General features: G+C 42.0%; 1 protein-coding gene and 1 non-coding gene across 3 annotated transcripts; one reads left to right on the forward strand and one right to left on the reverse strand.

Moving 5' to 3' along the window:
* Positions 1–803: 803 nt before the first annotated feature.
* cdk18 (cyclin dependent kinase 18) lies at positions 804–66,593 on the reverse strand. 2 transcript variants are annotated; one of them, XM_030729340.1, is made up of 16 exons: positions 66,472–66,593; positions 35,474–35,609; positions 29,138–29,274; positions 17,609–17,740; positions 17,126–17,182; positions 14,045–14,159; positions 12,586–12,680; positions 12,411–12,473; positions 11,765–11,888; positions 11,280–11,400; positions 9,928–10,025; positions 7,260–7,365; positions 4,531–4,573; positions 4,343–4,433; positions 1,621–1,698; positions 804–1,075 (listed from the first exon to the last, which is right to left on the reverse strand). In XM_030729340.1, the coding sequence occupies exons 2-16, from the start codon at positions 35,589–35,591 to the stop codon at positions 1,041–1,043; spliced, it is 1,413 nt and encodes a 470-aa protein (XP_030585200.1). In that variant the 5' UTR covers positions 35,592–35,609; positions 66,472–66,593; the 3' UTR covers positions 804–1,040. The 2 variants fall into 2 exon arrangements, with proteins under 2 accessions (XP_030585200.1, XP_030585199.1); XM_030729339.1 differs by having other exon boundaries at positions 66,236–66,587.
* Positions 66,594–112,655: 46,062 nt separating this feature from the next.
* LOC115781048 (5S ribosomal RNA) lies at positions 112,656–112,774 on the forward strand. The gene has a single exon (XR_004020042.1). It is a non-coding gene; the product is annotated as a 5S ribosomal RNA (ribosomal RNA).
* Positions 112,775–144,179: the final 31,405 nt, after the last annotated feature.

Below are 144,179 nucleotides of genomic sequence, written 5' to 3' on the forward strand. Positions count from 1 at the left end.
GCTAACAAAGACAAAAACAGTTTCAATTCACCAACATTTTGCAAATACATACACAAGCTCGCGACTGAGCCAGCGCCTGGTAGCACCCAGACTTCTATCTAACTGACCTGCTTATTTCATATTCAGACTTGAGCAAACTGGAGGGGCTTAAAAAAAGCATACGATAAAAGTAACATCTTGTGTGACGATTAAATGTTAATTATATATTTACACAATGTATGTTTAAACAAATAACTTCACAAAAAATATGAATGACAGAAAAAAAAAAATATTCTTTGGTTTCTGGTCAGCCTTTTCTGAGCGTAGTGGTGGTTTATCGGGATTAACCCTGTCCTCCAACTACAAATCCCTGGAGAATCACTGTTGAGCTGGGAGAAAAATTTAGGATTCATGAGGTGCCAAAATCTCAACATGTGTCTTTAAGCTACATATCATACATGTCTAACCTTTGTAAGGTAAAAACAGAAAGAATTTAGAAACTAACTGACCTGGAACCACACCAACATATAACACTGCTATTTCTGTGTGGGCCGAGACCTGCACCTGTGACTGTACCATTGTTCCAGTGGTGATAGCAGCTACTTTAGATGGCCAGAACCCCGCGTGTGCTCTGAACAGAAATTATACTATGTAAAGCAGGACAGTGTAAATGTGCGCAGTATAGCATAGCAGAGAAATGCATTTAGTGCCCCATTTCTTCTTAGGCTGAAATGCATGTGTGTGTGTCGGGAGGCTAAATCTCTGGTGTGTGCAGTTATATCAGGGCAGCATGTTCAGTGTAGCTGATTGTGCAAATGTGTGCAAATATGTATGTGTGTGTATGGATAAAGAAGGTATTTCAAGTGCAATCCAAGTTTGTCTCCAGAAACTCTGTGTGCCTCCATGGTCAGCTGCCATGGAAATGAGTGAGTGTGTGAGTTGCGTGTGTGTCCGTGCAGATGAGCGTGCTGTGAATGTGTTGAACTGTGATGGCCTTGGTGCTGTGATCTGAAAAGGCAGTTCCTCGCTGTGTGCATCTCTCTCCTTCCTCGCCATGACCTCTAGAAGATGCTTTGTCTTCGGTTCTTTCCTCGACCTGTAATTGAAGTTGAAGCTTGTTGGCATTAATGACCACCAAAGAGGAAACAGTCGTTTTTAAAGAAGAAATGACTCACGTTTTCCCCTTAAAAGACTCTTTCAATGTAACAATTATTAGTTTGGTGAAAAAAATAGTAGAAAATGTTGTAGTACCTGAGCCTCCTTCCCAATAAAAGAAAAGGAAGTGAAGAAGTAGACAGATCTTTATTTACTTTACTTTCTTTTCATTTCCCCTGAGATCTTCACTGTGGCAGTTTTATTGGTATCAGAATGAACGAACTTGGCATGCTGGCCTCTCAGAGTGCTTTACTAATTAGCACAGCACATCTGCAGACGCATCATATTGTGGTTAGGAACCAAACACAGCTGTTAGACTGTTAGCACGTTAGACTCATCTGTCATTTATCTGGCTTATGTACGATAAAAATATAATGCAAAGATCTAATGCCATAAATGTTATTTATGTGTATATTAGTGCTACAAACAAGGGGATTCTAGTCACTGTGACTTGGTCAAATGTTGCACTGAGATCAGACCTCTTACCTAAAGGCTGGAACACTGAGCTGCGGTGTCCTGGGTCCTTCTGGAGCTGCACCTCTCTGAGAGAAAACACTGAAGCAGCTGTAACACAAATGGGGAATAAGAAGAGTGTCACGGTCCCTCTGTGCTGTGCTCTACTTCCTACCTGTCTCTCTCTCTCTCTTTCCCTCTCCTCCGCTGGTGTGAATGTGTTTGGAGTGAGTATGTTACCTCGCCTTGTGTTTCAGGACCTGTTCCTGACTCCCGCCTCTCTGCTCTGGAGGTAACAAGCTCACCTGTTTGCAATCTGGTATTATATTGCTGCTACTTAAGGTGGTAGAAAACCTTCAGTCTTTGCTGCTCACAGTCAGTGAAGCTGGTTCTCCTGCTTGCTTTGCCTTGTTTTCTGCTGTGAGTAAATGACCTTGTCTGGCTCTGTGTTGGAGAAGAGAGATTCTTGGAGAAACTGAACTCTGGAAGTTGCCCACTGGATTGGAGATTTGAACTTGACTACTTGGAACCCTTGTTTGAACTGTTGCAGTACATCTGTGCTTGTGAATAAACTTGTTGAACTTGAGTCCAACAACAGTCCAAGGGAGGCTGGGAACATTAAGTATGAATGGGCCATTTTCTGTACTGCCATTCCTGTAGCGAGTTATGGTCATAAGGTGGTCCATGTCGTGGCGGTGACCCCAGAGCCAGATGGTGGACACAAGAGATGAAGGCAGCCATCAAGCTGAAGGAGTCCTATCAAAGCCTGGATAGCTCGAGCAGACCAGCATTCTCAGCAAAATACAGTTCTGGAAGTAGCTGAAGCCAAAACTCGGGTGTGGGAGGAGTTTGGAGAGGACATGAAGCGGGACTTCTAGCAAAACCAACTAAGGAGGGAAAGCAGCTTCCAGCTCATGCTGTGTACAGTAGGGATGGAGTGCTGCTGACTTCAACTACAGATATAGTCAGGTGGTGGAGTACTTTGAGGAGGTGCAGCACTCCTCAATCCCACTGACATGCCTTCTTTAGTGGAAGGACAATCTCGGGATGAAGAAGACCACAATCCTCATCTGTGTAGCTGAGGTCAGTGAGGTGGTTAATCAACTCCTTAGTGGCAGGGCACCAGGGGTGGATGAGATTCGCTCTGGATGTTGCGGAGCTGTTGACACTGCGTGGAAGTTGGGACAGTACCTCTGGATTGGAGAACTGGGTGGTGGTTCTCCCCTTCAAGAACGTGGACCGGAACGTGTTTGCGATCACACTCCTCAGCTTCGGGGATGAGGTCTACGCCAGGGTACTAGAGAGGAACCTGTCAAGCTTGGATGGCTATCAGTTAGTCAAATCTTGGATTTATTAGGAATAATGTGGTTTTTATCTTGGTCGTAGAACACTACACCAGCTTATTATCCTCATGAGGAGATTCAGGGATACATAGGAAACAGGTGCAGTGTTTTATTGAAACATGTGCATGCACAGATGTATCAGTGTAAAAAGCTACTTTCTGCTCTTCGCTTGTCATAAAGGGTCACCACAGAGGGTAGCTCCACAAGTTTGATTTGGCGGTGCTTTATGCCAGGTACACTTCCTGACACAACCCCCGGTTAGAACTAAACAATTAACCTTTTGCTTGCCAAGTGAATGTGTGAACCACTACACTATCAGGCAAAGATGAAGTTTGTACAACTCTACAGAGTTCTGTTCTCTGTAAAGATGATCCCACACTGCTTCAATAATGAGCTCCAGGCTCCGGGGAGGCCAATTCATGACTGATTGGGTTCCACTGTGTGTTTTTCTATTATCCATTGGCAGCGTGTTTGGGATCATTGTCATGCTGAAAAATTAAACTGTTGCCAGTCGCATGCTTTCCAAATGGTACTGCATAGTGGATCTGATGGTAATTTTCAGCATGGATTATTATTTCAAATTTGGATTCATCATTCCATCTGACGGCTGTTTCAGTCCAGTTCTTGTGTCCCTCAGTCTTTTCTCCGTGTTTCCCTTTCTTAGGAAGGGCTTCTTTTGTCCTCCATTTGTTCAGTGTCCTGAAAATTTTTTTGCTGAGACATGCTAAGTGTTCAGTTAATAGCTCTTTGGGAATCACCTTCTCGGAGCAAAAGTACTATTATATGGCAGTAAAACTGTGTTATCTTTGGCATCTTTTGGGAACAAATCGTGCTTTGCAACAGGCTGTTAGAAACAAAATGCCTAAAGATACAAGTTAAAATGAGTTCTCTGCTAAGTCGTCTGTATGACACAACATCAGTGAAAATGAATGAAAAGGCAGCATGACCAAAGGAAAACTTCAGAAAGCCTGACGAACTATCGGTCACTTTTAAAACTTACAAAATATAAAGCAAAGAGAGTTGGTTCAAGACTTTTGCACAGTGCTGCATACAAAAGTTAAGCAGGCTTTAGTTTTTCTGTCAGTTCCGATTGCTGACAGTCTGCTTCAGACATTTTTCAAACCTTAGGAAACAGGTGGAAAATACAATAAATAAGGTGTAATTAGAAAAATGATTGCTCAGTAGTAGGGCTTTAATGGAACGGGGTCATCATTAACTAAATGAGCTACACAGAGGGCTCACACTGCTGTGACAGGACACACTGAAATATAAATATTTCTGCCTACACAACAGTTAGAAAAAACATTGAGTTTAGCACTTTACAGGATCAGCGTTCATGTACTGTAACATCATTGTTGGATGTTGTCATGTTCTAAGAGCTTTGGACCTTAATCTCTGTGTGTGTGTCTTACTGTCTGCCAAATTGTGAATGTTGTCTCCCAGACTCAGGAAGTAGGGGTGACGTAGAGCAGCTTCCGAGGAGATTCTGCTCCTGGTGTCGTACTGAAACCACAAGATGAAAACAGCTAATCAGCGAGTCTGTGAACAGCTACGTTCTGTCTCATATCCAGGCGGACGTCACTGTGCTTTTGTGTCATACCAGCAGCAGAGCAGACAGCAGGTCAATCCCTTCTGTGTCCAACCTGCGGAGATAAAGCAACAGTTCAGACTGTATAATGAGTTTAGCTGCAAACTAAAGAACTGCAAGAATGTCTCTTTCATTAAAAAAAAACCCAAACATAAACTCTTGGCCCATCAAACCAGACGTGCTTGGGCCTCTAGGCTAATTCCAAAAATTAAAATCCCATCGGGTGACATAGTCGCTGACCCCAATTTGATCAACCAGACTTTTAGCGATTACTTGTCAAATTTATATGCCTCTGAATCATGCATTCTAAACCAATCAGAGCTATCTATCCTCGATACTCTTCCCTTTCCGCAGGTCCTACATGCCTTCTCTGAAGAGATGAGTTCCCCTATTTCCGTTTCTGAGGTACACAATGCTATCAGGGCTTTGCAAGCTGGTAAATCCCCAGGCCCCGATGGTTTTACAACAGAATTCTACAAAGAATTTTCTTCACTTCTCTCTCCATTCCTGGTTAGTGTGTATAATGAATCTTTTATTGCTGACTCGCTCCCCCTTCTATGTCACTTGCCACTATTTCACTTTTACTAAAGAAAGATAAAGATCCCACCCTCTGTGGGAGTTATAGGCTGATATCATTACTTAATGTGGACTTTAAGATCCTGGCTAAGGTCCTTGCCTGTCGACTTCAGCGGGCTTTGCCAGATTTAATAGCTCAGGATCAGACTGGTTTTATGCAGGGGAGGCATTCCTTTTTCAACACTCGACGGCTGCTTAATATTCTTTATTCATATTCATCCGACAGTCCTGAGGTAGTGGTGTGCCTTGACGCTGAGAAGGCTTTCGACAGAGTCGAGTGGAATTATCAGTTTTATATCCTTCAGAGGTTTGGGTTCTGCTCCAGGTTTGTTTCCTGGATCCACCTTCTGTACTCAGCTCCAGTGGCATCAGTTCTGACCCATGGAACTCTTTCATCCCCTTTCCCTCTATGATGTGGCACCGTCAAGGGTGCCCCCTCTTTCACCTTTGCTGTTTAACCAGGCAATAGAACCTTTGGCCATTTGGCTACGCCATCATCAGCAGTTTGTGGGGATTACACGATTTCATAAACTTTCCCTGTATGCAGATGATCTCATTCTTTATATTTCTGACCCCATCCACTCGCTCCCCTCAATGTTGGAAATTTTTCAACGTTTTGGTAAAATGTCGGGCTATAAGTTAAATCTTCAGAAAAGTGAGCTGTTTTTGGTTAATGCTGCAGTGCTCTCGCTTCCTTTAAACTTCTTCCCCTTTAAAATTGCTCATAAGAAATTTAAATATTTAGGCGTTACCTTTACCCGCTCCTTTACTGACTTGTTACATGGGGGGGGGATGGGCGGGATTTTTTTTTTGTATGTACATATACTTATTTGTGTCTTTAGGTGCCTATATGTGCATGTATACAAGTATGTGCATATATGGGTATATGTGTATGTATATATATTTATGTATATGCAAAGTTATTTATGTGTAAATCTTATTTTTTCTCATTCATTTCATTTTATTTATTTATTTTAATTTGTCTTTGTGAGGCATGCACCAAGGGCTATATATATATATATATATATAAGATAAGATAAAACTTTAATGATCCCATGACGGGGGAATTTGCGCATTACAGCAGCTCAGTACAGAGAAAAAATGAAAAGGATGAGTAAGAACAAATAACTAAACTAAAACTAAAATAGAATAAAATAAAATAGCAAAAAAAACTATACACATATACATAAGCACTATATACATAAAATATATATATCAATGTCAATACACACATTTACATATACACACACACATCAAAACACTATATACAGATAACAAAAATATTATATACATTTGTAGCCAGTAAGGTAATATGTAAGTCAGTCTATGCCTACGGGTGCTTAGTTTGGAGCCCTTTGCCTGTGTGTGTGTCTGTGTGTGTGTCAATGTGGTAGTGTAGGTGGTGTGAGTGTATATGTATACTTTTCTGTTGTATTCGTCAAGTTTATATATTATTGAATGTTCCATATGCACCATCAATACTCTAACTTTTTTTTTTTGCGGGGGGGGGTGGGGGGGGGTAATTAGTGCTTTCTTGCTTGTTTCTTCTTTTCAGTTTACCTTTGTATAGCTGCCTTACAACGTTACAGTGACTGGATATAATATTGAATTTAACTTTTCACTGATCTTTGTTCTTTTTTTCCTTTTCTTTCTTCTTTGTCTCGCTGTTATTTATTTACTTTTTTTTTTTTCTTTTTTTCCTTCTTTTCGCATTTCAGTCATTTTGTAATGCTGGAAAACTTTAAAAAAGAAATTGGGAAAAAAAACAAAAACAAACTGTAGTGGTATTTTTTAAATGAGGTGACACAGAGAGTGCCATTGTGAGTCCTGTGGGAAATCAGCAACTTCTATCAGACATAAACATGCAGCTGAAAACTGGCTTTGAAAAACATCAGGTACAATCTGCACTGCTGTTTTTCCAAGTCTTGGAAATTTGGGGACAAAGAAAGTAATCATCCAAACTATTACATATCAAAACTTTTTACCCCCAAAAATAACTTTTTCTTGTATCCAAAACAAACTCAATCTTGGCATAATTTTGACAAACTGACATCAGCATCAGCAGGCGTTTGCGTGTAATACTAATTAGCAGATGTTAGCGTTTCACTATGCTTGTTTTTTATTCCCACTAAATAGACGGGGAACAGAAAATTGTGAGTTTTTACCGGGGCACATGGTTGATGAGAGGCTGAGGCCTGTACTGAGGAAAGACGTACGACATAAATTCCTCATTACTGCTGATACCAGGCCAAGTCTCTTCTGTCGGAGTGCCTGGAGGACAAAGAAGCAAAGAAATGTGTGATGCCACAGGACAAAGCTGCTCAATGTTTTCAGTCGAATCATTACAAAAAGTGATCTGATCTATATCTGCATCATGAGCACAGACAGACATTAAGCTCATCTGTGTCTTTACTGAACACAAGTTAAATATTTACAGAGCTCCTGGATTTTTTCTTCTGCAGCAGTAACCTTAAACGTGCACGTCAGTTAGCTGCAAAGCAAACATGCATAATGATCTTCCTCACAGAAGTGATTCAGTGGAGAAACATAGCATGAGTAGAGCGAACAGCTCTTTGATCACACGAGTTATTCTGCAGTATGAGTGCCATAAAGAAAAGAGATGAATTTAATTCCAATATTAAGTTGAGAATTCCGAATTTGATCAGTGAAAATGAATATCTCGCTGAGGCTATCATACCTACTCAAACACTCCCGGTTAAAGTAAATGAAAAACAGTTCAAAGAATGGGACAAACTGTCCTGGTATATTTGGCAAGGAAAAAGAAAAAATATAGCTACCTCTGCAGCTCGCAAAGAATAGGGGAAAACTGGCACTACCCTATATACTGTATAAGCGAGGAGCTTATTTTGTTGGTGTAATTTAAACTACAATCCAAGATGGAAGGGCACACTTTCAGGGTTCAGGCATGGTTGAGCAATAAAAATTTAACCAACAGGAATTGGGTAATAAATGGATCAGACTATCTCTGGAAACATGGCCAAATATTATTACTGATGATGGTTTGCTTGAAGAGATAAAGATTCTGACATAGTGCTTCAGCGACCTTGATTTTATCCCTAATAAGCTGGATGCACACAGGGGCCTCTCCCCATGCTGCACCTTGTTTAGACACTGAGTGACTAACAGACACGAAAAAGACCACAGAGTTATTTTTTTAATAACTTTGTTAGATTTACAAAACAACAGCAATTTTATGGAGTGTTTAAGGACATTTGTAAACAACCTACTGAAAGTCTTTATATATTCAAGAATACATAAGAGTCTTCAGGAGGTCAAAACAGTGAGCACCACCCACAGAAAATATAAATGGGAGAATGAAACTGACAGTTTCCTTTCAGAAGAAAATTATATATTGTTGTGCATTTCAATGGAAGATATCAGGCTCAAGGTCAATAGTCAAGAGTTTTAGCAGATATCCCAGCCACCTGTCCAGAAGTGTCACCATGCCGGCATTACCACATACAAGTGAATAACGTGTAAAATTCATACACAGAATTGGTGACGATATCAAGTGGAAAGATCTTCTTTTTGGATTTCTGCATTCTTCATCTGTAAAGTTTAAAACTAAATATCTAAAATCTTACATTTTTACCTGCCAGAAAAGCAACTCCAAAGAAACGGCTGATGCATCAGCCTCTGAGGACTTCTACAATTTGGGACTGTTGTCATGAAAAAGATCACCTCCCACACGAGTGTTCAGGAGACCTCCCCAAAGTGCCTTTTTTAGTTTCTGTTATATTTTTATCTAATTATTAAATTATTTTTCAAATGTCCCAGCCATTTATCTTTGAGGTGTTATTTAAACAAAAATAACAAATTAGTGATAAAAAATATTAATAGCAAATCAATATTTAAAAAGAAAAATGCTGTCACTGTTGTCAGTTAGAGATGGATACGTGCTTCCAAACTGTGATAAACTGTCACCTGAATCTGTAGTTTTACAGTCCAAACTTGACCGAGCCAAAGAATTCTCTGTATCACAGTTCGCTGTGTTTTATCACAGGCGACTCTTTCCCTACTTTCCCCGAGCAGGCAAACATTCGGTGTCCTTCTCATTCTCTTTGAACTTGAAACTAAGTTGAACTAAACTTTGCTGCCAATAATACAGCGAACTACAAAAGGCCCTGAAGCTACATTTTCTTATTCCACTGGAGCATTTTTAAAGGTTACATTTATGCACTCACTCTTTCATATGCTTTTCTCAAACATGCATCTTTTGTATTGACTCAAACATGCATCTTTTGTTGTGACTCTCTAAATGGTTGTGTTGTTTATACAAAAAAAAATTAGCTCCTGATCTCAGTGAGATCACTGCTTTAAATAAAAGATTTTAAAATAATAATATGCACATATGATATTCAAGTCTTTACTAATATGGTCTCATCTTGGCGGATGTGGATCTACCCCAGCCTTGCAAACTGTTTTGTGTACGACACACATTAAGAGGCTATTTATACAGCACCAAATCACAACAGCATACTGTGACGTAAAGACCCTGTGATAACACACATATAAAATTCTTCCAGAAAAAAAGGTAACTCCCACATGTATTAGTTAAAATTTGCTACATTGAGAAAAATTCCTAATTGGAACTATTTAAACAGAATATGCTGAATGCAGAATGATCTGCATCAAACATTCCATGTTGCAATATTTGGATAGTAAACAAGAGAAAATAAGTAAATCCTGCTGAACTGTCTTCATCTGAGAGAAAGACCTGAAGTTTTTGATGACTTGGTCGCTGCATTAAGATGCACACTAATATTTCATTATTCTAGTTTAGCCAAAACACTATAATTATGTCTTTCTTACCCATGAGCCTAAAAATAAGATGTAGCTCTTCCTTTACGGTGGCACCGGGAAACATGGGACGACCTGTTACCATCTCATGCTGGATGCAGCCCACACCCCTGAGAGAAGAAGGAGGAGATAAGGATGTAAAGAGGAGGAGCAAAAAAGCAGCAAACAATGGTCGAGTTCAACACACACACAAAATCAGCACTCTTTGAAGTGGATGTAAGTGCAAACAAGCATGGTGTGAGTGGGCACAGTCCAGCCTTCAGTTCCACGCAGGATGGTGTGGTGAAGAGGCGCCCTGCAGTCTGCTGAGAGGATATGCGGCTCCACGAGCTCACAAAAAAGCTCCTGTGTTGCCACAGATTTAGCAGAGCTGTGGGGGTGTTCTCACCACAGCAAACTGCCAAACACGAGGAAAGTGAATGCAAATATATTACGTTCTTTTGTATGACTAGTGACTCATCTTGCTGCTGAAACAACCTGTGAGGTTTTAATAGACGGGAATGAGTCATGGAAATCCTGGATGGCCCTCGAGTTATTGCATATTATTATTGTTTCACCAAGTAAGAGGATTTCACTTTAACGGGTCATCACTAGTTCTTTTAATACCCCAACAAGCGCAATGGTTCAAGACACTTTTAGCTGTGTTTTAGGCATTTAGCCACATTCACTGTGGCTGAAAGATGAAGCACTTAAATGCCCAAAACTGCATTTTCTTGGGTGGTTATTGGAGTCATTCCCCACAGACTCCCATCTTAAAAAGCTCAAATGTATCAGACAAAGTGGTTTCAGTGTCTTTAGCTACTTTCACTCCTCATGACAAATGATATTTTTTCTCTGATACTAAAGGCTTAAAACAAAGATTCCTCATGCTCCAAATCAAAATGATATTTTATCTGCCCCTCGGTATAATTGTTATTTGTGTTAGTGGAAGGTTTTGACATCACTGATAAAAGTGACAGCCAAAATGCCAAACGAACTTCAAACACACGTACACCTCATGGGCCACCTACACATTACACCTGCAGGAGCTGCTCAACCATGGAAACCCAAACTCCCGACAGTGTTTGCGCTGATGTTAACACCAGAGGAGGTTTGGAAGAAATTTCACTAATTAACTTGTTGCGACAGTGGCGTCCTGTTAAATTATTAAACTCAAATTCACAAACGTTTGTAAAGGGACTGAAGAAGCGTGCACCAATACTTTTGTCCAGTGCTGTGAAAAAGTTTCTACCCCCTTCCTGATTTCTTAGTTTTTTTGCACATTTGTCACACTTTCATGTTTCAGATCATCAAACAGTTTTTCATGACAGGATGGATGTTATACATAACGGTCCTTCAAAGCAAACATGTATTGTCCTGCTCACCACATGTCGATGGGTGTGGAGTATTCTGTAGAGCCGAGCAGCACGTCAGGAGGTCGATACCAAAGCGTTACCACCTCGTTGGAATAGGTCTTAGTGGGGACAGACTTGGCCCTGGCCAAACCTGGACATTACAGAATTTAAGATCAAAGGCCATCAGTAACAGCACAATGAAATATTGTAGCTCTAACATCTACACACTGTGACCAATTAAAGAGAAGGTTGAAATGGTTGCTTGAAGCGCAGTCACAACGTACTGGTGGGTTTCACAACCCGCCGCCACCAGAAAACTGTGAAAACTCAGAGTGAGGGGCACAGTTGCTAGGATACAGGAAGTAAAGGTGCTGAAGGAGATCTCTGAGTGGCAATAAAAATAAAATTGGAAAGTGATCACGGCCCAGAAACGTGCTGCATTTTCCCAAAAGTCTCTGCGTTTAATTCCACAGTTGGATTTGTTACCGTGTGTCTGTTATTGTTCTCCTACCTACCAAAGTCAGCTAATTTCAGCTCGCCCTTGTCATTGATGAGCAGGTTCTGCGGCTTTAGGTCTCTGTGGAGGATTTTCCTCTTGTGACAGTAGGACAGACCACGCAGCAGCTGGAACATGAAGATCTGCAGGGGAAACATGAAGCAGTGATGTAATTAGCAGAACAACAAAGTCAAAAATCGTGCAAATCAGAAGAGAAAAAGAATTGTGGTAATCGTGTAATAGGTAAGATTAAAATAATGTTAATAAAAATGACATTAATAGCTATTTACAGTTTCCTGGACAATTATTTGAGTGTTTTTTTTTGCTCGATTTCTGTCACTAATGCTTAATTTTACTGGTCCCATAATAGGCATTTAGTACATGTAGAAATCCATCACAGTTATTCACAGCAGGCAGTTCCACGTTTGATTTGGCAGCTTTTCCATGCCGGATGTCCTTCATGGTAATTTTTTTCCCCTCACATGTAAATAACCTTAGAGGAACAAGTGTTGTTCAGCAACCATCTGAGTTTTTTCAGGAAGTGCTGAACATATTTTTCAGAAAACTGGATACTCAGCGCTACAGCTTAGAACCTGCTACTAAAACAAGCTCTCTTTGGGATGCTGGTGGTAGCATGTTGCTGATGAGTCGTGTATATGACTCACCTTGACATTATGCATGCTCATGAGGTTCCCACAGTTGTCCAAGTACTGTTTAAGGTCGCTGTCCTGAAATATGAAATAGTCACAATTTGCACTCAAGTTAATCTACATTCTGTTTGAGTCATCGAGATCAACACCTTCAGAAAACCTGCAAAACATGAACTGTTGATATACTCACAAGATACTCAAACACCAGAGTGAGGCAGCGGTCGGTGTGGATGATGTCATGCAGGGTGACAATGTTAGCGTGTTTCAGGTTCTTAAGCAGAGACACTGAGGGAAGGAGACATGAAGTGAGCCATGTTCTTCCAACAAAACAGCAACACTGCAGCTGTTTTTTTCCTAAACCACAGACTGTATAAAGATGGTTGACACATCACCAGAGTCTGTGGACTAGTGAGTGAGGGGCAGTATTAAGATCCTGCCTTTCAAGCAGCCTAATGTTAGCACACACCCGTTGAGCTTCATGTAGCCTAACTGCATTTTCCAAATAAGCACGATTAGCAATTGGTTGCCGTGCAGTTAGGTCAGGTACATCCCAAAAATACATCAGTTGTGATCTTAGCTCGGGATCAAGAGGTGGGCAGGAGGCTGAAACGAAATATTCTGGCTCGCCTTCCTTGTTGCATTGTCCATCTTTTATATACAGTCTGTGGTTTAAAGCAAGCTGCTGTGTCTTGAAAAGATCACCTAAATGCTTCCAGAGGTCACTGAGGTTTGAATTACCACAGCATAAAAGCAAGAGAGAGAGTAGACTTTGCAGCCCCTTTCACCTAAATTTAATATGTGCATGTACATATTTTCTTTTCATGCTACTTTCGTGCTACATTTTATAATTTAAATGAAAAAAAAAAGATTTTTAAGCTATTCTAAGAATGCAGGTTATAATTTAGGCTAACCAGTGTATAAAATATAAATTTAGAACAAATTGAAACCACTGAACAGTAAACACACACACAGAGTTGAAAGACTGACAGACCAATGTTTCATTTGAGAGTTTGTTCTTTTAATTTCACTTTCAGATTTAGGCAGTTATGATTGCATTCAATAACGCAAAAAATCTGTAGATGAATCCTGAATAGTAACATTTACCAAAATGTCCAACAAGAAGCTAAAATGAGCTCCAACTCAGTCAAAATGTTCTTTACACATTAACGCATCAGTAAATATTATCTAGTGAATAATTCTAATATGTAACAGACTTTTATTTTTTTTTATTTTAATACTTAAACTTCCATCACAGCACATACTGATTTCTGTTTGTGTTTTACCCTCCTAAAGATGGGCTAGGCCAGATGAAGATATAATAGAAAAGTTAGCTGTGTGATATTTATCTCTCAATTTTTAGAAAATTATGTCTGCCTAAACAGTCAAAGGCATTCTACACTGAGCTGTGCGAACAGTTCGGTCTGTAGTGTTAACTTCAGCTGCTCTATTAAGGTGGATGTAAGGACGTTGTGTTGCTGTTATTAGAACTGTTCTGGTGTAATAGATATAATTAGGTACATGTGCATTGACTATACACTGATCATGTACTGCAATTATCAAAACTGCAAGTACACTTTAGAGGTGCTACACAAACTCAGCAACACCGGATTATAAAGTGTGTATTTGTGTGTGTTCAGGTGTGCATGTACCTTCTCTGATAGCAGTGCAAGGTGCCCCCTCGTCATGTTCCAGCCGGATCTCCTTCAGTGCAACCAGGTTTTCAGTGAGTTTGCTCCGCCCTTTAAAAACTGTAGCATATGTCCCCTACACACAGAAACACCCAAAAGAACTTATTGATGTTCTGATGTTACTGTACTGGGGTGGCTGCAGGAGGTGGTTCGATCCCTGGCTGTTCCAGTCTACCGAAGTATCCTTGGATGAGATACTGAACCCCGAGTTGCTCCTGATGCATTTATGTGAATGTTAGATAGAAAACACTTATATGAAGGGGTGAATGAGGCATGTTGTATAAAGTGTTTTGAGTGCTCGAGCAGAAAAGCACTACATAAGAACCAGTCCATTTTTACTATGACCAAATATACTAATAGAAAGTACACTTCTCACAGAGAGTGTATGGATTAGGAGACCTCAGAACTGCCTCTTTACACTGATGTGCTTCTGTTGTCTTCATCACATCATCACCTGCAGCGTGCACTGGGGCAGCTGAGTGTGAAGCAGCCAGGTGTCGAGTTAGACCCATCCACATATAAGTGATTCACTTACTGCACATCACTTTGCAGTGAACTTTCCAGACTCCTATCACAGAAATAACCCTCTAATATATTTGCCACCTCCTCATATGTCAGCTGTATCCTTGGCTCTCATTGGTATTCCATCAAAAGGAAACAGCTGAGGTGGTTCAAACATCTCATTAGGGTGTCACTGAGTGCTACAGGAATCACAATGAGAATACTGAGAGGTTCAGACGGCATGTAGCAAAAGCAGGATGAAATGAAACAATGATAATAATTCATCTGAAGTCTATAGTTTATGAAAATACACAACAATAATGAGTCTCTTTTGAAGGGAAATTTTAATGTCATATGTTAGAAGTATATCAAGAATTTCATGTAAATTTCCTTTTTTAAAATATTCCTAATGATTTCATCCTCTTTCATTCTTTTACAAACTCACTTTAGATTTGCACATGTTGCCTCTGAGCAGCATCAGAACTTCACATCTAGGCAATGAAAGCCTCTCAAACAGGCTTTGGCCTAATCCAATAATTAAATGTGTATATGCTGTATATCGCATTGGGATCTGTTTATTAAAAGGTTGATGATCCCTCATCTAGGATAGCTTTCTGCTGCTGACTATTTAACCATTATGTGGTTGATCGCAGGTGTTTTGTCTGTGGATCCAGCACTGCAGGCTGAAAAGAGAGCAAATCCTTTTCAGATATTGAGCAACTAAACTGCAGTAAATGGGGTACTTTTTTTTTTTTTTAATGGAATCGCTGCCTGGCTCAGGGCGTAAAGCTAACCATGCTTTTGTGAAGCTCCTATCACTATAATTGACAACAAAAGCAGCTCTTTTTGATCTCTCGCCACTGCTGTTATCTGCTGCTGAGCCTTGTGACTGAGACTGATTCGGGCTGCTTCTGACACTAATCATTCCTCAGTCCTTAAGGCAATAAATGTTCTCACATAAATAGCATGGTATTTAGGTACATTCCACCCATGAGCCCTCTTCATCTCAAGCAAGTCCATGAAAAGTAATCCACTTAGCAATTTGTCATGAAGCCATGCAAAAATCTGGACACATGGGTACACTAGTTTGGCTTGTATTTTGGTACATAAACAAAGAAAGCATATAGTGCATGTTGTACTGATTTGGACATGATGAGGATGGTCGATCACAGTGAGCATGATCCACATTATCCTCTGGAGAAGTGCTGTAACCCTGTTTCACCTCAGTGGGTGGACCTCACTGGACTATGCCTGTAAGGACTCAGGAAAAAAGAACCACTGTGTTCACAGTACCTGACACCAGGCTAATTGGTAATGTGGCAGTAGATGCTGCTGGGTTGACATGATAATGCCCCAAAGATGGACTCCTGAAAGCACATCCTAGATACTTTGCCCCTGTGCATCCTTTCTAGACAGCCCAGTAAAAAAAATGTCACTTCATCACCAACGCTGGAAATTAATCTTAGGAGGTCTACCTCAGGGTTATCAGGGTTAGGTCAACTGGTGTGAGTTCCAGGTGAAGCGAGTAGAGACAAATCTGTGTTAAAATACTTCACACTGCATCAGCTCACATTGTTCTGATGCTAGAAATGGAGGAAAGGCAAACTGACGCCATGTGAAGGGAAACTGGCTGAACTTCGCTTAATAGAAACAGGAAAAAAGGAGAGTGCTTAAAGAAAAGTAAGAGAAATCCTCGGATTTCCCGATAAATTCTATACATTAATTGACTGTAATTGATCCAAGTTTTCAGTTTTACTCCTCATCTGTTAGCTGTCAGGGAACAAAAAATAAATGACACGCATCAAACCTATTTACATTTTTTCTCCAAAACATATGGTTAAAAAAACTAATGACTTAAAATTAATGGGACAGGTGCCCTTTCATATTTTCTCTTCATATTATAGAGATGATCCACTAACTCCCATCCATCCATTTTCTTCTGCTTATCCTTCTGTGCCCGTGAGGATTTTACTTCAACTTTGTCCCACAGTCCCAAAGACATGCATGTTAGGTTAACTGGCGATTCTGAATTGGCCAAAGATGTGAGGTAGATAAAGTGCAGTGTACAGAACAGAGCACTGTATGGACGTGTAGTATGGCACTTTGACTGGTTAGTAAGAAAAGCACAGGAAAACATTTACTGTTCACCAGTGGGTTTAACAAAATGTTTATAGTTCAAAACATGTCAGCATAGTCACAACTTATTGTAGCCTATAAGATAAGAACCACAGCAGCAGCTTACATGATAATCTTCTGCATCATATTGATGGTTTGTTTTTGTGGTCTGTCACTATGAAATATGGGATGGCATTATCTCCTTTCCTTTTACAAAGGATGGTCCTCTGATAAAGGAGGTAATACAGGAAGCAATGATGCAATTTCTAGTATTTAGCGAGTTTGAGCAGCTCTCATTATGGCTGCTGTGCAGATACCTCCAGTTCATTTCACTCAGTTGGAAACCTTTCTAAGCAAAAGTGAATCTTCAGCCTGTGTGGGCTGTCTTTATCAACCACATGAAAAATGCTGAAAGGTGTATCTTACCTCACCCAGTTTGCCAAGCTTCACATATGTTTCCAGTTTCCCAAAGCCTATGTCAGACTAGAAACCAGAAGGAAAGGACACATTAATCTTACAGCATCGCCTGCTGTGGTCTCTTCTACTGATTACACCTCGCTTTTATTAGCTAATGCTTTATTTGTTAATTAGAGCAAAAGACTGCCCCAGGCAGGAAAAAAATGCCTCTCAACTGAGAAAAAGGACAAAGATCCAAGAAAGCAACTGGTGCATTATCACTCACTATATTAAAACAAACACACACACACACACACACACACACACACACACACACACACACACACACACACATATATATAAAAACACAGAAGAAACAAACAACAAACATAAGCTGAGATATTCCTTTAATCAAGAGCAGTTTATCCAAGAGTGTAAAATAGCCAGAAAACCAATAAAGTCACTAAAATTAGAAGGCAGACAAATGAGAGAAAAAATGGAAACAACACTAACCAGTGAGGCACGTCGAGACATGCGACTGAGAGGTTTGCAGAGCGGTGAGTTTTCACTCTCCATCTGTAACTTCTTCAGAAACTCTGGAGGCAGGCGGATGTCCATTGGCAGGGACATGCGCTTACTAACGTCCTGAAAGAATAAAAGGGATTCATCAAACTGTTCTCATTTCCAAGTGCTTTGAGAGGCGGATCCTGGCACAAATCAAAAGTACAATCTCTACCACCCTGGATCCATATCAGTTTGCCCACGCATGTGTCCAAACTTCACAGCCCTGGACAAAACACTGCCATATGCAACTGGACTTTGAACTTCCTGACCAACTGTGAACAGAATGTCAGGTTAGGCAAACACACGTTCTTCTATCCTACTGTTACCCTCAACAGTGTGTGCAGAGCCCTCTCCTGTATGTAGCCCTGGCTGCCAAGCCATTCATGCAACAGATACCATCATAAAATTTGCCGATGACACAACAGTTATTGGTTTGATCAGAGCTGGCCCAAGCCTTGAAGGGGCCTTAAGCAAGATTTTATTTGGGGCCCCCTTCATACCATTTCATTGTCCCCTGAACTTAATCGCTGTAAGGATGCAGGGGTTTTGTTGTGGTGGTTTTCTCTCTCTCTCTCTTCCTTTTCCAGGGGGCAGGTCTTGCTGTGTTTTGCTCCTTCAAGGCGGAGCCTGAGGTCTGAGCTGGGTAATCCTGCACACCTGTTTCCTGTTGTGCAGCGATTAGCCCGGCATTTAAGGTCCAGGTGTTATTCTTGGTCTCCGCCGGACTGTCATTCTACCATAGCGGTAACGACCTCCAGCCAACTCACGATGTTCATAGTGTTTACTGCCCGTCAGGTGTTTATGTCTCTGTGTGTTTCTAGGAAGCTTCAACTTGCCTCAGCCTGCCTGCCCTCGTGGATCCGCTCGTCAGTCACCACGTACCGGTCACCTTCCACACTCACTTCTTACTGCCTGCCCCCCCATGGACAATCCAAACCCCTACTGCCCTTACGTGCCTCCCCTGCAGGATTCCTCAATTCCCGGAATCAAGTAAGATTGACTCTTTTTGTTTGGAACTTTCAATTCACTTCCAGTCTCCAGAAAACTCACAACCAGCCATCTCCTCCTCTGCCTAGAGAGAATTCCCATTTCCCCTGGAATGGAATCCCGTGAAAGCCGCCAACAACCTGTCACCACGCCGGATTCATCTGCAAGGCCCGGTGCTAACCATATCTCTCACTGTGTTTCCAATAAATTGTTTGTAAATCACTCACGCTACCTCGTCCACCTCTGCTCTTGGGTCCACTTAGCTATCCTGACCGCTAGTTGTGACAATCGCTATTAATGCTGGAGGGTTAAAGTTGATTAATTTTTTTAGGATATATTACTGTTTCAGCCTTTTCAATTCCATTTTATTTATACGGTGCCAACTCAGAACAAACAGTCGCCTCAAGGCACTTTATGCTATAAGGTAAAGACCCTACAATAATTACAGAGAAAACCCAACAGTCATCCTAATCTTAAACATAGAGAGGGTGTCTGTTTTCTGAATACAACCTGGGAGCAGGTTCCATAGAAGAGGGGCCTGAAAGCTGAAGGCTCTGCCTCCCATTCTAAGCTTAAGTATCCTAGGAACCACAAGTAAGCCAGCAGTCCGAGAGCAAAGTGCTCTATTGGGGTGATACGGTACTATGAACCAGTGAAGAGAAGCCAATATGTGAGAAATATGCTCTCTCTTTCTAGTGCCTGTCAGTACTCTAGCTGCAGCATTTTGGATCAGCTGAAGGCTTTTCAGGGAACTTTAGGACAGCCTATAACAAATTGCAATAGTCCAACCTAGAAGTAATAAATGCATGAATTAGCTTTTTAGCATCAGTCTGAGACAGAAATATTAGAGTGCAGCCTACTCATTAAATTAGTGTTGTTACAAGTGTAAAAATCTGGACAGTTAGAACTGTCTCTTCTTTCTTTTAGGAAATTGACATTTGTAAAAAATTAAAACAAACCAATAAAGTTTCATGACAAATGTGGGCGAGCTTGGAGGCCCCCCTGTGGTCAGGGGGGCCTATGCAGCCGTATATGTTGCCTATGCCTCAGGCCGGCTCTGGGTTTGATCACCAACAATGATGGGACTGCATACAGGGAGGATGTGCTACACCTGGCAGCTTGATGCTTCACCAGCAATCTCACACTCAGACCTCATGACCTGCTGTACAACTGAAAACTCACTTGTCTCTGAGTGTGCAGTGACCTTTGTTTCCTAAGCCTGATCGCCAAGTCACGTCTGCCTTCAAGACACAAGACCACACTGAACTCAATGCTACACAAAGGGACCCTGTTAATTAATGCTACAGTCACACTAAGGAAAACAGTGGATGGAGACTGCAGCACAACCAAAATTATTGTGGCCCTGCGCAATGAACTTGCAATCTTCTTGCCTTTAAAAGGGTTGCTTCAGAGATGAGGAGCAGATCTGCAGACAGTTGCTGTCTTTAAATCGGTTTTAGTGCATCAAGACTCTGATGAAACAGTGATAAGACAGAGTGAGTCTGTTATCACTGTGCAAACGAATGGGATCAAGTTGTGAATTACATGTTTGTGATAATAAAGCAATTAACCCTGATAAAAAATTTAAAATCTGTTGCTGTCTTTTGCAAGTCTGTTGATGTGTACATACACAGAAATTCACATGAAATAGAAATTCAAATGAACTGCTTATATTCAGAGTTTAGCCAAAACCTCATCGATCTGAAAGAGAAATTCTGAAATGTCTCCACAAATAGTGACATATTGTCAAGAACTTGAAAGAATGACAACTGGACTTCTTTCAGTTTTCTTTTGCAGGTGTTTCAGCTCTCATCCGAGATGCTTCTTCACTTCTAAAACCAAAAGCTGGAGAGTCCCAGGTATTTAAACCCTAGTGGGGGTCAGTGTCATTAGCCACCAACTCTGTACAGTGATGGTTCACAGTGGACATCTTCTTTGACTCGTCTGTCAAATCATCTGTCTTTCCAATTGAAAATGTGAACATTGTCATGGAGTTTTGGGGCATGTTACCCACAAGCAGTGCTAAAATGGTGTCAAGGTGTTTGGAAATGTTGCAGGTGGCTGAGTTTATAGTGCTAGCAATGGGTCTGAGTGGGACTCCTTCTCTGTGGATCTTACGAAGTCCATATGTACATGGTGTAGCTTCCCTCAGGTAAAAGGTGGTTGCATGTAGGGCGGTCAATGGCTTTTTCCCTTTCAAGTTGCTGGAGGCAACAGATGACTTTCTTCGTGTAGTTACTTGCGGGGTCTTGCCTTAAGACCTCATATGTATTGCTGTCACTGAGGAGTGTAGTAATTGTGGTGCGATAATCAGTTGACTTTGGAACAAAGGTGCACCTTCCCTTGTCGGCTGGTAGTATTGTGATGGTTTGGTCTTTACTCTGATGTGATGGTCTTCTTTTCTTAATTTATGAGGTTGGCTGAACATGTTGATTGCATAATGTAATGACTGCAGAATAATAAGAAAATAACATTTGAATTGATTTGTTTCCTATCAGCCTTGCCTTTACTATATAAAACTATCTGCCACATCATATGAAATCTCACTACTGTATGTGGTCCAAGTAGTTATTGGTAGCTTTCCTCAGGTAGTAGAAATGGTGGATCCTCAAACAAATGTAATAAATGTGTATCTTCCCTATATAGCAGAAGAAAGGGCTGCATTGTTAGAAGAGGAAGGTGGAGAGAGAGAGTGATAGAGGTGAAAGCAGAAACGGAGTGAACCTTTGGTTGGTATTCACTTGGTGGGGAAAAGTTCTTGAACTGGGGAAGACTGAGAAGTGAAAGTTTCAACTGGATCAGTCATTAAAAATATCAAAATCTAAAGACATGTTGATTTAAGAGCAGCCCTGGAACAAAGGCTATTACAGCTTTTAGCTTTTATCACGTTTTCTCTGCCGAAATGTATTTTGTAAGGTCTTCATCCTGAAGGGTCACCATATATATTGGATCTAATCTGTCGTACATACACGCTTATATAAGACATGCAATAGCTTGAAAATGCTGTGAATTTAAAGGATAAATGTCATTTTGCACTTTTGCCTGTTAAAATAACAGAAATTATGCTTCAATTACAAATAGAGTGAAGTAACTGAGCTGTTAATTAACAGTTATTGATGACCTCCCTTCAGCAATTTTCTCAACAATCAGTTTCAGTAACTGCAACATGACGTGTAATTAGAGAGCGTGTGGGTCAATAAAGTGTTGTGTTTGTCTCAATTGACAGGCCCACACCCACACAGGGGTAATCTGGATTTACTGGAACTCTAAGATTGAAGGTGTGCAGAGCTGTGCTGAGTCCATGGAATGATCTTTTCTTAAATGATCTTTAGCACATTAATAATAAGCTACAATACTTAAAGCCTTTTATTAGAAAGAGGTGCACACAAAAGCGATCCAGATCTGTGCAAGCTGCCAGCCTTCTCCCTGCGGTAACCTCTTTTCTGTCTTCTCACTGAGCACTCTTTTCTCCCTTGGCTTTACTTGACTGTCTGGAACAGGCTGCGTGGTGTGAATCACATTCACTCCACGGCGACTTTTTCTGCAAAGGTGGAACTGTGAACTCTCACATTTTCAATAAAAAAGGCTGCTGCAGCGGGGAGGGTTAAAAGCTTCTGACTCATCTCACTGAGTCCACAGAAGTGGAAATGGAGAAATGAGTCCTGGGGAGACATTTAAAGAGGAGAACAGCTGCTTGTGCTACTGCTGATATCTGTGCCTTGCTGACTTTTGGTGCTTTTAATATGCAGTCAGTTGGCAAAACACCTAAATTACTGTGAAAAGAATAGCTCAGCAGCATGTGAGATGTAAGGCATGATTAGAAGCTGACCCCTTCCATCTATCACAGCACAGTTTTTCTCCATTGCGTTGGCACATTGCAACCTTTTTTTACTCCGCTCTGAAGATACATTTCTCAAAACAACTCGTTACATGTAGCAAAAGAACTTCTTTTGTGCCAAAGTGATGTTTCTGAATCAACAAGTCACTTCAACATTTTATGAAGTAGGGTGGTCAAAATGTTTTCAGCGACACTGAACACCTACCGTACAACACTTACTGTCTCCCTGTGTCTCACATCATTTTTAGTGTTAGTCTTCATGTCACAGTGCTATCTGTCATGTGGTTCTTTCCTGTGATAGTTTTCTTCCTGTTTCTGTTTCCCTCTGTGATTGTCTGCCCTGCCCTCACGGTCTTCTCTCACTGAGTATTCATCTGTGCTCTGCTCTCTCATATGACTTGCTGTTCAGTCAAACCTCTGAGTATATCTAGTACTGTCCTCTACTTTGTTTCTGCCAGATCATCTGGTTGTACACTCTGCAGTAGCTTGCCTGCCTATTTCCCCTGTGTTTTATCCCATTTGTTTCTTTGCATATTAGTTTAGTGTCTTGAGTATGAGTGTAGCCACACACAACTGGGGCACAGGCTGATCAGTCAGCCAGCGAAAGTTGCCCCCTCACTGATGTTGGCTGTTATAAATTAATATAAAATAAACAAAGACAAATGAAATCAGTTTTACTGCATGTTAAATCTAGAAGTTTTGAAATTTTAGCAAATATTTAAAAAAGAAAAACATGTAAATTTTGGACTGTAGCCTGGTTTTTTGCGTGGTGTCACATATAGGCAAATACATTTTGAACAGTTTTTGGTTGTGCATGTGTTTGCGATCAGAATAGATAATCTGGTATTTAATTATCTATGATGTGTAAATCATGATATGCAGAATCGTCCATCTAACTGTCAAAATCTGCTGAGGCCACATGTGTTATGAGTATTGTAAAACATATTTACAAGCACTGGTTTATTCACTGTACTGTACTATTTCACATGCTTCTCTCTTTTTGTTTTTTGGTAGCGGCAGTCTATTTGTTCTTGCCTGTGGTGGAATGTGTGTTGCTCTAACTGTAGTACTGTGTTATGTGACCACTGGAGGAAAAATATTTCTCTCTATATATAAACAAAAGTAAGAACTCTTTTTCTTTATAAAGCAGGTTATAAAACTGTATAGTCTGCTTTGCTTCTTCAAAGCTACAAACTTCAAAAATGTTGCGAGGAATGTGCAAAAGCAATGGAGAAAAATGCTGTAAATCACTGTAAATGCTATACTGTAAGTCATTATTTTCCTTTGATATTGTGTAAACCAGGTTAGTTATAATGCTATTTTGTCAGAATTACTGGTTTATAGAGTTGAATTCCTCACTTTCTAACATCCCATAAGGCCTGTCCTACTGGATTTCACTGACACTGAATACATAGTGAACCAGAAAATTTCTTTTCTGAGGATAACTGAATGCTACAATGTATCAGAGTCAGTAGTCTTTAGATGTTTTATTTCAAGAGCACAAGGTTTTTCTACTTTACAAAGAAAAGGGGGAAATATGTCCATCCATCCATTTTCTGCCACTTACCTGGGGCTGGGTTGCAGGTGCAGCAGCCTAAGCAGAGAAGCTAAGACCTCTCTCTCCCTAGCCACCTCTTTCAGGTCATCTGGGGGAGCACCGGGGTATTCCCAGGCAAGAGACCTAATCTTTTAATCCCTGGGCCTTGTCCTGATAGGACATACATGGAACACCTCACCCAGGAAGCATCCTATTCAGATTCCTGATCAACCTCAGTTGGTTTGTTTCGATGTGGAAGAGTAGCAGCCATACTCTGAGTCCCTCCCAAATGACTGAACTCCTCACCTTATCTTTAGGGCAAAGGCAAGACTCCAATCTGTCTGTCAATCTCCTGCTACCCTCATGAACAAGACACCAAGATACCTCCACTTTGGGTAGCAACTCATCCCTGACCCGAAGCAAACCTTTTCCAGCTGAGAACCATGGTCTCAGACTTAGAGCTGCTAATTCTCCTTCCTGCTGCTTCACACTCAGCTGTGAAACGCTCCAGTGCAAGGTGGAGCCACCACCTGATGAAGCCAACAGAACCACATCATCCACACAACGCAGAGATGAGATTCTGAGGTCACCAAGTGGAAGCTTTCTGCCATTTGGCTCTGCTTATAAATCCTGTCCATAAAATTATGAACAGAATCAGTGACACAGGGCAACTCTAGCAAAGTCATCCACTAGGAATGAGTCTGACTTATTGCTGGCTATGCAAACCAAGCTTTTGCTTTTGTTTCCCACAGGATATCCCGAGGCCTTCTCCAGGTCCACAAAACACATATACAATGCACACTCAGATATCCCCAAAAGGGCAAAGAGCTGTTCCAGTGTTCCACAACCAGGAGAAAAACTGCATTGTTCCTCCTGAAACTGAGGTTTGACTAACAGAGCTACTGTCCTTTCCAGTACCCTAGCGAAGACTTTCCCAGGGAGGCTGAGTAGTGTGATCTGCTTATAACTGAGGCACACCCTCCTGGGAACTACCACCCCAGTCTGCCAATCCACAGGCACTCCCCCAGATGTCCATGCGATGTTGCAGAGGCATGTTGACCAAGACAGCCCTACAACATCCAGGGCCTTAAGGAACTCAGGGCAAATCTCATCCACCCCAGGGGCCCTGCCACCAAGGAATGGTTTTAACTACCCCAGTCAGTGGCATGGAGTAACTTTCACAGAAAGGCAGAGACAATGACGCTTCCCAGCCCGCCACTCCCTCTACTGTTCAACACAACATATGGGATCAGATTAAAACATACCATTTTATGCTGCCTTTTACAATTTTTAGAAATATATCTGCTGACATCCTCCAGCAGCTTGCTTCACTCTTCCTGAATGTCGTTACCTCATCCAAGCTGAAGAATTGTAAAATAGTATTACTTCTATAGTTAAATAAACATTTTCATGCTACTAAATATTTTATGTTAGCTGACAATGGCAAGTGGTGGAGGATTTTTTTTTTAACTATTCCTTTAGTAAAAAATCTACAGGGGGATTAAAAGTATCAATGAAAAATGTAAGTGGTGTTTTAGCAAAACACCTGGTTAAACTTTGTGCATACTGTACAAGTCATTTCTCAGAGATGCTAATCTGAAAGTGCCAGCTTAGCTTGCACCATTTCAACTTGCCTGTTTTATTAAACCGAACACTACAGGAGCTGACCTCTCCACTCCATCATCAAGACTTTTCTCGCTAACATGCTAAAGGAGTGAGTAAAAATTTCTTCACACTACACTACACTCTAACTCCTCTACATCAAAAATGGTGGCCAAGATGGTCAGTAAGAGAAAAATTATGTTACAACAATAAATCACAGAAGCTCATCTACTTGCTATTGCTAGCTCTGTTTTGACAAGCATGCTGGTAGTAACCGATATCAGAGCAGTGAAAGCAGAGCCAGCAGCAGCCAGTTTAGCACACTAATCTCCCAGAAGTCTCCTGTCATAGATCAGAGCTTACCTTTCAGCTTGACAAATTCAAGCGGTTTCTTATGGGACATGGACATGCCTAATAAATCAAGACACACTACTGATATCAGTGGAATCAGGGGCAAACCTGCTTCCCAACAACAACCAACTGCAGCCACAAGATGGCAGTACTGTAAAAGATGGATGCAAAGAGGTCAGATGCTTTATGACAGAATGCTGTTTGAAATGAAAGGAAAGAGTTTGCTTTCAGATTGGTTTTGTTTAAAGAAACCTTCTGTTTGGGATGATTATTTTTAGATTTCACAACGCAAGCACTGCTGGCATTGCTTGCAGAGACGGTGCACCACTGACCTCAGTGACCTCTTGATGCATCAGTCATTCCCCTCACCTATCACGGGGTTACGTTCCAGAGACCCCTGCAGTAGGTGAAAATCCATGAAGTAGCGGCGTAATAATTATTTTATATTTATTTTATTATTTATATAATAATAACTTCCTCAGAATGCTGTTGAAGTTCTGCTGGAGGTGGGAGTATCTCGCAGACTGGGGCCTCTGGCAGACATCTCACCACTAGTCTCATAAGAAATGGTCTCAGTGAAAGGTTAAGAAGCCTTTCTTAAGAAAGGGAAAAGAGGGTATGGGAAATTGGGGTGCTTACTGAGCCAGTTGCAGAGCTGGCTCTCTTCTTCTGGGGAGTGGTCCTCTACCTCCTGGTCTTACGTATCTAGACCCTGCAAACAACTAGCTATAACATAACTAAAACAACTAGCTATTGGAACATCTGGCAGCTTGAATAGCCATATACAGGGGTTGGACAATGAAACTGAAACACTTGTCATTTTAGTGTGGGAGGTTTCATGGCTAAATTGGACCAGCCTGGTGGCCAATCTTCATTAATTGCACATTGCACCAGTAAGAGCAGAGTGTGAAGGTTCAATTAGCAGGGTAAGAGCACAGTTTTGCTCAAAATATTGCAATGCACACAACATTATGGGTGACATACCAGAGTTCAAAAGAGGACAAATTATTGGTGCATGTGTGGACGAACCACATCCAACAGGATTAACTGTGGACGCAAGAGGAAGCTGTCTGAAAGGGATGTTCGGGTGCTAACCCGGATTGTATCCAAAAAACATAAAACCACAGCTGCCCAAATCACGGCAGAATTAAATGTGCACCTCAACTCTCCTGTTTCCACCAAAACTGTCCGTCGGGAGCTCCACAGGGTCAATATGCACGGCCGGGCTGCTATAGCCAAACCTTTGGTCACTCGTACTAAAGCCAAAAATCGGTTTCAATGGTGCAAGGAGCGCAAATCTTGGGCTGTGGACAATGTGAAACATGTATTGTTCTCTGATGAGTCCACCTTTACTGTTTTCCCCACATCCGAGAGAGTTACGGTGAGGAGAAGCCCCAAAGAAGCGTACCACCCAGACTGTTGCATGCCCAGAGTGAAGCATGGCGGTGGATCAGTGAAGGTTTGGGCTGCCATATCATGGCATTTCCTTGGCCCAATACTTGTGCTAGATGGGCGCGTCACTGCCAAGGACTACCGAACCATTCTGGAGGACCATGTGCATCCAATGGTTCAAACATTGTATCCTGAAGGCGGTGCCGTGTATCAGGAAGACAATGCACCAATACACACAGCAAGACTGGTGAAAGATTGGTTTGATGAACATGAGAGTGAAGTTGAACATCTCCCATGGCCTGCACAGTCACCAGATCTAAATATTATTGAGCCACTTTGGGGTGTTTTGGAGGAGCAAGTCAGGAAACGTTTTCCTCCACCATAATCACGTCATGACCTGGCCACTATCCTGCAAGAAGAATGGCTTAAAATCCCTCTGACCACTGTGCAGGACTTGTATATGTCATTCCCAAGATGAATTGATGCTGTATTGGCCGCAGAAGGAGGCCCTACACCATACTAATAAATTATTGTGGTTTAAAACCAGGTGTTTCAGTTTCATTGTCCAACCCCTGTATTTCCAAATTACTCAAGGACTGGACTGACAATCAGTGGCAACGGTTCTTATGGAGTGATCAACCCAAAATGTCAAATTTGGGTTCAAATTGGTGTCAGTGTGCAAGAATGAAGTCTGGAAATTGGTGCAGCAGTGAGTGTCTACAGCCATCTGTAAACTATGGTGGAGACTCTGTCATGACTTGAACTGCGTTTCAGCCAGAAGTGTATCTTGACAAAATTAACAGAATTATGAATGCAGAAAAGTGCTGTGAGATTGGGAATTTTCACCATGACACTGATCCCAAGCATACTATCCAAACACACTGCCAGTGCATTGAAAGTGTACTTGGATAGAAAAATGCATAATGGAACACTATCAGTTATGAATTGGCCTCTTCAGAGCCCGGACCTCAACATTATTGAAGCAGTGTGGGATCATCTTAACAGAGAACAGAACAAAAGGCAGAAACATCCGAAGAGCTCTGAATGTCCTTCAAGAAGCCTGGAGAACTATTATGAGGACTTCTTAAAGAAATTACAAAAAAGCTGCCTGAGAGAGTTCAGGCTGTGTTGAAGAATAAAGGTGCTCATAACAAATATTGACCCTGAATTGTATAAACATTTTTTTTTAAAGTTTATATATTTCCCTGTATGTTCGCACATTTCATTAAATCACTGTGCCTATTCCCCATTCTTCTAGCTCATTATAAAGAAATAATGGGTGGCAATTTGAAGTCTAAAACCAGTTTATAAAACACATTTTATTTTAGTAACATTTTTTCCTTTCCTTCCCACTGTCGCCAAGTGCTTGCTCATAGGGGGTCGTTTTGACTGTTGGGTTTTCTCTGTATTATTGTAGGGTCTTTACCCACAATACAAAGTGCCTTGAGGCAACTGTTTGTTGTGATTTGGCGCTTTAAAAATAAAACTGAATTGAACTGAAATTAACATCTATTTTGTTCAGAAAGACATACTGTTTACAACCAATATTTGTTTGAACTGTAAACAGTTACACTTTTAGGACATTTATGTAAATAAACAAACATTTGAACATGTTAACAATGAGAAATGTTCTTTCTGGTGTGAAAATGTCAACAGCTTTGAAGGATTTCACAGATTGTTTTGAAAACATTACCTATCAATCATAAATTGAGCCAAAGGAAATGAGATTTGGCAACTACCGTCTTAAGCTGCAATTTGAGCTTTTACTTACCTCCATGGAGAAGCGTCTGTGCTGGGCCTTGCTGTGGTAGTGGAGGTGGGATGGAGACTGAGCTCCTGGAGTGGTTGGTTCAGGAGTCACCGGGCTGACATCATGAGATGGAGGACCCAGTCTGTCTGGAGTCAGGCCTGACAGAGGGGAACATAATCAACAGTGTTGGGCCACCAAAAGCTTTGAGAACAGCTTAAGTGCTCAGTGGGAAACATTCTTAGAGAAATTTTCTGGTGAGATGAACATAATTCAGTTGGATTCATATGTAGTGACTGTGAAAACACATCATGTGATTTACACTATTTTTATAGTCGGCAGACCAGTCACTGACTGGCACCTTGGCGCCTGTATGGAAGTGTCAACATTTGTTATGTTTCTGTGCTCATTCAGTTTGGTTTTCCCATAGTTAGTCTCTGCAGAGATGGCCCTTTAATCAGAGAACTGGAGCTGACTTTCAATATCGAGGGCAAACATCCATCCCTGGCTTATGCAATTAAGTCCGACTTCAAAGCTGGATATCTGACCTTGATATCCATGTGGCTAAAAAGTGCAGAAATCTGGGGGGTTTTTTCAAGAAAAATGCCTTTTTATGTTTAAAACTTTGCTTATGTGCTTTTATAAGATAACATGGAGAGACAGACAGGGAATGAGGAAGAGATAACGAGGTTTTAAAATACCCAACTTTAAAAACATGTTTACAGGGTGGCACAAAAAAAGTATTAGCTTCTGTGGATAATTTCTTCTGTGTGTGTGTGTGTGTGTGTGTGTGTGTAGTGGTGTGTGTGTGTGTGTTTTAATAACTATTTTGCTGATGCTTAAAGTTGAAGGGGGGACCTGATTTGATTGACAGGTGTGCCAGCACAGGGAGTTGTAGCTGATCACTGTCTATAGGCTTTGTCATGCCTGCAGCTTCCAAATGTGTGCATTACAACACAAAGTGTTGCCATGTTTCCATGGGGACACTGGTTAACAAGGGAAGCAGGTCTCAGTGTTAAGGAGGAGGTCTCAAACGGTAGGTTTCTTTAAAGCTTCCATCTCAACACGCACACTCAGATTTATATACATGCATACTAAACATTTACTGCATAACCTATGGCCTCTCTCAGCCTGCCTACACACACAGCTCATATAACGAAAACAAGCTGCAGATGCATCAGTGAAAGTAAAACGATAAACAAAACTAGAGGCAAGAGCAGCTCTCAGATTCGAACATGCCTGGATGAGTCGATGAGACATTTTAACAGCACCATGGAGCGGATTTCAAAAAGCCATGTTATGCCGTTGTATTTAGTGAATGACTAAATGGGCTGGGAGGGGGCGCCTGGGTGGCTTAGTGGTTAAGCCGGCGACCACATACACACGCTGCGTTGCGGTGCGGGCGGTGCGGGTTCGCGTCCCAGCCCGGCGCCGATTTGCCCGCGGGTCTTCCCCTGTATCTTTCCCCCATTTCCTGTCTCTCTCCACTGTCTCGAAAAGCTGCTGTGGCCAAAAATGGAAAAATAAATAAATAAATAAATAAATAAATGAGCTGGGAGGATGAAATGACAACCTGTTTCCTAGTCATTTGAATATCACAGCTACAGCAGTCCTTTGATCTCTTGATGCTAATTAGGGTCAGTGAAGGTGGCGTTGATATGAACACATGATAACAAAGTGTTAGATTGCTGTGAGATATGGATGGATGCCTGCAAGAAATCTTGTTAGAAAAAGGACAATCCAATATGGTACGCCACATGATGTTTTTGTAGCATTTCCATCTCAAACTGTGCTCATAGTGAGAGGCTGAAATAGGAACCGATGAGTTGGAAAAAATACCCTCAGTACTGACTTGAATGTGTTAGATTAGTTGCTTTTCTTTTCATGGGGACTACTTGCAGCACATCTGCATTGAGAAGAAGTGCGCTTCTCCGACAACTGATTGAGAAGAATTTCTGATATGGTACAACACCTTATGTGATAACTCTTTACACACTCATGGGATAACATATTCACTTTAAAGTTACAGTGTGTAAAATCTCACTGATAGATGTCAGTAAATTGCAGACTGCAGTCAACTGAGGTCTGTTTTCTTACCCCTGCCAGTTCAAGTGCATAATCCTAGCTACAGCGGCTGCTGTAGAATGTACGCCATAACGGTCATGGCAGGCCGGTGTGTTTTTGCAACTGTTTGGACCGGATCCAGATCCAGATCTGCCATAGAGTTTTTCCGTGTCTGTGCAAGGCTGCCCAGTCCACTGTTTACCTCAGCTGCTAATGTCGGGTGAGAAGCATCCACCTTTATTTACTCAGGATGAAGCAGTAAAAATTTGTCCAAGGAGTCTAACGCAGAGAATGTAATCAAAGTGTTTATCCAGGGGAAAGTGTGATTTTCTTTTTTTTTTTTAAGGACACTCGAACCTAACATTAGTTGGTATAATGTTAGCTTATAACCAGCTGCTGTTGTAGCCAGCTCTTGTCAGCTGTTTGGAGACATGAAAGTCATATGTCTAATCTATAGACAATAAGTAACTATGACAATATAAAGAAACATGTTTATGTAGGTTTTTGTGTTTTAGAACCTTGACTTCAATTCAGGGATGAGACTTGAGGAAAATTCATTTCTTTGGTGAAGGAGACCCCTTCTCCCATGATAAAATATAGGTATGAACCTTCATATCCTGAGTCTGAAAGTGCAGGCATGAATTTAAATTTGCCTCCATGCCACACAAACGCCAACAAGTTTTCTCTGCCTTTGGTGTATTACATATGTGGCTGGTCTCTAGCCACATATATAAAATATCATTAGTTGCAATGGAGATGTCCTTCCCGGCCACCGTATACGAATACAGTGGAGGAACGTGATGATTTCTATGAACAGGGGCCCACTTCTATGTATTTTTGATTATAAGTTTATGAGAATGCATGAGTTTGTTGGAAGATGCAATTACGTACTTATCTATGCCTATTTATGAGTACAGTAACTTTTTTCTATTAAATAACCTACAAAAAATACTGACTGTACCTTTAAATTGACTATTATATTGAAAGTAAAAACATATATCCTGCATTATATGAAAAACTAATGGTTAGTTTGTTATGACAGAATCATTCTAACAAAAACACTATTCATACAATCTGAACTTTACTATGAATGCAAATAACTCTATAATAAATGAGTCACGTTGCGATGTTGAAAATGTGTGTTGTTCATGTGTGTCTGGATCCTTAGGCTATGCTAATGAGTTTATTGTACTCTGTGATTAGAGATTGATTGTCTCTGTCTTTGTCAGTTTGACACTACAGCTTTGGATTTAAGTGCATCATTGAATCCAATTATTTGACAGGACTGAACAGACTAAAACTATCACAGCACGTATGCTGCAGTCCTATCAGCAATGTCTTCTCTTACATCCTTTTAAAAACGTACCTTAATATTACTACAGTGACAGAGAAAATCCAATATTAAAAAATACAATCAGAGATGATAGAGGGAACAGTATTCATGAATGCATAGTGGGACAAAATCACAGACTGACAGATTTATATGAACTATATTCTGAATATATTGTTAAAACACTCAAATATGCAATGAAATTAAGAACCTTGATGATCAGTCACATAAATTTGAACCTGTCACCTTATATTATATCTCTGTCCAGTACGCCACTATCGTATATTAATAATAAACAGAAATCTTTACCTTGATATGTTAAACATATCGAGGCGGCTGTTACTGCGAACTAGCCATAAAAAGTAAAAATAGACCTGAACTGAATTATGAGTGTAAAATATATTTTGGTGAAATGTTGATAAATAATGAATGCTAATAAATAAAAGTAGCTCTGCATAACCTCAGAATTGTAGTGACCCTTTGGGTAAGCTAGCATTTGCCAAAACCGTGATGATACATACTGTCTTCCACTAGTGTGTTGCACTATCTCCAACAACTGAGATGAGTGTATATAGTGTATATAATTATGTATAAATTGTATATAATTATAACTAAGTAGCCTTGGACGAGAGGAAGTTGACAATGCCAGCTACATGTTGTACAGATATGCTACTACTAGCTAACAAACAGCCACCATGTGGCTATTACTGTAGAAAGCAATTGTGTTATAATATGATTTATTGATAGTTTAAAACACTTTGGCATTATACATACACACAAGTACAGGGTCACATCTCTCAATCTTTGAATTCAGGTGTTTTCAGTCCCAAAGGTGTATAAGATCAGGCACTTAGCCATAAAGTTGGTTAGTGTGTAATGTTAGCCAATAAAGTATAGTTAAAACAGCTACATTATCACATTATCACACATTATCACGATTTATGTAACCATATCCTTATCCTTAGTTTGCTATTTTGGTTGACTTTAATCCCAAAAGGCAAGTTTGCTGATGCCAACCAAGCCAGAAGAAACTGCCTTTCTTTTAACCTAACCTACATCACTGCACAGATTTTGACATCCACAGGCAACAATAATAAAATGTTAAGGTATCACATGCTTTATCCATGCGATGATCATATCCTGGCAAAAGTGTTTTTCATGTAAGTGTGGTATGGAGCGCAATATAAACCTTACACTGTACAGAGGGAGGAGAGGAGAAATGATCAGTAAGAGCTATGAGTGGAACGTAAATATCAGGAGGTAGCTGGGTTTGTCTGGTTACCTCTCTCCTGACCTTCAGGAGCAGACAGTAATACAGACTGATGGACTCTGGGGGGGGTTAAACTACACAGCCAGCTGCTACTCTGTTAGGCAGCTGAATCACATCCTTCCTTGACTGTAATATTCACACAGACAGAAGCTTTAGATGCCTTATTTTGATTACTGATGTGGTAGTATACAGGAAAGCCTAATGAATCTCATAATAATACTACTACATAATACTACTGTAACCGTTATGAGCTTAACTTGGGGAAAAAAATGGTTTGGAAATGGTGATGATGAAAGTATAAATGAGATACATTTTGTACACTCAGCATTGTTATTCCATCTCTTTGTATCTTCACAGTCAAACTTTACATAATGAAGCAGAGGCACTCAAAGGTCTGCCTGTGAATACATTGAGTGCCTTAGCATTATCTACCCCTGTTTATCCCACCATAACCCTTATTTCCCTTTGAAGCCTGCTGATCCTCGTTGGTTGGTGTTGGTACCAGTCATACCCAGAGAAACCCTCAGTTAATCTGTGTGGGTCTGCTACAGACACGGAAGGAAGGAAGGCTTTTTGTATTAAAACCCAGAGCGGGATTGCAGTTTGTGCTCTATTATTAGACACAAGCTGTTCAAGCACACATAGAGACCAAAGATGCAAAGATGTAGAAGAGTTCATGGGTCAGGAATGGGAACTTTTTAAATTATCCAATGCTTTATTTTTGTAAAACAGTTTGTTCAGCCTCTGAAGATTTCAGATTTCAACAACTAAAAAGCAACATCTTTCATTTAATATTAGGTTTGCGTTCAGCTCATATATTTTACATCAAATATCATTTTTTTAAATCTAGAAAGCCAGAAATATCTGGCTTTACGAACTGCTAAATGTTCCAACAGCTAGTTGTTATAACTGAGTCTGTTTGTAGTCTGGTGCTTGGCAGGTAGTATTATATTGGCTTTACACTGGGAATGTTGAGAGTGATCAATTCCACCGGCTCTGCTTGGCCTTCATCAGCCTCTTAAGAAATTGTCTACCTGCAGATGCTAAATGATCCACTGCATTCACCTACTAGTTGCAAACTTTGTGGCATTTTTTGTTTTTTGTTTTTTTTTTGATGCGGCGCAAGACAGGGAGTGTGTTCTAAAAAGATGTTGATGAGAATGAAAATCTTTAAAATGGGCAATTAAACAAACAACAACAACAAAAAATGTTTAGAAAGTTGCTAAGATGCTCCATAAATCTCAGCAGAATGGCTGAATTGAGTGATAACTCTACAGATGGGTCATTATCAGTGATTCCTTCACATTCCTTAAATGTACCTGATTAGTTTAGTTGTGACACTTAAACTTTAATCAGACCCCAATTAGTCTTAGCACACTAGAAACTGTCAATTGATATTTTAATTGATAAAAATACTGGTGTGAGTTTAAACTAAATCTGGACAGCCTTTTATCATCTTATCTTTGTCACATTGTACTGTTCATTCTTGTTATTCCACCAGTTTCCCTCATGTGTCTACTGGTTTGAATTTATGGACTATGGGCTGTATTTTGTTTATGATCTCAGACCCATGAGTCTGCATTCGGGTCCTCATTCACAACAATAGTTGTGAAAATCTGCAAAATTTCAAAACTTAGCAGATAATTGTGGTAAAGTTAGACAATATTAGTTATTTGAGAGTAAAAGGTGTTCTTACCCTGAGTGTGCCGTATGTTGAGCTGGTTGATCTGCTCAGTGAACTCATTTTCCTCAATGGTCTCAGTGCGAGGAACTGACAGAGAGAAACGCCTCTTAAAGTTCTTCATTTTGTTCATGATGCTGAGCAGTTAACTCTAGGAGAAGACACACAGAGAGGGTTTATGAATGCACAATAGTTAGAATTAGTGTACTTGGAGAGCACATTCTCTACCAAGGCCAATCCTGAATCCGCTCCAAAATGTTATGGCTTCTTCCTTTCCCCATGTTCCATGTGGCTTTTGCTAACTAACAAACAGCAGTGAGCACATGCTTCCACCCAGGCAAGAAGCAGAATAATTGTTAAAAAAAAAAGAGAAAAAAAAAGAGGGCAGCACCAATAAAAGTAACCAAGTGTAAATCCTGTTTAGTACACTGTCCACATGGCACAAGCTGCAGGGCATGTTGTACAGTTCTGATTGATCATCATGTGAGCTTGACTAAAGAAAGTCATCTGTGCTGTCTGATAATGAGGCAGAAAGCAGCAGGAAAGCAGCTGATCAATATACTCTCTCCCTCAGTAGGTTACGCAGCCAAATGCCGCCCTACTAGTTAGTTATTGCTGTGCTGGTCTTCTCTTTTTGATCCTCTTCTTTTCCTGTAGTTGGACTGGTGTCATGGGATTTGTGCATATAATATATATTTATATGTGTGTGTGTTTCTGCTCATTATTGCAAAAACGCTAAGAGATGTGCATGGTGAGTTCAATTACAACCAGGCTCTATATTCTTTGCTGTCAGTTTTAGGCTCATGAGAATATTACAATCTCAGAGAAATTTTTGTAAATACTTAGATTACAGTGCATCTTTGCACAGTGCAGGTCAGACAGTGGCCTAGCCCAGTCACGAAGATGCCATATAAACATATGGATGAGTGAATGCACTACATTAAAAGTGGTGCTCGTGTATTATTTAACCCTGTGAAGTCTATGTTGTCATCTGTGATGACCCTAACCCTATGTTATCAGAATATATAACTTCAATGTAACTGAAACACATCAAAAAATAATAATGAGGGTTAAAGGTTAGGGTTTGAAGCTGAGTGTTCTCACTCCCAAGTCTTAACCCACTAAGGTGTAAGTCACATGACCCTAGTATGCAATCAGAATATGTAATTTTTGTTTTTATTAAAGTGTTCTCCCAAGAACAACTAAAACAATCATTCTAACTAAAACACATTAAAAATATTTTTTAAATATTCCCAAAAAAGCCTGTTTTGCCTTTACCAGCATACTGCTTAGGATTAGCGTTAGCACCTGTGATGACTGATACTGCAGATGCTGACCTGGTCAGGATCAGTTCCAGGATCAGTTGTAGTCATGGCGAGTGCTTAGAAAATACGACACAATAATTGGGAGCTCCAGTAGATTTTGTGTACAGGCTGGGATCAGCTGAGCTGTGCTGCCTCTGCTCTGAGATTCACTGCTCTCTGTAGATTTAGCCAACTCAGTTCAACAAGATATAAGCAGATGAACACCACAGCTGCTCTGCACCAAACACAGAGCAACACTGTAAACATTTCCATAGTACAGCAAACTAACCACTTCAGCATTAATCTACATAATATTTTCATGCAACCTTTTAAAAACACATAGTAAGTATAATTCAATTTATTTTGCAAGATGTTTCACAATAAAAAGTAACTTCAGCCGCAGACCTTTTAGCCTATAGCTCTAATATCTGTTTAAAAAAAAACTCTAAAATGAACGAGGACATTACATGTAAGCTTTAAATTTCCAATTTATCAAATGTCACTCAGCAGCCCTTACCTTCAAAAAACACTGAATAAGGCACATACAAATATAAAAATAACATAAGTCACACATAGGTGGTAATTGTACAACAACAATAGCAATTTAGTGGGGAAAAAAAGAGGGGATAGCCCTTTACAGGAGTCAGTTTCTTTACTTCACCCATTTCAATGTAATTATTCTACAGAAAGTTATGGAAAGTGTTCCCAGTGGCCCAGGATATTTAAAGTTTTGTTTTTGTGAGGTAGCTTAGCTTTTCTGGAGCTTGATGATCCCCTTACACTATTATGACATTGTACAGGCTGTTTGTTACACACCGTTTGGCTGCTAAAAAGCAGAAGTTGACTAAAGACCTGATGTTCTTAGAGATCAGAAAGCCCTCCGGATAAATATTCAATAAGCATAATTTCTGATTAAGAGGGACCTCTTCCACAGAAATCTGGCTCCATCCAGTACCATTCTCCAAAAAGTGATTATCAGAGAGCATTCCCACAAACAGTGTCAGGAGCATTAGGGTTCAAAGAGCGCAGCCTTGTTGGAGCAACATACTGCCTGAATATCCATTTGTGATGCAGTAATTTAGTTTGTTTGTGACTGTTCTTCCTTGGGTAAATCATCTTTTAAATCAGTATGTTACTGAATGACTTATTTCACTTACTAGCAGGGATATACTGTATATCCTCTAGAGCGTAAAAATTTCAAAAGTGAAATCTTTGTAGGTAGGGAGGGGATTTTCAAACTACTGGACCATCCAGCTAATATGAAACTTTGCAGTTGGAGTATTTAAAACAATTCTTCAGTGGTATGCCATACTTGATCTTAAGTTCTCCAAAAGAAAAACTGCTTATCATCATAGAGATCAGACATCTTAGCTATACCTTAAATTATCCACGATTTAAATCCTGGGTCCACTCTATCTGGTCGAAAATCAGTATTACCAAAAACTGGGAGAAAACTGGGATATCTGTGTACTCTTACCTAAGTACACATGAGCTTTGTACCCGATCATTACTGTACTGTTAAGGGGTTTTTAGTGTGTTTGATTAGTTTGTTTTTACCTGCTGAATAGATATGCAGTGTGGGAAATAATTATTTGATCCCCTGCTGAATTTGTAAGTTTGGTCACTTCCAAAGAAATGAACAGTCTCTATTGTTTGTGTTCAGAGTAAGTATTTGATCAACCCAGCCAGAATTTGGCTCCCACAGACTGCCTGTGTGCCCATGTGCCACACAGTCACACAGCCAATCTGTCAATCAATCAGTCAATTACAGATACTTCTGATCTCAACTTGATATGAGTTTAAAGCACTTCTGTCCACAGAATCAACCTCTCCACTACCATGGGCAAGACCAAAGAGGTGTCAAAAGCCACCAGGGACAAGCTTTTAGACCTGCATGTGGCAGGAATGAGCTACAAGACCATCAGCAAGAAGTTTGGTGAGAAGGTGACAACTGTTTGTGCGATTATTTGGAACTGGAAGAAATATAAAATGACCATCAGTCGCCCTTGGTCTGGAGTTACGTGCAAGATCTTGCTTCATGGGATGAGGATGATCGTGAGAAAGTGGTGGATCAGCCCAAAACTAAACAGGAGGAGCTTGTTAATGATCTGAAGGCAGTTGTGACCACAGTCACCAAGAACACCACTGGTAACACACTGCACCGTAATGGACTGAAATCTTACAGTGCCCACGAGGTCCCTTTGCTCAAGAAGGCACATGTACAGGCCTGTCTTAAGTTTGCCAGTGAACATCTAAATGACTCAGAGAAGGCCTGGGAGAAACTGCAGTGGTGAGTATGACCCAAAGAACACCATCCCCACAGCCAAGCACGGAGGTGGCAACATTATGCTTTGGGGCTGTTTTCTGCTAAGAGTACAGGACAACTTCAGCCCACTGAGGGGCCAATGCATGGGGCCAATTATTGAGTGTGATCTGTGTGCTACATGAGCACAGTTGTATGAATGTGGCTGATAGTCAAAGCTAGAAACATGCTGTGTAAATGCCAGTCCATTTGCCATACACAGTAAGGCTGGAGGCACAGGAAAAAAATAAAACAAAGGAGAAGGAAAAATCACCAAAGGTGACAGAGAAACAAAAAATTAAAGTAAAAACGACAGAGACACATATAGCACAACACAGAAATTAACAGCAATCTGGAAGAATTCACAAGGACGTTTTTGGGAAGATTAAAAAAGAAAAATTCAGATACTTTGATCTGTGAATGCCATTGATTTCACTCATTGTGAACAAGGAATATTCTTAGTTAGTAGTAGTTTAGTCTTGGAGTAAAGTGGATAACTTTTTTGGCTTAAAATAAGGCATGTCCATATGGTGTCTTTTTCAATAGATGACAATGAGGAGAGCGTGCATGTGTCTTTTAAGTTGAAAGTTTCTGAGCCTTTCAGAAAGGCATTGCTTTCTCAAATTGCTTTGAATTTGTTGTGCAAAAGGACAAGGACATGATGGTAAAGTACAGACTGTGCCCACGCCAGACGGAGCAACTCACTGCTGTGAACAAACAGCAAATCGTCTCCAAAGGCAACATGCTAATACAGAGCTAGTCACAAAATAATTTCCCTACAAAACTTAGGAAACATGTAAAGTAAATAGAAAACAAACAGAACTGCAAAATGCCAAAGCTTGTAGACATGATGTAGAATCTGAGAATGTTTAGAAGAAAAATCTGAACTTGTATGTAGACATCTGTATTTGCAGTTACAGATAAAGTGTATGAGAGCTTACGGAAAACAGATTTAATTCATATTTTTAAATTTTCACTTACAGAAATTATTCATAGACGTATTTTCTGAAACTGAAGTTACAGATAAATTATTCAAAAATGTGCATACACAGCTGCAAATCTAACATTTACATTTTTACTTGAGTCCACTTCTCAGTAGAACTCAAACTTGTTGATTGCAACCTCTCAAATGTAAAGGAAGTAGTCAGTGAGCTTTCCACCTGTTGCTATCATTCAAAAACATGTCTACAAAACAAGAAAATGGTCATTTCCAGCCATTCAGGAGAACAACAAATCAAGATAATGCACAGAAATGATAAAACATGAAGGCACAGCAGCAGTCAGCTGGATGAACAGCTGCAAGCAGCAGGCTTGTACAGCTTCCAAGTTGGAAATGGTCTGCATAATGGTCTCTGAGGGAAAAGTGCTGATGGTGGGTTGGTGGGTTTGCCCCTGCAAACCACCTGCCCTTCCAAACTAGTCAACCTGGGGGAAACACTGAAGGTGGGGAATAAACTTTTAAAACCTGCTTCAAGGTTAAGACAGCACACACGGTTAACTCAATATTGTGAATGACTGTAACGAATACTTTTGTTATCAGTTTAACATGAGTTTCGCTGTGACAGCTGTTAGCAGTGGCACTGCAGACTAATGAAATTATGAATACTGGTAGTCTTGTAATGACTCAGAGAAATAATTAGAAACAGGTGTGCAGAGTCTCTTTCATAATCTTGGTGTTTTTTGTTTTTTTTAGCTGATTAAATATTATTTCATGATAATGTTTGATATGAGTGAGGCTAATTTCCACACTGCATTCATCTAATATTGGGCTTTATGTATCTACAGTAAGATATATCCAGTGTCTCGCATCTTTTAATGTAAAGCAGCAGAAGTTTAATTCATTGCTGTCATTAGATAATATCCAGAATGAGGGCAGTTCTGTACTTTTTAACATGTGTAATATTCAGACAAAAGGAAATTGATGCATTTCTTAAACATTCCAAATATTCCTCGTGTTTCAAGACTTGCAGTGGTCAAACAGAATTTGAAACATGCATATACTTGTTTTTGACTACATCATGCTACTTTTATTAAAATAAATGTAGTATGTGATGTAACATTTTTAACATGTCAGCGTTAATTTTGTGATTCTGTGTAATATTTAAAAAGCCGGAAATTGTTGCATGCTCATGTATTTTTTAATATATTAACATTACTAGGACTTTCTCCTCCATGAATCACCACCTTATCGTGGTGGAGGGGTTTGTGTGCCCCAGTGATCCCAGGAGCTATGTTGTCCAGGGGCTTGTCCCCCTGGTAGGGTCTCCCATGGCAAACTGGTCCTGGGTGAGGGTCCAGACAAACAGCGGTTCAGAAGACCCCTATGTTTTCAACAACGAGGGAACAGTTTACCCTGCCCGGGATAGGGTTACCGGGGCCCCACCCTGGAGCCAGGCCTGGGGAGGGAGCTCAAGGGAGAGCGTCTGGTGGCCGGGCATTAGCCCGTGGTGCTCGGCCGGGCGCAGCCCGAAGAGGTTACATGGGCCCGCCCTCCTGTACGCCCACCACCCGCAGGAGGTGTCATAGGGGTCGGGTGCAGTGTGTGTCGGGCGGTGGCCGAGGGCGGAGGCCCTGGCAGACCGATCCCCGGCTATCGAAACTGGCTATTGGGACATGGAATGTCACCTCTCTGGTGGGGAAGTAGCCTGAGCTAGTGCGTGAGGTTGAGAGATACCAACTAGATATAGTTGGGCTCACCTCAACGCATGGCCTGGGCTCTGGAACCAGTCTCCTGGAGAAGGGCTGGACTCTGTTCCAGTCTGGAGTTGCCCTCGGTGAGAGGCGGCGAGCTGGGGTGGGTATTCTTGTATCCCCCCGGCTTGCTGCCTGTACGTCGGAGTTTACACCGGTGGACAAGAGGGTAGCTTCCCTGCGCCTTCGAGCTGGGGAACGGGTCCTGACTGTTGTTTGCGCTTATGCGTCGAATGACAGTTCAGAGCACCCACCCTTTTTGGAGTCGCTGGGTGGGGTGCTGGAGGGTGCTCCATCTGGGGACTCCATAGTCTTGCTGGGAGACTTCAGCGCTCACGTGGGCAATGACAGTGAGACCTGGAGGGGCGTGATTGGGAGGAACGGCCTGCCCGATCTGAACCCGAATGGTGTTTTGTTATTGGACTTCTGTGCAAACCACAGTTTGTCCATAACGAACACCATGTTCGAGCATAAGGATGTCCATAAGTGCACATGGCACCAGGACACCCTAGGTCTCAGGTCGATGATCGATTTTGTAATCGTATCATCAGATCTGAGGCCGTATGTTCTGGACACTCGGGTGAAGAGAGGAGCTGAGCTGTCAACTGATCACCACCTGGTGGTGAGTTGGATCAGGTGGCGGGGGAAGATGCTGGACAGACCTGGCACACCTAAACGTATTGTGAGGGTGTGCTGGGAACGCCTGGCAGAAGCCCCAGTCCGGGAGATCTTCAACTCCCACCTCCGGCAGAACTTTGACAGCATTCCGAGGGAGGCTGAGGACATTGAGTCCGAATGGACCATGTTCCGCACCTCCATTGTTGAGACTGATGCTCAGAGCTGTGGCTGCAAGGTGGTTGGTGCCTGTCGTGGTGGTAACCCCCAAACCAGATGGTGGTCACTGGAGGTGAAGGGAGCCATCAAGCTGAAGAAAGAGTCTTATCGGGCTTGGTTAGCCTGTGGGACTCCAGAGGCAGCTGACAGGTATCGCCAGGCCAAGCGGAATGCAGCTCGGGCAGTGGCCGAAGCAAAAACTCGGGTGTGGGAGGAGTTCGGTGAGGCTATGGAAAAAGACTTTCGGACGGCATCGAAGCGATTCTGGCAAACCGTCAGGCGACTCAGGAGGGGAAAGCAGTGCTCCACTCACACGGTTTATAGTGCGGGTGGGGTGCTGCTGACTTCAACTGAGGCTATAGTCGGACGGTGGAAGGAATACTTCGAGGACCTCCTGAATCCCACTGACACGCCTTCTGTAGTGGAAGCAGAGTCTGGGGACGAGGGAGATGACTTGACCTTCACTGGGGGTGAGGTCACTGAGGTAGTTAAACAACTCCTTGGTGGCAGGGCCCCTGGAGTGGACGAGATTCGCCCTGAGTTCCTGAAGGCTCTGGATGTTGTAGGGCTGTCTTGGTTGACACGCCTCTGCAACATCGCGTGGAGATCTGGGGCAGTGCCAATGGATTGGCAGACCGGGGTGGTGGTCCCCATCTTTAAGAAGGGAGACCGGAGGGTGTGCTCCAACTTTCGGGGGATCACACTCCTCAGCCTCCCTGGCAAGGTCTATGCCAGGGTGCTGGAAAGGAGGGTCCGTCCGTTAGTCGAACCTCCGATCCAGGAGGAACAATGCGGTTTTCGACCTGGTCGCGGAACGCTGGACCAGCTCTTTATCCTCTCAAGGATATTCGAGTGTGCGTGGGAGTTTGCCCAACCAGTCTACATGTGCTTTGTGGACTTGGAGAAGGCATTCGACCGCAGCCCTCGGGGTGTCCTTTGGGAGGTCCTGCGGGAGTATGGGGTGTCTGGCCCGTTGTTGCGGGCCATTCAGTCTTTGTACAACTGCAGTGAGAGCTTGGTCCGTATAGCCGGTAATAAGTCGGATTCGTTTCCTGTGGGTGTTGGACTCCGTCAGGGCTGCCCTTTGTCACCGATTCTGTTCATAATTTTTATGGACAGAATTTCTAGGCGTAGCCAGGTGGCGGAAGGCTTCTTCCTCGGTGGCCCCAGATTCTCATCTCTGCTTTTTGCGGATGATGCGGTTCTGTTGGCTTCATCAGGGGGTGGCCTCCAGCTCGCAGTGGAACGGTTCGCAGCCGAGTGTGAAGCGGCCGGTATGAGAATCAGCACCTCCAAGTCTGAGGCCATGGTCCTCAGCCGGAAAAAGGTGGAGTGCTCTCTCCGGCTCAGGAACGAGTTCTTACCCCATGTGGAGGAGTTCAAGTATCTCGGGGTCTTGTTCACGAGTGATGGGAGAAGGGAGCGGGAGATCGACAGACGGATCGGGGCTGCCTCTGCAGTGATGCGGACGCTGCACCGGTCTGTCGTGGTGAAGAGAGAGCTTAGTGTAAAAGCGAAGCTCTCGATTTACTGGTCGATCTACGTTCCTACCCTCACCTATGGTCACGAGCTTTGGGTAGTGACCGAAAGAATAAGATCGCGAATACAAGCGGCAGAAATGAGTATCCTTCGAAGGGTGGCTGGCCTCTCCCTTAGAGATAAGGTGAGGAGTGCGGCCATCCGGGAGGGGCTCAGAGTAGAGCCGCTGCTCCTCCACATCGAAAGGAGCCAGTTGAGGTGGCTCGGGCATCTGATTAGGATGCCTCCTGGCCGCCTCTTAGGTGAGGTGTTCCGGGCATGTCCCACCGGGAAGAGGCCCCGTGGTAGACCCAGGACACGCTGGAGGGATTATATCTCTCGGCTGGCCTGGGAACGCCTTGGGGTCCCTCCGGATGAGCTGGAGGAGGTGGCTGGGGAGAGGGAAGCCTGGGCTTCTTTGCTTAGGCTCCTGCCCCCGCGACCCGGCCCCGGATAAGCGGAAGAGAATGGATGGATACTAGGACTTTTGTGTTATGGTCAAACAAATTATGACAAATTCTAACATTTTCCAGGATACTCATTTTAACCTGATGGATATAGGATTTTTGAGACTCAAGGCCTTTACACACCGGACGTGTAAATTTTGTGCGAATGTTTCGCATATTAAAAGTGGACTCGCCTGTTCTCAATGCAGCTGTTCACACCAACCGCATCATTTCACAGGATGAATTTGCAGCATTTATTTTTTCAATTTTGATTTTTCTGACTTTCGCAAGCAAACAAACAGATCTGACCAATCAGAGCAAAGCATTTAGCAACACGTGAGCTCATAGCTCAAAACGCACACAGATACACAATATACAGTGATGTGGGAACAGTAAAATCATACTATTTCACCTCAGACTCAGCCAGATGCTGATGCGGGTCAATCGGCTCACTGAAATTATTTTTCTGCCTCCTCAGACGTGATTCCAAAACTGCCCCCCTGATATCCTGATGCAGCTTCAACTCTAGGATCAAACCATGAAACTCTCCCTGCTGCTGCTTTCTTATGAGTTGGATGAACCCAGAATCTCAGTTTCTTCCTTCTCTGGTTTGGAAACATCAGGACCTCATTACATCATCAATTGATGTTGACTACATTTTTTTCACAGTGTGTTTTATGAGGATGATTTATTCACAAAAACGCAGCATGTTCGGTGTGTATGTTACACGACAAGTTCGAACCCGAAAGATTCAGAATTTCCTGTTGTTTTTATGCAACGCGCCCGGTGTGTAACGGCCTCAATACTGATATTTATTGACTTGAAAAACTTGGCATTCTGATATATCAGCCATTTTTTTTCTCTCTCTCTCGCTTTCAAATGCACAGAACAAACAGATTTGTAAGTAAGCTGGTTGGGATCTAAATTTGATCCCAATAGGAATTCAATGCATGCTAAAGTACCTAACACGCTAATGTTACTTGTGTCATTGAACTTGTATATAGGACAGAAATTACAGTAATTTGGTCTAATTTTTTTTGAATACCAGTGTAACTCGTTTGAGAGGAGTTGTGACAAACAGTTAACCAGAATTTGGTCAGTTCTATTTTTTTAAGCACATTCATATTAGTAACAATAGTAATTTGATATGTGCTAATGTAGCATTTAAAAGGTAGCAATTCAGTACATGCTAATGTCATTTTTAACACGTTAATGTTTGGCAACTTGCATAGTATTAATACTAGTAACAGAAATTTGATCTTATAATTAACAACAGGAAATCAACACATGCTAATGTAACTTAAACACTGCTGTACAATATTCAAGCATTAAGAATTTGATGTATGCTAATGTAACTTTTTTTAGGCATGCTAATGTTACATGTGTGACAGGACTGTGTGATAAAATGTGTGATAAAAACAGCTATTATGAATTATAGCTGAATTAAAAAAAAACACAAAAAAAGGGAGACTTAAATTATGAAGAAAGTAAAAATGACATTGGAAGATTTACTAAATGATTACTAAATGATGGCTTTGGTCACTCAGCTATAGTTTACAGACAGTATCCTTAGCACTGCCAGTAAGCTTTGGCTTAGCTGACAGGCTGTCATTTCAACAACCAAGTAACAGTTACAACATCCTGTGTATATATTTAAGTGATTTTTTTTTTAAATAGCAGATTAAGGCACTAAACTCATCATATACTCAAATTTGAAAGCCTGAAAAACAGCTGAATACCTTAAGGTGTGAGATATGCACACAGGCCAGGGAGCTGGGAGATGATAATGAAGGCATTCTCAGAACCAAAGAAGTGTAGGTGGCAGCCATAAATTGAACAGTGAATGAGAGGAGAGGAAGCAGCTCACAAGGAAAGCAAATAATCCTCAGACCAGTGCAGACAAAGAAATGATTTCTAATTTTCTAAACGGGGAAGCCTTTAGAAATGAATCAAATTCAGTTCATATGAATCTTCCCTTTGCACTGCTAAAAGAACTAAAGCTAACCCTTTTTTCAAAATCAGACAGTTTTGAGTCAAACTGCTGAACAAGCATCAGAACGCACACTTAGATTACATCTGACTTCACCTCATTACAACTGTAAAGGTGCAGTTGTTCCAACTACAAACAAATATCTTCGCAGCAATTACTTACAATTACTTAATGTGCAGTTTGCAAGTGATACTGTATAATCCAATGTAGTAGAATAAACAATGAAATCTAACAACTGAGAGGCATTTATTGGGAATTGTTAGAATACACAATAGGTTCTAAATTTGGAAAGCTGGAATAATAAAAGCCATCAGATATAAAGAAGATTAAGGGGTTAAGAATGGAGGCGGAAAGAGGCTTACTGAGAAGAGAGAAATCAATACCGCTGGGCTGACAGAAGTGTTGCTTTGTTTGTAGTTGTGGTTAGTGTTTTTCCCTATGAGAATCTGAGGGGTTGCTTTTGTGAAGGCTGAACTCCCCAGTGTCTCAGCAGGGTGTGGAACTCTGCTGCATGCCACAGACAGGGAGCACCTCCAGTGACTTCATCCAGGAGTTGAGATACACACTGTAGCTCACTCTGTGGTCTAAAGCAGAAATATATTTAAGCCAAAATTGGTTTAAAGCTATTTTGATTCCTGGCCCTTAACTCTAGCCCCAACCCTAACCCTGGGTTTAAGAGACAAATTCAAAGTGTTTTGGGGGGTTTTTTTGGAAAAAATGTAAATGCAATTTGATGTTTGACGTACAATTTTTTCTCTCTCCCTTGATTGCCAAGACTTGGGAAAACATTTTTAAGAAGAACGAAAAATATCTATCCGGATAGCATTGGGCTAACTGGAGTAGCTTTGCCTGAATCACAGGAGGGCTGTCACTTTATGTCAAAATCATGTGTTTTTAATTAGCCGGTAATTTGTGTGTATTTCATCGAAAAGCCTTCCAGTTTCAGGATGTATCCTGTGACAGACACACAACCACGTTCATATGCACACCTGCAGTCAGTGTATGTCTTAGACTGAGGACTGAAATACCAACAAAATGACAAGCCCCCTTAGTTGTGTTGTTATGTATTAAAGCGTACTCATATGCATCCTTTGCTCAATAGTCTTTTGTGTTCACCATGAAATAAATTAATATTATGATTTTGATATTTGGAGTGTGTTTTCCCTCTGTGTGATAAAAAGAACAGAAACTTGATAGCTGTGAACAAAGTAAACTGTGGCTTAACACACAAATGGGAAGCTGTGGCTCAGGTGAGCCAGTGAAATAAAAATCCATGGATCATATGCATATCTGAAATAACTTGAATGTTGCTGTTTTTGGTGCACAAACACTCCTTCAGGTTTACAGTGCAGACCTCTAGCAAATCTAATCATACACTATCAGCCAGCGTACCAATCAGCCACAACATGTTTTCTGTTTTCAATGTCCACACTAAAATAATATCAGTTGATCTCGGCCTCTTGTTCTCTGAAAGGGAATCTAAAGCTTCATTTTCCAAACAGGACACTGAAAAGCATCAGATAGAAAGCCTCTCTTTATTCTCTCCCCTCCCTCATTTACCCTCCTGAACAACTTAATTGCATAGGTCACGACTGAGAAAGTTCCTGATTGCAGCGGACAGTGTTTGTGTTTTTCTGTGAGACTGGCGGTGTGTTCTATTTATCTTCCAGACAACAGACTCCTCTGTTCGGAGAAGGGTACAGATTTAGGTCCTGGATGGTTGCATCCAATCAGGAGTATTTGGCATTACACTCAGAGTTACTCTATCAAAGGGAGGAAGCTGGTCTTTGTGGTTTTAGTTGTGTAACGCTGTCTGACCACACACACACACACACACACACACACACTCAAAGTGCATCTGTTCAAAGCAAGGGGCCAGCATATCTCCGTTTTCCTGTAGCTGTGATCCTGCCTGGACACTTCATGTTGCTACAGCACCCATTCTCCTCTTTGATCTCTCTTTGTCTTTCTCCACCAGCCCTCCCACCTCTCATGCATCTGGATGAGTGCTTGTTTCAGACATGTCACTCACATGTTACATTCATTTCTTCTGTCATATATTTCCTAAATCGACAGAGCAGTTTCTGGATCACCAAATCACTGCCAGTGTGAAACTCCCAACCGGCTCCCAAGTCTGAAAAAAAAAAAAAAATGTTGTAGATGAGCCTGTATTTGGTGCATCATAAGGGTGTTGAAAGGAAAGATTGTTGCATTGTCCTTAAAGAAAAAGTCATGACAGACGGCAACAGTTCAGCAGTTGATGGCCTGGGTGAGTGAAGCCCTTGATGATGCTGGTAGCTGTGCTGAGGTAGTGCGAGGTGCCAGTGTCCTTCAGAAAGGGAAGTGGGCAGCCGGTGTCTTCACCACTCTCTGGAGCACTTTCGTATCTGTAGCAGAGCAACCTGCATACCACACTGATATGTGGTGCGGTATGCTATATGTTAGCAGGCTCTTAACATACTCACCCAATAGAAGGGCACCATTAGCTTCCTCTCTGTGTTGTCTCCTGAGCAGGAAGAGCAGTCTTTACTGGGCTCTCTTGACAGTCGCAGTAGTGTTGGCAGACTAGGAGAGGTCCTCAGATCTGAGGAAGCTGCATGTCTGCACCCTTTCCACACATGCCCCATGCAGAGACGGGTCAGATTGGTGTCTCCTTTCCTCCTGAAGACCAATACTAATTCCTTTGTCTCTGCAGTGTTCAGCATTGGATTATTCACTGAGCACTAGCCTGTCTTTTTACCTCGTCTCTGTATGCTGACTCATTTCCTCTTGTGATGAGCCCGATGACGGTTGTGTCGTCACTGAGTTTAATTATGGTGTTGGACGAGTGGACTGGTATGCAGTCATGAGTGTAGAGGGAGTAGAGGTGCTGGACTCACTGCACAGCCTTGGGGTACACAAGTGCTTAGTGTGATGGAAGAGGAGAGTCGGGGTCCTATTTTGACTCTTTGTGGGCAATTACTGAGGAAGTCTTTGACCCCCGTGCAGACAGGGATGAAGTCTAGATGCTGAAGATTCTTTTTAAATACCTTATTGAGCTGGATAGTGCACACCTGGAGTCCTTTGCTTAGAGCTCTGTTGGGTCTGGCTGCCTTCCTAGGACTGGCTGACCTTAGCATATGTCTCACATCCTGTTCCTGCAGTGTGAGAGTGTGGGTATTGGAGGCAGGTGGGGCCATACTGTTAAGGTCTTTTAACCTCACATTGGGTGGAGAAGTGATTTAGTTCCTCCACGTTGGTGTTAACTGTTTTGTTGGCACTGCCTTTATAGGTGGCTGTAGCGCTTGCCAAACCTTCTGTGACTCATTATGTGTCAGGTGGTCCTCAGTCCTGCTCTTGTAAGCCCTCTTTTCCTCCTTCATTCCTCTCTTTAGGTTGGCTCTCACTCTGCTGTTGCAGGTTTTGTCACCTGACCTGCAGTCAGTGTTGCGGTTTTGAGGTGTGGTTGGGCCTTAGTTGTTATCCAGACCTTTCGATTTGGAAACACCCAAATGTGTGCTTGTTGTTGTTGTTTTGCCTTAACAGAGTCAACACAGCTTTTGATGTCAAAAAACAAACAAACAAACAAAAAACAGCTTCATTTTGGTTGAAGAAATCCCTGGTTGTGCAGTCAGAGCAGTTCTTGAACTGTGATAGAACCTCTTCAGGCCAAGTCACGATGGTCTTGATACTTGGCTTTGTAGTTCTACTGTACTGCATACAGTACAGGGGTGTACTGTATGCAGTAACAGGTGTTCCAACAGTCCAAGGTGAGGGAGAGTTACAGTACTGTAAGCATGCTTTATGTTGGAACAAACCTGATCCAAGATTCTGAGATACTTTCCCCTCCTGTTGCACATTTCACCTGCTGGTAGAAGTTGGGGAGTAGCCACTGATTGAAGCCACAGGCACACTGCTGTCTGTCTGTGATGACCAGCAGCTGACTGAGTGCACTGCTAGCAAACTGTGAGGGTTTCAAGATCAGGAGAGCAATGCTAGGCTACAGTCCTGCTGCTGGCACACCACTCATTGCGCAGCTCGATAAGCATACCACCCCCCCTCTGCTCGTATCCAAGCCCTTGTTACTGTCCTGCTGGTAGTTAGCGTGGCCCACTAGCTGCACTGTGTTAGAAAACTTTCTGTTATGATCATCACACTGCAGTTCTGGATGAAGTTCTTTAAAGCTCCAAACAACTTCACGCAGAACTCCATGACCTCCAATTCTTCAGTTTTAATTGCGATGGATCTGGCGACTTGGATGTGGAGGTCTGTGTGGTTCTGGGGATTTATGCTTCTGTGGGAAAGCTGCACCATAGCTACGCTGTAACTACAAATCTTTCTGAAAACCTTCAAAGTAACCTGTTGTGTAAGCTGACATGCACCTCTCATCTTGAGTTGCCACAGCCCACAGTGATCACTCCCATCCTTTCCTGTTACATATTTCCAGGTACTTTGCCTCATTCAGTTAAATCTAATTGAAACAAGGGATCAGCTGGATGAATGATTAGTAGAAGTACAATCTGTACAACCCATCATCCCCTCAGCACAAAGACTCACAAATGACAGCAAAGTGTGCAGAAACCATTGAAACTGATGTGAGGGACTTCACAAGGAGGTGGAAGAATTTGTGGGACAAATCTATTTGTTGTAAGCTCTTTCAAAGACACAGAGTGGGGATTCCCAACCTTTTATGTGTTTCTGTCAAGCACAGGGACACTGAGTCCAATTGTGACAACCACAAATTTACAATTCACGTTAGTTATTTTTTTTTTACATTTCTGCTCGTCTGTAAGCACAGAATACAAACATGCAGTTTCATTATTTCAATGAATGTATTGCAAGCTAGACATACAGCAGTGAATATCCCCTCCCCCGATCTGAAATGGAGTTGAGATTCAGATTGTTATTATTGCTTAAGGAAGGGTTTAATCCAGAGGTTTTTGATTTATCTTGTGTTTACCCACCCCTATCATGCAGCCCACTGTACAGTATATTTGCTCTATGTCTAACTTCTATAAGTTCTTGCAATCAAGCAACTTATTTTATGTAATTTTGATGTTGTAGGATGCCTGTGCAGGCACAAGTCTCTCCACTTCAGTACTGGAAGGCACAGACATGGATGCAGTTGCTGAGCAGACCCCACAAACGACAGAAAACTCTGACAGGGACTCTGGATCCAAATCAACCCTATAGCAATAACATGTAGAGTCAGCATGTTTCAACCCCAGCTGTGTCCTCTGAGTGAGTTAACAGAGTTGGCGCTACATGTAACAGAGTTACATAATTCAAATATAAAATTATTGTAATTGTCGGGGGTGGACTGGCCACTGGTCCAGAGAGCACTGGATATTTCCCAGCAGCCTGAGGGTCCTTTTGGCCTGCTTTCAACATTCATATGTGTTTCTATTCCCAGTGAATTTTCACTGGTGCCTCCACAGCCATGGCATAACTTTGAAAATGCAGAATTCATATTTGAAAATTTAATTTTGATCTCGTGTTTTTAACGCAGACATGATCCTAACAGCAAATCAAAGTGTTTGTACACATACGGCTCTACTCCCTGCACTAGTATCTAAAGTGCAATTAATTTGTTAATTAAACATTAATTTGAGTAGAATAGAATAGAAACCTATATTTTTCCTTTAAAATAGCCTTAGCTATTATGACAACATTAGAGTGAGTTATTTTGAACACAGTAATTTGGTCATGGATAAGAGAAATTTCATATTGTGACTGCAAAATTAGCAGTCTGGTGGTTTGCATGAACAGACTTATCTGGAATGATGTCCCAGCCTAAATTACTGTTTCAGCCCACCCCCAGTAATTACAATACTTTACAGTAAGAGGCGACTGAGACACTTGCAACAAGTTTTATTCTCCTAGTCTGAAACAAGTTAAAGCAATGCCACTAGCACTGCAAAAATTGGTCCCATTCTAAGCTCTTAGCTTCCTAACCCCTGAACTTTAACCCTAACCCCTTGGGCAACAGACGGAATATGCCATTTATGTTTTCATTAAATTGTTTTCCCAAGTCTTGGCAATCAGGAAACAAACAAAAATATTTATTCTAACTGACACACTAAATAAATAACTAGAAAATCATAGGGTTAGGGGTTGGCACCTACAACCAAGCAGAGAGAAGACACTTGTGCCCCCTCTCCTGTGCTGGGGGGCTTGCTGCTGCATTCCCGGCCGCTGGCTTTCCATTTATGCACATGAAAGGACAGGGAGGTCCAGTGCAGGGTTAGCTAAATATAAAGTACTGCAGACGGAAATAACAATCCTCTTTTCACTGTAGTGGTTTCGATTATTGCAAAAGCTGACAGTAACCCTGTTAATTATGTACATATAAATGCACCAATTAACTTGGATCCAAACTCCGGCCGCTCAGTGCTAACAAAATATTGTTCTTTTGGGTTTCAATCAAATCCACTGGAGCAGTTCAGTGGATGTTGTGTTTGATTCACAGAAAGCCATTTATCCATAGCCCTGTGAACCATGACAGCTTCAGCTAAATTAAAACACACAACTCCCCTTGTGTGTGCTTGTTTAGAATGGGGCCAGCTGATGGCAAAGATATGGAGCTTGTTTAGATGGGCTTCATGGTCAGTGAGCACAGTCCCCAGAAAATATGACACACATTCAACAGTCCATCTGCATTTAAGGCGTGCAGAACAAGCATGGATATATCCAACTGTGACTCAAACCGGGTGATGAATTCACATGTACACTCATTCTGATATGGAGCCTCGGGCAAATATATATTTTTATCTCTCCATTCAGTTTGTTGAAAGGGAATGAATGACCCTGAGAGGCTGGTAAAAGCAGCTCTGGCGTAGTGTCAGAGCAGGCCATAAGCCTGCTATCACTGAGACCGCTGCTTCATCTGACCGCTGTCTGTCCAGTGAAACCTGGCATGGCAGTTTCTTGTTTCTGACAGCTGAACAGATTGCCAACACAAGCTGTGATCTCTGGATGTAGGGCTGCGAGAACGCTTATAACTGCAATGCAGAAAGCAAAAGAAAAAGGAAAGTGCGGTAACTCCCAGAGTGCATCTGGTTTGGTATTTGGTGGTGCCAAAAAAAAGAAAAAAAATGAAAGAGGCTTTCTTTCATTGGTGATAGACCCAGCCCTAGATTCAGAACCCTTATCCTAACCATGACCCTCTGCTATAGAGAAAAGCAGGAAAAGACTTATCTGGAAGGAAAAAAAAAAAAAAAAAGTAAATATTTGGTGTATGTCAGAATGATTTTATTTGCCAGGATTTTGGAGAACAAATAAAAAAAAAAGAAAAAAGTTCTATTCTCACAGAATAGGTATGAGATTGGGGCCATCAGTGATAATGATTTAGACCTTAGAGTGTTAAAATACACTATATATATATAACTATATAAACTATATAAACATTTTCATAACACTTACAGAACTCTTCCAAAAGAAATCTTCCAAGAATTCCCACACTCTGGACTTCCAGTTCTCCAGTTTCTCAGCTCTGATGTTACTAATCATAAAACGCCACAATTTCACAACACATAACAATAATTAAACAGACACACAAGAGACCGGTTCTTGGTTTGCACAGCCTCGTTACAGCAAACATCTGCATGGGTCCATAGACTAACAACTCAATTTTAACTCTACGAGGACACCAAATGTTCAGCTGTATCAGGATATTTCTCAGTGTTCTGTGATGAATGTGTGTGAGGGATGGAAAATGGGATATTCAGAAGTCCAGTTAAGGCAGACTAACAGAACATTTTTATATCTGACTCACTTTCTGTTCCCTGCTACACAGTTAGGGAAGCTGGTCTGTCTGGGCTGCAGCAAAGTCCTACGAGAAGTTTGATTCCATCTTGGAACTAATCTGGTGGTTGTTTTGAAGCCCAGATCAAAATGAATGTAGAGATTTTTTATTTCAAAGGTCACTGCAACATAACAACATAAACAACCAGAACTGTTTGAACACAATCACCAGAAAAGTAGTCCAAAAGTTTGGTAACTTAGCTTAGCAAACAGTTTTTAATGTGAAATATAAATGGTACAATTAAAAGCAGTCAAAATGCTGCTTGCACCCTGGGCCCCAGAGGGTTAAAATGTACATGCCCAGAGTTTCACAACATTACAGCATCAAAGGCTCTGCTAATTCAAGTCATGGATACTGAGACAAGTAAAAAAACAACTTAGCTAAATCTTTGCTTTGATAATGAGTAAGCAAGACCACCACCCAGCTAAATCTCTAAGCGCAACAACATGATTGGCTAATATGTTTCAGCCACTAATTAGCTCTCTAGGGGCAGAGGTAGCCGCCATCTTCAGAGGTTTAAAATTCTCTCACATTTCTATTCAGGATTATTCACGAGTGCCGTGTCATTGGCTGCAAGCACACCAACAGCACATGTGGTGGAAAACTAAACTCTTTGTTTTTCTGTATATGTACATTCCACAAGGTTGGTCTCAGTATCTTTATGCTTTTCGTTATTTTTTATGCAGTTTAGGCCACAGTGAAATAATAATTTAAATAAAGGAAAGAACGAGGACTGAGAATAAGGATGGTGCTTTAGTTTAATCACTCGGGAATTAATTCAACACAAATAATGTGAGAAAATCATCTTCATATTTACTTTTCCCTGCTTGATGTGTATTTTAGTGTGACTGAGAGAGAAGAAAGAGAGATGAGCACATGAACACATCTGTCTGTGTCTTCTGTGTATTTGTTTGATGGCTCTTATGCTCTTAACTGACCTTGGGCCTGGGGTTACATTACTGTGTGCTCCAGTGCTTCATATAGACTGAAAAAAAATAAACCTTGCACAACACCCACCATCACACATGCACAAACACACACGTGCACATTTTCCCTGAAAGAAGATGAATGATAGTGGCAGTGCTGCGTGCAGAAAAAGACAATCACTGTTAAACAGCTGGTGTGTTTCATCTGTAATGCAGCCAATTAAATTCTAGCTGCCATCACCCAGCCATATTGCAACAATACACTCATATAAGCAAATACACAAAGGCAATACTCTGTATCAGTAAAGTGTTACATAAGCTATGAAGTTACATAAATAAGCACTGAATAAGTACAGAACAGCTACAATGCAGACGAAGTCCTTGTATGAGTATTAGTAAAATGAATAAAATAACACTTATCTATATATGAAGTGAGACCTCTTCTTTTTACAGTAGCCCTGAACAGCATCAAAAACTAGTTAGAGCAGAAATCTGGTTTCATTGGTAAGTCTCTAATAAAGTGCTTCCAAAATTTGATTGTACATTGCAAGAATTTATACAGAGCTTTGTTGGAATTGTTGTATGCAACTTTATTCTGGTTGTTATGAATTATCATAGCTTCTGTTTCTATAAGTTGATCATTTGTTTTCTATGTTATATTGTTGTCCTTTTTATCTTGATGAGGACACACACACACATACAGTACACATGCATGATTACATCATGTGAAGTGAGTGATGTTGTTACCTGAGCTTTGTGTAAACATACGTGATTTAATCATGTGAGCGAGTGAAATAAAACAGCTGCGAAGGAGGCCGTCCTTCGGAGATCTTTTCCTCTTCGTTCCGAGAGAGCTTAGAAGACGGTCCCCCTTGCAAGTAAAATTAAGAGTTGTGTGCTTTGTTCCATGTTTTATAAAATGATCTGAACCTATCAGCTTGTTGTTAGGGCCCCTGGGGTGGATGAGATTCATCCTGAGCTCTAAGGCTCTAAGGCTTGGTTCACACTCTTCTGCTAGAGGGCGTGCTCCACTTACAAGCACAGAACAACTACGAGCCTTCCTGAACAGGTCTATGCCAGAGTAATGAAGAGGAGAGTCCATCTGTTAGTCAAACACTGTCAAAGTCATCTAATGAGTAGGACTCTAATGCAGGACTCCGGGGAAAAACTAAACAGCTGTGGTACTTGCTCATACAGTCGTCTGATTGCTGGTGTTGTCTTTCTATTATAGGATCTTTACCTTACTTTTGCCTTAGCATATAAAGCACCTTGAGGTGACTGTTGTTGTGATTGCATGCTATATAAATAAAACTGAACTGAACTGAATTCCAGTGTGGACTAACCTTAAGGTGTGATAGAAGCATATTCGCTTGATTTCAGTCTTCACCTTCTCACCACTGAGAGAGTAAATCATAACTACTGGTCATTTAAGTCTTAAAAGAGGTCAGGTCTCGGAACTTAAGCTACCTTGGATATATCTAAAGCTAAAGATTTTCTGTTCACCTGCTTTACAGTGCTGGGTAGGTGGTATTTGGTAGAGTTATGAGAGTTTTTAATCGCTAAAATGGCTACTTTGTACTGGACAAAAGATAAAATGGAATTGATGATAGAAAAACCACAGCAATTTGCTAAAACTGTTAAAAGACCCTTGAAGCGTAGGAAAACTAAAGAATATTACAGATTTATGGAATAATTCCCAGTTTGTCACCACAAGTACAGTTACAGTACATGTAGTTTTTAAAGGAGTTTTAGCTTTTCTGCCTGTTTTCTTCATTAGACCTTGAGGCCTGAGCTGTTTAGTCCACGACAGAGTGAGCTTCCTGTAGCTGGCTGAGATCATACAGCTGCCAATCATACTTTTTTTTTCTCAGAAACCAAACATAAAGAAGAGCTCTCAGCAGTTTAACACCACATTTGAAGTTGGTGTGAACAAAGGAGAGTTGTAAACAGTTACTCATTACTTTTCACATGTTTCAGTGCAGTTTCACCTTGAAAACTCTTCTTAAAAGCACATTTTACAGAGACTTGGCTTAAACCTTGTCAGGGACAAGTGTTATTAGCTTAAGAGATAGCAGCAACCCAGACACACCCCTGCCTCCATATCCCACAGTGATAATCAGTTCTGTGCAGCAAAGTCAAGCCTAGATGGTTTGACGTGGGATCGTTTATGAATCCATGTCCCCCTTAATCCGTGATAAAAATAAAAATCCAGCATTTTCGTGCTTGACATCTACATGACATATTACACAATACTTGTAATTAGAAATATGATGTCACATTGTCGCCTCATCTTTGTCTCCAGGCCGACGCTTTAATAAAGATGACATTTTGTTTGGTCCCGTCCCATCTTTTTTTTTTTTTCAGTAAAGCCTCTCTAGACTACAATCACAGTCTTCTTTTCTCTGTTACATGACTGCACATCAGACTCCTTCAGTTTCTCTGAAAGGTTTTCTGTATTTGTTTTTTCATTCATTTTGTTTATCTCTCATTGTCCTTGAATACTCAGTGAAGATATGCGCTAATAATAAAGGTGCTGCTAACAGTAAAGACTTTTGACAGAAACAATAAAGCTCCTTGTGTTTGGCTGTTTTCTGTTACGTGTCACCCCGTGGCCCCGTGTCAACAGTAGTCCCACTGTGTTCCTGGGGTATGAGTGAATAGCAAAAGTGCTGAGGTCAGCAGGTCAGACTGGCCTATTGTATCTCCGGCCAATGTGATTTGTGCAGCACGCACTAAATGTCATAGAGGTTGTTTGCCCATTTATCATATCCTATAATTGATTCAGCGCTTTGCTTATTATTATTTTTTAATCAGATAGTGGGATAATAAAACAGCATGTGTTTGTGGGAGCTTTAGTTTTAAATTAATTCTAGGCTCGCTTCAGGCAGCCAGCACACGGCTGCCCCTGTATTCTTCTACCCAGTCATGTCTTTCAGATCATCATTGCGGGTCCCAAAACATGGTTTGAATTCCTAACAGACAGATGTGCTTGGAAAACCTTGGAAAACCAGCATTAGTACAAAAACTTGCTTGAGCCTTTTTGGATAGTTTCCCTTTTCATAACAACTCTACAGTGTGGAATTTTTTTTATAACTATATGAAACTGACGTTATATCAGTGAGGCTTAAGGTGAGGGGCTGCTCTAATTGACACGTGTGGGAAACAAGGAGCTGTAGCCAATTATCGTGGCCTAGGATTAATTTGAGTATGAACACAGTATTTGTGGTGCTGGTCCTTTTTTGAAATCTTTTTAATAAAATTATCAGACAAATATGGCCTGCTGTGTGGTAAGGCCTGCCCAACAAGTCTGTACTTCAGTTTTGTGATATAGTATTTTATTAGTCTGTTACCTAGTACTGATTAGGAGCTATGTGTCTGTGTATATGACGCATACAGCTTATGAATACAGCTTAATAACCAAACTTGCTAGCATTAGCAGATAAGCCCCCCCCCCCCCCCCCCCCCCCCCCCCCCCCCACTCCCATCCAATTATTGTCATATGTGGCTTCAAAAACACAATATGACAGAGGCCAAAATGCTACTGTTGAGTCCAAAGTGGGTGATGTCATGGTGACACTCCCACCTTTAATAAACGGTTTAAGCACCAGAACTGCTGGTTAGTTTTTCACACATTTCACAGCGTGACCCATGTTAGATCACTGCATTTTATAGGTTACCAGGGAGATTATTTCACTGGAGATTTTACATGACCATATTATTATTATTATTATTATTACATCAACAACATAGAATGAATGATGTGAACAATTAGGCCTATATAGTGCCTAACAGTCATCAAGGCACGTAATATTTTGAGATACTGTCCTTACAAGGAACAGATCTATGTACAGCACCAACGGCAATCACAGCACAGCCAATTAGAAACATCCTGCTAGTTCAGGTCAACAAAAGAACACCTGGAAGGGTCAATGATATAGCCAGGGCTTGATCCTTACCTTGACCATGCAAACATACAAATGAAGTTTATAATGATTTTGAATTAACTTCAACGCTCAGGATGCAGACTGAGATGTGATACCATGTGATGCATATTAAAATATAAATAAAATATCTCTCCAGATAATTTAGCTGCAAAACAAGGGAACTAAGGGTATAACAAAGAACAAAGAAGGAAAAATACAATAAAGCACAGAGTAAAATTTAGAGTATAAAAGGAGAAAGAGCATCACTGAGTGCAATGCTATCATCCTCAGACAACTCAGCCTAATGCTTATTTGTTGTGACTGAAAGCATGAAATTACTCAAGTGAGGCTAAAAGGGCACAGAGTAAAATTAGAGTGAGGGACTCCCTGTTGGCAGAAGGAAACATTAAGTTTAGTCAGGGCTGTCTGAGCTGCACCTTACACGGGTACATGCTTTATTTGACACTATTTCAGTTTTCGCTCTCACAAACAGAGAATTCTACAAGTGTTTGAGGAATTACTGCCTGCATGTAATGTGACTGACATTGATCAATCTTGAAAGGGTTACAAAGCCATTTCTAAGGCTTTGGGACTCCAGTGTAATATGGTGAGAGCCCTTACCCACAAACTGGGAAAACTTGGAACAGTAGTGAACCTTTCAAGGAGCGGCCAACCTATCAAAATTACTCCAAGAGTTCACTGATGACTCATTCTGGAGGTCACAAGGAGGTTACAGTCTTTCTGTTATAAGATTTATTTTTGTCCTGATTAATCTGCAGGCAGGTTGTGGACCCAGATGCAACATACGGAACACGGGAGTTGAACAAAAAACAAGCCTTTATTGCTGTCTGTTCAAAATAAAGTCTAAAAATAATCCAACAAGTAAGCACAAACCAGGGAATAAACATATCAAGGGAACAGGAAACACAGAGCAGAGGAGCACACGGCATTGAGGGACGGCACGACAAAGGGCAAGGGCAAAGGTTATGAGGTTCTGGGAAAACAGGTGGGAGAGACAGAGGGAACAAATCAGGGATAATGAGACAAGGGAAGTTAAACTAGATACAAGAGACAAGAGACCACCAAAGTAAAACAGGAAGTAACTAAACAGAAGGCAGATTCACACATGTAAACTCGACAAGGAAAGAGACAACCACAGAGACCAGACTGTGGGAACAAAGTAGGCTCACAAAAGGGAACTAATAAACCTTAATAAACTACGGGCACAAATAACAAAGAATATGGGAAGGTGGGGGTGGAAGTGGGAGTGGGAGTGGGAGTGGGGTGTATGAAAAATCATTCCAAAACCAAAACCGATAAAGAGCTCAAAATCATAAAGAAAGAAATCGTAAACCCACAAACACTCAAAACTCTATGTCCAAGACTGAGGGACCAAGACACTTTCACTTGCAATTAATTTGTGTAAACATAAAAAAAAAAAAACAACCTTTGATTGTGAAATTAAAAGTTTTTAAATCCAGAAACATGTATGTGTGTTTCAGACCTTTACACCTGTCAGACTGCCTTACATCACCTGGTGTGTGTGTGTGTGTGTGTGTGTGTGTGTGTGTGTGTGTGTGTGTGTGTGTGTGTGTGTGTGTGTGTGTGTGTGTGTGTGTGATTAATTCTGGTGTTTTGAGACTCTTCCCTCAGGTTTTAGCTTATGGTCACATTTCTGACAGGAGCATCTCTGTGACTCACAGCTTACCTCACACCACTCGCACACAACACATGATACAGTTCTAAAGGTGTCTTCGACGTGTATCATTGTGTGAGCTGGCAACTAATAACCCATCGCAGCTGCTGTACTGTAGCAACTTCTTAGAAAAAGCCCTGCAATTATGCAACATGCTCAAACACAACAAATACAAGTGTTCATCCTCCTGCCCAGAGAAGGAAGCACATCCTGGATGCCAGTTTTCCAAGCCAATCATCAAACACACACCCCACACCCTCTAGACAGAGCCTGTCAAAACAATTGGTATTGTCCAGTAGTCCCTGAAAGCAACATTATTCTTTAAAAAGCACCGGTGGCCGGAGATAGGGTGGATAATTTAAATGAGCTGGACTGCTGAGCTGTGAATGTGCTGCCCACCCACCTGTGAGAAGCCTTTGAAGCGTGATGGTGAGGAAAGGATGCCCAGCAACACGTTAGGTCCTTTAGGGCTTTAAAAAAAATAATAATGTAGTGCGACCTTGGTAGCAGCAGCAGCAGCCAGAGCTGAACAGGATGCATTATGTGGTTGCTGCTTCTGCACAAGACAAATTCTGGCACACTGCGTGAAAATACTGCTGAAATCTGCCCATTTCATATAGCGACATTGGGTTTTATACTGTCAGAGTCATAGTCTGACAATTTTTTTACTCATTATCAATCAACCCTACAAAAGAAGCAACTCGTGGTTCAGCCTAGGGCTGCACGATTAATTGAATTTTAATCATTTTAATAATTTTGATCCCACACTTAAATTGTAATTGAAAGAGTCCTTAGAGTATACGGTGGCTTTCTACTCAATTTGAGCACTCAAAGCACTTTTTTACTACAAGTCTCATTCACCCAATCACAAACGCATTTAGCAGTGCTTTTATCTAACATTCAGGCACACACACTCACACTCCAACTGCAATCAACCTTCTGACTGGTAGAGGATCTGCTCCACAACCTAAGCCACCCCAGATTAAATGAACATAATCGAGCAATATTGAAAATGCATGCTCCGCCAACAGAACACAAAACAAAAGCAAATCGCTGCCTGATGACGTGACTGCATCAGCCAATCACAGTTTCCTTTTCTTCCCTGGATCATGCAGCTTGAACTTTTATGGACTGGTCTGGAGGAGTAACAGTACAACAAAGGACAGATAATGCTACAGAAATCAAATGAAGGCGAGGAGCTCGTCCCTCAAAGAGGACGGACATCCGCTGTTTGGAAATACCTCAGATTTAGCACAAGTGATGGTAATCAAACATAACTATGCAGAGCGGTCTGCTGTAAAGCAACACAACTAATTTATTCAACCCTCTGAAAAGGGTTCCCACCAGCAGAGTGGAGCCCTGCACCCATGTGAGGTCACTTGTGATGTGATACCTATTTGTTAGACAGTTTTATTAAAGACTGACATGTTTTATAAGAATGGTGAGTAAATGTACCTTTTCTATGTATCTAAATATAATAAAGTAACCATGAAAAACAAAGAAACAAAGTGATAATACGGCTTGTGTGTACATCTGATGTCAATGTCCTGTTTAAACAGGTTACATGACTAAACTACAGCCTTTGTAGTAAGTAGACACATAGTAAGACAAACGGAGTCTCAGGTGATGGACATGATGGATAGATTCTGGCTTGCTGAAGCATTTAATCTTTTAATGTTTCATCACTGTAGCTGTGAGAGCGGCCCGGTGCTGTGTGAAATGCACGTGGTCTTCCATTTGGTGTGCTTGACCAAATGTTTGCATGTGTTTGTTCATCTCTGAGTGCTGGTGCCAGGGCTATTGTTGAATATGATAGGGTCTATATTCACATTATCATGGCTGAGTGGGCCTAGAGCTGTGTAATTATGAACTCAATAATAAGCTGCTTATGTAAATATTACTATTGTGCCTCAGCTGCTACATGATGAATTCCAAATTATGAAAACCTGTCTGTGAGTGCTAACTGTTAAAAAACTGTAACCACATGAGGCATATACACCTCCTCTGCTAGTGTGGTGATGTTATCTGAAAGTGGAAACTATCATAAAGACACAAAGCTGACAAAGACCAACAGAATACAAAAGAAAAGCAGGAGTAAATGTGATGTTGGGTCTATTAGATTAATCCTAGCATCCACGTTTTGCTGTCTTACATGCAGACAGGTGAGCCTTCACGACCCCAGTCAGACCCTCTGAGCACCGCTGCTTCTCTTGCCATTTATTTTTGCTTGATACATACATATGCACATGGGAGTTTTTTACAACCTCTAGCTAGCTAATTAACATTATTATCATCACCTGGTAATCTATTTTACCAAAAGAAAAGCTTACAAAAGGGTCAAATATTGTTAATGGCTACTTTAATAGGTACCCCTTGCTACCTGTTTTGCCCTCAGTGCTTCCTTAATTCTTCATGGTATAAACTCAAGTTGCTGTCAACAAGTTGCTGACTCACCCTACCATTATGGTCCATATTAACATGATAGCATCACACAGTTGCTGCAGATCTGGCAGCTGAGCATCCATGATGCAAATCCCAAAGGTGCTCTGTTGGACTGGGATCTGGTGACTGGAGACCTTCTGAATAATGAACTCAATGCCAGTTTGAAAGTTTGTGCTTGTGTGAATCTTGTTGTCATCAGATGACAGGTACACTGTGGTCATAAAGGGATGAAAATTATCAGCAACAACTCAGGTAGGCTGTGGTTTTTACATAATGCTGGTACTAAGTACTGAATTTTTAGCCTCAGTTTCTTAATCTTAGGGGACATGAAGGGCAGCTGTTGCTGTAGCCCATTTGCTTCAAGGTTTGACATGATGTAAGGTTTGCATGCTCTTCTGCATACCTTAGTTGTGATGAGTGGGTTTTTTAAGCTGCTGTTTAAGCTACCTTCCTATCAGCTTAAAGCAGTACGAAATTTTTTTCTGCCCTCTGGCATCATCGAGGCATTTTTGCCCAGAGAACTGACACTCTGGATAGTTTGTCTTTTTCAGACCATTCTCTGTAAACCCTACAGATGGTTTTGTGTGTGTGTGTGTGTGTGTGTGTGTGTGTGTGTGTGTGTGTGTGTGTGTGTGTGTGTGTGTGTGTGTGTGTGTGTGTGTGTCTGTAGATCAACAGTTTCTGAAAAGTCACCCTTCCCCCCCATTCTGATACCCAGTTTGAACTTCAGCATCTTGGTGCCTGCATGTCTCAGTGCACTGAGTTGCTGCCATGAGACTGGCTGATGAGACATTTGCATTTAAAAGCAGTTAAACAGGTGTACCTAACAAAGTGGCTGGTCAGTCCATAGAAACTGTTTAAGGATATAAGCTAGCACCTTCAGCAGCCGATGATGTCATCACAAGACATGAAACTAAAAAAAGCAAGGCTGTCGAATGTTCTTGTTTTCATTTTATTGTCTTTACAGTAGTTTCAGATAGTTTGTTTTTTTGATCAAGCAATAAATGTCATATTTAATAAAGCAAATGATAGGAGGATGAGGAAAAATCAGGGAGACTGTCTTGATCCAAACATTTCAGCAGATTTTTAAAGCATGTGAAAAGTCTGGGAAGGGATCTCAAGACCGCATTAGTGACTGATAGGTGGTGTCATAGGCTGTCACCTATGTTCAGTAATGGTCATTCATAGTGGATAAGATGCCCTCTTTTGCAGCAAATTGATTCACAAATTGGCTACTGATCCTTAACAGTTGTGGGTCAGTGACTCTAAGGACCACTTCCAAGGTGACAACCCCACTAGGACTCAAATACCCATCAGCCTTTAGAACTGAAGAAGCCTCTCAAATGAGAGATGACACATCTTAATGAATCTAAAAAGAAGTCCAATTGCCTTCAACTGAAGGACTTTAGATTATCGTGACCAGGATGATTGAGAACCCACACAGACATTTTTCCAAGAACAACATCTTAAACTCCAGAGCAGTTTATCTGCCTGCAGCTTAGTTTTTGGTCATGTATTCATATTAGCTTTCATTAACTTTAATTAATTCAAGCAAGACCAGGTTTAATACTGTCCACTCTAAAAAAACATAGAACCAGGTTCAAGAACTACTGTAATATTGTTCCATTGAAGACCAGCACACATGCAGTTCTATGTTCAGTATATTTTAGTCTTGACTTTTTTTAATAAGGTTACCTGTAATCACAAAAACAGCAGTGGTAGCTAATATCCACACAGCACTGAGGTGCTACAGTAGGCAGCAAAGCTAATGTTAACGTCAGAGTGGATGAAACAGACACTTTGCCTCGGCACCTTTACTGAAGTGTTTTAAACATTTTAAGCCCTATGCACACTGCCATGTTGATATAATCAAAGCCTGGAAATCATGCCATGCCTGGTTAGTGTTGCTACCACAATTTGCCAATAGCTGGCCAGAGCAGGAGAGATCAGTTCAGATGGTCAATTTATACATTTGCCTTTGTCATAAAATGTAGTTGCAGAAAAACAAAATTGAATTAAAGTCTTAAAAAGCTATTTTGATGTCTGCAGTGACTTAAAAACTCTTTAACAATGACTTAACGTGTCTATTCTGGGCGTTCTCAATATGCAACACTTGAACAGAAGTGTAACTTCTCAACAGTCAGTTATTTTTGTGATACCACAGCAGCAAGACTGTAGACTAAACTCTGCATGATTCAACAACATATGACAGTGAAGTGGAAAAGAGAAGCAGAACACACACACACACACACACACACACACACACACATGCACAGTTACACCTGTAGGCCCTTATGGGCAGACAGTGCAGTGTGTACAATGCTTGTGGATGGATCTCTGTCAACTGGAGTGAGCGTCCCTTATTACATCACAGCTATCACTGTGTCAGGTTACATGTGAATACTAATGCATGAGGCTCATCACAGAGGAGAGACGTTGTGGTGGGAGTGGGCAGGGGTTTCCGATGTGCTCAGGTTTTATTATCGTAGACGCTACAGTGACTGCACAGACGTACAACTTTCTGAAAAATGCTGCCTCATATCAGTACCTGTTGTACTTAGAGCATGTTATGTAATAACAGCTCTTATTATGGGTAAACAATCTCTAAGACTGACCTTGCATTTGCAAGAAGAGCCAGGAGCAAAAATAATTTTTAATATCTGCATTCTCTTGTGCTGCAATGGAAAAAGCAGTATAAAAAAAAAAAATTATCTTCAAGATGAAGGTTCAGAAACAAAAATAAACCGACAACTTGTGAGGCTGCTTAGCAGCTACTGAATGAGACGTCCAGTGTGCTAATGAGGATTTCTAAGTAGAAACAATTTTTTAAGCATGCTTCCACTGAACCCCTGCTCTGATCTGAAAGGTCTGTATCTCTTAAAAAACGCTGTGAGTGGATGTAGTTGCAGAAGGGCTACTTACTTACAGAAGAGCAGAGGTCATCTACACACGCACACACAGGATGGATGGATAGATGGAGGGGGTGAGAGGCGAGGTGAGGAGGGGGTTTGCGCAGCCTCCTGCCTCCTCTCTCTCAGGTTTCCCCTCGCCTTCCCAGGTGTCACTCACAGTCTTAAACAGAGATAAATCCACAAAATGCACGCAGCTCTGTCACACTGATGGACAGAAGACTTGGCAGGGTAAAGAAACAGACCAACCTGTCCACCAGTCCTACTGACAGCTCACCCTTCCACCCTCCCTCCGTCCTCCATGCAGAGCGCCGCTTCGCTGGCCAGATAACAGGAAGGACTAAATAAAGACACAGAAATACAGTGGAGACAGCTCAGGAGAGGAGAAACTGCTGCTGAGGAGGGCTTTTTAATCATCCTGCAACTCCTCCCCCACCAATCTCTGAGTTTGGCCCTCCCTCGTTGGTATGGCAACTGCCAATTACCACTCAGCAAAACACGAGCCTCTGACTCTCGGCCCTCCTCCTCCTCTCCCTGTGCCAGCCTCTGGTGTTGACAGGACTGTCACACACACTGGCGACATCTATGACAGCATGAGTGTGTGTTTCTGTGTGTGAAAGAATGCATATAAAAGTGCATGTATGTGTGTAATTCTGAAGATGTACAGTATGCTTGTTTGTATGTACTGCATATAAAGTGTCTGTATGCATGATTGTGACAGTTTAAGGAAAAAAATGAACCACTGACCCTTAAAGTCAGTGGATTTTATGGACATGTCCTGCTGTGGGGACATTTTGGTGCATGATTTCTACTTGTTCCCTTAGAGGAAACTGTTGGAGTTATGGTATAAATTCCATTCTGTTTATTATAAATTATCATATCTTCTGTTTGTATATTTTCTATAAGTTGTTTTATGTACATATGATACTGTTGTTTTTATGTTTGAAATGGGAACACGTGGTGGTATTTCTTACAAAGGAAGTTGTAGTTACCTGCAGGCTGCTCTCGGCCTGCAGAGAACACATATAGGATACGTGTCTCGTATACGCCATGTTACATGCGCACATGTCACAGTATGCTTACGACCATATATGGTAAGGAAAAAGCCAAGAATGTTGTTTATTACATGCTGTAAACTGTTTGATGTAACCCACGTGATCTTATTGTGAAAATCCGAATAAAAGCGCTGTGCAGGAAGCGGTCCTGCAGGACAGATAACTTCCGCTCAGCTGAGAGCTGAGTTCAAGGAACGGATCTCTCCTCCTTGCGCAAGTTCAAAAGAGTTGTGTGTTTGTTCTCTGAGTTTTTAAAATGATCTGAACCTATCAGAAACGGTCAGGTTGTTCTTCTGAATGTTCACCTAGGATGAACAATTTCTATCATGATGGGGAATTATGACAATACCCTCATTCATAGAGCCCAAGGTCTCATTAAATGGTTGATGGGCATGAAAATTATGTGAATGATATGCTATGATATTCACAGCCACCGGATGTAAACCCATTTGACTACCCGCCAGAGATTTTGGACCAAGTCAGAACCAGCCACACAGGCCTAGGGCCTATAGGTTGCTGGGGAAAAGGTTGTATTCCCCAACCATTTGACAAGTGCAGGCGGCTACTTGCTGTTGCCAGGTGAAACTGGTCACAAAGAAGTACATGGTGCTGCACCGAAAACCTCCTTGAGATTCCTTTGGCAGATAGCAGCAAAACAGTGAAAAGTGCAAATCAAACCAGAAATACAGACCGTACGCTTTCAAAATAAAAGTTGTCCTTTTTTAAATGTCTTGATTTTAGCAGTAAGGCACGACTTTTACTTTGAAGGTGAATGTGAATGTTCTCCATTTCTGGCTTGCATTGCACAAAATGGCATTAATTTAAAAAATTCTTGAGGAAGTTGTTGCTCATCAGCTCCATCAGCTGGTTGAGAACAACATCTTTGCTAAATTCCAGTCTGGTTACTGGTGAAACCCCAGCACAGAAACGGCATTACTGAAAATTACTCACTTAGACAAAGGTGGACATTCCATTTTAGTCCTACTAGACTTATCTGCTGCTTTTGATACCATTGATACCATTCTTATTAACAGATTACAGAACTGGGTTGGCATCACTGGCACGGCTCTCAAATGGTTTTCATACTTATCAAACAGATACTTCAGAATTCACATTGCCAACTGTATGTCCTCATCTGCACCCCTTGTATGTCTAGTCATACTCAATCCTTAGACCAGTTCCATTTTCTTTATAAATGGTACGCCTGGATCATCTACCTGACAACTTCAAAGGCATTTCAAACCATTGCTATGCTGACGATATACAGTTATACTTTTCTGTCAAGCCTAACAAACTCAACAGCCTTTCCTACCTCAGCAACTACTTCACTGCCAATAAAAATTGTGAGTCCCCAAATTTCCTCCATCCGAATTCTAGTAAAGCTGAGGTTCTTGTGTCCGGCTCTGACAGGTCAGTCATTACATTGTCCCCCTCTCCAGCAATTTGAAATCATTTGCTAAGAACCTTGGTACAGTCCCGTCACCATATCTCAGTCTTAAGGGGGGCTTATGAAATCCACCAGGGGGGCACCACTATAGACCCATTTACTGTTTGTAAACAATGATGAGGTAGGTAGCAATGCACGCGCATTTTGGAAACGGAAGTACGCGGAGTTCAATAGCGTTTCAGTGTAGGAGAAGGGATCATCAATGAAAGATCGTGAAAATTAATTTTGACCACCAGCAACCGACTCCGATCCCTGTGGTATGTTAGCAAGTGGCCCATTATCCGTGGGCAGATATATACGTGTATTTAGTGGAGAAACCCAGCGTACACACCGGAGAGAAGTTGCAGCGCATATAAGTCACTGGATGCTTACAATTATGTTTGCGGCCGTGTACCGAACATCAAATATCCTGACACAGACTCGGAGTTTTGTGTCTTGAAGGCAGAAGTTCTTCCAAGTCAAAGACAAGGAAACAGGAGCGCTGTGTATGAAGCATTGTAAACAAGTCAGAGAACTATGACCTCACAGCGGATTGTACCTGCATGGCTGAGTACTTCGTCACATTGCTTTCCTAGCTTGTCAAGAGTTTTCCAGCTGCAGATATTAGTGATTTACAATGAAAAAAAAAAAAAAATATATATATATATATATACACTGTTCCAGTCACACTGTGAGACCCGCTCAACCATTCATATGTGAGTCTACTCAGAATTCTGACTGGCACTGCATTTTGTAATCTATAGTGCGATTAAATATTAATTTAAAAATCAGGACTCCCTGAATCCAGCAATGCCTCACCTGTAAATAGCCAGCCACACTACAGTTTAAAATAGCCTACCAGCTAATGCTGTTTACGTTACATACCTGACATCCCAGTATAAACAAGGGAAGACAAATAACTTTACCTGATATAAAATGGGCGCTTCAAACGTGAGCATTTCTGATCCTCTCCTCAGTCATGATCATGTCCTCAGTCCAATTTTTATCAATACATTTGATAGCTTGCAACCACAGCCGTGACCCTGTGGGATTCGGTACTTCAATCCGCTTTTGGTAGAGAAGAAATTCTGACAGCCAAAAACGCAACAGCAGACATTTTGATGCTGACATCGCTTTTAAATCACTTTAAACGCTGCGCAGTCTCCTCGGTCTTATTGATTTGAATGGAGTAGCAGTTCACTTCTGTTGCCAAAATGCGCGTGCATCTTTTGATGACGTAGGCTGTAAATGGGTCTATTATTAGCTTGATTAGTGATCTGGCTTGTGTGGGCGGGCCCAAGCGTATCAGTGGGCGGGCACGGCCCCCTAGGGCCCGCCCATAGCGACGGGTGTGCCTTGGTATCATCTTTGAACACCATATGAATTTTAAATCTCACATCTCTAAGCTTGTCTTGTGTCATTCATCTAAGAAACACTGCAAAAATCGAACCATTACTGTTATTCAATAAAGTATGTACTTTTAGTACGTACTTTAATTTTCTCCCACCTTGATTATTGTAAGGTTCTTTTCACGAGCATGTCTCAGTCCTCCATAGCCCGACTTCAACTGGTCCAGAATAGAGCAGCAAGCCTGCAGACAAGTGTAAGCAGGCAGTGCACATCATCCCTATTCTTGCTTCCCTTCACTGGTTTGAAATTCAGAATTCCCTTTAAAATTCTATCATTATAAAATTTTAAAGCTCTATATGGCCAGGCTCCTGCTTATATAGCAGAGCTACTGAGACCTTATAACAGCAGTCCTCACTGTGCCACACTTTTTTAAAAACCATTTTAAAACCAGAGATGATCACATGTCTGAGGTTGTAATGTCCAAACTTTGGAACATGCATCTGTCAAACAGATGAAGGTGCTTTGTCAGCCTATAAAATCAGCTGAATCAGTGGCTTGTTTTAAAACTAATTTTGATAGGTTGGCTTTTCCTTAATGTTTCTCCCATTCATTTTGGCCATAGTTTCCATCTAATGCATGTATGGAAGGGTGTGTGTAGGAATGACCATATGGTCAATCATGTGTCTGTATTCTGGAACATGTATACTTAGCTTTAATTTGTGGCTTTTATTCAAACTGTGAAGCACTTTGTAACTGTGTGTTTTAAAACGAGCTATACAAATACAGTTATTATTTCTTAATTGCGAGGCTCCAAGCAGGGCTACAGAACTGTTAGCATCACTGTAGTGTTGTTTCTCACCTTGAACATTGAAGATGATTTAAATTTGACACTCTCACAGTGATTGAGATGATAACCCTTTTTCCCCAATGGGAATCTAACCCTAACCCTGCAATTCTTCTCTTCCTTTTTCTTCTGATGTCTCATTCTCTGTTGTGAAGGTGCACATTTAGTACTGCCTTCTCCCCTCCAGGTAACAGTGAAGTCACTCTGGCAGTGGTGACTCAGCTGTTATCACAGTCCATTTGTATTTCAGATAGCTTGTGTTATGTAAAGAGCAGCCATAGCAGGTCACTGTGCTGTGTGTTCAACACGGTGGTGATTAATGGCAGCAGTAGCATTAAAAAAATGACCTGTTGTGCAGGAGCAGTTATTCAAGCCTAACTGGGGTTTTACACAACAATGAATTTGCCGGCCTTACATACAGAAGGACTGTTTCATTCCATGCTTTTTGATCACAGACTGTATTAAAAAGACTGGATTGTTTCCAGGTCTGAAACGTGAAGCCAACACAAAAGTGTCTTAAACCTCCATTCTTACTGATGGTTAGCAAGGCTCTTTTTTCATGCCTGTCAAACTGTGTTATCTTTGGCAGTTTTCAGAGATTCACTTCAAGAAATAGTAACATTGTGTTTTAGAAATAAAATGCTAAAGATACAATTTAATTTAATTTGTTGTGTGTAAACACAAAACTAATTCATCCCTTGAGTTAGGTGCCTTTTTTATGCTCATGATTCATAGGTCACTGCTAAGTGACTTAACAAAAAGAAAAAAAGAAAACATTCCTCTGGAATGAAAATGAGTGCGAAAGCAGACAATGTTCAAATAAACACTCTGAAAGACCTTCAGAAAGCCTGGAGAACGACTGCTCAAGACCACTTTAAGAAGTGACAGGAAAGTCTGGAGGCAAAATATAAAGAACCGAGGGGTGGCTCAAGACTTTTGAACTGTACTGTAAGTCCGCGAGAAGCCCTCAGCTTTGGCATTCGTCATCTCTGGTTTTGTAACCTTCAGGTCCCAGCAATGGACTTGGCTAATCACCCAACTGTTAATGCTGCTTTCATCATTAAGCTAATAATGCAACAAAAGATCACCATTGTTTGGAAAACAACTCATTTTTAATACTTCCAAGAAATATTTTGCTCTTTACTTTTTAGATTTAGTTTTTAGATTCATGTTTCTTTCTTTTAATTGAGTACTTTCATAATTTTGTGTTTAACTAATTTGATGATTTAACACATTTAATGCAAAGATTACACTCTGTGGTGCCCTTCTGGCTCATGCAATACCCGACTAAGTGGAAATGACATTCCCAGCTGAAAAGCTCCTTTAAGCACTCAGAGAGAGAGAGAGATTTGTTGAAGAAAACCTGCCTCTGAGCCACTGTAAGGTCATAATCTGTGACCTTCCAGTTTACTGGTTTAGTGCCAGTCCACCATCTTGGCAGTACTTTAGTTTCAACACATCTTGTTACATCTTTAAATACAATCCATGGGTTGTGAAAAGGGAATCATTATCCCTGTTTAGGAAAATCCCTGTAGACTTTTACTGTATGTCTCCAATATCTTGGATTAGAGTAATTTGAAGTTCAAGTATTGCCACCTGTTGGTGTTTTTGAGCTGCTCCAACTGTCAGAAGGGAGCTGCTGAGGTTGAACATGGTGAGGATGTCTGTGTCAGGGATGGGCACTCACGTGCTTTGCACATGTACAGGCTATACTGAGTCGAGCCAGGCTCTCAAAAAGAGGCTCGTCAGATGCTGCAGGAACAGTTGGACATCTATTAAATGTGCTGTGTAGCAGAAAGGTGAAAGTTCACTTGTGTTTTCCTGGAATAAAAGTGGAAGGTGGAGGAAACAATGAACTACTGAACTCTCCAGCAGATTAATCGCCCTGCGACAGAATTAAAATAAATCCCTTTAGAGATCTTTGCTGCTGCCCTACACTCAGTTTCACTGTTTGTTCTCTCTTCTCTTCATCTCTCTCTAATGCCATGAAATTATGGTAATTACATAGTAAGCTGAGTTGCTTACCATATATTATGTATTCTGTATTTGTTTTTTATGTATTCTGCATTGTTTCATAATCAGAACAGGAAACAGTTACAAACAGAAAATAAAATCTATGATGAGGACACAAAATATGCCCATCATTTCTTATTTGCCAAATAATTTTATGTTTTTGATTTATTTGGCAGATCCATGCACTGGTTGGCTGCATTCAGATTCTATAATATGTAGTGCTAGTGGATGTTCTCGCTGTGCTTCAGGTTTCCAATGTGTGCCACCCACTTGTTTAAAACTTCCAACTTGTCTTCTTCATGGTGCTCACCTGCCTGACAACCTTCACCTTCCATCTCAGATAAATTGTTATACAAGGTGTGAGCAAAATGTTCTGGGAGCGGGCTTACCCGCTTTAAATGTGGCCGATCTCCAGATGTCTGATGGAGCTCAAATTGATCCTTCAGTGTGATTTTCATTTTCAGGAATGCCGCAGTCACATTAGGGAAAACAGTGGTTGGAGCCTTTGGCAAAACCAAAATTATTGCAACTGTGTGCAATGAACTTAAGATCTTGTTGAGTCAGTTTCAGTCAAATCAGTGTTGCCATTTGTTGCTGCATACAAATACAGAAATTCACATTAACTGCTTACACTCAGAGTATAGCCTGAACCTCACAGGCATTCAGGGACTTTGCTTTTCTATAGCAATATAACCAAAATGCAACAAGTTGGCAGGTCAGTTGAGTCAAGTCCCCCACTGCAGAGACATCGCAGATCAGTTGAGCTCATTGGCTCAGACTGACTCAGATTGATTGCAACATGCTGGCAATCTGTCAGCAATTATAAAGTAGATGGCAGTTATTTGCAAAGCGTTGGCAGTCTGTCTGAGAGTGACTGCAGTCAGTCTGAGTCGACAGTAGCAGCTGTGGTGGAAGCTGCCGGGGCATCACCAGAGGAGATGATCTTGATCACAGTACTCAGCATATTTAAATCAGGTGAGGTTTTTGAATTTTAGGGGCAGCTTCCCAAAACTTTAATCACATGTCAAACTAAGTGAGAGAACTGTGGATAATTCCTGAAAACTTTACTCTGCATCTGCATTGTCTCTGCCAGGTCTCAGTCAAAGCCTAACAAAGTGAAAGTAAAGGGCAGAGCAGTTTGAATTTTTGCAATTAATTATTCATTCAGGAATGCAGGCTTTATAAATTCAAGCTACGAAGCCAAGCAAAACAGGAAATGTTGGCTTGAATGCAAATTTGTCATAAAGCTCTGTTGCCAATTAGCAAAATCAGGTAAAGGCACCAGAGCCCCAGAACTCAGTGACCCTAAAAGCTGCAGGTTCACAGCAAAGCAATTAGTTACAGTTTATTTATTTACTTACAGATTTGTACCACCAAAGAACAGCATCATCTAGGACATCTTATAGAGGGGCCAAGTGTCAAAGGATAATTAAAAGTTATATTTTACTGAAGTTTGTGCCCACACATTTCATAATAAAATTATTTAACTGAACCACAGAGGCAAATAATACAGCAAAGGAAAGCTGATTGTTTTCCGGATTTAGGAGATCACACTGACTGACATGTGTGCCATTCAAGGCATCTGTGGCTCGGGAGGAAGACCAGATTGGCTACTAATTGGAAGGTTGGTGGTTTGATCTCTGTTTCCATCTAAACTGCATGTTGGAGCGTCCTTGGGCAAGATAACTGAACCCAGAGTTGCCCTCGATGCATCCATCCGAGTGTGAGTGTGTGGATGTCAGGTTAAAAATGCTTCTATGAATGTGTGTTTGGGAGAATGAGGCCTAAAGTGTTTTGGGTGCCCAGATATAGCAGATAAGCAATATATAAGGTGGAGTCCATTTAGTGGGCTGTGTTGATAATCTGTCATTCTGCATTATCTCACACACGCCCACAGGGGAAATCTCAAAAAAACACATTTTAATCTGATGAATAACAACACCAAATATTCACAAAACATGAAGGTTTATTAACTTATGATGACAGCTTACGAAGTCTGATGTAATCATGACACACGCACATTTGGCCTCAACTAAAAAATAGTACCACCTGACAGATCCTCTGTTTTAAATTAGATCTGCTATGATTGCTTATCAGTGCAGTGAAGTGTTTGATTGTGCAGAATAAAGCAGCAAGAATTCATTTTATTATGCACATAAAATTAGAAATTACTTAACTTTGGTTTTAACTCATTTGAACTGTTACTGTATAAAGGACACATATGCGCAAAAACACTGATGAAAACACACTAACACAATGGACAGGATACAGCCTGTAGCTGGCCTGGAACATTCCTTCATGTGATTAGATTGCCCTCGTCCTTCAGTACAGGGCAAGTTTCTTTCTGTCTTTCACACACACACACACACACACACACACACACACACACACACACACACACACACACACACACACAGAGGGTGGCAGTGCACATGCACGCAGCATTGCAGAAAATTAAAATCTATCCTGGGGAGCTGCTGGCACCACGGAGGCTGTTTCATATTTGATGAGCAAACACGGAGCTCTCACTCTCTCCTTCTTATTCTTTCATTCAAGACCGGCTGAACACACACAGTTACAAGTGTAAAACTGTACATCATCTATACACTATACAGTTTATCTGAAGACAAACTAAATCCATCCTTCCATTTTCTTCCATTTATCCTGGAGACAAACTACATCTTCAGAGAGAAATATACTGACTGTACACTGCCTCTGAAAACCTTTGTTGATAAAGACCACCCTCCTGTGGATCTGTGGAAATACAAATCTTTCTGGCTACAAGATCAAAACAAAATGCGGGACTGCTGTTTGAGAATGTGCTGAGCAGAACTGGTTTTCTCTTTGCAACAGATCCAACTAATTAGTATTTAATGCATTTGGCCGGAGGACAGTTTTATAGACATTCAAACATACAGTAAGAATCTGACAAAATATGTCCACTGGGAAATTCTTTAATAGCAAAACCACAATGCTTAGAGCAACAGAAAATAAAGACACAAATATAGATGACTGAGAAAGTCATGCAGAAAAAAAAATAAAGCATTTTGTGATTTAATAATGAATTGTGCAATAAAATATGCATTAGTATCCATTCACAAATGACTTTTTAAATTTCTTTTATGTATTTAGACATTAATGATATAATTCATTATTTGATAACTGAATGGACAATAAAAGAGGATTTACAAATTACAACCAAAATATCAGCAGTGATTCAAGAACTTCACTTTATGATCACAAATTATTTCTATATTAGTTACTGTGTATATCACAACATTCAGGGTCTTTATGGGCACAAATGATACAAGAAAAATTCATGAAAAAGTGAATCGTTTCCAGGTTTTGCTTTTCATTATGTATATTTTATCAATAATAATTTGATTATCAGGATCATTTCACTAGGTGTAGGTACTGTAGGTGAAGTGCATGTTTAAATGAGATTCACTGCTATATACTGGTCATTCTTTGCTTAGTTTCAACATACTGTTAATGAAGCCCGTTGTATATTCATTTAGGAACATTAATAAAGACAGCTGTCATGTAAAAAATAAAACTGTATATGTGGTCATTGATGCTTGTCTATTTTCAGTTCAGAATGAGCGTGTGCACTCAACACAAGTGAACTTAAATCAGTAGTGTCCTCTCATTGTAATCACCCTGTTTCAGTTCTTTTGACATTTCAGTATCATTATTTCATAAGCTAACATGAGCCTAAAACAGTTGGCCTGCATGCAGTTATGCTAGCGTTAGCCACGTTAGCCTGTTACCTTCAACAGGTGGTCAGGCTGGGTTCACAGGTGTACACTTGGAGGATCAGGCCTCCATTTCACTAAATGTCCCTTCATATTCTTCATATATCCACATTGGACATAGTAAGCGAGTGAATACCGTGGATAAATATCCTCAAATAATCACAAACAGTTAAATAGGTCTCATTGGCAGTACAAAGTTATCAGCGCAAACAGCAGCATAGAAAAATCCAGGCAGCCAGCCTGTGGCCGTTTCTCTGTACCCAAGTACGCAAGTTTGCATTTGTGCACCTTTAAGTTCACACGGGAGTCCAGAGTCCTCGAGGGCACAGAGTGATCATTCTACAATTGGAACACAGCTCCAGTGTTTTTACCGTCTTACAAATTAATTTCACCATGATTAATATTTGCAATGGAAATTGTCCACCACACACCTAATTACTATTCTTTAAAGAAAGTAGATGAATTTTAAAAAAGTGCTTTGGCAGAATGCTCAGCAATAAAAAGGCCATCAATGTAAAATAACTTGGATGGATTGCAGTGAAGACATGACTCCAGTTTACACTGTATACAGGTGCTGGTCATAAAATTACAATGTCATGAAAAAGTTGATTTATTTCAGTAATTCCATTCAAAAAGTGAAACTTGTATATTATATTCATTCATTACACACAGACTGATGTATTTAAAATGTTTGTTTCTTTTAATTTTGATAATTATAACTGACAACTAATGAAAACCCCAAATTCAGTATCTCAGAAAATTAGAATATTGTGAAAAGGTTCAATATTGAAGACACCTGGTGCCACACTCTAATCAGCTAATTAACTCCAAACACCTGCAAAGGCCTTTAAATGGTCTCTCAGTCTAGTTCTGTAGGCTACACAATCATGGGGAGGACTGCTGACTTGACAGTTGTCCAAAAGACGATCTTTGACACCTTACACAAGGAGGGCAAGACGCAAAAGGTCATTACTAAAGAGGCTGGCTGTTCACAGCGCTCTGTGTCCAAGCACATTAATAGAGAGGCGAAGGGAAGGAAAAGATGTGGTAGAAAAAAGTGTACAAGCAATAGGGATAACTGCACCCTGGAGAGGATTGTGGAACAAAAATCATACAAAAATGTGGGGGAGAGTCACAAAGAGTGGACTGCAGCTGGAGTCAGTGCTTCAAGAAGCACAGACGTATGCAAGACATGAGTTTTAGCTGTCGTAGTCCTTGTGTAAAGCCACTCTTGAACAAGAGACGGCGTCAGAAGCGTCTCGCCTGGGCTAAAGACAAAAAGGACTGGACTGCTGCTGAGTGCTCCAAAGTTATGTTCTGTGATCAAAGTCAATTTTGCATTTCCTTTGGAAATCAAGGTCCCAGAGTCTGGAGGAAGAGAGGAGAGGCACAGAATCCACGCTGCTTGAGGTCCAGCATAAAGTTTCCACAGTCAGTGATGGTTTGTGGTGCCATGTCATCTGCTGGCGTTGGTCCACTGTGCTGGCCAGCAAACTCTCCTGACCTTAACCCCATAGAAGATCTGTGGGCTATTGTGAAGAGGAAGATGCGATACACCAGACCCACCAATTCAGAAGAGCTGAAGGCCACTATCAGAGCTACCTGGACTCTCATAACACCTGAGCAGTGCCACAGACTGATCGACTCCATGCCACGCTGCATTGCTGCAGTAATCCAGGCAAAAGGACCCACAACTAAGTATTGGGTGCTGTACATGCTCATACTTTTCATGTTCATACTTTTCAGTTGGCCAACATTTCTAAAAATCCTTTTTTTTTGTATTGGTATTAAGTAATTTCTAAATTTCTGAGATACTGAATTTGGGGTTTTCATTAGTTGTCAGTTAAAAAATCATCAAAATTAAAAGAAATAAACATTTGAAATATATCAGTCTGTGTGTAATGAGTGACTATAATATACAAGTTTTGCTTTTTGAATGGAATTACTGAAATAAATCAACTTTTTCAAGATATTCTAATTTTATGACCAGCACCTGTATATGTGCTGTGTATACTATTAATCTAGAGCTTCTGACCACACTATCATTAATTTTGCCTTTATATCTAAAAAAAACTTACCTGACTTTAGTTTTATTCATGACCATCATTAGTTGTCTTCTAATATCCATGGATTTATGACCTTTTTTATATGACCTGTTTCATGCTCCACACAGTTAAGCAGCAACAGTCACTAAAGGGTGAAGCACAAACTCAATCTCTCTAACAAAAACATTATACATATATACAGAGGTCAGGCTGCTTACTGAACAAAAACAAACAGGTCATATGTTAAAATGACTAGTTTTATTCTAGAAGACTCAGAACATAGTGTTTAGAATACTGCTGAATAAATATTTAAAACATAATTTGATCATTTCTTGAGCAGACTTGGCATCAGTCCTCACAATCTCCATGAGCAGCATCAACGTGCTGCTCCAGATGTTTCCAGATGTTTCTGATCCCGGTGGTCTTTCTCTCATAGGTGTCAGCTGAATCGCTCTTCATCTGGCCCCTCATCCAGGACCAGTTTGCTTTGGGAGACCCTACCAGCATATGTGGCTGTAGCTCAGCTGTTGCTCAGGAGGTAGAACAGGTCATCTACTAATTGGAATGTTGTTGGTTCCATTCCTGGCTGCTCCAGTCTGCATGCCAAAGTATCCTTGGGCAAGATACTGAACCCCGAGTTGCTCTCCAGTGTGTTCATTAGAGTGTGAATGTTAGACAGAAAGCACTTAGGTGTATAAAAAAAAGTGTCTGTGCGAATGAGGCATGCTGTATCATGTGCTTTGAGTGCTCACGTAGAGTAGAAAAGTGCTATATAAGAACCAGTCCATTTATTGGATGGTCAAGTAATCTCTGTGGGCCAGAAGTTCAGTCTTCAGTCAGTTCTAAACACTGTACAGTTTTTTCTAGTCGTAGATTTATATGATGATAATCATACTGTGTTAATTGCAGGAATTCAGCTGTAAGGACAGAAGCCCCCCCACCACCACCACACACACACACACACACACATGCACGCACACTTATCTGCTGTTCAAAATTTCTGTTTGCCAAGGGCAGCTAATCAAAAGAAAACTTAAAAGCAAGGAGGGAAAAAAGGCTTCAATAGCTAGTTTCAGACAGAGGATGAAATGAGAGGCTGCACTCAAGGCCCCGTATGAAAGAAATAAGGATTATTTTGTGTATCTGTTCATCATGCAAAGCTACTCTAACAGAGTCCACAAGAGTCCACACACTATAGCTTAAAATACCAGAGATAACAGTGTGAGCAAATCATGCACAATTTTCCCATTTTCAATGGAGCCCATTACTCAACCATCTCAAAATGACTGAAGAGAGAGCACACAAATGGACAGACACACATTACCCACCATCACATGCTGCTAGGATCGCGGAAGCTGTCTTATTCAGTCAAATAACCTTTTTTCCCTGCAGGGAAACAGATGGGGGAGTTTCCCCTTTGGACTGCACAGTACAGTGAGTTATGATTCGCCGTAGTGTAGCTCTGCTCTCAGCAGAAAGATGAATACAGCTCCTCCTGCGTCTTAAACCTGCTGAGATCTCTGTTTTCTCCCAACAGCTGTGGCACCTCCAATCCAGACAGCAGGGATAAATTTCAATAGCAGTGGCTTTTTACTGCATGTCTGCCATTTGTTTTGGCTCAGGTAGAACGTGAAGAGGCAAAAATCTATGCTTAAAGCAGCCTCACTGTTCACAGTAAAATCTAATTAGCAGCATGATCATAAACTCTGGGGTTTCATACCAAACCTTAAAACACAGATGAAATATATTTTGTTGCTAAAATGAGGTGTATCATTTACCTCAACTGAAACAGAGCACACAAACAACCATAATATCATGCTTAAGGGAAAATGAGCTGTGGTGCAAAATTTGTCAGGATTCGGGGCAGGCTGGGTGGTTTTCTCAATTTCCTCCCACAGCCACACCTGGTCCTTAAATACACTAAATAGACTTCTGATGAATAATGACTGTTTACAGAGAACAGAGAGCCTCAGAAGGCAGCTCCACCAAAAGGTGGAGGCTGGAGGTGAAGGAGCTGCCCTAACCTGATTATTTAGTTTACATCTATTATGATTCAGGGTCACTGTGACCCAGTGATTTTATTATTTAACGTCTCTGTGTGATTCTTAGTTCTTTGTGAGTTTTGTAATTTTTTTATAGTTCTGGATTGGATTCTTTATTTGTATCCTCAGGCCTTCTTAGTTTTGTTATCTGTTTTTGGTCATAGTTTATTAGTCCGCGTTTGTATGATGTTTGGTTACTTCCTGTTTAATTTTGACAGTCCCGTCCTCCCTTTGCTTTGTGTTCAGTTTTGCTTCCTTTGTGTCTTTAGTCTCATTTGGTTCACCTGTTGTTCCTGCTGTATCCACACTCCCAATTACCTTGTGTGTATTTAAGCACTCATTGTTGTGTCATGGTCTGTGTACCCTGCCTGCTGTGTATGTGTTCCTGTTTTGTTTCCACATGTGTCATCTTTTGGTTTTATTTATGACGTTGTATTTTGGGATTTTGTATTTTTGGACCTTGAAAAGAGTTTCAGCATTAAAGCTGCCTGAAAACTGTAGTTTGTCTTATGCGTCCTGCGTTTAGGTCCACCCCGCCAGCCACACAGCCTAACTGACAATCACTCCTGCTGGACACACAAATTGTTGAGCGACTTCTTACTCCCACTCTCCCCATGACAGTCACCGCCCTGAATGGACAGTGTCACACAACAGTCACGAACCAGACAAAACCCCTTCAACTAGTACTCTCAGGTAACCACCATGAGCACATTCAATTCTATGTTTTTCCCTCTCCTTATAATCCTGTCATCCTTGGTTACCTGTGGTTTGAACTGCATAACCTGAACATTGTTTAATGTCAGCTAGTCCTCCCACACACTCCCTAGCTATAACCATCAAGCCTCCCACACCACTTCACACGCTTCATCCGTTGTCCCTCCCGAGTATCATGATTTAGCTCCAGTTTTCAGTAAAGAAATGGCTCTCTCTTCCTCCCTGCACACCACGCGACTGTGCAATTAATCTTCTCCTGGGAGTGCCTTTGCCTACTGGTCAACTGTATAACCTCTCTGGTGCAGAGCATCAAACCATGGAGAAGTACATTAATCATTCGGCTGTCTTCCTTTCCAGTTGGTGCATGTTTCTTTTTTTTGGAGAAAAGAAGGATAAAACTTTCAGACCGTGCACAGATTACAGGGAGATAAATCAAATCACTGTTAAGAATAAGTATCCACTCCCTCTCATAACCTCCACCTTTGAATCCCTACGGAGCCACAATCTGCACCAAACTTGAGTTCAGAAATGCTTATTACCAGGTTCATATCAAAGAAGGTGACAGGTGGAAAACAGCTTTCACTACCCTGTTAGGCCACAATGAATATCTTGTAATGCCATTTGGACTCACTATTGCACCAGCCGCATTCCAGGCCCTAATGAACAACTTGCTGAGAGACTTTCTGAACCTGTTCATGTTTGTTTACCTTGATGATATTGATGAGATTTTCTCTAAGGATCTTGAGGAACAGTGCACACATCAGGTTTTACTGAGGCTACTGATTTTACTGTGTGAAACGCACATTTTTCAGCTTTAACAAACACAGTGAAACTTCCTGGAATACATCATGAGAGTGTAAAGACAGACCTTGAGAAAATTAAAGCAGTCATTAACTGTCCCACTCCTACCACTAGGAAACAGTTACAGCGTTTTCTTGGTTTTGCCAAGTCACACTGCCACTAACCAAACTCACCTGTCAGGTCTACCTGGAGGATTTAAAAGCTGGCTGTCTCGACTTTCACTTTTTCCATTCATCCAGCACCATGTTTTTTGTTTGGCTGGCTTTGGCCTGGTTAGTTTAGGTTTTAGATTTTACCCTACATAACATCACACTACAGTTAATTCTGCTTTAGTGATGGGGCTTTGTGAAACACTGAAATGTTCACATCAAATTTTGTTTTTTCAAAATAATCTGAAATGGCCACTTTTGCCATTGTCATATCTTGAAAACGCGACTCTGTGAAACAGTGATGCACACAAGTGTTGTACAATCCTAAACAAAGTGTTTTTATTTGTTTGTGTTTTTTTTTATACCTGACTATCAACAACTATGATCAACTCGTTTTGGAGAAATCCAGTACAAAGAAAAATGTTGAGACTGTTAAAGACAAGTTGTGACTATAATGAACAGTGTGCTTCAGCAAACACTATTTTCTCACATGACAAACGATAAACCAGTTCATAAAATAAAATGTGCAAACAGTGCTATGTTTGCTGTGATTAACACGGGTTCAGCTGTTTCATTTTATGCCTCCCCAGTTTTACAGCCCTCAAAGAATTAGTTGACTTTAGCTTTCTGGGATTCGTATCGTCAGGTTTGTCCCACACACTGTCAAAAAAACACTAGAAGCTGCTGTGACGTCAGGTTGTATTTTCAAGTAATTCAAAATAAATATTTGAATAAGAACAACAACTTTATTGTCATACAAATGCAGTGAAATTCAATTTGTGCATTTACAGTAACCCATCACACATGCAGTACCTATCACACACAGCACAACATGTGGAGCAGGGGGCAGCTAGAGAGTACTGGGGGGGAACTAAGGGTCAAGGGCCCACAGTGGTGCTAATGAGAGTGGAGACAGGTGGCAGCATTGCATCACCTCATATTTCCTGAGGGATTTAAACTAGTGTGCTTTCAGTCATAAGCCTGCTTCTTCTCTTCTAGGCCAACGTCTTACTTGTCTAAATGTCTTACTAAATAAATAAGACTAAATAGGTAGGTAGCATTTGTTATCATAGGCTAATTCTGACTAACTGCAACAGTCAATTTGACATTGAACAAAATTGTTTTTAAATTTGAGCAAACGTCAGTTGTTTGATGAACAAACTTTCCATATTTTATTTGCAGTGTATACTGCTGTGGATGCTATGGGCGTGATGTTTTACTCACTCTGTCTGAACCCAGCATGCCTGTCTCCTGCTGTTTGAGATGTTTGCACCGGAAGTCTCAGTGGGCATTTAAAAAAAAAAAAAAAAATGAATTTGCCGTGAGAGTTGTTCACAAACAGGTCACCTGTAATTACTGGATACGTTTTTTCTGGCATTTTAGTGACTTTCACACTTTTTTTCATCAGTTTCTGGCTGGTACCAGGTTCAAAGTGAGTCTTAAACTCACATAATGCAGCAAATACATTTTTTAGTTGAAAGTAGAAAAAACGAGGATAGAGGAGTTAGAGCTGAAAATTTCTGCCTGTTTTATTTTCCTCTTTGAAAGAAAAAGCGGTTTCTATTGAGATCATTTAATGACCCTACAGTGCAGTTTTCTGTGCTCTCTCTGACAGCATGAGTCAGTGGAGCTCACCCAGCAGTCTTTCTTTTTCTTATTCTTTCTCTCTTGTCTATAATCATCAACACATAAGACAATATTTAATTACATTTTGTATTCCAGTTTTTAAAGTGCATAGAAAACCGATATCGGTCTTCAAAATCCACAGCAAAAGTAATGAGGCACTGGGTATTTTCTTTGCATGTGTGTCTTGTAATAAATAGAAGCAATAAAATTAAAAACATTTTGAACCATACTTTGGAGCAGTGTTTCAAGACATCTGCAAAACATCAGTATTAAGCATCCCATCCCCAGTTTTGCTTTATTTTACTTTATTTGGTTAATACGATGGTGAACTTTGGTTCGAGCTGACAAGTTTGAGGGCCTGTCTCATCCTTTACAACTCAGCATTGTTGTTTTTGGCAACCATTTTTTTTTAGTTTTAGTTTTAGTCTTAGTCTTTTGGATGAACATGCTTCTTAGGTTTAGTCAGTTTTAGTCATTTCTAAATGTGATAGTTTGAGTCTAGTTTTTACGGTGGCCCAGAGGTGTCAGGTCAAATACAAAAGCCGCAACACAAATACAAAAGCCACAGCACAAATACAAATGCTGCAACGGATATAGAAAACCACAACGGAAGTGACGCAACATAAGTTCTTTTTTGTTTTTGTTTTTTCAGACCTTTCAATAAAGATGGTAATTGTAATGAACGACTCAAGGAGTCTGTGGAGACGATTTAATAGAATATAGTATACTGTGGGAGCGCAAGTTACCCGCTAGCCATTAATAATAGCGATATGAAATCATCTTGCGGACTGCATAAAATTATATCGCGACCCAGATGTGGCCTGACACATGTGCTCTAGCTGCTGCGTCTCTCGACTATCGTCTCTGTCAGCAAGCGAAGCTTCTCTTCGTGTTGTTTCATTCAACGAGCACTGTTACTTATGTTGCAGGTTGCGTCACTTCCGTTGTGATTTTCTATATCTGTTGTGTGTGTGTGTGTGCGCGCGCACTTACTGCACTTCAGTTCATAAAGAAATGTATGCATTTATTAATAATATAATTAGAATTAATAGTATATTTAAAGATGGTTTTAACACTTATTAGTGGTTTTAACTTTGGTCTTTTTTTTAATGTAGGCTTTATTGTTTAGTTTTTTGTTTTTAATTTAAGGAATTATGAAGCACTTTGTAATTAGACATGTATGGTCACATCATTGAGTTCAGGTCAGTTTTTGTAATGAATTCTGCAGTCCTGGCTTTCCAGACACGGAGATGAAAGGAAAATGAATGCTGAGGGTTGGACTACAGACAGATGGCTACAAAGGGAGAATGAACAAAGGGCAGGGAATACATAGTTATAAGCAAGCCACTGTGATTTGGATTTACTGTTGTACACTATTTTGATTCAACACTTCCATTATATTGAGATAACAAGCAGATGACAAAGCACAAGCAGAGCTGTTTGATTGCAGTACTGTCTGCTCCTGTGAATTCCAGACAGACTGACAATTACCAAAAAGAGGAAGACAGATGGATTGACAGAGGCATGAATCCAGCCATGCTGGCGAGAAAAGATAAGTTTTTCCCACTGAATATCATGTACTCGTGTATTTTACTCACTCGGGTAAAAAGCTGCTATATTGGAAAAAATAAAGGAAATAGAAAATCTTTACTTTTTTTTATGTCTGCTCCATGAGGTGGAAAAAACACATCTTGGTGGGAAGCCTAGCGGAAAGTTTGACAGACAGACAGTCAAAAAGACAAGCTGGTGAGTCCTGGTACAGTAGTTAACCAGGGAGGGAGAGTGAGACGAGAAGGGGGAGGCCAGTCAGGCAGCAGAGAAGTTTCTCCCTCAATGCAACTTCTGTCATTAGTTTGTGACTACATTGAGTTTATTATAGACAGGCAGCAAATTAAGTATTGAAAAGCATGAAACACACACACACACACACAAATAATACTCTTCTGTAATGCTTGATCATACTGAACTTACTTAAAGTACTTCTAAGTCCTGTTAGCATCAGCTGCTGGCTGTATAGTTCATTAAGCTACATTATATGAGACACTAAAGACTGAAGATGTGGATCTGCCTGGTTTCACCCTCATGGGGTCGGATGGAGATGCTAAAGCAAATGGCAAGAAAAAGGGTCGGGGGGGTCTGGCTTTGTTTGTGAGGTGATGTGGACCTGCACTGTCGAGGATGTGTTGTCCTGTGTTTAATTGTTTGTGGTTAGTGTGCAACCATGTTGTGTGCCAGGAGAGTTTGGTCATGTAACAATAATTGTGTACATTCCACCCAACCTGAACAACTCTGACCCCCCCCCCCCCCCCAAAACAAACAAACAAATAAATAAATAATTGGTACTGGATAAGTGCTCTCTCTCTCTCTCTCTCTCTCTCGCCACTGTAAAATGGAGAGATACTGAAAATTGTTTATGCCCACAGCCATCAGGCTTTTCATTTCTTATACAAATAGCAGATGAGCCATGAATTTCCTTCTAGGATTATTCTCACACAGTTTTAGATTTGATCTATTTTAAAAGGTCAAATGTGTCCTGAGTGGCATAACCTAAGAGTTACATTTGTCACAAACAAATGAAAATCCGTGTAGGCTTTTATTGTGAAGAGCTTTTTTGTGAAGAACTATCACAGGTTTCACAAATTAAATAAGTAATACATGAACTATAGCACAAAACAATAAAGTACTAGTTTTAATTCTGGAGGGTGTGTCAAGGCCTTATCCACAGATTTCAGAAATGTAATGATTCTGAATGAGAGAAATACAATGATGATACGGACAGGAGGCCACTGTGGGTCTCCATGTACAGACAGTTAAAAACAGGAAATATGGCACAACAGGAGTCATGTGCAAACAGGAATGATCTCAGCAGGACTGGAGCATGCAAAGTGATGTTTTGGTAATAAAATAAATTTATTCCTTGCTGTGAGCAGATGGATCATGTTGGAAGGATTACACCAAAAGTTGGTACTGCATGAGGAAGTCGGGAGTGGCAGAGAAGTATGTGAAGATGGTGAAGGACATGTATTTCAATTTTCAATTCAATTTTATTTATATAGCGCCAAATCACAACAAACAGTCACCTCAATGCGCTTTATGTTGTAAGGTAAAGACCTGAGAATAATTACAGGAAAAACCCAACAATCAAGATGACCCCCCTGTGAGCAAGCACTTGGTGACAGTGGAAAGAAAAAAACTCCCTTTTAACAGGAAGAACCTTCCAGCAGAACCAGAATCAGGGAGGGGATTGGGGCTGAGGGGAGAGAGACAGGACAAAAGACATGCTGTGGAAGAGAGCCAGAGATTACAGTTTTTCTTAATTGCCAAAACACTAAACCCTGCTGTCCGAACCAAATGCTCAGTGCCCTGAACCCATTTATTGAAATGGTCACCTTTTTGGCAGAACCTGAAGCACTTTTCACCTTGTTGGACAGCAAACATACCCACTAAAACACATTTTGCAGTGTGTTGCACTTGGGGTGCATAAGCACAGGTAGCAAAAGTGAAACTCAGTGAAAGCACAGGTGTCTCAACTTAAACACAGCAACTCAAAATTGATCACACATGTGGCTCATGATGTGAAGAAACCAATATAAGCCAGTACAAGGAGACCCGGTCGTTGAGATTTCACTATGGACAGAAACAATCGGGAAGAGGAGTAGATACTGTATGCACTTTTGTTGTTGTACATTTTTAAAGTATATACACACATATATGTGTGTACTACAACTGCTAAACAAGGGTTTTGTTTTGAAAAATTTTTGTGAACAGTTAAGATTATCTCTAAAGACTTTATGATCTGATTGTGGTGTTTTCCTTTTTTCTATGTTGTGCATAATGACTGTTCAGTGGTGTTTTTCATTTTGATTGACTCGGGGTCTGATCTGACAACACTGTTTGATTTTGAGCACTGTTTGAACTGTTTTGAGGCAATAGTTTGGTTTGCAGGAAGAGTCAGAGGTTTGGTGAAACTAGTCTGAAAATTGAGTTTTGTGTTTACAGTTTAGAGACATGGAGGAATGTTTCAAGAAATGTGTCATGGCAATTGAGAAAAATTGTAACTAACAGATTGGGGTATAAACAGCGAAAAGATGTGAATGAAAACTTGCTGTTGGCTCTCACTGCAGTATTGTATCACTTCCTGTTCCTGTTTCGGAGCACGGTGGTGTTTTGCTGTCTGTTAGCTGTTTAATCTGTATAGATGTTAGATTCAACTCATTGTCATTGTGCGCACAACGAAATGATTGTTCCAGATCATTCATCCAAAGACGAGCATCTGCGGTCACGCAGCCAGAGACCGGCGCTACGTTAGGCAATGTGGTTTAAGTGTCTTGCCCAAGGACACAACACAGTGCAGGGACAGGGGCTCAAACCAGCAACCCTCCAGTTGCAAGGTGAGCACCTACCCACTGCACCACTTTTTATAGCTTGATTTAGCTGGATAACAACATATTTCAGTATAATCTTCACCTACTTTATCTAGAGCATACTCTTTCCTGAATCACCTGTATTCACATTACTCACTTTATTTGTTTTTAGAAATTCGCTAGCTTAGCGCAGCTAGTAGCTTAGCTCTTAGCCGACTCACTAGCAGCATGGCTTCTTCTCCTGTCCCTCCTGCACTTTACTGCTCTTGGTGTCACATATTTAGTTACTCCTCGGCCTCCTTTAGCAGTAAGGGTACTTGTAATAAATGTAGTCTGTTTGTAGCTCTGGAGGCCAGGCTTTCTGAATTGGAGACTCAGCTCTGCACCCTGGAAAATCCTATAGCTAGCCAGGCCCCTGTAGTCGGTGCGGACCATGGTAGCTTAGCTGCCATTAGCCCCCCCCAGCAGATCCCGAGCAGCAGGGAAAACAGGCCAGCTGGGTGACTGTGAGGAGGAAGCGTAGTCCTAAGCAGAAACCCCGGGTACACCACCAACCTGTTCACGTCTCTAACTGTTTTTCTCCACTTGGCGACACACCAGCAGAAGAACAGACTGGTTATTGATGACTCTGTTTTGAGAAACGTGAAGCTAGAGACACCAGCGACCATAGTCACGTCTTCCAGGGGCCAGAGCAGGCGACATTCATGGAAATTTGAAACTGCTGGCTAAGGCCAATGGTAGATTTGGTAAGATTGTTATTCACGTCGGCAGTAATGACACCCGGTTACACCAGTTACACCAGTCGGATTAATATTGATTCTGTAGGAGTCGGTGGAAGGAGACACGAGCAGGTATGTAGTCTCAGCTTTATTAGGTAAACTCACAACAAACTACAACTCCAAATATAACTCCTGCAAAAGGAGGAGTCAAGCCCTTTTATCCTAGGCCTCTCTCCCCCGCCTTTTCCCTATCTATTCCGGTCTCTCTCTTTGCAATAAGAGCTTGGGGCATTCTGGTGTGAAATGTGCATATATGTGGCCACCACACAGGCCCCCCCTGAACACACAGAATGGCAAACAATACAATAATAAAAACAGCAACCATTTTCAACTCAACATAGCAAAAATAAAATACCACATCAAGAGTATCTCCTAGGGGGTTTAACAAGGCGGCCACTACGGCTGTGCTTGGCGACCACAGGTGGTGAAAACGAGGGAGGGGCATAGCCCCGACTACGGCGAGACTGCCCCCTCGCAGGGGAAAAAACAGCAGCTGGGGGCAGGTCCTCCGAGTGAGGCATAGAAACGGGAGGACGACCGCGGCGCGGAGGTTGGGCCAACTCAATAGGACCATCCGGAAACATGTGAGCAGGCTTAAGGCGATCCACTGAAACCCGCTCCTGACGACCTCCCAGCTCAACCAAAAAATCCTTAGGTCCCACCTCTAGCACACGGAATGGACCATCATAAGGAGGTCGAAGTGGAGAACGGTGCGCGTCATGGCGGATAAAAATGTACTTGGCAGACATCAGGTCCTTTGGCACATATGACTGTGGAAGGCAGTGATGCGCCGCTACTGGGGCCAAAAACCTATCATTCCCCGGGAAAACCGGCCCGCTCCTTTTGTCGGCCCCCGAAGCAGATGCACCAGGAAGGAATTCCCCTGGAACCCTCAAAGGCTGGCCCAGGCCCAGCTCGGCTGAAGAAGACTGCAGGTCCTCCTTAGGTGTCGCACGCAGGCCCAGCAGGACCCAAGGAAGGCGGTCAACCCAGCTGCTGTCCACCAGCGCAGCCCGTAAGGCAGCCTTCATGGTACGGTGGAACCTCTCGCAAAGGCCATTGGACTGCGGGTGGTACGCGGTAGTGCGATGGAGTCTGACGCCAAGGTTCTCCGCCACAGCAGTCCACAGCTCAGACGTGAAGTGAGGACCCCTGTCAGATGTCAAGTCAAGCGGTACGCCAAACCGAGATACCCAGGAGGAGACGAACGCACGAGCAACATCTGCTGAGGTGGTTGACGCCAAAGGAACTGCTTCAGGCCACCGAGTCGTCCTGTCCACCATTGTCAGGAGATTGGTGAAACCCCGGGAAGGGGGAAATGGACCTACCAGGTCTACATGGACATGTTCGAACCTTCTCTGTGGTATGGGAAAGTGCTCCAGAGGGGATTTGGTGTGTCGTTGCACTTTGGCGCGCTGACAAGCAACACATGAGGAAGCCCACGCCCTGACCTCTTTCCGGAGGCCGGGCCACACAAACTTGGCCCCTACCAACTTAACTGAGGCTTTAACTCCTGGGTGCGAAAGAGAATGAAGTGCCTCAAAAACCCGCCGACGCCAGCAAGCAGGAACCAAGGGGCGAGGCCTGCCCAATGAGACGTCGCAAAGTAGGGTTACGCCACTATCCTGAAATGAGACATCTTCCAAACGCAAACTGGACTCGGCCGCCTTAAAAGCCTGAATCTCCGTATCCGTAAGTTGGTCGGCAGCCATGGCAGAGTAGTCCACTCCCAAATGCACAGAACTAACCTGCGCCCTGGACAGACAGTCAGCCACCCGATTACACTTGCCGGCGACGTGCTGAATGTCAGTGGTAAACTCTGAAATAGCAGAAAGCTGCCGTTGCTGCCGTGCAGTCCATGGTTCTGAAACCTTTGCCATGGCAAATGTGAGAGGTTTGTGGTCTACAAAAGCGGTAAAGTCACGGCCCTCAAGCAGGAACCGGAAATGATGCGTCGCGAGAAAAAGGGCAAGGAGCTCCCTGTCAAACGTACTGTACTTTCTCTCCGCATCCCGAAGCTTCCTGCTAAAAAAGGCGAGGGGCTGCCAAGCACCACCCACCCATTGTTCGCACACGGCCCCGACTGCAAAATCGGAGGCATCGGTAGTAAGGGCAACAGGCGCCTCGGGAGACGGGTGGGCCAGCAGGGCAGCGTTGGCAAGAGCAGCTTTGGCACTGTCAAATGCCTGCACCCGCTCAGGTGTCCACTCTATCTCTTGGTTGCCTTTCTTGCCCTTAAGTGCATTGTACAGAGGGTGCATGAGGTGAGCAGCCCGGGGGATGAAACGGTTATAAAAGTTCACCATCCCCAAAAACTCCTGCAGGGGCTTCACTGAGGAAGGGCGCGGAAAAGCAGAAACCGCCTCCACCTTAGCGGGCAGGGGAAACGCCCCTTGGGGCGAAACGAGGTGTCCCAAAAACTCTATGGCCGGCAGACCGAACTGGCATTTAGCTGGATTCACAATCAAACCGTGCTCACTGAGACGCTCAAACAACTGGCGGAGGTGCACTGAATGCTCCGCGGCGGAAGGGCTGGCAACCAGTATGTCATCCAGATAGACGAACAAAAATGGCATACCACGCAAAACGGAGTCCATGAGGCGCTGAAACGTCTGTGCCGCGCCCTTCAGACCGAAGGGCATTCGCAAAAACTCGAAAAGGCCAAAAGGAGTGATAACCGCGGTCTTGGGCACATCACGCGGATGGACAGGAACCTGATGGTATCCCCTCACCAAATCCACCTTTGAAAAAATAGTTGCCCCCGCAAGATGAACCGAAAAATCTTGAATGTGGGGAACCGGGTACCTGTCATTAGTCGTCGCATTATTAAGGCGCCTAAAATCCCCACAAGGGCGCCACCCACCGTCAGCTTTAGGGACCATGTGCAACGGGGACGCCCACGGGCTGTTTGAGCGGCGCACAATACCAAGGCGCTCCATGTTTGCAAACTCCTCCCTGGCTATCGCTAACTTCGCGGCATCGAGACGGCGTGCACGCGCAAAAACCGGCGGACCCACAGTGGTAATGTAATGCTCCACACCATGTTTAGCTACGGCTGCAGAGAAGGTGGGAACCGTGAGGGTGGGAAACTCGGCAAGCAAACGCTGGTACTCATCACCTGTGGCAAGCATGTTAGCGAGGGGCAGGGGGCCAGGACTACCAAGTGTACAGGGGTAGGTATCAAAAGACACAGCATCTATCAAGCACCTATTAGCTACATCGACCAACAACCTGAAAGCACACAAGAAATCAGCGCCGAGTATAGGTACTGACACAGACGCTATCACAAAGTCCCAGTTAAACTGACGTCCCTTGAAACACACAGTCACCAACCTCATTCCATATGTGCGAATGGGGGTACCGTTCGCCGCGTCCAGCAGGGGTCCGTGACATTGTCCCAAGGCGTCCGCAGCTGAAGCCGGCATGATGCTACGCTGAGCACCCGAGTCCACAAGCAGACGGCGTCCCGAAGCAGTGTCCTCAATGAAGAGCAGCTTGTCCGAGCTGCCAGCGCACACAGCTGCTAGTGAGCACCGGCCCTCTCGTTTCCCTGGTGCTGGAAGGTACACGGCGGAATGCAGCGCTTCGCCTTCACTCCGAACCGGCGATGATAGAAGCAGAGCACGCTCTCCTTCCTCCGGCGCTCTGCGACGGCGGCCACAGCACCAGCTTCTCTAGCCTCCGTCCCTTGTAGAGCCGCACTCGGTAAAAGTGCATGCACACCGGAATGCCTGGATGCCAGCAAAATCTTGTCCGCCTCTTCAGCTAGCCCGCGGTAATCCTTGGCCCGTATCAGAGCGGAGCTGGCTAGCGCGGTGCGCACGGGAGGGGGGAGCTGGCGCAGGAACAGATGCGTAAAGAGAAACGAAGCGTCGCCCGGGCCGAGCAGAGCCAGCATGTGCTCCATCAGCTCGGAGGGTTTACCATCTCCCAAGCCATTCAGGGACAACAGGCGATCAGCCCGCTCTTCGTCTGAAAGCTGATAAATCCGCAGCAGGTTCTCCTTCAGCGCTCCATACTTGTTAGCAGGCGGCGGGTCCCGGAGCAGTCCCATCAGCCGGCGGGTAGAAGCAGAGTCCAGCGCCGCGACGACATGGTAATACTTGGTGTCGTCTGAGGTGATCCCGCGGAGGTGAAACTGGGCCTCCACATGCTGGAACCAAGGCTCTGGATCGTGCTGCCAGAACTCCGGGAGCTTGACCGTGGCCGCAAAAATAGCGGGAGAAACGGCGGCGGCTGGTGAGAAAACGGCGGCGGCTGGTGAGGAAACAGCGGCCGCTGAGCTGTCGTCAGCAGACATGTTCTTTAGTCGGGGTCACCAATGTAGGAGTCGGTGGAAGGAGACACGAGCAGGTATGTAGTCTCAGCTTTATTAGGTAAACTCACAACAAACTACAACTCCAAATATAACTCCTGCAAAAGGAGAAGTCAAGCCCTTTTATCCTAGGCCTCTGTGGAAAAGACTGGAAACTTGTCTGCCGGTGCATCAGAGGCTGATCTGGTACATCATTGGCCGGCTCGCCTGCCAATCATAATCAGCATCGACCAATCAGCGCTTCAGGATTCCGGGACTTAGCAGAGCAGCAGCACAGGACGGCGATGGAGTGCAGGAGGACTGTGAGCGAGCAAAACCGGACTTTCCAGTAGTTTTAAGTTGTTTAGGCCACTCAAGAGAGCTTTGTGTGTGCGTGCAGCTAACTGTAAGTAGATGACATTTAAGAGTTGATATTATTTGGTAGCGTTGAATTGGTAATAACTGAGTTCAGTGGTAATTAGCTAATTTTGTGTAAGACATTGCATGTTTACCTAGCGAATGTGGAAATAAGCTAACGGTAGGCGCCTGCAGACGCCATAGTCATGTATGTAGCCGTTAATTATCTTCTTTATCTGACCTACTGAAGTTACTTTGGCATTTAGGATGTAGCTTGCTACTTATTATCTGTTTGAACTGTATATAAGTGATGGAAGAAGATTACTGAGCATATTGTCCAGGTTTATAATTTGAATCCTGATTAGTGTATTTTCTTGATGTGTACTTTATAGAAACCATGCACAAAGGAACTGTAATGTGAGCAGAACTAAAATAAACGACAAAAGACAAGTAACGCCTCATCCTTGACCGGATGCCCGCAGCCTTTCCCCCTAAGAGTAACCAAGCCTTTAGTACAATTTGGTCCTTCGAGCCGGATTAAGGGAAAGACTGCAGGAAATGGCAACCAGTGCGCAAAGTGGAGATGAAGATCGGCCTGTAGTGAGGCCCAGACGAGTTATATGCCAACCAAGCTATCTGTCAGATTATCAGATGGATGTTAGACAGCCCGGGCGTCAGTCTGCTTCTAGAGCACAGATACCTCCTTCTGATTTCAGTGATTCAGATGCTGAAGATCGTTATAGTGCACCCGTCAGCCAGCTACTTAGTCCTCCCGATTGGAGAGTGATGGATCAGTGGGAGCATTCTGATGATGAGAGAGAAAAGGAGCGTTTACGCTATGAAAATCAGAACCAACGGCAAGCTATATTGGAGCTCACAAGAGATAGAGATGAATTATATCACTACAACAGTGAGATGAGGAGAGAGTTGCAGGAGCTGCGGAGAACGGCATCACAGTTGCCTACAGTACTGGAGTCGTTAAAGGTGATGGAACACAAAATGGAGAAACTTATGGCTAGTGAGGCCGAGGATAGGTTTTCTGCTCCATCAGCACACCGAGTACACTCAGCTGAATTTCCTGTCCCAAAGCCCAGGATTCGCACACTACAGAAAGCTAGGAGGGAAGACGTAGAGCATCATTCACTTTCAGCAAGGATAAGAGATGAGTCGGCAGTCCCTCACAACGTTGAGCGTGTGCAACATGCAGACCAAGGCTATACATATGGGAACAGAACATACCAGGAAAGTGCATCAGCGAGTCTACCAGGGTCTCTAAGTCCTGCACCACGACGTTCAGTGGAGGCAAAGATCTCCACACATCCAGTGCCAGCTCCTAGAAGGTTAGTCCCTCCCGGATCATCCAGGTTCAACTGCACAGACACTGATGTGCATTTGGGAAGAGAAGATCCTTGTGCCTCCAGAATGATTCCTAGCTCGCCGTCTGCACCTAAACCTAAGCATGAGGGCACATATAGTGGTCCCGCTCCAACTATTCCCTATTTTGTGCATCCCGACCCACGGGAGTTCTCCAGGCTTAGGATTGCTCTTGACAACATCCTACCTGGGGGTGCCTCTGAACATTTTAAGTATCAGGTTCTCACAGACCATCTTAAATTAGAGGAAGCTCAGCTGATAGCAGATTCCTTTTGCAACTCTCCACATCCATTTACAGACACAATGGATGCCCTGTTCAGGCAGTTTGGCCAGCCGCACCAGCTTGCCTTGGCCCGCATAGCTGAACTGATGGATGGACCAGACATCCGCAGTGGGGATGGAGAAGCGTTCCGCATGTTTGCTTTACGAGTGCGTTCCCTGTTAGGCATGTTAGAGCAGCTAGGAAGAGAAGGCAACATTGAACTCCAGTGTGGATCTCATGTTTCTAGGTTGCTAAGTAAGCTTCCACAGGAACTCAGAAGCAGTTTCAGAAGGAGAGTTCATCCCACTGAGGTCCCCATCCCAACGCTGTATGATCTTGGAGAGTGGCTGGATTTTGAGATGCAAGTGTATGAAGACAACACCAGGTTCTTGACTCCTACCAGAGACAACCAAAGGAAAAGAGGCATGGATAAGGATAAGAAACTGGCTTCAAGAACTACAGCATTACTTCTTAGTGCTGGGAAATCAGGAGACATCAAAGTTTCTGAGCTGCCACAGACCGCCAATACTTCTGAGAAAATTAAGAGTAAAATGTACTGTTCCTACTGTGACCACTCTACTCATTTCTTGAATGGCTGTCAGGACTTTCAGCAGCTCACAAAGGAACAGAAAGTGCTGTGGATAAGAACAAATAACCGCTGCTGGCGCTGTGGTAGAGGACATCAGTCTGCCAAATGTACTCTCAGAGTAACCTGTAAAACCTGTGGTCGTAGACACCTGCTGATATTACATGATGTTAATGAGAAGTGGCAGGGGAAGGGGGACACACCGGAAAAGGGGAAACCTCCAGAACAAGGAACCATTGTGGGTGCCTGTCTGACAAGCACTCTGGACGATAGCCTTTATGTTGGACGTTCCCTAACGAAGCGTAAAGTGTTACTCAAGATAGCCAAGGTCCGACTGAGTAATGGAAGCAAAAGCATGGACGCCTTTGCCGTTCTGGATGATGGTTCAGAACGATCCATTCTGCTTTACAGCGCTGCACGTGAGCTTGGTTTGGAAGGTGAGCCTGAAGCCCTTGTACTCCACACAGTGAAAAGGGACTCAAGGGTCATTCATGGCAGCGCAGTCTCATTCTCGGTCTCCCCCATAACTCAACCAGCGAAGACATTTGGGATCAATCGAGCCTTCACAGCTAAATCTTTGCACCTTGCTGAACATAGTCAACCCACTGAGGCTCTTCAGAGAAAATACAAACATCTGCAGGATCTTCCACTTCAACCAATAAACACGGTGCAACCACTCCTCCTGATTGGATCTGACTTCCCACATTTAATCACTCCTACCGAACCTGTCCGCTTGGGAAATACAAGTGGACCAGCAGCAGTCAGGACTCGTCTAGGTTGGACATTACAAGGTCCTGCGGAAGGAATAAAACCAGGATCAGATGAACAACAATGTCACTTCATTTCATTTCAGTCTCCCGACACTGAGTTGCATCAACAGATTGAAAGACTCTGGCAACTGGATGTTCTTCCATATCGAAGCTCCAAGGTAGTAACAAGGTCCCGCCAAGATAGTGAGGCTTTGCGTATCCTGGAAGAGAAAACCGTCAGAGTCGAGGTTAGCGGGATACGCAGATATGCCACTCCAATGCTTCGCATTAAGGGCGCAGAACCGCTGCATACAACTCCCGAAGCAACTCTCCCCCTTCTCAGAAATATCGAAAGGAGACTGGTGAAAACTCCTGATCAAGGGGAAGCATATAAGTCTGAGATTAAGAAACTGGAGGATGCTGGATACATACTTAAACTGCAACCTGGAGATGTGGAGAAGTCTGAGGAAGCTTGGTACATTCCACATCACATGGTTCAGCATAACAATAAGAAGAGAGTGGTATTCAACTGTTCATTCCAGCATCAAGGGAAAAACTTGAACAAACTGCTTCTACCTGGTCCTACTTTAGGCCCATCCTTGTTGGCTGTACTTCTTCGCTTCCGCGAACATACAGTGGCCATCTCCAGTGACATTAAGGCGATGTTTCATCAGGTGAGACTCCTCCCTGAAGACAAATCATTGCTGCGGTTCCTTTGGAGAGACTTGAAGAGAGAGGAACCTCCAAGTGTCTACGAGTGGCAGGTGCTCCCTTTTGGGACGACCTGCAGTCCGTGCTGTGCCACCTATGCCCTGCAAAGGCACATTCGAGATTGCAGCCAGCCTGGAGAGGACATCCGTGAGGCAGTTGAAAAGAGCTTCTATGTGGATAATTGTTTGCACAGTTTCAGCACCGAAGTGGAAGCCAAGATGTTAGTCGACAAGCTACAAGCTATCCTTGCTGATGGAGGATTTGATTTAAGACAATGGGCCAGCAACGTACCTTCAGTGATCAGTCACCTCCCAGAAGATGCCAGATCCACCAGCAGCAATTTGTGGATAAATCAAAATCAGCTTGACTCATTCGAATCCACACTTGGTCTCCACTGGCATTGTCCTACAGATCTGCTGCACTACAAGCATCTTCCAACTAGGGACCACTCAGTGACAATGCGAAGTATTTACAGAACTTTGGCTAGCTTGTATGACCCCTTGGGTTACATTATCCCTTTCACCACCCGAGCTAAGGTTGTCATTCAGCGTCTTTGGGACAAGAAAAGAGAGTGGGACGACCCAAGACTCCCTGAAGACCTGCTGCAGACATGGGAAATCTGGCAAGCAGAGTTGCCTGATTTGGAGAAGATTTCTTTACCCCGATGCTACACCACAGCAGCATTAGATATGCCGGACAGCAAAAGGGACATTCATGTGTTCTGTGACGCATCTGAGCAGGCATATGGCTCAGTTGCCTATCTAGTCACAGAAGCTCCAGACGGGCTCAAGGAAGTCGCCTTTCTAGCAGCAAGGTCACGAGTTGCTCCACGAAAGCAGCTGTCCATTCCAAGGCTGGAATTGTGTGCAGCTCTTACTGGAGCCCAGTTAGCTCATGTGCTAAAGACTGAACTCAACGTACCTATCCAGAGAGTTTTTCTGTGGTCAGACTCCACCACTGTTCTAACTTGGTTGCAGTCTGAGTCATGCCACTTTAAAGTGTTTGTTGGAACCCGAGTGGCAGAAATCCAAGAGCTGACATCACCTCACGACTGGCATTTTGTGCCGTCGAGGGAGAATCCGGCAGATGACATCACCAGGGGAAAAACTCTAACGGAATTATCGTTCATCTCCAGATGGTCACAAGGACCACCCTTTCTTCAAGATCCTGTTGACAAATGGCCGCTCAGGCCCTCACTTCCAACACTAGATGGCGAAGATGAGTTAAAACGTTCGGCGTTTTGTGGAACCATGTCAGACATTCCAAGATCCACCATCCCTGATGTCACACAGTATCCAACTTTCAAGGATCTTGTCGAGGCCACGGTGAGACGCGTTCATGGGGCGGCTTACATTCCTGGCACCTCCACAGCAGATGATTATCGGAAGGCTGAAATGGAAATATTGCGTCAAACTCAAGAAGAGAGCTTTCCTACTGAGTTTCCCAAACTCAAGTCAAATCAGAGGGTTGGACCTAGCAGTCGCTTATACCTCTTAGATCCACAGTTTGACCAATCTATAGAGCTCATTCGTGTGGGAGGCCGGCTGCGACGTGCCACTGAGCTGGAAGAGGATTCTATACACCCCATAGTCCTTGATTCCCGTCATCCCGTGACAGGGTTAATTATTAAAGATGTGGATGAACAACTTCACCACCCAGGACCAGAGAGAGTATTCGCTGAAATAAGGAGAAGATTCTGGATCCTCCGGGGCAGGGAGGCGGTTCGACGCTATCAGCGACATTGTGTTGGCTGCAAACGATGGAGGGGAAAACCAGTCGCTCCTCAAATGGCTGATTTACCACCATCCAGACTCAGAACATTTAAACCACCGTTCTACTCCACCGGAGTGGATTGCTTCGGACCCTACGTCATCAAGGTTGGTAGACGACATGAAAAGAGGTGGGGCGTCATTTTCAAATGTATGACCACCAGGGCCGTACATACAGATGTGATGTCAAGTCTTGATGCTGACTCATTCTTGTTGGCCCTCAGACGTCTGATATCACGCCGAGGGAAGCCCTTTGAAGTTCTCTGTGACCGAGGCACAAATTTTAAAGCTGGAGAACGTGAACTTAAAGAGGCATTCCAAACCCTTCAGCCACAGATCCAGGAGCAGTTGGCAAGTCAACAAATTGACTTCAGATTCAACCCTCCAGGATCACCACATTTTGGTGGATGTTGGGAAAGGGAGATTAAATCACTGAAATTGGCACTCACTACTACTTTGGGAGTTCAGAGCGTGACGGAGGAGGTTCTACGGACACTCTTGGTGGAAGTTGAAGGAATACTCAATTCGAAACCACTTGGCTATGTTTCAACAGATGTAGCTGACCCAGATCCCATCACCCCTAACATCTTATTGATGGGGCGGCTGGACCCATCTCTTCCCCAAGTCAAGTACCCAGAGGTGGAGCTCACTGGTCGGAGGAGATGGAGACATAGTCAAGTGTTAGCCGACCACTTTTGGAAACATTTCCTAAAATTCTACCTTCCAGGCCTTCAGGCCCGCAACAAGTGGCAAGAGAACGCTGAAGACCTACAGATTGGGACCGTTGTAATGATAGTAGACCCACAGTTGCCACGGGCTCTTTGGCCGATTGGCACAATCAAAACAGTTTTTCCTGGAACAGATGGAAGGATTCGCACTGCTGAAGTCCAAGTGAAGGAACGCAGCTATATTCGCCCAGTAGTCCGTCTAGTGAAACTGCCAGAAGTCCCAGATTAAATGGTCCGTCTTGACCGTGAACAGTTTCCCAAGTTGCAAATTATCATAGACAATTTGGGGGCGGCTGTGGAAAAGACTGGAAACTTGTCTGCCGGTGCATCAGAGGCTGATCTGGTACATCATTGGCCGGCTCGCCTGCCAATCATAATCAGCATCGACCAATCAGCGCTTCAGGATTCCGGGACTTAGCAGAGCAGCAGCACAGGACGGCGATGGAGTGCAGGAGGACTGTGAGCGAGCAAAACCGGACTTTCCAGTAGTTTTAAGTTGTTTAGGCCACTCAAGAGAGCTTTGTGTGTGCGTGCAGCTAACTGTAAGTAGATGACATTTAAGAGTTGATATTATTTGGTAGCGTTGAATTGGTAATAACTGAGTTCAGTGGTAATTAGCTAATTTTGTGTAAGACATTGCATGTTTACCTAGCGAATGTGGAAATAAGCTAACGGTAGGCGCCTGCAGACGCCATAGTCATGTATGTAGCCGTTAATTATCTTCTTTATCTGACCTACTGAAGTTACTTTGGCATTTAGGATGTAGCTTGCTACTTATTATCTGTTTGAACTGTATATAAGTGATGGAAGAAGATTACTGAGCATATTGTGCAGGTTTATAATTTGAATCCTGATTAGTGTATTTTCTTGATGTGTACTTTATAGAAACCATGCACAAAGGAACTGTAATGTGAGCAGAACTAAAATAAACGACAAAAGACAAGTAACGCCTCATCCTTGACCGGATGCCCGCAGCCTTTCCCCCTAAGAGTAACCAAGCCTTTAGTACAGCCTCTCTCCCCCGCCTTTTCCCTATCTATTCCGGTCTCTCTCTTCGCAATAAGAGCTTGGGGCATTCTGGTGTGAAATGTGCATATATGTGGCCACCACAATTCTAGGGTTGCCACCCGTCCCGTAAAATATGGAATCGTCCTTTATTTGGCACTTAAATTTTACGTCCGTATTTTCAAAAATGTCCAATACTCATGTCTGTCACACACACATCAACACTAAATGTAACAATTAAGCACAGAATACACCCGACACTGATATGGTACAGAACATTATAGATTCAGTTTGCTACTGTGCTTTAGTACACTATAGTGGTTTGATTGTTTAGGATGTTGAGTCTGAATGATCATTAATTGAACATACAGTAATCCCTCATTGTGTTACGTTGCAGGACCACCCGCGATAAGTGAAAATCTGCGAAGTAGGGACGCTGTGTTTATTTTAATGCTTATACATTATTTTAGTAGTTATACATCATTTTAAGTTTTTATAAACCCTCCCCACACACTTATACACCAAATATATACATTACTGTACAACACGTACTACGTGAAGAACAAGTACCGCAAAAACCCGCAAAACAACGAAAATACTGCAATAAATATTTTACACTAATATTGATTGAAAACCCACGAAACAGCGAGTCGGCGAAAAGCGAACCACGAAGTAGCGAGGGATTACTGTACAGTAGTATTAGTATACATATATATGGCCATTGAAAGACCAAATCATGCCAATAGATTAACAGTAAAACCTCTGATTCTTGAGACTTTGGCAAAATCATGTCCCACCAAAAAAGTGCAAATTCCATTGCACATTAACTTTAAAAATTCATAAAACATAACTGGGGTTAATCTCTGAGAGATTTTGGCACAAATATTATGATTTTTATTTAGTGATTTATATGATTTTATGATATGCGAGCGCACACAAAATCATTTGTCCCAAGACAAGAGTCTATAATTTTGAGTTGATGAAAAACTGTTTAAAAGTCTTTTTAAAATATGAAATATCTCGGAAAGATGAAAGAGAAAAAATGAAAAGTCAAAGTCAAGTTAAGAGCTTGAAGGTTTTAGCAACATTTATTTGTGGTCACTTAAAGTCTACCCCAAGTTTTGTCAACAGATTTTTATAAAAAGCAATAAAATCAGGAAACTCCATAATTACAGGAATGCATCCTGAGGGTTTTTCCTCTTTAGGTAAAAACGTCCCCAGAGAGTCCCTACAGAAAGAACAGTTATGCACTTTAAAGCTGCTGCTGTCGGGTCACGACATGGTGACAATTTTAACAAAGATGGAAGAAACAAACATATTTTTATTAAAGTTACATACTGCAGCTTTAAGAGTTGCATTAAGTTCTCATCTTATTTAGTTCATTAGTGCACACTCTACACCAGGGTTGCCCAAACTTGTGGCCCACACCCCGTTCTGGTCCGCGAATTGATGTCAAAAATAACATAAAATGTCACGTCCTGGGCCGTTTGCCCAGCGTTTTGTGTTTAGTTTATTTCCTGAGCTTCTCCTCCCAGTATGTTTGTCTTGTTCCCCGTGTTGTGACTCGTCTGCGTGTTCCTTGGTTTATCACTTCCTGTTTTATTTTGCCAGTGTGATTTTCCCTGTGCTTTGCGTTTAGTTTGCTTCCTCTGTGTTATTAGTTTCATTTGCCTCACCTGCTGTGCCCTGCTGTTTCCGCTTCCCCTGATTACCCATTGTTTATTTAAGCCCTCAGTTTCCATGTGTTCTTTGTTGCGTCATTGATGTTGTGTACCTACATGTCCCCGTGTTCCAGTGTTTCCTGTGCTCCCTTCGTCTTCCTCCCAAAAGGTTTTGTATTTCTTTTTGTCCGGTCCCAATAAATTCCTTTAAGTTATACCCATCTCTGGAGTCCTACGTGTTTGTCCTTTCTCGCCCGTTTTCCTCCCCGGCCATGACAGAATGACGTGACCCAGAGGGTTCCGCTCAGTCCGAGCGCTCCGCGCCAGGGGGTCCCACTCAGTCCGAGCGCTCCGCGCCGCCCGAGGGTTCCCCACCAGAGCCCAGGGTCGCCCGTCTCCGCCGCCGCATGCCCCACGGCCGGCCTCCAGTGACTTCTCCTCGTCGTCGCCGCCGCCGCTGGGAGCATGGTCGGCCTCCAGTGTCTTCTCCACGTCGCCGCCGCTGGGAGCGCGGTCGGCCCCCAGTCCTGTCTCCTCGTCGCTGCCGCCGCTGGGAGCACAGTCGGCCCCCAGTCCTGTCTCCTCGCCGCCGCCGCCGCTGGGAGCGCAGTCGGCCTCCCTCATCCGGACTCTGCTTTGTGGCCCCTTGGCCTGTGCGGCCCCCTGAACTGTGTATTTTTGTTTTGGTTTTCCCATGGACTTCCCTGAACTGTGGACTGTTTTTTCCCCTGCTGTTTTGTTTTGTTTTCGCGCCTGCTTTGTTCGTGGACTTTGACCCATGTGTTGGATTTTGGAGTTCCCCGGCCTTGTGCCGTCGCTTTTGTTTCATCCTGTTTTTGCTTCTCGTCCCCGTGTTTTGTTCTTGTTTGGACTGTGTTGCCTCTGCTCTGCCTCATTTTGATGCCCCATGTTGGACTGTCTCCGGCCTTGTGCCGTCGCCTTTTGTTCTGGTCCTGTGTTTTTGTTTTCTTCCTATATGGGTTTGATTTGTTTTGTTCACGCCCTGTGATTTCTGTTTTGCTCCCTGTCTTTGTTTTTGTTTCGGGCCTTCCTGGTCCCCCGCCTCCCGCCCTTGTCTGGTTTTGTTTCTGGTTTTGGCCGTCGGGAGCCGGCCTTTAAGGGGGGGGGTACTGTCACGTCCTGGGCCGTTTGCCCAGCGTTTTGTGTTTAGTTTATTTCCTGAGCTTCTCCTCCCAGTATGTTTGCCTTGTTCCCCGTGTTGTGACTCGTCTGCGTGTTCCTTGGATTATCACTTCCTGTTTTATTTTGCCAGTGTGATTTTCCCTGTGATTTGCTTCCTCTGTGTTATTAGTTTCATTTGCCTCACCTGCTGTGCCCTGCTGTTTCCTCTTCCCCTGATTACCCATTGTTTATTTAAGCCCTCAGTTTCCATGTGTTCTTTGTTGCGTCATTGATGTTGTGTACCTACGTGTCCCCGTGTTCCAGTGTTTCCTGTGCTCCCTTCGTCTTCCTCCCAAAAGGTTTTGTATTTCTTTTTGTCCGGTCTCAATAAATTCCTTTAAGTTATACCCATCTCTGGAGTCCTACGTGTTTGTCCTTTCTCGCCCGTTTTCCTCCCCGGCCATGACATAAAATTTGGCCCTTTAAGTTACTTTTTGACATTTTGCTTAACCCTCTTAATTGGAGGGGAAGGCGAAATGTCAAAAAAGTAACTTAGAGGGCCAAATTGACATAAAGAGATGTCATCACAGTCTTGGATCTGAGAGGGTATAAATAGGCTTGACAGCCAGATTTAATAATCTCTGACAGCAGAAACACAAAACAAAACAGGTGCTTAAAAACGTAGAAGCAAACCCCAGAAGGTGAAACTCTGAAGCATATCTACTGTGACAGACACAAAAAAGCAAACAGTTGTTAGACCCAAGACAAAAAAACATGCAGATGCATGAAAATGCAGATGGATGGGAATATCCCAGCCCAGATGATTATGGGCCCAATCCCAATTGTAGACCCAATCAGGACAGGGCCACATATGAAAATCCAAGTGAGGAAATTGCAGCTCTGAAAGAGCAGCTGTTGGAATCCCAGAAACAGGTGGAAAATCTTGAGCGGAAAGGGTTAGGTGCCATTACTAAAGGTTCAAATATCCAGTTGGAGTTAGACCGCCTTCACTGTACTCACAAGAACTACACGACGGCTGACCTTGAGGTCAAGTGTAGCAAGCAACAAGAGCAGCTCCAGAAAGCTCGGAGACAACTGGAGGAACAGGCAACTCAACACAGACAGAGAAAGCAATTCCAGTCTGAAATGGATGAGTTTAAGTCCCAGCTCGCTACCTACAAGGACCTTCATGCTTCCGTACCTTAAAATCACGAAGGAAGAGAAGGAAGAAAAGACCAGCATGGCAGCTCTAATGGAGAAAGCAACGGCAGAGAAGGAATTACTGCACCAGACTGTGGAGCATCTGCAGGAGTCTGCCCAAGAAAAACAAGGCACAGAGCAAGGCAAGGAAGATAACGGAGACTCAGTGCTGGAAACTGTGAAATCTTTGCAGGAGTGTTTAAAAAGAAAAGAAGATAAAGAGAACATCCTTATCGACAAGCTGGATGAGCTTGAGGCACAACCTATAATCGTGCCAGAGAAACCCAAGAAGAAAAAAAAGAAGCTCAATTGGTTCCTTCGGCTATACACCAGAAACGTGTCCTAAAAATCTGATTTATTTTCCTAAAAATCACATTTATGTACAACTAAATATGTCAGTGAACTTCTCAGTTCACTCTTCTCAGCCCCCCCCCCCCGGCACAATCCGGCCACAGCAGATGGGCGCCCCTTCCTGAGCCTGGTTCTGCCGGAGGTTTCTTCCTATTAAAGGGAGTTTTTCCTCCCCACTGTCACCAAGAGCTTGCTCAGAGGGGATCTTCTGATTGTTGGGGGGGCTCTTTAAACCAACCACTGATCAGTTCACTGGCATTAAATTTCAGACTCAGCAAATATGTAAACGGATGACTCCTCACAATTGTGACATTACACTGTCACAAAGTGAGGAATCATCCATTTAAAACATATTTGCTGAGTCACCTTTGGTTGTATATGAATATGATTTCTAGGACACTGAGACCAAATTTAAAATAAAAATTAAAAAAAAAAATCAAAGTATCTGTGTAAATGTTTTCATATATACTGTAAAAAAAAATACAAACTCATGTGGAAAAAAGAAAAACATCCTCTTTGAATTCAAAGGTTTTACATGTCAGGATATTATTTAAAAAATCCTTTGGTCTTTTTCAGGTTGCAAACTTCTTTAAATCCAAGTTCAAATTAACAGGATGACATTACACTGTGTCGTTATTTATTAAACTACGCTAAAATGCAGGGTCATAATAAGTATATCCTTATTGTTTCCATGGCAATTAAGTGGAAAAGTGACAGCCAGGAGCTGAGAATAAAATGCACTTGATTAACTGCTCACCACAAATTTGTATGCAGGACTCCAAGCAATGGTGAAAAGAAGCAGTTCCTGGTAAGTTTGTGTCCAGCATTTGTAAATATAGGAAGGAACTGCTTCCAGAATCTTTTCACCAATTGCCAGAACTGACCAAACGAGTCCATACCAGCAACAAACTGCTGGATCATGCTGGCAACCCTGTTGACCAAAGATTATGCTGTCATTTCAACTGATTTCTGACCACACCAGTGTCCACAGCCCCGTCAGATCTCAGGCCATCAGGTGGAGATCTTTAAACTTTCCCAAATTAGAGCCAAGTGTTCCTTTTAGTTACATCTGTGCATATATTTAAAAACAGATTTAATACCCTTCAATTCACACAGCCCTAAACTCTATAGGCATTTTGTATCTCTTTGCTTTCATTATATTACAGTTTTAAATTGGGGGGGGGGGGGGGGGGGTGTCATCCAACTACTTCATTCTTCATTCTGAGCCAAAATATCTTCCCTTATTCTCTTGAGATCCAACAGTGTGGCAGTGAATACATCTGGGACAACACAGCCTGCAATCCAGTCCCCGAGCTTGCATACATACATACCTACATGTCTGTGCCACACATTATTAAAAACAGCTGTTTGTTGATACAGCGGGGGCCTGGCCCATTGTGCATGATTGACCAAGCAGTCAGTTTCCCTGCTGTATAGAATTTGTTGCTTGACAGCAACTGTTGGCTGTAGCTGAACAGGAGATTCCCAGGCTTCCCCTCAAAAATCCCCTGTGAAGTCTGCATGTCAAGCATAAGTAACCTGCAGAGAAAGAGTGCCGTTTACTTAGTCACATTGCAATTTCAGGAAAAGGACAATATATACATGCTATTTATTGGAATAGTACAGATGACCCTTTAAATTACCGAAAAAATTCCCGCCTCGGGCCACCATAATCGTCAGCCATTTCGCCCACCAACTCAATATTTGGCACTTTATGCCAGGCGAAATAGGATTTGGAGAGCGCCGTGCAAGCACTCTGCAGGACATGCCTCCGTCGTGCAACAACAACAAAAGAGTTGCCGTTGTCTATGTTGTTTGCCTGGAACTCTTTAAGCAATGTGGCAAGAAAGAAGAAAGTAAGCAGGTCATGAGCACATGATGCAAGAGTGTACAAGACAGGTACAGCAGTTCTGTTTGTTTTGTTCATTACACATACGTTTGAATCAGTTGGTGCAGGGGAAGCCAGGAGCACATCATCCACATCCGACACGTCAGAGTCAATGAAAAAATCCGCTCTAATATAATATACATACAGGGTTAACAGGAAACAGTCTCAGGAAAAAGATGTACAAGACATATGGAGTTATTTATGCAAATAAGGAATTATATTTACACAGTTAAGGAAAATATCACAAAGAATATACTTACCAAGAATATGACTATGATGTTTTTCTTGGTATAGATGTGTGCTGGTTATTAGCAATAGTAGCAGCAGTTTGGTATGTAGTGTGTGGCGATGGTACGGTGGATCTATCTGTATCTCACATCAAATATAGCACATAATACTTAGGTGACGATAAAATAAAATCTGCCAATTAAAATTTGAGTCACCTGCAAAGACCAACAACGCCACCCTGGGAATTTCACCCAGGGAAATATACCTTCAGCAGATACTAATTCACCAAAACAAGAAGGACACTCAGGTTTGTTTCATCTAAGACAGAGACGTTGTAAGATATAAAAAAAAAAATTTATTTGTTTTTTATAAACAATAAAACAACGATCGCATAAAAGTGTAAAATGGACTTGGAGCTGCGGCTTACCCGTGGTGAATGGGGTGCTTGAAGAAAGGCTGAAAACCACTAACGCACACGTGAATACTTGGTACCCGACACCAACACACGCACACACAAAACCTAAGTGCCTCACGAAGTATTATGCAGTCAGTCACGGCACACAAAAATAGATCCCACCACCAGGGGGCACCCAGATACGGTCACGGCAGCCGTCAGCTCCTAAATAAAAGAAATAAAACAAATTACAATTCAATCAAATTTAATAAAGACATTTACCAACTAAATAAAACAACATGTATTAAAATAATAAAGCAGTGTGGGTGAGGGGTGACTCACCACACACGCACATTGTTAAAAACCCAGGTTCTCAAATAAAATCCCCAACAACCCGCTGTTAAAAAACCGGCACGCGTGCAATAAAACAAAATAAAAGCACGCCTGCGCATAACAATAGTGCTAAAACTCTCCAATGTGCAGTCTTCCTGCCGCCACAACATCGAAGTTATCGCACTAATAATAAAATAAGGCAGCAGGCATAAAACACTTATATAAAAAAAGGGAAAGGCAAAACAGCAGCACACTGTAGCTTTATCCTGAGGAAGTGATGGCGGCACCGCGGTAAGCAACACGCCGCCGACCCAGGCCCAAACACCCTATAACACATAGTAAATATTAAAATGATGACTGGCAAAGATATTGAGTATAAACAGAAACCCACGGAATTACATACCAGTCAATCAATGCCTGCGGGAACCAAATTGGCTGGTACGGGGCTTCCCCAGCTACTACCTACAAGTTAAAAGACCAATAAGCTACAGGATAAAAATCGCATTACAATAAAAGGAGGCATACCATACCCGAAGCTTATGGAGGGAGGGCTCCTAACAGGGTTACCGCCAACTAGGGTTTAATATTTTTCCCGAAAATGGCATGAATCAAATCCCGGGAAATGACGAGCCATTTCCCGGGAATCCCGGGAAAAAAGTTTATTTATTTATTTATTTTAATTAGGCCTTCTGTAGCCTGTGTCGGCCTTAACCTATTGTGATATAGTAGAGGTAGCTTTCCAGCTATGTCCTGTTATGCCCAGTAGGGGGTAACGTCGGCTTGATTAATGCAATAAAACCTACATCTCGGCATTTGAGTGCTCGAGCTATGCGGTGTTGTATCGTTCCTCAACACTCCCTTAACAAATATAATTCGAATATTCCTCCATTGTACATGGAATTATACCAAGCTATTTTACAACTGCTGGTGCAAAACAATACGGTTCATCTCCACAGCATTGATAAAGGCTCAGCCACGCTGTCGTGGCGACATCTGTTGCGCTATATCTCCACCAGTGGAACGCTGTAATAGTCATTGAAAAGTTAACTACCATACTACACTATAATATGGCATAACACAGGGCCTTGAGTAATGCACTACGACTTGGTCATTGCCATTCTGGCAACAGCAAATTTATAACACCGTGTCTGAGGGTTAAAGTAGGTTCGCTGTGAATCGTCTATTGAAAAACTGGCCGATCCTTATAGCCTAAAAAATATACATTTTACTCAACTCCATTTTAAAAGTGAAATATGTTAAAGCAATCTATTTCATGATAATTTCTTCACACATTAGGCCCGTATCCTAATTCATGATTGTTAGTAAGCGGCTGCAAATGAGGAAAAGAAACACTTGAAGTTAAACAGATATTTCTTTATTGTTCAGGGCAGGCATATTTTATAGGCTATATAATGCAATATAACAATATATAATATAAAATTATATAATACAAAATACCTTAGGGTAAACACATTGCCTACGATTTCAACAAATTAAAGAGGAAAAAAGTACAACTGTGTAATACCTCTATTAAAATGCTTGAGATGAAGGCTGAAGCCTTAAACGGAGGCTGAACGTGCCTGAAATGAAGAGTAATGCTTTTTGCATTAAACGAACCCTTCTCTCAATATTTCCATAAATTTAACATTCTGAAGCTTTCTTTTCTTTCTGAAAGTCAAATCAACGCGCGCGACTTTTTTCCCGGTTTCCCGTCTAACGTTTCCCGGGAAACGGGAAATGGTTCTGATCGCATTTCCCGGGAATCCCGGATCCCGGGATTAAACCCTACCGCCAACGTACTCTGTAATGCGAAATATCCGTAAGGACCAGAGCAAGCAGACCTACAGTAGTAACAATATGTACTCAGCCCTTACCTGCTACAGCTAGGAGAAAGCATGAATAGGAACCCGGAAGTGTGTGCGTCACCAGAAGCAAGATCACAATATACTGTTGCACGCCACCCTTTTATACCACGGCCTCCCAATCATAGCAGCCAACCAATTAGAGTCCCTTCTGCTACAATCGCACAGGCTTGCAACCATCAAGGTGGTATTGCACATGATGAAGACACTGGCAGAGTAAATGTCCAGTTCAGCAGATGTGCAGGCTTGCAGTGACCTGTATTGTTTACCAGAAGGCAACTGTTAAAACAGGTGATGCGCTGGGTGGGAGGGATTGTTGAGAATAGCCGTGGCCCTTCTTGGGCACTTGGAACAGAGGCAGGTAGATCCTGGAGCAAGACAGAAGTGGAAACATGGAGAAAACACTGGTGTCCCACCTGGGCTCATAACCATCAAAAGAGGGAAAACAAGCAAACATAACTTTTTAAATTCCACTATTTTTGTGTCATTAACATGTGTGTGAAATGTGACTCGTGCAGTGCAGAGTCAGACCTGTATATCTGCTACCTACAGGTGCCAAGAGTCAAAAATAATAATGTTGGTAAGATAATTAAATTCCAAGGCAATTATTATAAAGTGGTGCTAATATAAGTAGAACAAAACTGTATTTTAGTAAAAGTAAATGTCTTTACTTGTTTAAGAAAGAGCATTCTGTCTTTTGTTTGCTTTATTATGCTTTAAAAATATCAAAATGCATAGTGAGGTTAGTAAATAAGTAAAGTCTGTGACAGCGGTTTGCTACAGAATGGACAGAGTGGGCGAGAGCAAGCAGCTACTTTGCAGAAAAGGGAATCTGTGATGAACTAGTGTGGTCTGCACTTGGTCTTCTTCGATTGGTTAGCTGCAGTTTAACTTAAGTGGCTAAGAAAACCAGGGGGGAGGGAGGGAAAACGGCGTTTTAAACAGCGTCATATCTGTCACAGAATGCGGCGTTCGATGTGGTCAAAGACGCCGTTTTTCACGGCGTTCCAAAAGTGGCATTCACTGCGGTGTTCAATGACCAGAACAAACAGCGTTTTTTACGCCGCTCACCATGATGCATTCAGAACGCCGTAAAAAACGGCATTTTGGTGGGATTTTTGCTGTAAAAACTGCGTTTTTTAATTATTTCTTTATTAAACGCATTAGAGTAGTGGCGAATTATGACCTTGATGGTTTGCCATATTACAGCATTCCAAAAACGGATTTCACTGCGCATGCGTGTGACGTAAAATGCTGCGTTCAATAACTAGAAAAAAATGGCGTTTTTTCCGCCGCTCACCATGATGCATTCAGAACGCCTTAAAATACAGTGTTCTTGTGGGATTTTCGCCGTAAAAAACTGCGTTTTTTTAATTATTCCTTTATTAAGTGCGTTAGAATAGTGGCGAATTATGACCTTAATGGCTTGCCATATTTGAGTCCCTTCTTGGTTGCATTGGTGATGGACAAAGTGAAAGATAAATTTGCAGACTGACAATGTGATTTCTAGTGAGAGTAGGGAGCATGCGGAAGAGATCCTGGAGAGGTGGAGGTATGCACTGGAAAGAAGAGAAATGAAAGTCAACAACAGAAAAAAAATACATATGTGTTAATGAGAGAAAACCAGGTGTAACAGTGAAGCTGCAAGGTAGTGTAGGTTGACAAGTTTAAATACCTGGGGTCAACCATCAAAACCAAGAGAGGAAGAAGAGAGTGCAGGTAGGGTGGAGATGAGTGTCAGTGGTGATTTGTGACAGTAGGATAGCAGGAAGAGTGAAAGGGAAGGTTTACATGATGGTAGCGAGACCAGTTACAATGTATAGTATGCAGACAGTCGTACTGACAAAAAGGGGAGTGACCAGGATGGACAAGATTAGAAGACCTAGGGGTGCAGGTCAGGTTTAGCAGTTTGGAGACAAAGTTAGAGGTGATGCTAAGATGGTTTGGACATATACAGAGGAGGGATAGTGTATATATTGGACCAGGCAGAAGGACAAGAGGAAGACCTCAGAGAAAATTTGTGGATGTAGTGAAGGAAGGTGTGCAGAGGATGTGACAGGAAGATGGTAGAGATAGGATGAGATGGAAGCAGATAATCTGTTGTGGCAACCCCTAAAGGGAGCAGCTGAAAGAAGATTATACCAGAAGTTCACAGATGGCGTGTGGTGAGTTTTACCCAGAGATGTTAATCTGAAAGTGTGGGCTGAGCCTGCACCTGTTCCACTTGCCTGTTTTATTAAACCAGATTTGATGTCTTCCCTCCAACGTCAAGGCTTTCCTTGTTAATATGCTAAGGGAGTTATTAAAAACTTTTTTCACAGCTGCACTCAATCTTCTCTATATTGCACAAGTTGGCCAAGGTGGTCAGTAAAAGAAAACTTATGTTACAACAATAAATCACAGAAGCTGTTTCCGTACAGCTCATAACTGATCTCAGAGCAGTGAAAGTGCTTGTCTATCACGCTGCTCCCATCAATCTTCTGCACATGCACAAACAACCACAAAAAGCTGCTGATCTCTCAGTTTGACAACCTGAAGTCATTGTGAATGGGAGATGGGCACACCGGTGAAACTGAGACACACTACAGTTTCCAAGGCTTACAGCCATACCACCCTGAACCCGCCTGATCTCGTCTGATCTCGGAAGCTATGCAGGGTTGGGCCTGGTTAGTACTTGTATGTGAGACCACCTGGGAATACCAGGTGCTGTAAGCTTACGGGGTGGCTGTAACTCAGTAGGTAGAGTAGGTCACCTACTGATCGGAAGGTCAGCGGTTCGATTGGCTACATGCCAATGTATCCTTGGGCAAGATACTTAACCCCAAGTTGCTCTCCGACACAACCGTCGGAGTGTGAATGTGTGTAAATGTTAGATAATTAAAGCACTTAGCTTAGTTAAATCATGGAAGTGCTTGTATGAATGGGTGTGCATGGGTAAATGTAAAACGTGTTGTATAAGCGCTTTGAGTGCTCTGACTGAGTAGAAAAGCGCTATATAAGAACTAGTCCATAAGAACTAGTCCAAGGCAAACAGGCTTCCAGCATCAATAGCCAATTATGGCCACAAGATGGTAGTAATGTGAAGGATGGATGCAAACAGGTCAGAAGCTTTAAGACAGAAATTTTGTTTGAGAGATAGAGCGAGAGCTTGCTTCCACTTTTTAGTATGTTTTAATTGACGCCTGTTTTTAGATTTGACTGGGCAAGTACTGCTTGCCTTGCTTGTCGTGATGGGATGCCACTGACTGGAGGGTTAACCGTTGCCAAATAACTGCGATCTGAAAATAAGATTTTGGTTATTTTGCTCTGCCTGCTGTCATGTTGGATTGAGGACTTCAAGGGAGTCCCTACTTTCTTTTCCTGACTACTAAAGTTAAAGCTTAGTAATTCACCAAGTACACAGATCATTAGAGGGAGCGCTGCCATTAATGAGTGTGGCTGGTAATTGTACCTCACTACTCAGTTAGTTGCTTTGCTAGAGGAAGCAGGGTAGACACTCCAACATAGGTAGTTAGAGTTAGATGTGTCTCCCTGTCACTAGCTTAAAGTTTCTGATGATTCCTATTAGGATAACACCCTTTGGGACCCGAAACACAGACACCACACCTCCCATACAGGGGTAGCTAGGATCTAAAGATGGGTTAGTAAAAAGGTCTCTTTTCTTTAGGGGTACATTTTACAACTACTGTTGCTAAAATAAAATACTTGTAGCTACCAAAATATTATCATTCATGTTTGTATGATCAGGAATTCTAATAAATTAAAGCAAAATCCTGTGCTGCTTTCTTAATGTTATATATTTTCCTTCTGACTATGACAAAGTGAAAAAACTAAATCCTGTCATTTAGATATGGTGCAATTGTATAATGTATCAGAAATCAGGTGAACCTGGTGATCTTCATGGCTGACAAGCTTCCCATAATTAGCTACATAATTATCTATTATTACCTTTAATATTGAAAAAATGCTAATTTAGCTTGTTAGTGAAAAATTAGCTTCTGCGACCTGTGGGTTCTCTTCAACACAGAGCCAGAAAGGGTATTCAGAACAAGCAGTCGTATTAATATGTTCACAGTGGGCACACTTCTGCATAATCAAAAGCTGTGGGCTCTACTGAAACTCAGCTCAGCTGGGGTTCTCTGAACAATAACTCAGGTTACTCTCTTCTCAGGTTGGCTGTGCAGGCAGTGGTGCTGTGGCTGTTCTGAGTCCTCAGGTTCCAGTAGTTCCACATTAAAAAGGACAGGCTGTAGGGGATAAACCATTATTACAGTAGTTTTTAAATAAAATGTCTAGTTGGAGCAAGGTACCTCTGAGCATTTGGCTTAAAGAACTTAGGGACAAAGCTTTGGAGGATGATGCAAAAATGCTACGTTGGCCAGCATATGATACAGACTTTCAGTAGGTTTGACAGTAGGTTTAAACACTGGAGCAGAAGGGGCATCACTGCATATTGGAAGATATCATCTGAGAAAAATCTTAACACTTTTCAACAAATAGTGGAAAGTTATGACCTAGAGAAGGACGATTTCTTTAGGTACCTTCAACTAAAACATTATATTTATCCCAAACAACAGGATAGAAAGTCTTTAATATTTTTATGGATGCATACAAAGGAAAATTGAAAATCTTGTGAGGTTTTTTTTAATTACTCCCAGAGTTATGGAGCTCCAAAGCAACAATGCGAAACATGGTAAATGTTGGAGGTGGTGTGGTTGTGCATCAGCTGGCCATTTTCACATTTTTTGGGAATGCCCTAAGATTTCCCCCTACTGGACGGAAGTGATTAAGACCACTAAACTGATCACCGGGCTACAGCTGGAGGAGAGCTTCACCGTATTCTATCTTGGCAATACTCCAACTGGATTGATGAAACAGGACAGATACCTGTTACAGATACAACAGGCAGCTAGCGAAAAGACCATAACAAGAAAATGGTTAAGGGAGGAACCGCCTACTGTGTCAGAATGGATGGACTTAATACATGAACTTTATGCAATGGAGCGACTGACTTTTTCCCTTAGTGATCCTACAGAAAAATGTGAACAATACTGGAAAAAAATGGAAACTCTTTCTTTGTTATCAACCACCCTGCATCAGTGTTGAACTAAACCCTATAAAAAGTGTTTGTTCAGTTAGGGCCTTTTCTCTTTCTTTTTTTCTCTTTCTGTTTACCCTTGTTCAGTATGGAAAACGTTCAATAAAAATAAAGTATAGATTAAAAAAAAATAAGGACAGGCTGATTCACAGATATGTGGCAGCTATGCAGCACTTGCACTGGAACCTTGTATTACTATCACACAGGCCCCTTTTTTCTAATAGGACTGTCATGGAACTGCTATGTGAGGCAGGCAAATTAGGACCCTAATGCAGAGTAAATCCAAACTCTGCTTTTATTCACAGAAACTAACAGGGAAAATATACTAAATATAAACAGGGCTGAACTGCAGCCAGAAATACATAAAGGAACAATCAGAGCACACAGCAAGAGGGGAGTCACAGATGAGGGCACAACGAGGAACAAAGGAAGACTCAGACAGTATAGACACACACGAGGCAGTCAGGGAGATAAGACACACCAGGGAGCACAGCTGAAACCACTAACTAAAGACAAGAGAAGTAAATGAAGTACAAAACATAAGAGACAAGAGACTGTCGAAATAAGACAGGAAGAAACTAACACTGAGACTACTAAAACTTACAAACTTGACAAAGACAGAAAACAAATGCAGAGAAGAGATTGATTTAACACAGGAGACACTAAGGACAAAACACAAAGATAAGACTAGGACTGAAGAGAAATGCAAAAGGGAATTAACAAACTAACAACAAAAGCAGGCAGGGAACTAAAGGCACAGAAAAGAGAGACATAACTGGATGGAAGACAAGATAAACTTGAAACAACTAAACAGGGAAAGCAGACAAGCATGGGAACAGGAATGGAGACAGAAACACACTGGGAAATATAAAATAAAACAGCAACCATGAACAGAACTATACAAGAACAAAAAACACTAGGACTATAAATGTAAAGAAACAAACCTGGCACTACAACCATTTCAAAACTTTGGGTCTTAGACCCAGGGTCCATTACAGTCTCACTATTACATGAAAATACGTTTTGTTACCTCAGTAACAACGACTACCTGTGGCTGCAAAAAGACAGAAAAAAACTCTCTAAACTTAATATTGCACTTACCTGCTGAATTTATGAGTCACTCCATACCGAATAAAATATGTCCATTTTGTAAACTTTGTTCTAAGTGTCAGAGGAGAGGATTATTTGGGATATGCTAACTACTTGTGACTGATAAGTTCAACAAAAAGTGTGTAGAATTCACAGCCATTTTTTTTGTTTTTACCCGGTCCCCCATTTTCACAGGCTCAAAAGCAATTTGACAATTAACTGATGAGGCCGTTTTCTCATTATCCCATGACAAACTAAGCAGACAACAGCTCTGGAGTTGATTACAAGAGTTGAACTTGCATCTGGTAGCGGTTTACTTGAACTGTCAATATAAGATCCAAAAGAAATTCCCAGAAAACATCTAAACGAGCCTGCCCAGCTTTGGGAAAAATATTTTTGGACAGATGAAACCAAGATGAATTTGTATCATAATGATGGGAAGAGAAAAGTATAGAGAAGAAAAAGGAGAGCTCATGATCTAAACCATACAGTACCAACATAATCTGTGAAATATGGTAGAGGCAATGTTATGGCAGGTATGTATGACTGCCAGTGGAACTGGGCTGCAAATGGAAATACAGTAGCAGGATGAATCTGAGGTGTACAGGGCTATACTCTGCTCAAATTCAGCCAAACTCTGACAAACTGATTGCTTCATACAGCAACTGGATAATGACCCAAAGGATGCTGCAAAAGCAACCCAGAAGTTTCTCAAGCCAAAGAAATAGAATATTCTTAAATGGCCAGTCAGACACCTGATCTCAGCCCAACAGAGCTGTAATCTGCGTACCGCCACAATCCCATTTATCTCGAGGAGGAAGTTTTTTTTTTTTTTAAATACTCACTGTGGCTCAGGTTAAACAAAGAAAGAGAGAAAGGTGTGATCATCAAATTTGATATGAAAAAAAGACTAACATGCTATAAGATAAAAACTTTTTTTTGGATTGGTCTTTTGGAAAACTGTAACTAATGACCAAAATTTATTATTATTATTAGCGATGCTGATCACCAGTTTAAAGGTTTTATATTTTCTAAGACAGTCGGTTCTTATGTCTTTGTGCACATGGTCAGAGACACTTCTAAATTTGTTTGTAGATTTGAAACAAATTCAAAAATATTGCTGAATTCAAAAATGTTGATAATTAGGCAATTATGCTGTGATGCTAACGATATGTAAAATGATGTTACTTTGTTCTGTTACTTTTGAGCCTTTGTTAAACCCATTGAATTACAGCTTAAAGTTCGTGCTTTAATCACATTGATTGTTTCACTTAAAATCCACTGTGGTGGTTTGCAGAAGCAACATGATGAAAATATAATTTTCCAAATAATTATGCACCTAACTGTACATGTAGTTAATTCTGTTTTTCTAGGCAAAGTGTCACAAGTCACATCTGTTTAGTACACTAACATATAAGAAAACAACATATCTCCTTCCATCAAACTGTTTCATTCTCACTGTCTTCAGTCTGCTTTGTGTCGTGGTCCTGGGCCGTGTGCCCGGCGTTTTGTGTTTAGTTAGTTTAGGTTCTGTTTTCAATGAGTTTCTGTTATGTTCCTAGTTTGTTTTGGTTTTGATTATCCATCTTAGTTTCCTGTCCTGTTATTAATTATTTTTATTTATTGTTATTTCCTAATTCCCGTTGTTTCTGTCTCCCCTGCGTCTCTGTGTTCTAGTGTCTGTCCTGTCCCTCTGTCATGTCTCTGTTCTGATGTGTTTTTGTTATGTTGTTTATTTCCTGTGCGGTGTGTCAAGTCTGCGTTTCTGTCTCCGTCTAGTTGTTTCCTGTTTTACTTTGACAGTCCCTTGTCCCATGTGCTTTGTGTTTAGTTTTGCTTCCCCTCGTCTAGTCTGTGTAATTACGTTCAGCTGTGCCCTCACCCGATGCCGTTTCCCTGATTATTTAGTGTTTGTATTTAAGTCCTCAGTCTGTGTCTGTTCCTTGTTGTGTCATCGTAGATGTATCCCTCCTGTGTGTCACCTTGCCCTTTGGTTTCTGTATTTAGTTCTAGTTACCTGCTCTGCTGATACCACTCACATTTTGAGTAAGCCTGTTTTTCCCTCTGAGGAATTTAGGTCAGACATTTGTAGTTTTGTTTCCAAGCTATGTGATCTATGGTTTAAACAACTCTGTGAGGGGCAAGAGGATGCCATAGCACACAGGTTACATGGACTGGTGTCAGAAAATCCCTGGCTTCTAGACTTTTTGCCCATCGTAACCAAGAACTTTGTTAAGGGAATTATTCATTCGGTTGTGCTTGCTCCTCTCTCTGAGACCCATGAAATGATTGTCACTAATAAGTCAGCCACAGAAGAGACTGTGTGTTAAGACTGTGGACACTTTAAGTACTGTGAGCTTTGCTCCTGATCTCCCAACTCCTGCACCAGGTGGAGGTGGCCAAGGACCAGCCTGTCCCTGCACCCCTTCTGTTTCCACGGGTGGGAGCGGCTGAGGACAGGCCCGCTCCTGCACCCATTCCTGTTCCTTGGGTGGGGGACGCTAGGTCCAAGCCTTCAGGGGAGCCTGCACCAGCACCTTGTTAGTCTTCAGTATTAGCTGCAGCAGCTCTTCCACCACAGTCCACATCAGCTGCAGCAGCTCTTCCACCACAGTCCAGGTCAACGTCAGCTGCAGCCACTTCTCTTCTGCCGCCATCATCTTCAACACCACCAGACTCACCCAAGCAATCCCCATAGCAACTCCAGCTGTCCAAGCAGACGGCTGTGTACCCTGCACAGCAGCCCCAGCCTGCGCAGCCAGTGCCACATCCAGCGGGTCCCGCTCAGACCGAGCTTCATCTCTCGCCAGAGGGTCCTGCTCAGCCCGAGCCTTGTCCCGTGCCTGAGGTGTTCCATCGCCTCTTTCTTTGGCCACCTGCCAAACCTCCTGTCTCATCTCGCTGCCGCCGCTGGGAAGACAGCCAGCCTCCTGTCTCACCTCGTCGCTGCTGCTGGCATTGCAGTCAGAAATTGGACCATTTGTACAGTCCTGCATCTCTTTTTTTTTTTTTTTTTTTTTTTTAAAGCCTGTCATGTCTGGTAGATCTTGCAAGCAGAACTGTGATCTGAATGCGTTGTTGTGCCAAACATATTTGCTATTTCAAGATGAGCTCTATAGGTTCTCAATAGGCTCTTCTTGTTGATGTTTTAACCCTTTATTTTATTTATCTGAGTTATTTTTCCACATACTATGTAACAGCCAGAGCTGACAGGCTGAAGAAGAGGAAAATAAAGAGAAGAAAAAGGGAGAGAGAAAGGGAGCAAAAAAAAAGGGGAAAGAGCACAAGTCTATTAATCAGATAGTTCATCACTTTAACATATAAAAAAATACTATCAATACTTGCAAAAATAAATTTGTGTGTGAAAAACAAAACTAACAAAGCATGTTACGCACACCAACAATTTTGTTGAGTTGTGATTGAGTGGGCGTTTGTGTCTGTGTCATGTTTGTGTCTGTGTCATGGAACGTACTTACCAATGAGGGCAAAACGCTGCAGCTCCCCCCATCAGAAGCCAGAGGCAGGTACGGAAAGCCCCCGGAACCCCAGGCCACCAGCAGCCCACCAAGGGCCAGGAAGACCCCCGGCCCCTCAGTCCAAAGACAACCGCACACCTACCCCAGCAGACGGGAGAGGGTGGTCTCAGACGGAGCCCCCCCAGTCGAGGAGCGAGGGCTCCAGGGAACCCAAGGCGATGAGAAGCCAGCCCCCCCCCCGCGGCCAGCCCCCTGCACTGGCCGGGGGCAGGGCCCCCGGGCCCACGGCACCCAAGGACCGCCCGACCCTCCACAGAGCCCCCCCCCACGCCGAAGAAGCCAACGCAGCCCCGCACCGCACCCCCAAGGGGGGCAGGCCAGCACCCACGCCAGAACACCCAGCCCCACCCAGGAACCCCGAGGCACCCCCATCCCAGGGGGGTAGGGGGGAGGAGGCAACCAGCAAGGAGTGGCCAGGAGGCAAGGCACAAGGCCCAGACCCAGGTCCAGCCATACATACAAACACACCCAGACACCCGTGTACACATTTATACACAGATACTCATACATGCCCATACATACTTACCCACACACAGATATGCCATACATACACATTCACTCACCCACCCATACTCACGGAGACGGTGACAAATACACAAAGACACACATTCATCCATAGCTACCCACCCTCTGAAGGCGGGGCAAGTGGAAACCACCCCAGGGCCAACAGCGACCCCAGGACGCCACCAGCCCGGTCCCCAAGGAACCACCCGACCCCTACCCCGGGCGAGACGCAAGAAATCGGGGTGTAAGATGACCCATCCACCCCTCCTCCTCCCCAGCTTGTAGGTCTATGTGTTAATGTTTGTGAGTGAATGAGGTGTATAGGGTGCAGTTAAAATTGAGGGGACAGTTATGCCACAAGCGCCAACTGTTGGTCGTCAGTGCTTGCCCACACTGCCCCCCCAAAACCCTCCATGTCTAAAGTGCAAATAAAATTTGGAGACAGACAGTGACCGAGTGGGGCCACCTCAGCGGCCCACCTCATCAACCTCTGAGTAACATGCCTGCCCCAAAGGTCCTATGTGTATCAGGTTGTAAGTGTGTATGTGTTGTGAGTTATAATGACTAAAGTGCAATTAAAACGGAGAGGCAAGTGGTGGTGCCGCTCTCCACGTGGCCTCTCCATCCTACATCTGTGAGTGATGTGTATTCTGTGTGTGTGTGTGTGTGTGTTTGTGTATGGGGAGGGGGAGGGGGGGGGGGCATATGACCAGGAAGAATCCTGGAAGAAGAGAGCCAGCTGTCCGCTGGCTCAATAGGCACCCCGACCTCCCACACCCCAGCACAGGGCAGGGGGAGGTGAGCCCGGGGCCGCGGTGACAGCATCCCGGAGCACTGCAGCACCCGAGGTTGGCGCCCTCGCCCCCACTGCAGAGGGCGGCCCGCTCCCCCTAGATGCCCATTCACTCAACAATAGACACAAACAGGCGACAGGACATACTGGCCTGGGCATGGAAATGCAGTGCCCAGTCCCCCCCAACCACCCCACCGCGGCCCCATCCCCCACCCCACCCCCCTGCAATGCAGGCACCCCAGGGCCCCAAAAGCATAGACCGGACATCCTGACGCCAGGCCAACCCACCCCACCCGGCGGCGCGGCCGGGACAGCAGAGGCCCCCCCCGCGCCAGGGGGGGCCCACCGGGAGCCGGCGCGGCCCCAGCGCCGGGGCCCCAGACCCCAGCCCCCAAGCCACACAGGGAAGACCAGCCAACCGACCGAGGGCCGGCACCACCCCCCCAAGCACCCCGCCCACACCCCAGGACCGAGGCAGCACCATCCAAGCCCCCACCACCATCAACCAGGACAGGCACACAGACATCACCAGAAGGTCGCCCCAGGACTCCAGTCTCAGGAGGCTACCAGCTACCAGGCCTCCGGAGTCCCCCCCCACCCCCCCACAAAGCACATCAGGAGCAGAGCCCGCAGCCCACCACCCCCACTAAGTAATGGAGCTGAGCAGTGGGAACCAAAGAGAGTCAAATTCCTCCAATTTGTTTTTAGAAGAAGCAGACATTCTCTCTAAACTAACATGATCTACTAATAAATTTCTGTACTGAGTAATACATAGTTTATTTTTTGTCTTCCAGTTCATGAGGATCATCTTCTTAGCGATGCACAAGGCAGTAAGAACTATGTGGGATATATTTAACTCCATAATTAATTCACTGACATCACCTAAGATGCATAGTCTGGGGGAAGTTGGGATACGACAGCTAAACCATGTGGATAGATCTTCACAAATCCTCTGCCAAAATCTCTGAACTGGTACACAAGACCACAGAGCGTGTAGATGATTATCCTCTGAATTGCTTGTACAGTGGGTGCATATGTTTGAGTGTGTAAGGCCCATTTGGAACATCCTTTGTCCAGTGTAGTATGTTCTATGGAGAATCTTATATTGTACAAGTTGTATTTGGGGTCTTTTAGTCATTTTGAAGATATTTAAACATATTTCTGTCCATAAATTTTGATCCAGGTTGACAGAAAGATCACGCTCCCATTTTGTAATTGGGAGGGAAACTGAATCATCAGTTTTTATTAATAATTTATATAATTTTGATAACAATTTTGGGGTACAGAGGTTAAGAAATTCTGTTACCCAAGTAGGCATTTCTAGATTCAATTGATTAAGGTTAAATCTTCCCTGTAGGACGGACTTAACTTGTTGATATTCCAGAAATCTACCGTTGCCAATTCTATATTTTGATATCAGTCCTGCATCTCTTTGACATGGCTGCAACAAACAGCTGGATTAAATACAGGTCAGACCCCCAGGACTTTGGAAAACCAGCACCTCGTTAGCACCTCATTAGAGACTGTAGTATTTTCACTTCAAGTTGCTGCTGGCTGAAGAAATGATTGTGCAGGCACAGGGTGGTCAGCAGGTTGACATGTTGGCCAATGATGATGATGTGATGAGCGCAGATAATGATGAATACATTCCAAAAAAGAAGAGGAGGCCTGTTGAACCACAGTCCAGCAGACAAGATTTAAAACCACTTAGTGTTATTTTGCCAGCTGTAACATAATGTAAATATTTAATATGAAATAAGTTCAAATTTCAACAGCACAAAATACTGTCAATTTAAAAGAAATATGCTAAATAAATATTCTGCTATGGTAGGTTTCTACATCTCAAACTTAGAAAGCAGTTTTCTGTGATGGACTTTGTCATTCACTACATCATTCACAAGTTAGGTCAGATTAGGGTTGAACCTTTTATACAAGTGTGTCTGTTCCCCTCCATCAGCCCATCTGCACCATCACAACAGCCAATAAACTGCCTGTGATTTCTGCGCGGCAGAAGCTGCAGTTCAACAAGAAAGAACAAGCTGCACAACTCACTGTAGGGAATTCTGATGTCAATGCTCAGGCAAGTGGTTGACACAGTATTTCTAAGGCTATATATTTTTCAAGTCTTCAAACACTCTGAGTCTGGCTCATTTCTCTTTTATTTGGTTAACACATTTTTTGCTCTGAAACAGCTCAGCTGTGCGTTTTGGCTTAATGAAAAGCTAGTTGGAACCAGTAATTTACTTGTTCAAGTAAAGCTGGCATTTCAGAACATGTGATGGCATCACAAGGAGGTTATGCCAAGTTATGGAGATGTGTTACTAAAAATATCAGAACCCTACTGGGGTTTAGCATCTCAGAATCAAGCCTTTCATTTAAATAGTATCTAATGGCAACATAAAGCAGGTTTATGTTTGCAGTGACACATTTTTACAACTTCACTCACAGGAATTGTGTTAATATATAATGATAATTAGTGTTTTCTTTTTGTCACAGAAAAATATTTTAACTGCAGCTTCCCACAGAAGGCTGGAACAGTTTGTGTGGTGGCCGACACAGCAGCAGTAACGGGCTGTCTGGTGTCCTCTGGGTCTACCTTGTTGGAGAGATCTGACGTTAATTATGCGAGCTGACACTAATTACCATCGTCCACTGTCAGAAAGTGGGAGTTCTCTTGATGTTTGCTGAGCTACTTTGCACTCAGGGCTTTTTAAGAGCTACAGCTGTGGGTGGAGGAAGGACCAATTGAAAGAGAGACTGGGGAGAAGGAAGGGTTTCCTGGCTGTGAAGCAGTCATAAAAAAGAATGGGGTACTACTGTAAGGTGGGAAAAAAAAATACAAAATAAAAAAATGTAATTTAAAAAAAATACTTTGTTTCATTCTGTTCACCTAAAATAGTTGACATATAAGCAGTATCAGCAATAAGTCATGTGACCGAAATATGGCTCTTTAGTTTTTGACCAGTAGACGTAGTTTAAGTCTTTCATTCGTTCACTCACTCACCAACTCTTCACTCCCTACGTGCATCAGTGAGCCCTGGCTCACCACCAAGGCTGGTTGTACCGTGAATAAGGCTGTACAACCACGACCAAGGCTCTACAACCATCAATAAGGCTGGTTGTACTGTAAATAAGGCCGTACAACCCTGAATAATGCTGGTTGTACCGTGAATAAGGCCGTACAACCGTGAATAAGGCTGGTTGTACAGTGAATACAGTAAGGCTGTACTAATTTGACCAAGGCCGTAAATACAGTGAGCATGGCTGTACGACTGTGACTAAAATTTACAGACCCATGTGAGCTTATAATGATTGAAGGGGCGCAGCTATATACTTTCTGAGGTGTATGCGGAGGTGTTTTGTGTTCATACAGCCTTCATTCTGCGTCCGTTCGTACACTTTGGCATCGCCCGGTCCCCAAGAGTCCCTGGCTGCAGGTAAGAGGGTGCCGCCATATGCAGCAGAAGTTGGATTGTACCTTAAGTCATGTGACCTTAATAGCGGAAGTGGGTCTTTTTCGTGTGCTTGCAGACGCGGCATTGAGCGGGTAGGCCCGTTGCTCTGATATGTCAGCGCATATGTCCTTGGATTTACTGAGCTGGCTAAAATCCTGCAGATGGAATTTTGTTCATTCAGTCTGTCACAATACTGCATGTACACCCCAGTGAAGTAGGCCTCACCAGACTGGCTTTTTAAAGAATAAGTCAGCCTTTTGCTGTTTTTGCTCTGTATTTTTTTTAATTTACATTTTAATAGAACAGCTGTGAGCCTGTTTTTATAGAGGAAAAAAGCATTAATTTATTATTATTATTTAAATATGCCAATAGTTGATTCTTGAGCAATTTCTTATGTACATCTACAGCTGAATGTTAATAAAAATTGCCTGTGTGACATTTGGGACATGTAGCTTTGACTCAGAAGTGTCTTTTTGTTTATACCTTTTGGGAAGAAAAAATATCGAGATATAAAACGTATACTGTATCATTATTCTAGGGATGTTCCTGGTGACTAATTTCATAGTCGACTAAACATATATACAGCGTTCTTATGGCCAGCCCCGGGGTCGTATTATAAAGCGTTACTGCATGTGAAAACCAGGCTAAATTCCTAAAAAATTTCCAAAAATTTCAAAACTTCTACCATGCAAAAAAACATTTATCCATTTTTGTTTGGACTTTTAACTTGAGGGTGTTAGACTGTGTCCATTCTTTGCATTACTGTGATTTAGTAACCGTTCAAATAGACAAATGTTTGTTTAAAAGAAAAAAAAACTTTAGATAAAAATTTGGAAACCATCAGGGGGGGAAAAAACCCCGAGCATCTCAGACTGGCATTGGTGTTGGAATACTGAAGCTGAAGTGCTGCCTGTCTCCACTCTGAGTACACCACTGTAGGCTCTGGAGCAAGGCCCTTAACCCCCCCAGTTGCTCCCTGGGCACTTTCCAGCTGCCCCTTGCTCCGCATGTTGTGCCGTGCGTGTGCTGCATGCATGATGGGTTAAATGCAGAGGCTTTTAACCCATCATTCTTGTTTTCATTCTTGTTGGACATTCCAGCTTCGTGCTGCAGATATTTTTAGTAATTATAAAATAATTTTAAAGAATACCAACTAAAGCTATTAAACACTTTATCAAATTATTCTTAAAACGCATCATTTGCATTAATTTGGACCCAGCTGACTGCATGTAATGAGCACACATATAAATCTAAAAGCTCTGTCAACTCCCACTTGCTCTGTAATGTCCTGCTTCTGCCGCCTGATCATGCAGTACAAATCAATACTGGATTTTGGAATACACAACATACCCACACATTAGGAACTCTGCAAGCACAAAATTACGCACACCGTACTGTAGCCTGTATCCTGCTTTATCTCATCTTGTATTCTAGACGGGACCATAATTCACAAAATGAGCACCATGTTGTATTCTGGAAGACAAAACACTGTTCAGGATAGTATTTACTGATGCTGTGAGAGTGCTGTTCTTCAGAAAAGAAAAGTAAAACACTACAAGACATCTGTATATAAATTATTTAAAAACTACAAAGAATGTAGAAAAAGTGCTAATTAATAAATGTGAGGTCATTCATTCTGTGAAAAAACAGGTGGCAGTCAGGTGACCCTTATTTAAGGATGAAGCCAACACATGTTGTACATGCATTTCTCACTGAAAACCTGAGAAAAATGGGCCGTTCCAGACATTTTGATTAAAATGTTGATTGGAGAGGTGAAAACATATAAAGAAGTGCAGAAAACAATAGGCTGCTTGGCTAAAATGATCTCCAATGCTCTAAAATGGAAAGCAAAGCCAGAGAGATGTGGACGAAAATGGAAGCCTACCATTCAAATGGATGGAAGAATACTCAGGATGGGAAAGACTCAGCCAATGATCAGCTCCAGGGCGATCAGAGACAGTCTGATGTTACCTGTGAGTACACTGATAAAAATATCCTGCCCTATCTACATAATAAAATTAAGGCAACCATTTGCATAATTTATTTATGTTGATCAAGCAAGACTGTTCTGTGTTTAAAGTACTTACTTATTTCTTTACATGAAATATAAAATCCAAGTAAAGTGAACTTAATTTTGTCAAGTAGATCAAACAAAACTAAACTTTGTATAAATCACTCAAATTTTTCAATGTAGTAAATTAAATTAGCAAGTAAAAGCAGCTTCATTTCATTATGTAGATCAAACAAATAAACGTTTGTATAAATTACTTAATTTTGTTAAATGTATTTAATGATTTTCCTTAAGTAGAATTAACTTGATTTTTGCATGTACATGTAAAGCAAATCTATTTGGTAAATGGACTAGTTCTTATATTGCACTTTTCTACTCTGTCTGAGCACTCATACAACACTTTTACATTTACCAATTCACACAAGCACTTCCATGAGTTATTGTCTAACGTTCACACACATTCATGCTCCAAGCTTGCGTCGGAGAGCAACTTGGGGTTCAGTATCTTGCCCAAGGATACTTTGGCATGCAGCCCAGAGCAGCCAAGAATCGAACCGCTGATCTTCCGATCAGTAGGTGACCTGCTCTACCTCCTGAGCTACAGCTAATCTCATTTGTATTCATATATATTTTTTTAGATATCTAAAATTATTTCTGAAAGTGAAATTTATTGAATTTATAACAGATTGAGCACAAATACAGATTCTTTTCACTAGAATCTGTATTGAGAGTTGTTATTTTAAAGTAGCATTTCATATTGAACATGTATTCAATCTTATCTGAATTGCATGCCTGATAATGACAAAAACTTCATAAGCAAAGGAGTGATATTGGGGAAAAAAAGCATTTCTCATGTCACAAATTATCACTTTTTTGTGCCACTTATTTCATTTTGAATATGCAAATATGTGAACAACACACCAAAAAACCAGAAAGTTTGTCTCCCCTAGAAGTGCCAGACCGATTGACAAAGATGTGTAGTATGAAAGCAAAAAGAGGGTTAACAAACAAAAAGAGGAAAGACTTCCAAGCCATCAGGATCTTTTTTCTGTATCAGATTTGAAACACATACTGCAGCAAATCAAAACAGCACGTATATAAAAAAAGATGCTTTTTCCCAAACTTTTTCCTATCAAATGAATACAAATCATTTGAATCTTCTAGAAACTTTGACAAGTAAAACAAGAGGCAACAGAGTAAAGAACTGTTGATTCATGTGTTCAGTTCTGCTCCCTGGCTTCAACAGGAGTTCCACGAATCAAGTAGCTAGCTCAAGCTTTTATACAAAATACAAGCTAAATAAAAGCACTAAGATTAAAGTGGTTTCCACAGGTAGAACAGAGGAAACATAAGATACAACCAATCAGGCTCAAAACCAACTGTGAGCAGAAACAAGGTCTGTGGCAGTTTATTGCAAACATTTAATAATTCTATTAAACACTGTACATGGAGCAATGATTGTTAAAAAAAAGTAAAACCTATGTGTGTGTGTGTGTGTGTGTGTGAAGTAGATACACAATTTAAGTCCATTTTGCATTGGCAGAGAAAATGTATTTACGAAAGGCATATCAGTTGCATTGCAATATTAACCTACATTCCTCAGGGTTTACAACTTAAGAAGCCATCCATGTAGATGTCATGATAGAAATGATCGAGCCTCTGTCTCATTGAGAGGATAAGCTCCTCATCCCCTTCAAGTCCATGCAGCAACTTGCAAATCCCTGGTAGTGGACATGTTTCTCCCTGCTGGCCATGATGTGAGGATCTGGAAGAGGACCTGCAAAGTGAGATATGTCAATTTCACCATAGATTTAATTATGTCATGTGACCTTTCAAACTATGACAGTCACACTAATCACCTCCCTGTACATGTTTGTAACTCTTTTAATAGTTAGTTTAAGCTGCTGCAAATTTTAATGGTGAAATTTTATTATGAATTGGCAAAGATAATATACAAGGCATATAAGGAAAGCAATACCTACTATCCACACTTGTGTTTATCTTAGAAATGCATTACCATCTTTAAATAGCTGGGGGCTCTCATATATATATATATATATATATATATATATATATATATATATATATATATATATATATATATATATATATATATATATATGTGTGTATAAAATGTTGCAACCCTGCTCTATACTAACAAATTGACTAATGCTACCCTAGCACATTCATTAACAGGTAGAAAAAGACAAAAGACAAAAGACAAAGACAAAACCACGTACCTCCATGACGTTCAATGAAGAATTTGTAGCCTTTGTCCAGTTTTGAACGTGTTGTCTGCATGTCATAGTATATCCTAAAACCGTATTTGTGGCAAATGTATTAGACTCTGTAAACTCCATCAACCACAAGTAAAGATCCCCAGAATCGAGGCCAAACGGAAGTTGTGTGACGTCATGTGAAAAGGATCTATACCAAATGAACAACGCAGATGAAACGCAGTAAAGATAACAAGATTATTTTTTGTTGTGTGGATGAACTTAAAAAGATTGGCTCCTATTACTTGAACGATTTATTTTCTGAAAAAACTTACAATGTCTTGTATCTTGAACAAATGTTTTTGACCTCATTACTATGTATATTTGTGTAAAGATACTAACGTGATTTTTTATTGTTGATTTCACAGATTCAGTTATGTTAGATTTACTTCACCGCAGAATCATTTTTATCAGTGTACTGTGACAATTAGAAGACGCCAGTGTGAAGCTAATCTGCCGGCAAGAAGCCCCCATAAAATCCCACTGTTAAAAAAAAGTCATGTGCTGAAGAGGTTACAGTTTGCCAAAGAACACATTGACTGGCCCGTAGAGAAATGTGGAAACATTTTGTGGACTGATGAAAGTAAGATTGTTCTTTTTGGGTCGAAGGGCCCCAGACAGTTTGTCAGACGACCCCTAAACACTGAATTCAAGCCACAGCACTCAGTGAAGCATGGTGGTGCAAGCATCATGATATGGGGATGTTTCTCTTACTATGGTGTCGGGCCTATTTATCGCATACCAGGGATCATGGATCAGTTTGCATATATCAGAATCCTTGTAGAGGTCATGTTGCCTTATGCTGAAGAGGAAATGCCCTTGAAATGGGCGTTTCAACAAGACAATGACCCCAAACACACCAGTAAGTGAGCAGCATCTTGGTTCCAGACCAACAAAATTAAAGTTATGGAGTGGTCAGCCCAATCCCTGGACCTTAATCCAATAGAAAACTTGTGGGGTGACATCAAAAATGCTGTTTCTGATGCAAAACCAAGAAATGCAGAGGAATTGTGGAAAGTTGTCAAAGCATCCTGGGCTGGAATACCTGTTCACAGGCGCCAGACGTTGGTCGACTCCATGCAACACAGATTTGAAGGAGTTCTCAGAAACAGTGGTTATGGTGCTAAATATTAGTTTAGTGATTCACAGGAATGCCAATTCCTAAAGATTTTATAGTTCATAAAGTGAATATTTGAGTTTATAAAGAAAAATGCAGACACTGCTATTTTTTTGAACAGCCCAACATTAATTTTTCTTAAATTCCTGTAAAGTAATGTGAAAATTTATACATTTTTCTACATGTTTTGATTTAGAATATAATGTGCAGTGTCCCCAATGCCTGTAAATAAAAACGATTATAAGGATTCTGAGCTTTATTCATGTTTTTGAATGCACTGCTATTATTTTGAACACAACTGTACCTTTGTCCCATTAGGTGACAGTTTTGTGTAAGTCTGATTAAATTGTGACCAATACTGTAGAATTTGTGATAGTTGTGCAGGGAGCTCACTTGTCCTTCAGCCTGATGAGCTGTCAATATCTTTATTGTAGTTCAAAGATGTGGTATTGGATTGATTTAGACTTTGGCAATTGTTAGCTGTATGAGACATTCCTAGTATAGTATAGTATAGTATAGTATAGAAATGTCATTTGTTTTTTCTCTTTTTTTGGTCCTTTTCTGGTCCTTTGAGTCTCAGTGAAGCATATTAGTGTCTTTTCCACAACATGGCTCTCTGCTGATGTCCAGGTCCTCCCCCTTTGATGTTTAGAATTGTTCCAAATCCATTTTGACTATCTAGACTCATCTAATACCATGTCTTTGTTATAGTTTTACCAGTTTTATCAGCAGCCATTTCTTGTACCTCACCCACAGAAATCTTGGTGCAGCAAAATTGATAAAAAGAAAAAAGGAAAGGGGCAGACAGGGATGAATTAACAAGCAAGAACAAGTGCAGTCTCTTAAATTCTTTTTGCAGGTTTACAGTGGATGGCAGTAAGTCAATTTTTTTTTTTTTTTTACATAAAATGTCTCTGCTGTCAAGCTTCTATTTTTAAATGCTTCTGGTGAGGTCTCTGGAGCTTGAAAAAGGCGACTGGACTTCTTTTTGTTTCTTGAAGACGTTTCACCTCTCATCCGAAAGGCTTCTTCAGTTCTCAACCAAATGGTGGAGAGACCCAGGTATTTAAACCCCTGTGGGCGTAGTCCCCTGGAGGTCATTATGACCCTCTATTGATCATGTGCTTGAACACATGTGCCCAGGTGTGAAGGGGGCGTGGGTCATATTTAATCAGTGGTTTCAGTTGAAACCAAATTAGGACTCCGCTCCATTGTTTCCTGTGGCCTATTGAGGTCACTGGAACAAAGGTGTGAATGGGGGTTGAGACGTCTGGGAAGGGAGCTCAGGACAGCACTGTAAGCGGGGGAAAGTTGGTGACGTAATCCACCTCCTCTGTTCAATGATGGTTGTTCACAGTGGACATAGATGGCTTCTTTCACTCCTCTTTCAAACCATCTGTTTTCCCTGTCCAAAATGTGAACATTGGCATCCTCAAAAGAGTGCCCTTTTTCCTTCAGATGCAGATGTACTGCTGAATCTTGTCCTGTCGAGGTGGCTCTTCTATGTTGTGCCATTCGTTTGTGAAGAGGCTGTTTGGTTTCACCAATGTAGAGGTCCGAGCACTCTTCACTGCACTGAACAGCATACACTACATCGCTGATCTTGTGTTTGGCGGGTTTGTCCTTGGGATGAACCAGTTTTTGTCTTAGGGTGTGACTTGGTTTGAAGTATACTGAGATGTCATGCTTGGAGAAAATTCTTCTGAGTTTCTCTGACAAGCCTGACACATATGGGATGACAATGTTGTTCCTCTTGTCCTTCCCATTCTCTGTAGTTTGTGTTTGGCCTTCATTCCTGTGCATCTTAGCTGATTTGATGAAGGCCCAGTTGGGGTAACCGCATGTTTTGAGGGCTTTCTTAATGTGTGTGTGTTCCTTATGCTTCCCTTCTGCCTTAGAGGGAACACTTTCCGCACGGTGTTGTAGGGTCCTGATCACCCCAAGTTTGTGTTCCAGAGGGTGGTGGGAGTCAAAGAGGAGATACTGGTCTGTGTGTGTGGGCTTCCGGTAAACTTCAATGTTGAGGCTTCCATCTTCCTCGATAAGCACCGCACAGTCCAGGAATGGTAACTTGTTATCTCTGGTGTCCTCCCTGGTAAAACGTATGTATTTATCCACTGAGTTAATGTGACGAGTGAAGGCTTCTACTTCTTGGGTTTTGATTTTGACCCAGGTGTCATCTACATATCTGTACCAGTGGCTAGGTGCCATCCCTTTGAAAGAACCAAGAGCTTTACTTTCCACTTCCTCCATGTAAAGGTTGGCTACAATGGGAGACACTGGGGAGCCCATGGCACATCCATGCTTCTGTCTGTAGAATCCATCATTGTATTTAAAATATGTTGTGGTAAGGCAGAGATCTAAAAGTGCACAAATCTGATCTGGGGTGAAGCTGGTTCTGTTCAGTAAGGAATCGTCTTCCTGTAGTCGTCTTCTGACGGTCTCCACTGCCTCAGTTGTAGGTATACAAGTGAAAAGTGAAACCACATCAAAGGACACCATGGTTTCATCTGGATCCAGTACAAGATTCTGGACCTTGTTAGTAAAATCTGTAGAGTTTTCAATGTGGTGGGGTGTGATGCCAACAAGCGGTGATAAGATGGTGGCGAGGTGTTTGGAAATGTTGTAGGTGACCGAGTTTATACTGCTGATAATGGGTCGAAGTGGGACTCCTTCTTTGAGGATCTTTGGGAGTCCATAAATGCATGGAGTGGCTTCTCCAGGGTACAGGCGGTAGTAAGTGGGGCGGTCAATGGCTTTTTCCTTTTCAAAGGAAAGGTCTAAATACAGGCAATGCACTCTGACTTTCCTGGCACTTTACCAGACTCAATGAACACATTCACGTCTCTCTTTAGTGTCTCCAAGTCCTTCTCTTTGATATTTCTAAAATGCACAAAAAAGTAAAATTATATATTAAAAGTGGCTGAATTAAATAACTTAAGAGAAAAAGAGAAAAACCCACAGGGTTGAATATGGAACAAACGTGTTCTTGCAAATATATCCAGACCAGCAAACAGTGGATTCAGTGTGTGTGAAACAGTTTTAGGATCATCACTTTCAGATTCTGCACATCCCTGTTTTCATTGAGTGTCCTGTTAAAGTAATGAATGTTCAGTGTATCAATAAAAGAAAGCTGGCAACAAATTACTCATTAGCTACTTTATTACATATGTGAGTACATCCCGGTTTCCTGAAATTGCATCCATATTTCCATAAATTGTGGTGATAACCTGCCAGTTTATTTCTAACTTCCTGGTTTTCTTTTTTTTTTTTTGACTACAGGCACATGTTGCTCATGGTGTTTCAGGAGCATTTCTGGTCCTACCTCTGTTCATATATTCCTGGAAAAGATCTTGAAAAATGCAGAGAAAATAAGAGGAGAAAAGGGTCAACAAAGCTCGCAAAACTACCTGTTGTTCTTATGGAAAAAGCTACTCAAAAAATAAATAAATAAAGGAACACTTTGAAAACACATTAGATCTCAAGGTGAAAAAAAATCATGCTGGATATCTATACTGATATGGACTGGGTAATGTTTTAGGAATGATAGGATTCCACATCGTTGGATGGAAATGAAAATTATCGACCTACAGAGGCCGAATTCAAAGATACCCCAAAAATCAAAGTGGAAAAAACGATCTGGCAGGCTAGAACATTTTGTCAAAATTTCATTGCAGCAACTCAAAATGGTACTCAGCCATTTGTATTCAATTAGGTTTTATTTATATAGTGCCAAATCATAACAAACAGTCCCCTCAAGGTGCTTTACGTTGTAAATGTTCGTATGCATGCTTGACAACATTGTGGCATCCTCCTAATGAGACGATGGATACTGGAGGATCTCTTCGACCGAAACATAATATCCCAGAGGTGTTCTATTGGCCTTAGATCTCAGGCGAACGTGGGGCCAGTCAATGGTATTAATTCCTTCATCCTCCATGAACTGCCTGCATACTCGCGCCACATGAGGCCGGGCATTATTGTGCACCAGGAGGAACCCAGGACCCACTGTACCAGGGTAGGGTTTGACAATGGGTCCAAGGATTTCATCCCAGTGCCTAATGGCAGTTAGGGTACCGTTACCTGTAGAGGTCTATGTGTGGATAGGCCTCCCCAGACCATCACTAACCCATCACCACCAAATACCAGTCAGCCTCCACAGTGCCAGACAGTGAGCACGGGGCCACTAGAGGACATCTGGCCCTCAGGCCACCCTCATGCTTGGTCAGAGACATTCACACTAATGGCTTGCTGGAGGTCATTTTGTAGCTCTGGCAGTGCTCATCCCGTTTCTCCTCACACAAAGGAGCAGATACTGATCCTGCTGATGGGTTAAGGACCTTTTACAGTGGAGCTGGACTACCTGTGCAACCTCTGTAGGGTCCAGGTATTACCTCATTACTACCAGGAGTGACAATGACCCTAGCCAAATGGAAAACTAGTGAAAATACAGAAAAGATGAGTAGGGAAAATGTCAGTGGCCTCCACCTGTAAAACCATTCCTGTTTTAGGGGTTATCTCATTGATGCACCTCTAGTGCACCTGTTCTTAATTTCATTAACACCAAAACAGTTGAAACTGATTAACAACCCCCTCTGCTACTGAAGTGACCAGATCAGCAACCCAGTTTACTTGATGCTATACTCTGATTAAAAGGTGTTTCTTTATTTATTCTTTCTGTGGGTTGATGCTTGACAAACTAGATAATGATCTGACCTGTTTTCTTGTCCTCCCCCTTCCCAACTCAGTGTCCAGTATCTCCTCCATTTTCTGTGCCCACTGTGGTATAACTTTCCTGAGCAGGTTAATTACCTTCTCATGTTCTTGTTTACCGCTTCTTTCATGCTTTTTATCTTTGTTGTTTTTCTTCCCAGAACTGCAACCTTACAGCTTTACTGTTGCATTCTTTGAGCTCGGCTACGTTAAATCACAAAGGTGCAGCCAGGCTTCTGGTCATTGTACAGTTCTCCTTAATCTGAGTATGGATGTCTTTTAGCTTTTTCTCTTGTTTATCAAATCTAGTGCACAAGGAGCTTATTGCTGTCAGTGCTGATTTCAATCGATGGTTCATCACTGGGTCTTACCCATTTTTGAATGTGAGAGCCTTTAGTTGGAGTACTTAGTGGGGAACCATTCGGTTTGTCAATTGTTACCTATATCTGGCCCAGCATTAGCAGCTGTTTGTCTTCCTTTCATGTTCTCTTGCCCCGGCTCAGTATAAAGCAGATGTGGTGCTCATTGTTTCTCCCTTGTTCTAATACAAGTGCAGGAGATGTTAGATGTGGTCTGTGGACACTAAGAAGCTGTTGGTAAGCAATATGGAAAGTGAAAAATGCGGGTATTGCTCACACTGTGTGCTAAAAATATAGCAGAGGATGCCACTGAGGCGCACTGGGACAAGACTCCCATTCAGCAGAGATGAGAATTGGCTAACGTGGCAGTAATCATGCTGTGTGGCATGTGTATTGTTCACTTTAAAGTATGATATTTCAGTGTTAGCTCCTGTAAAAGAAATTGTTGTAAATATATCGTATGCAGCCTAAATTGTATCTGTGTCTCATGCAGGATGATCTGCACGAATACCATTGTCCTCACCCCCCCTCCCCCCTTTAATCCCTTTATGCCTCCCTCCTTTGTATTAAATGAGGGGCCTTTGTTTTACAGTTGTATTTGTTTATTTTTGTTCATTTTTTTTATGTAAATTGGGTGTGGTGGAATATTATAGCTGCGCAAAGTGCAATCTCTGTGTGGAGGCCCAGTACCCCGTATGAGTTTAGGCCTTTATGATATGCTGTGTGTGGTATAGTATAATCTGGTTGCAGTGCTACCAGTTACTCCGTGGGTGGGCACTTAGTGTGGGTAATAAGTGTCCCCATGGGACTGCACTTACTTGCAGTGGAATTCTTATTAAAACATCTACAAGCCTCCTTCTGATATTGTCTGCCATCGTCATGTGGTTGCTACAGTGGTGGCCCATTGCACCTCTGAGCTGCTCATGAGCTGCTTTCTACTACTTATTTTATAAATGAAGAACTGTATATATTTTATGTTCCTGAACTCTTGTCCTAGGACTCATTCCTGCATATTTTGAGACTGGATTCTGTATGAATATGAATAGGTCTCAGTGACTGCTGTGTTGGATCATTACACTGAATTAACATATTTCTCCACTGGAATACTCTATGACAACCCCTCAAGCTCAAACATCTGTAATAGTGATTTGAATACCAAGACCAAAGAAAACAGAGCACAGCATCAGCGTGTTTCAGTATGGAATCATAAATACTGGTGGCAGGGAGAGGATGCTGGACAGGCTTGGCATGCCCACATGTATCATAAGGTGGAGCATGATCCTCTCTGCGCCTCCAAAAATCAATGGCCATCTCTTTGGTTTTAGTGGTGTTCAACTCCAGGTTGTTGTTGATGCACAACCCTGCCAGCTCCTGTATTTTGTTCCTGTAGGCTGTTTCATCAACCCCTGTGATCAAGCCAACCTCCATGGTGTTGTTGGTGAACTTGATGATGGCAGTTGTACATGTAAAGGGCCCAATAGGAGGGGGCTCAGCACACACCCCTGACTGGAGCCAGTGCTGATTGTCTGTGTGGGGGAGTAGAGCTGACACACTTTAACAACTTGTGATCGTTTGGTTAGGAAGTCTTTGATCCAGGAGAAGATGAGGGTGAAAGTCCAGGTCAGCCAGCTTCTCCACCATGATGTCAGTGCTGATGGTGTTGAACAGTAATTGCTGAACAGCATCCTGAAGTAGGCTCCTGAGAGTTCCAGGTGTTCTAGGGTTGTATGGAGAACAGTGGCCATGGCGTCCTCCATGAAGCAAGTATAGCATTAAGTTACTTAAACTTCTGGGATATTGATCTGGTCAGTTAAGAAGCAGGAGGGTTGATAACACTAGGTAACACATTTCCAGTATAGTATAGATATCTAGCATGACTTCATTCCCACTGAGATCTGATGTGTTCTCAAATTGTACCTTTAATTTTCTTTTGAGCAGCATATATATTTGAACCTGTGTGTATACTTACCCTATGTGGATTAGAGAAAATCGAAAATAAATTCAAACTTGTGCACTCAATTCTTGTTTTGAGCAATCATTAAATATGTATGCTGTACAGTCATTCCATCCTGGAAAAAGGACAATTCAAAGAAATCACTGAAACAAATGTACTTTTGGCTGCTGCCACAAACTGTCACTAGTAGCTGGCAGTTTTACACTGCATGCCCTTCCTGATGCAACCCTATGACATTCATACCCATGATGAGTGTGTAAGCTTCTGACCACTGCTGTAAATGTATATTTGATTAAGCTGGACAAGTAAATGTTACAGAACACCAGACATGTGACTACACTGTAAAGTCCAATAACCTTCCTGACTTACATAAATTAGTTAACTTCACTTGAAAATTAAGCATATTACTTTCTATTAGCTTTTATCGAGTTACTAATAATTGCATGGTAAAAATCCCAGTTTCCTCATTGTTTGAGTAACAACAAAGAAAACAATGACATTATTTCACACAGTGCACTAAACTGTGCTGAGACTGCTGAAAAGAGAAGTAGCCACTTAGATATCCAGGCCTAGCAGGCCACATCAAGTCTTAACTTTCCCTGCATTTCCCTGCATGGTGGCAGTCAGCGAGGACACAAACTAAAGAGCATCAGAGCACTTAATGTTTACCATTTTTGGAGATTTGTTTTTGAGGAAAAATAAGACGAGCTATCAAACTTGTATTAAGTATGTTTACATTTATTTTGCAGTGCAGTCGTCATTATTTAACATTTGTTAAAGTTTGCTAATGCTAACTTAGGTGCTGCAGAATTACATTTAATTAATTATGTTGATAGATAAAATTCTACTGGCTGAATGTGTTAAGGCTTGTTTTGGTAGTAAACGCTAGCTATCCTTGCCACTGGCCACTGAGTGCCCAAAAACATATTTTATTTATTCCAACAGAAAGTAAAGTTATTAACTTGTTTGTGGTTTTGCTGAAGTTGACACAGTGAACACAGTTTGGTACTTGAGTTGTTTACAGCAGGTAAACTGGGAATAATGAAAGCATGGATTGTGTTACCTGCAGAGCCTACATGAAGCTTGTTGCAGCCACACAGCCAGGTTAATGAAAGGTCATATTTTACTTCAGTGTTCTCTCTATAGGTCATCTCCTTATTATTATAATATTCAACTAAGAATCTAAAATACCATGCAACATATGTGTAACTCCTGTAAAACCTACAGTAAGTTCCTATTTTAAAGCGATGTTGGAAATGTAGTGTTTTGTCAGGATTTGTGGTCCTTTGCTGTTGATAAGAATAAACCTGTAGATTTTCCCTTCTCCAGTCAGTAACTGTTAGCTGCATTGCATTTCTCACTAGTGTTTACTAAGTCAAGAGTACATATGACTGAAAATATTAAATACTCTGTACAGTTTTAATTTTGTTACTTACTTAAAAAAAAAACTTTTTTGTGTGCTTTTTCTTAGTAAGGTTAAATGGTTAGAATTTACATTGTAGATACACATTACACAGATGGGCATTTGCTACAAAAAAAAATGAAGAGGAGCAAGTGAGGAGCATCTGAAGAGTTTAAAGATCATTTAGGAGATAAAATGACACAAACAATACCAACAACAATAGAACTCACTGAATGTAAACTACAAAATGTTTGACTGACCAGAATGGCAGGACAATCTGGTAACAGAGAGAAACAGTGGAGTATATAATGATACTGGGAGATTAGCTGATTGGAAACAGATGGTACAGAAACTGTGGGGGAAACAATAAATGGTGCCGGTAAAACTAACTGTGATGCAAACCACTCATTTTTAAAATAGAACAGAAACGTAAACTGTGGCATAAGGGTACGAGAAAAATGAAGAAAAAATTCGTCCATATAATCATGCTGCATACGTATCCCATATGTTGCCTGTAACCTTGGGGGTTCTTGGTCTGTTTAAGTTAGTGGTTCGTGTTGTGTGTATTGCAGAACCTGAGTTTTCCCAGCAGAAAACTGCATCAGAACAAAGTGATTGTTCACTTCACCTCTCTAAGGTTTGGCTGACTGTAGGAATGTGGGATTCGATATTCACAGCTTTAATACATTTGTGAACCTCGACACAAATGCAGTGTCACAGTTAAGCCACCAGATGGCAGACAGGATACACCTATCCGGGTTGTGTGCTCAGACTCAAATCCAGTTGCTTTCCATTACTGATTCAATTTGGAGCTACACCTTATCTACAGGCATGTCTGGAGCTACTGTGAGGCAGTTTACTTGAAGCACAAAATGTGAGAAGAAAATAGATCACAGAAACTTCTCCCTCGGCATGTAACTGTGCGTGTCGAGAAGGTGAGAAGGAGAGGTTTGAGGACATCTTGGCATTTGTGCGTCCCTCCAAAGCCAGCCACTAATTTGTACTTTGTAAGAGTTAACAGCCTGAATAAGAGAAACTCCTCAATGGCTGCAGTAACAGAATTGCGGAAGGACTGGAGAGCTCCTGATGTGCAGAAAAGGCATCCATTAAACAGAGCAATACATTTCAGCTTATTTGCTTTGGGCAGTGGTTAAAGTGTTTATTAACATTATGTGATAATAATGGACTACACATGATTATACATTTTAGACTAGTTTATACTGGATGGAAACTACAACCATTCATTATGCATTTTAATGTGGATTATGATAATAGATGGACTCAAATAGACTTGGAGGCAATGTTAAAATGTTTATTTACAATAAAGAGAATAATAAGAAAGTACGTTTATCGGAGAAGGTAAGTACAGAGATTCCTCACTTGGGGCCCGAGTGATGAATCAATGGGAAGGAATCTTCTATAATGAATGAATCTGGAAACTGGTAAGTATGGTAAGATAGAGGCATATTTACAGGTGGTCAGTCTGAGGTACAGGAGGTGCTGTTGGAGAAGAGGCAGATTAGTATCACAGGTAGCAATCTGAGTCTTACCGATGCATGTCCTTGTTATTGCAAGTAGAGAAGGAGCCAGCTGGAAATATTCCAGACATGAATCCAGTAGCAGGTGGAGAGTGGGCAGTGTTACTTGTGAGTGAGGTGTCCTTATCTTCCAGATGTCCCAACCAAGTGAAGGAGGTTTAGTGAAAAAGAACACTTACACGTTTCAGATCATCAAACAGATTTTAGTATTAGCCAAATACAATACAAGTAAATAAACAATGCTGTTTTTAAATGATGATTTCATTTCTTAAGGGAAAACACAATCCAAACCTATGGTATCGTCGTGATTTCCAGGTCCAGCAGCTACACACACCAGGGAGAAGCTGGGGGATGATGACCAGAGATAGGCAGAACAGAAGTAAAACACAGAGTCAACTAGAGTCTGGTTCCCACCACAGGAGTGACAACGATCTTGTGGAGAATGGAAGTAAGAGTCAGTTCTTAAGTCCACAGCGGTAATGAAAAGATGGGAGATCAGTACAGTATGGCAGCTGAACCCAGGTGGCTCTTGGCCACGCCACCGTAGCAGGGCCAAGAGGAGATGCTAAGATTTCATGGATGTAGTGAAGGAGGACGTGTAGAGGGTTGTGTGATAGAGGAGGATGTAGGAATGGGTTGAGATGGAGGCTGGTGATCTGCTGTGGCAACTTCTGAAGGGAACAGCCAAAAGAAGAAGTTTCAGGGGGGTTTTTTTTGGTTAGTTTTTCCATCCATCCATCCATTTTTAATAACGTTATACAACATCAGTATTAGACAATCCATAAAATTTCAATTCCCTTCATTGTTCATTTTTTACACATTTTGCTAACATGCTAACAGGGAAGCTACAGTCATGAACATGCTGTGTCAGGTACGGATAATCTGAAGAACTAAACGCTCAGTGCAGCCAAAGAAAAAGACTGTGGTCACGATTGATATAAAGGCAAATTATTGATAATTATTATTAAAGCTCAGTAACAGGACATGAGAGTCATTAAACCCCAACATCACACACTACATTCTGCGGTGATATTAAACGACAACATGGGAAGCATAGGTATTAGTCACGACTTTAAAACTGCCAACAACTGATGCTGATTACACTGATAATCTCACAGTTTTAAGTTAGGAAATCTCGGGTCGACCTCAGCAGGAAAATACAGTCTGCCACACCATTAAAAACTTCTCAGGATTGGTTCAAGAAACCCAACAAAGAGCCTAAAACAGTGACACCCCCCCAACCCCCCTCCCCCCAAACTGCCCGCTTTGCAACCCAGTAGACTCACTGCCAAACCTCAACACAGACACTGCAGGACTTCTCCACAGGTCCTCAGTGTACGCCTCAGTGGATCGATGCTGTTCTGGCATATCACAGCAGACCTTCACCATTTTAAGCAGGTGATATCCTGGGGCTAAAGAGTTGGATTGTTCTAGCGTCTTCAGTTAATAAGCAATTATTCTAAATCTGATTGGCAGATAAATACATAATACCGTCGAGTAAATTTTTCATGTACTGTAGCCTCCAGCTGTTACCTCCATCATGTCAGCTGGAACATCATGGAGGTAATTGCTAAGTGACAAGAAAATAATGACATCCCACAGTCTATTTGCAATCTCAGCACACCTATTTGTTTCCTTGTGATGCCTTCATGGTGTACTTGTACTACGATTGCAGTACTTAAGCACTTAGCTAGTGCTAAAAAAGAGGATCTAACATAAACGGAATAAGGTCTTATTTCAAGTGCAACTGTTCAAACAGCTTAAATAAACAAAAAATAAACAAAAAAATAAACAGAACAACAAAAATCATTTATCTCCTGTTGAATTCAGTGAATCTAAGAGCAGCAACGCAAGTCAGCTGATCACAGCCTGTACACAAAGAAAAATCTACTGAAATTCAATACAAATTATTGTGACTGATTTTTAAGTGATTCTTTTCCACTGCACCAACTCTTAGGGTTCCACCACCTGCCGAATCAATCTTTAACCCCTGGCAAGACTCCTGTTTAATCAGCTGACTTCTTAAGTTCTCTGAAACCTCCGGCCAGCTGTGAGAATCACAAACATGATGAGACAGACTGAAGCCAAGTGTGTTGTCATCAGGCTGATCTTTCTGACAGTTCAGCTGTCAGAAAGATCAGCTGATGAAAGCTTTTCAATCAGCTGCAAATGATTGAAAACATAAAAAGGCTGAGAGGGTCACTGTTCTGTTGTAATGCCACATTCTAATCAAAGAAGTTAGAAGTTACAAAATATTGAACAGCCTGTTTCTTTTATTGTGTTATTCACAGCTTGGAAGCATTTTCATCATACTCTCAGGGTGACAGCAGCATACAGCATGGGTACAGTATGCCCATATAGATAAAACGGGTACCTTTGTATGCACTTTCATTACTAGCTGAGGAACTATTTTTGCTGTGGTACTGGTGTCTTTGAATGGTTTTAACATTCTGAATCTGCAACACTTTGTGCTTTTGACTGATGCGTAATCACAGCTCATGCCATTCCAGCTATCCCAGCAGTTTTCAGTATCAAGGAGTTGAAAACTTTGTCTTTTGGAGAAGTTCAAAAATTTTCCATGTCCTTCCTCATTAATATATTGTAAAAATGTTGTAATTATCTTATTGACCAAATGGCTGACCTCACGAAGCTTCACCCAGAGACCAACAGCAGTTTTATCAGATGCATTTACACCTGAGAATATACAGCACTATGAATCACAACAGGTAGGTGTGCATGTTTTGGATGTTGTATATGTTTTTTTTTTTTCATTTTTGGCCACAGCAGCTTTTTGTGACAGTGGAGAGAGACAGGAAATGGGGGAAAGACACAGCACCGGGCCGGGACGCCCGCACTGCAACGCAGCGTGTGTATGTGGTCGCCGGCTTCACCACTAAGCTACCCAGGCGCCTCGGATGGTGTATATCTTAAGGACTTCCACAGAGTATTATTAAAGAATAATTATCTGAAACTCCTGCACTGTGCAGTTTTAATGTTTGGGAGAGAATACAAGGTCATCTAAACCACATTTGTTTTCATTTACAGCACTTTAAAGTACTAGTAGTTACTATGATGAGCATGTTCGATACCCAATAGTCAGTTAAGCCTTGTTTCCTTGTTTATAGGTACTACCCCTGTGCTAACTAGTATACTGCGTTTATACAAAATATTACTGATAACCAGACCTATGGCAGTTGCTCATGTTACATTTCTGAGGCATCTTCCCACTTTCATTTAATGCAGTATTATTAACAGATGTGGGAAGTATTTTTTAGGTATCTGTACTTTCCTTACGTATTTACTTTTCTGACAACTTTTGACTTTTACTCCCTTCATTTTAACACAAATATCTGTACTTCTTACATTTGACAAACACATTTCTTACTTTAGGTTTAACACATCTGAGGGGAGTTATTCTTTAACATCACTGCACACCTTCAAACATCCAACCGATCTGAGGCTAAATGGAACAATAACACACGTAACACAAAAAAGCCAGTCTTATAGGTGCATCCTCCATCACCGGGACTTATCACAAATAAAGGGATGAAAAAGGCAAAACCATATCATTTATGTATCATTTCTAGTGCCACACTCAGGGATTAAAGTGGGCTGGAACAATTGCAGCTATCCATAAGTTGTGGTCCTTCTGGTACTTCTAGCAGTACAGAAGAGGAGCCAGCATAAAGGGAGTAATTTCAGTTGTAATGTTTCTAACAGTTTGACACACAAACTGTTTCTGTACAGCTTGTCACACAATGTGTCTGTTTGCTAAAGGTCCAGCTGCTATATTTCCCAGAGAGAGAAAAGAGAGAGAGATAACTTCATGCAGAGATGGAGAAAGAGATGTAACAAAGACAGGAGGGGAAGGTAAGGACTGCTCATTGATATTTGATAGACTGGAAATTTAAAGCTTGCGTGTCCTCATTCATTTGAGTTTTTTGAACAGATATACTGTGAAATGTCCTTTAAATTAAACTTGTATTATTCAAAGGTTGCAGTTTAATGCAGGATAAACAGGTTAGCTTGCAGTACTTTGGTGAAATTACAGTAAAGTGCTGGGTGCACAGTCACTGTGCTCGTCATGGTCTGTTAGGTTTGCAAACATGAATTGGAATTCAAGCTAATGATGCTTAGGGGCAGCAGAGGTGGTTAGCACTGTTACCTCACAGCAAGAAGGTCCTAGGTTTGAATCCACCATCTGGCTGGGGCCTTTCTGTGTGGAGTTTGCATGTTCTCCTCATGTCTGCGTGGGTTCTCTCCGGGTACTCTGGC

Source organism: Archocentrus centrarchus, chromosome 5 (genome assembly GCF_007364275.1).
Source record: "Archocentrus centrarchus isolate MPI-CPG fArcCen1 chromosome 5, fArcCen1, whole genome shotgun sequence".
Taxonomy (NCBI): domain Eukaryota; kingdom Metazoa; phylum Chordata; class Actinopteri; order Cichliformes; family Cichlidae; genus Archocentrus; species Archocentrus centrarchus.

What these genes read in the sequence shown, in the direction of transcription:
- cdk18 (XM_030729340.1), bottom strand. Translation starts at nt 35,591, where the DNA reads ATGAACAAAATGAAGAACTTTAAGAGGCGTTTCTCTCTGTCAGTTCCT. An exon ending in AGCTTGGCAAACTGGGTGAG is followed by an intron (nt 14,160 to 17,125) that starts GTAAGATACACC and finishes TTCTGTGTGTAG; the next exon opens with GGGACATATGCTACAGTTTT. An exon ending in CTCAGTGTTCCAGCCTTTAG is followed by an intron (nt 1,076 to 1,620) that starts GTAAGAGGTCTG and finishes CTTCAATTACAG; the next exon opens with GTCGAGGAAAGAACCGAAGA.